We start from the raw sequence: 144,179 nt of genomic DNA on the forward strand, positions 1-144,179 counted from the left end.
GTGGAATGAGACAAAGTTGTAGAAAGTGTGTGTATTATTGACAAGTCTTCTTTCAATATCTAAAACATTAATGATTCATGCATGATTCACTTCGTATTCATCCCATCACGACCTAGTAGCCACATCTACAGTTTCAGGAGATCTTATATCACCACGTGCAAATCACGCTCTTCATAAATATTATACTAAATAGCCATCGCCATGATACATACATACATGCAAGTTAGGTCAATCATCGGTAAGATAGGAAAGTTATGCAGTCGTCTTGTAGTACTGTTTGGATGAAATTTCTTCAAAGACCGTGTGTCCTGTAGATTAGGGAGATCAATTCCACATTTTTACCATTGACCATGTCCTCCTATATTAAATAATTCCTCCTCTTTTGAGTCTAAACTCTGCACTAATCAAAATTTATAAGGTATGCATTGCTTGGTGCCACTATAAATACCACCACCCGCATGCAAATTAGCTACCAACAAACCCACCAAGCCTCTATCTTTCCTTAGCTACCAATAATTCTGTTGCATAAAGAAACTACAGCACTTGCTTTAAGCAAATTCTCTTAACATTAAACCTTACATAAGGTGATAATATTTTGTACACACCAAAACCTACAATTTGCCCTAATTTCAAATATTATATCGATGGAGAGAACTCAGTCATCCATTGAACAAATTCAGCCTCCAACTTATGGAAACTTAGTAACCATTCTTAGCATCGATGGGGGTGGTATTAGGGGCATCATCCCCGCTACCATTATTGCTTTCCTTGAATCTCAGCTTCAGGTATATATATAAATATATCAAATGCATGAACCTACATGTACTAATGTACTATATACCTTTTATTGTCCATTTTCTAATTAATCATCACTAAAAATTGAAAGAATAATTTGATTGATATATGTATTGATTGGTACCATGATGCAGGAGTTGGATGGTGAAGATGCAAGGCTTGCAGACTACTTTGATGTGATATCAGGAACAAGCACGGGTGGTCTTGTAACTGCTATGTTAACTGCTCCAGACAACAACAATCGACCACTTTTTTCTGCCAAAGAAATCAAACCTTTTTACATGGAACACTGTCCAAAAATTTTCCCACAGCATAGGTAATTAATATTGTTGTACCAATATGAATCATTGCATCTCAACTCAATTATAACTAGTTATAATTGAGAGATTATTAAATTAATGAGTGTATTTGGGGTCCAATTAATTAATTAATATGTGGCATGCATTATTGTTGCAGTGGGATCGGTGGGACGATGTTAGCAAAGTTAATGAGGTCTATGGGAGGACCCAAATACGACGGGAAATACCTGCATGGGGTCGTGAGAGACAAACTCGGAGACATTCGCTTGCATGAGACCCTCACTAACGTTGTCATTCCGACATTCGACATCAAGTGTTTGCAACCAATTATTTTCTCATCTTACCAGGTCTCTTCCTATTCTCTCTTCTTTACTTTCTTTTCTTTTCCTTTAACATGTTAAATGATTTCTCTTCCCCACTTTCGGGGTGGGAGGTTGGGGTATTTATTAGTTTATGAATCTACTTGGACTTTCATGGCTTGAAATTTTGACTCCAGAAGAATGCGGCATCAGCAATATGTGTCAAACAGTAATTGTTAACTAATAAGCACAAATAATTGCTTTTCTAGAATAAAAATATATTTATTTGGTTAAAGCCAAAGCCAGCCACATATTCATCCCTTTATCTATCTATATCTCTCTATATATATTATTTTTATGTAACAGCGATAAAAGGAAAAAAATTAATTCGTGTATTTTTTATTCTATTTAATTTTCGGTTAAAAAATAAAAATTAGATATCATTGTTTTTAAACTTGCAGCTATATATTGTGTGTCTTTTTTAAAATATATATATAGAACCAGCAATTATGTTAAGACGATTAAAGGAAAATATTGAGTATGTTTAACCGAATGTGTGAAAAATAATTCTGTAACTAATTTAATTTAACAAAATCAAATTAATGACAAGCCATATAGTCTAAATACTGATTTGAAATTGATGCAGGTTAAGATGTCCACTGGCTTGGATGCCAAACTCTCAGACATATGTATCAGCACGTCCGCTGCACCAACTTATCTCCCTGCTCACAATTTCAGCAACCAAGATTCAAATGGGAAAGTTCACGAATTCAACCTTATTGATGGTGGCGTTTGTGCAAATAACCCCGTATGTATAACTATTCACTAATTAATTCTTATTCAAAGTTTTATTAATTTAATTACTATATATAATGATTAACCATACATTGGAAGCATCATTAAATTGTTATTTAATTAATTTTTTTTTTTGTGGAATTTCGTGATCCAGACCTTGGTTGCGATGAACGAAGTAACAAAGCAAATCATTAAGGAAAATTCTGATTTCTTTCCAATCAAGCCTATGGAATATGGTCGGTTCCTAATAATTTCAATAGGCACTGGAACAGCAAAAAATGAGGAAAAATTCAATGCACCAATGGCAGCGAAATGGGGATTATTGGATTGGCTAACTCATAGTGGTACTACTCCCTTAATTGATGTTTTCACTCAATCCAGTGCAGATATGGTTGATTTCCATTTATCTGCTGTCACTCAAGCACTTCATTCAGAAGACAATTACCTTCGAATACAGGTAATTAATTCATTTCTAATATACCTCTTTCTTTCTACTATATATTATAGGAATGATGAAATTAATTTTGTTAAACAACATTTTATTGCAGGATGACACGTTGACTGGAACGGATTCTTCTGTTGACATTGCTACAAAGGAGAACTTGGAGAAACTTTGCCAAATTGGAGAAAATCTGTTAAAGAAACCAGTCTCTAGGGTCAATTTAGAGAATGGTCTCTCTGAGCCACTCAAAAATGGGGGAACCAATGAAGATGCTCTCAAAAGGTTAGCTAAATATATTAAAGGGCATTTTCATGTAGTATTTAATTACCAAGTATATATTGCAATGCAATTAACAATTATATGAATAACACTTACGTTTGATTATGATGTATTCAGGTTTGCAAAAATACTTTCACAAGAGAGGAGACTCCGTGAAATGAGATCCCCACACACTAAGAAGGCCTTCTAATAATTCCTTTTATTGTATACACACGCGTTCAGTTTCTTTAGATTTAGTGATTTAATTAATTTTCATATTTGTTTTAGATACAGTTCTAAAATTAAATTGCTTGTTGAAAAAATAAAAGTATCCTTTGGGGCTGGTTTGTTTGTTTTATTTTATTCTAACTTGGTTACCGGGCATTAGTTGTAATTCAAATACAATAATACAAATTCTTATTACTCCCAATACATTTATTATTCTCAAATTCTTAGATTCACTGCTAGAACATTTGTTAATATAATTTTGTGAAATCTGATTCATATTATTTTAAATATAATATTACATGTGTGTTGGAGTTTTAAAAACACATATATCATGGGGTAAATTTTTAAAAAATAATTTTCATTAAAAAATCTCATGAGCAGAATAAACCATTTTTCACGGACAAGAACCACACTAATGGTTTAAAAATTTTTACCTCGTGCTTTAAAAATTTTCGGTAGAAAAATCTTTGTTTAGATGAAAGAGTAACAATTCTTTGATCACCAACCACTAAAAGCATGGTACTCGAACTCAGTCCACACGAGAAACATTATTGGAGCAGGTTTGGTGCTAACTATATAGAGGACATGATTAGTTTTGTAACTACAAAACATTAATTGTCATGTTATTGAAACAATTAGGTTAACACGTCCTTTTATAGACTATTGTTTAATCTAATTTATATTCTTATTGGATTTGTATAATAGAAGCCCAAATTTTTGTCAAATTTAATTAAATCTTTTATCAATTAGTCAAATCTTATTTAATTAATTCACCAATAATTAAAGTTCATTTAATTTAATGATTTACTCCAAGTTTTTTACTCATTGCATGTGACCTCATATGTTGTCACTTAATTAGAAATAATATTTAAATATTATATTAAATGTAATATCAAATATTATAGATAAATATTGACATTAACAATGCATCATTTCTATCCAATTAAAAGGATTGATGATTCAATTTTAACCTTCTGCAACCATAATTATTCACTAGTGCAAAAATAACTTTTAAGATCGGAATTTTAAAATCGGTTAAGAGGAAGCCAATTTTAAAAATGAGGCGGTGACATTTTTGTAATTAAAATCACCACTTTTAAAATTAGTTAAATTTTAATCGATTTTAAATAATATTTTAAAATTGGTTATCATTTAACCAATTTTAAAAGGTACCTTTGTTACTACTTTTAAAATCGATTATTTTAGAGTTGATCTTATATATAGTATACAAAATCAGTTCTAACTAACTAATTTAAAAAAGTTTGTCATGTTTCTATTTTTAAGATCGGTCTTATAAGAACCAATTTTATATGTAATATACAAAATCGGTTCTTTTATTAACGATTGTGTTCTCCACTTTTTCAACTTTGTTATCCACTCTCTCGTGCTTCAGTTTTCACTTTTGGGTCTCTGCTATTTTCTTTCTTGTAACTTTGGTCTCAGCTTTCTCGTGCTTTCGTTCAGGCTCACCATTAACGTTTTCCTCCGTTCGTGTTATTGGAGACGTCGAAAGCAAGAAAAGCGAGCAAGGAGGCCCAATTGGTGAGGAGGTGTTAAATCTGGGATCAATGTGAGTTGCAGGGGAATCTCCCCCTGGAAGCGGTTGGAGAACAACGAGGTTGAAAACAGAGGAGAGGGGATTGGGCCTGTCAGGAAGTTGGAAGAGAGGTCCTAGCAAGAGGCTGTTGAGCGAGAGTTTATAGATGTGCCCTTTATTGTAGATGGAGCTTTGGAGAGGGGATTTGTTATTTGACTCGCTAATTAATTTATTTTTGCTATTTTTTGTAGTGTTAACGAAGGTTACCTAAGATACAGTTTCAACTTTCAAGCACTACAACACATTGCGAGTGCGGGGCCAATAGTGTTATCAACTCATCAGGTCTTATTCTAATAACTTGAGAACCTCAGTAAATCATGTAACCATTTTTCCGTAAACATGAACTCGGCTTTTTGACCTCGGTAAATTAAAAAAAAAAAAAAATACATGAAATAAATTTTAAAAAAAAACTAATTACCGAAATAGGTGATTTTGGACAGGTAAGCATACACGTGGCACTGAAAACGCCTGGGGGGTAGGCGTTTTTTAGAAAACGCCTCCACCCCAGGCGCCATCTATGCAGATGTGGCACGGTGAAGAGAAAACGCTGGGGGGGAGGCGTGTTGTACATGTGGCAGAAGATTGTTGATGGCGCCTCCCCCCCAGGCGCCATGTAAGCTGACTGTAAAAAGAAAACGCTGGGGGAGGAGGCGTGTTGTACACGTGGCAGAAGATTGTTGATGGCGCCTCCCCCCCAGGCGCCATGTGCAGTCGATGTGCCACACACTGAAAGCGCCTCCCCTCCAGGCGTTTTGCCATGTCTGCACCTCAGTACAAATTTACAAAAACGCCTGAGGGTCAGGCGCTATCAAATTAGTTAAATGTATTGGGTTGCACAAGATTCATTTGTTCGGTGTGTGGTCCAACGTATTTTTTATTTGGTGGTCCAGGTGCTTCAAGTAAGTAAGAGTTTTTAAATATTTGTAAATTTAAAATTTAAATTTTATATGTTCTATGTATGTATCATTGTTGGGTTTGTATAGTAGAGTGGTATAAAAATTAAAAGATAATTTTTTTTTTTTAGTTTGAAGTTGAAAACGAGAATGAAACACGTGGAACGGGCCGTTCTGAGAAAGCACGTATTCAGAACGGGCCATTCCTGTTTGTAACGAATGGTTGGTAAGATTTGGTTTGGAACGACCCGTTCTCTTTTTAGAACAGGGCGTTCTGAATGAAAATTTTACCTGTAATTAGTTCCCTCAGAACGGGCCGTTGTGAATTCAGAACGGGACGTTGTGAATTCAGAACGGTCTGTTCTGAAATCACAACGGGTCGTTCTGAAGTCAAAACGGGCCGTTCTGAAATTCAGAACGGCCCGTTCTGTTCCAGTGGCCCAATTAAAATTTTTTTAAATGAAAAAGCTATTTAATTTGATTTTTATAATTGAATATATGTATTTATTGCATTGTTAAAAGTTGTGATATTATATTGAATATTTGAAACCGGGACAACATAAGAGTAATATTTAATTTGATTTGTATTTGATTAGGAATGTCTCGTAGAGGTATTGATTACGTACCTGATAGTGATGAAGAAGTAGACATTGTTCCATCAAATGAATTATGGACAGATGAACAATTTTTGGCGTCAATGAGAAGTGCAATGGTAGCAAGACAGGCTGAAGAGGCTCGAGAACAGGAGCCATTGTCTCCGTTGTCACCCCCTACACCAAAACTTGGGGATGATGACGAAGAGACATCGAGTACACGTGACATTGGTCGTGTTATTCCTGGACCAGCTGGTTTGGTCCAAGCTACAATGAGGAACAGGGAAGCTGAAAATCCGTTGCCAACACAAGAGTTTTTGGCTGATCTTAATGGACCTGCGATGTTGGTGTTCAACTCTAACCCGTGGCGCTATGCTATGCATTATGTGAAATCTAGAGGTTTGTTTAGCATATTAAGTTTGATGTGTGTAAATTTAATGATGCAAGTAATGTTAACTATAATTTGTATTTTTTTAACAATAGGTCTACCTGAAGTGACTTCATTGATTAATATCGACCACAATTTACAAAGAGTCCCAACAGTTTTTACTTTTGTGGAGTCTATGACTCCAACTGGACAGGGAAATTATACTATTAATTTAAAGGTATGGTTAGTGAATTTGTTATACATTAAAAGAAAATATTTTGTAATTAATTGTAAATATTTATTTCAGGACCCAACTGCAACGATTGGTGCAAGCTTACATTACAAAGTTAAGCAACACCGACAATATGGGGAAGACATTGTTGTGGGGTGTGTGTTAATTCTGAAACAGGTAAAATTTGTTGTATAAAATGAAATTATATGTTATTTATGTGTTGAATTGAATTTTTTTGTTTTTTGTTTAGGTTGTCGTGTTTGCCCCCAGGCGTTTCCGTGATCCTTACTTCCTCAATATAACTAAAAATAATATAAAACGGGTGAGTAGTATTAGTTAAATAAAATTTATTTTGTAAGTAATATTGTTTAACAAATGTATGTTAAATTTTTTTCAGGTTATTCCGAAGGATATTTGATTTGATGACAAAAAGTATTTGTAATTTAGTTTTAGGTTTATTGTTAATTCGAATGGTTGTAATGTATTGTGAATTGCAATATTTAAATTTGGATAATATTGTTATTAAATATTCGTGAAAAAATAATTTTTTTATTAAATATTTATTGTGCATTTTAGTTATATGTATTTGTTGTTGTTGTTTTATAATTTTGTAATGAAAAAAAAATTGTTAAATTATGCACTTCATATTATTTTATTATTTTAGTTAGGGTCCATCTGCCTATAAATATAAGTGTGTGTGTGTGTGTTTTTTATGTTCAGACACTTTCTCTTCAACTTAAGATAGAAATATTGTAGTAGTGAGTTCGAAGAATGGGTTCAGCAACAGTGTTTGCTCCTGTGTTTCAAAATGTTCAGATATTTCAAACTCAGTACGGTCTTGATTATGCCATACAAATGCCATCTAGTGGGAGAGTTATCAAACTTAACGAAGACATGACACTTGTTGATTTGTTGAATGAGGTACATAGGAGGTTGATCAAAGGGGATAGCAAACGCATAAGTCAAGTTCATTATCGTTGTCCAATTAGATATGAAGATGGAGGAAAGCAATATACTCCATATCCTTTAACCTGTGATGAAGATGTGACATTCATGTTTCACAAATTTGCAGAAGACCCGAATGAATTATTACTTAATTTGTTTGTTACTTTTGAAGATCTGGAGCCTCAACAATTGCAGATGTGGAACATGGTCAATTCATTTGAAAGACAACTAAACTTCATGTAGGGTTTAGGGTTGAGGATTTTCTTGTTTGTATCGTTGTTTATTTTGTAAACAGTCAATGTTTACTTTGTTAACTTCATGTATTTGTTGTCGTTGTTGTTAAACAATAGTTAAGTGTTTGTTGAAGTTTAAAAGTATTGTCTTAATTTGAATGTAGTAGTAAAGTGTTGAAGTATTAATAATATTTACGTTTGTGATTAACAAATGTGATAATATATTGGTTACAATGAAAAATAAAATTTGAAAATGTAAAGTATAAAATAGGTTAAACGAATTTCGCTGATTGCAATGACAAAATCGACGATGTAGATCATCTTAAATTTAAATTCAGTGTTCATTGGTCAGATTTGTTGTCTCCTAGTAGTAGGGGAAAAGAACGGCTCTGATCGCACCGACAGATTAAACGGTGTAGATCATCTTGATTTTAAATTCGTCACTGTTGATGGGTCAGATGTGTTGTCTCCTGTAGCAGGGGAAACGGACGGCCCTGATCGCACCGACAGAATCAACGGTGTAGATCATATCGAATTTAAATCCGTCACTGTTCATGCGTCAGATGTGTTGTCTCCTAGTAGCAGGGGAAATGAACGGCTCTGATCGCACCGACAGAATCAACGGTGTAGATCATCTCGAATTTAAATCCGTCACTGTTCATGCGTCAGATGTGTTGTCTCCTAGTAGCAGGGGAAAAGAACGGTCATGATCGCACCGACAGAATCAACGGTCTAGATCATGTATTTTTCAAATCTGTCACTGTTCATGGGTCAGATGTGTTGTCTCCTAGTAGCAGGGGAAACAGACGGCCGTGATCGCACCGACAGAATCAACGGTGTAGATCATCTCGAATTTAAATTCGTCACTGTTCATGCGGCAGATGTGTTGTCTCCTAGTAGCAGGGGAAATTAACGGCTCTGATCGCACCGACAGATTAAACGGTGTAGATCATCTTGATTTTAAATTCGTCACTGTTGATGGGTCAGATGTGTTGTCTCCTAGTAGCAGGGGAAAAGAACGGTCATGATCGCACCGACAGAATCAACGGTCTAGATCATGTATTTTTTAAATCTGTCACTGTTCATGGGTCAGATGTGTTGTCTCCTAGTAGCAGGGGAAAAGAACGGCCATGATCGCACCGACAGAATCAACGGTGTAGATCATCTCGAATTTAAATCCGTCACTGTTCATGGGTCAGATGTGTTGTCTCCTAGTAGCAGGGGAAACGGACGGCCCTGATCGCACCGACAGAATCAACGATCTAGATCATCTTGAAAGTAAATATGTCACAGTTCATGGGTCAGATGTGTTGTCTCCTAGTAGCAGGGGAAACGGACGGCCCTGATCGCACCGACAGAATCAACAATCTAGATCATCTTGAAAGTAAATCTGTCACAGTTCATGGGTCAGATGTGTTGTCTCCTAGTAGCAGGGGAAACGAACGGTCCTGATCGCACCCACATAATCAACGGTGTAGATCATGTATTTTGTAGACAAATGCACTGTTCATGGGTCTATAAATATACGAATGCCATTGAAAATATTTCACCATCCAACTTTTCTGCCTTTAGTTTCTTTTGTTATCTGATTTGTTGCATAGCTGCTGTGTTTGTTATTTAGTATCTGTTAAATTTTGTTTAAATCATGTCTTTCATTTGTGTAGTGTATTACAATGGTACAATTAACCAAACTGCTGAGGGTTGTTCATTTGTGGGTAGTCATAAAACAATACGTATTAGTCGTGGTATTGATGTTGAATATTTAAAGAATAAAATTCATGGAAAGTTACATCTTAATGCTAATCAAATTATCTCCAACATACAATGTAGATATTTACGTTGTCTTGATCCTGTATCATATGAAAGTGTTGATGTATGTGATGATGAAGATCTTGAGTGTATGTTTGATAGCTTTGAGAGACAATATAAAATGAATATGATTGAATTGTATGTTCATGTAGATGTGGTTGTGTCATCTTCAATTCATGTTAATGAAACTCAGGCAACCACTAGTCATCATGAATTTGAACAAACAACATCTTATTCGGTAACTAACATCCCTAATTTACAACCCATAAATGTTCCAATCTCACCACCAATAAATCATCCTGACTCAAACATTGATTTTGAGACAAACTTGAGTGACGATGATATCAATCTGGGACAAGGTGATGAAGCCGACGATTTGAATTCATCTGATACAGAGGATGAAGAAGATGTCAATGCAAACAACAATGTCAGCGTGCAATCACCATATGAAGTTAAACCTCCCCAGCCAACTGAATCAGGTTTATTTCAAGTTCTATTAGTTTGATAAATAATATGGATATTGAGTTAACAATTTTTTCCCATGTAAGACCTTCAAATAATCCATTTTGGACAGAAACTCCACATTACAGTTATATTGACTGGAATCATCCAGATCAAGAGAGTTGGTATCGTGGTTTAGATGTCCCTAATTCTTGGAGAGTTGGCGACGAGCTATATATCGGCCTTCGTTTTCACACAAAAAATGATGTACAGATGGCTGTTAAACATTATTCTATGAATGCACATCAAACTTTTGTTGTTGTTGAGTCTGGCCAAAGGGTTTTCTCTGTCAAATGCCCTAATAGCAATGAAGTTTGTCCTTGGAAACTAAGGGCAATTATGTCTAGTAAATTGAACAACAAATGGGTCATCAAGAAATGGGGTGGGACACACACATGTATTAACCCCATGCTATCTCAAGATCACAACAAATTGGACTCTGAGTTCATATGTTGTTGTATATTAGGTTAGTGCATATTTAACTATGGAGTTAAAACTTATCATATGACTTTTTCTAACATGGTTATCATTTATTTGTAGGTATGGTTAGGGAATATGCTTCCATTTCGATTTCTCTAATTCAAGAAAGAATTAGTGGACAATTCCACTATAAGGTGTCGTATCGGAAGGCATGGAAAGCCAAACAAAAGGCAATTGAGAGGGTTTATGGTGACTGGAGTGACTCATATGATCTTTTACCAAGGTGGTTGGACAGGATGGTTGAATGTTGTCCTGGGTCTGTGTATAAACTTGAAACCACTGAGTACGTGTCAAACAATATAGTGGATCCAAATTTCCGTCAATTTCGTCGAGTCTTTTGGACATTTAAACCAGCATGTGATGCCTTCAACTACACTAAACCCATTATACAAATAGATGGGACATTTTTGTATGGAAAGTACCGAGGCACACTACTAATCGCTACGACACAAGATGGAAATGCTCGTGTGTTACCACTTGCATTTGCAATAGTAGAAGGAGAAACACTAAGCGATTGGTCATGGTTTTTGTCTAACATTCGTCGGTATGTTACCAGAAAACAAGGTATTTGTTTAATAAGTGATCGACACTAAAGCATAAAGTCAGCAGTGGCAAATGCCCAAGGGTGGCAACCACCTCAAGCATATCATGTATATTGCATTCGACACATCGCTAGCAACTTCAACCACCGATTCAAGAATACTAAACTTAAAGAAGAATTGATTAACATAGGTACTAAACGCTTTATTATTTTTTATATGGTGTCATGTTTACTTTAATTTTATAAATATTAATACATAAACTTCTTATATGGCAGGGTATACAACCAACAAGCATAGATTTGAAAGAAGGTTGGAAAGGTTCCGTGAGGTCAGCCCTGAAATTTGTCGTTGGATTGATGGCATTTCCCTTGAAAAATGGGCAATCGCACACGACAAAGAAGGACGTCGATATGGACACATGACAACAAATTTGTCCGAGGCAGTCAACAAAGTCCTTAAGGGTGCACGAAACTTGCCTATAACTGCGCTAGTTAAATGCACGTATGCTAGGTTGGTGGAGTATTTTATTCAAAGGTTAGGTCAGGCAAACGCTGACCTTGCTCTGGGTAAACGTTACTGTCAGAAGTTAATGGATGCTATGGAAACAAATCAACAAGAAGCAACCTCTCATTTCGTTCGCAGGTATGATTATGAGTCTACAAGATTTGAAGTTGAAGAAATCTTCAATGCAGTCACACAACGAGGTGGGAAGGTTTTCAATGTTTTTCTAAATGAAAGAAAATGTGAGTGTGGTGCTTTTCAGGCGTATAGATATCGATGTTCACATGCAATAGCAGCCTGTGCACACGTTCGTATAGATCCATTAACTTTTGTATACCGCATACACTAACGAATACATCAAAGCGGCATATTCAGGTCAATGGTTCCCACTTGGAAGTGAAGAAAATATTCAACCTACTAATGGACCTCGTATAGTTCCAGATGAGACAATGATATGTACAAAGGGACGCCCAAAATCCACGCGCATTAGAAATGAAATGGATTGGACTGAATCCCAAAGGAGGCAACGATGTGGACATTGTAGGCGTGAAGGGCATAATAGAACCAATTGCCCTGTGCTGGCTGAAGATGTATTCAATAACGCATAACAAGTTTGTATGTTGCAGTGTATTTAAAGAATAAAATTCCTCCATAGTTATATCATATGTCAATTCTAGTTTAATTAAATTGTTCAGTTATACAATAAAATAATTACAACAAAGTTTACAGTAACTATTAAAACAAATACAAATTACTTCTTCAACGTATTCTCGTCTTTCTGGAGCGTGTAACCAGCGTGGTCCGGTGGCATATCAACTGTCAAAAAAATTTAATATTAGTAAAGTTAACATTTAGGTAAATAATTAAATATCAAACAATGAATTAAGTTTAAGTACTAACAACTTATTATTCAAATTACCTATTCGTTTCTCCTCATGTGCTGCTCATGGGGACTTAGGATACATTGCCGTTGTCTATGGCGAGCACCACGATCTGGGTTCCTCCGAACTAACTCATCACCATCTCCTTCAGGGCTTCCAGCTTCCGCTGCTAATGCTGTATTCAAATCATGCCCTAAACCTGGATGATGGGAAGACGAACCCCCACCATAAAATCCTCCTCCCATAAATGACGGCTGTCCAAATCGATAATCTGGATAATTCATCATAGGTGCTGATGGAGAGATCATGTGTGGAACATATGGAGAAGGTGTAAACTGGAACATACTACTAGCCGACATACTCGGGACATCACCCATCGACTCCGATGCTGGAAAATTACCTGCACCAGACATTCCTGCTGTGTCAAACCCAAAAGATGTGTCCTGTGCAGTACCATACACATATTGTGTCACATCTGCATCCGGGGTCAATGTACTCGGATAATATGTCCCAGTTGGTGGCTTAGTCGGAGGAACTGGTATTTGTAAACCCTGGTGTTCAACTCGCCTTCGCCGATGACTTAGTCCCTTTCCTTCTCGTCGACCCGCCCCAATGTGCTCCACCTGAACTTCGTCTACTTGTGGTAATGCTGCAGCTGCAGCCGGTGTAAAAGGAAAACTGACCCTGCTCACCTCGTCTCGCAACTGCAAGTAGTGACCGATGCTCTCATGCATCATGGTAAAATCAAAGGCATCCCTATGTTCTTCACTAGTGCGATGATACATGTGTTCTAGAACATCGGTCTACAAATAACATAACAAATATCATCAGTACACTAAATTTAAAAATATGTCACAAGTAATTATTTAAAAACATGCGTACATTTGTACTCACCACATATCCTTCCTTTGCAGTAGAAGGAGAAATCCATCGCCTTGTATGTTTCCTATACCACACCATGTATTCTGAACTATAGCTCAAGTGTGGTGTATCACACGCAGGTTGTGTCCATACACGATGATGACGTGACTGCCACTCCTGCACAAATTGAACGTGCATGCGTGACCAGTCCGTGTTATCCTTGCCTCTCAACGAAAGATCATGCAATTTCTCCGGATGAATAGGAGGCGCAGGAATGTGTTGGACCATCCCAAATTGTCGCATTACACGATCTGCATAATGATATTCGACGATGTGGAAATTAATCAACGGGACTGTTGACCTCCATACATGTGAGTCCTCCAAACAGTAAGGAGGTAATGTAGGTAGTAACTCCAAGTATGGTTGCCATACAAACTGCAAAATAACCAATCAATTAAGTACTTACGAATTATCATTTATAATCACAATTTTTTTTATCAAAATCTTCAATATAATATTCTAATAAAATACTTACATCCTCTCTTTTTAAACGGTCAAAATAGTCTCTATACTTCACAATTTTTTCTTTTGTTTCCTCTCTAGGTTTATGCAAGGCATTATTCCACTTGTTATAAAAACAAAAAAACCATCAAATCTTCAACTTCCAAATTAATTCTAAATATATTTATTCTAAAATCGATCACAAGTAATATAGTTACTAACCTTGCCCCTAGAGGAACATGAAATGTAGATAAAGGTGGATGAGGTGGTGCAATAAATGGAAACCGATACCATGCCCATAATTGCAGTAAAATACCTGACCCAGCAATTTCCTTGTGATCATAATTCGTCGCCACACACAACTCCCTGTACAAATTTGCCAGGACGCATGACCCCCAACTCATTTGACCACAAACATCTAGGTCTTCGAGGAAACTCAAGTATCTGAGGGATACAAACGCGCTAGAGTGATCAGTTAATAAATATCCCCCGATCATGCGTAAAATGAACGCTCTAGTATAGCGTTCCAACTGTTCCTGACTATGTATATGCTCAGAAACATCCGAAAACTGCTGGTCAATCCACCTCATCCTCAATCTACCCCCAACAAGCATTGCCTCAGGTGGTGTCATCCCAAGAAGGCGCTGCACAAGAACTCCCCAATCCATACTTGTGTATCCAGTAATGGGTGCCCCAGAGATCTTCAACCCAAGTGAAATTGCAACATCCTCCAACGTGATAGTACACTCGCCGAAGGACATGTGAAACGTGTGGGTCTCTGGTCTCCATCGCTCAACTAACGCAGATATTAAATGATTATCCACAGGAAAGTAACTAATCTGCGCCATCCCCAGAAATCCAGCCCTCTGTAAAAGATCCTGAACAGCAGCTGGAATGACACCACCACGCAACTCTGATTGTTTTGCACTCCTAACCTTCAGAACCCTATCCTCAGCTCCATTCCATATATGCTCAGATATATGAAATGGTTGAAGCCTTAATAATGAATCATCCATAGGTCCTGCATGAATAATCTGTCTAGACATCCTGATATAATTCAACAAACAAACAAATTAAATTAACTCAAACAACAATTTATTTCTAAATTTTATAAAACCCTAAATACCTAATTTAAACCCTCATAATAATTCAACATTTTAATTTGAAATCATTAATTACTGCAATGAGAATGGGCCGTTCTGGTTTCAGAACGGGCCGTTCTCATTGCACAAAAAGTGTATAAATTTGGGTTTCGGAACGGGCCGTTCCGAAAACAGAACGGGCCGTTCTGAACCCATCCATACTTCACTAAATGAAACAACGAGAACGGCCCCACAACGGCCCTTTCTACTTTCACAACGGCCCGTTCTAAAAGTAGAACCGGCCGTTCTGAAAGTAGAACGGGTCGTTCTGATTTCACAACTGCCCGTTGCACATCCAAAATAACACCCATTTACTTTATCCAGAACGGCCCGTTCCAAAAACAGAACGGGCCGTTCCACACCCACAAACGAGTGACGAAGACCCCTCAACATTTTCTATTTATATTTTTTTCTTACTTTAAAATAATTAAAATTCAAAACATACCTGATAAACGTCTAAATAAACTTGTGTGAGCAAAAAATGTGAGCAACACAGGTATTCTAAAAGCGACGGAAGCGCCGGAACCTCAAGCGTTTTTGCACAAATATTATCAGCACCTCCGCAGCTCCCACCCACGAGCATCATTTAAACGAATGGGGGAAGGAGGAACAGTGCACAAATGGCGCCTGGTGGGGAGGCGCGTTCAGTGCATGCCACATAGGCACACATGGCGCCCGGGGGTGGGGCGTTTTCAACACAAACGTGCCACGTGTGCATGGCGCCTCACCCCTGGGCGTTTTTTTTTTGCACAACTCAGCATGGATGGCGCCTGGGGGGGAGGCATTTTCAACACAAACGTGCCACGTGTGCATGGCGCCTCCCCCCTGGGCGTTTTCTTTGCACAATGCCACCTCAGCATGGATGGCGCCTGGGGGGGAGGCGTTTTCTATAAAACGCCCAACCCCCAGGCGCCATCCATGCCCAATCAGCGCTGACATGTCCAAAACTACCTATTTTGATAAATTGTTTTTTTTTAAATTTATTTTGTGTATTTTTATTTTTTTTTAATTACTTGGGTCAAAAAGCCCATGAACTCACTTTATAGTGTAAAATTCTTCAAGAATCCAATTTTTTTGCAGTAACTCTTTTTTCACAAAATCCACAAGCTTAAACTAAATGTTGTACATTATATCTATTATCATGATTATCATATGGTTAATATTTATGATTATATATATATATATATAGAAATTATAAATAGAGCATGATTCATAATTAATAATGAAAATTGCAAAACATGTAATAATACCAAGAAGGCATAATTGCAATTCATAATTAATCATGAAAATTATGAAACATGTAGAAACACTAAGAAGGCATAACGTATGATATATAGCATCTGATTTGTTGATAAATTTGTTAATGGTATCCCTTTTGAGTTTTTGAATAGCATAGAAGGAAAGGGTTGGGGGAACCAATGGGTTCAAAGTTGAAGAAAAAAATGAGTTGGGTCTCTCCTAAAGTAAGATTTTAATTCTAGCAATGATATTTTTTTAAGTAATGTTTTTGAATTACTATTCTATTGAAGTTGATTTTATATTCTTTTTGTAGTCTCATAAACAAAAAGAAAATTAGGAGTGCGGATACTATGTAATGAAAATAATACATACTATTGTCGATTCACAAATAGTATCTGGGTGGACTGAAGTAAGTTTTACAATTTTGAAAGTTTTTTTTTAAGTTCTCATTCTATATATTTTATGAATTATTGCTAATTCTTATAATTTTTCTTAAAAGATATTTATAGATCGATCACCATTATCGTTAGAAGACATAAACACCATCAGGGAGCAATGAGCCACATTTTTTATTGACCATTACTTTAACTAGTTTGGGCTTATGTTTTATAGTATTGCTTTAACTGGTTAAAACTTATATTTCATTGAGCAATGTAGTCCATTTATGTATTAGATGTATTTAAAACTATTTAATTATATATATAGTTGACATTTATCATCTCTTCTCATTTGTATGTAATTTGGTTCATTCAGAAGTAACATAGAAAATACAAATATTTTGGTTAATTGAAAAAAAAAACATTTAAATTGTCTGGTATTTATTCATTTGCAGGTTTTGTTTAGAGGTGCTCCCAAAATAAGTCAAACATTAAAAAAAAATCACTACTTTTAAGATCGGTTATGCCATAACCGATTTTAAAAATCCAAGACTTTTAAGATCGGTTATTTCATAACCGATCTTAAAAGTCTTGACTTTTATGATCAGGTGCACTTTTAAGATCGATTATGCTATAACCAATTTTAAAAATCTAAGGCTTTTAAGATCAGTTGTTTCATAATCGATCTTAAAAGTTAACTTTTAAGATCAGTTATTTTATAACTGATCATAAAAGTCAAGAATTTTAAGATCAGTTATAAAACAACCGATCTTAAAAGTTAACTTTTAATATCGGTTAAAAACCGATTTTAAAAGTCTTACTTTTTAAAATCGACTCCTTTAAAATCGGTTAGGGAACCGATTTTAAAAGTTAAAAATAACCGATTTTAAAAGATTTTTTTTTCCACTAGTGATTGTAGAGTAATTTGTCCCTTTTCATCCACATGCCTTTAATTTGAACACAAGATATAAGAGTGTCATTCTTGTCAAGTTCAATCATACATTTCTTGATACCTAAGTAGATGTTCAAATACTAATAGACTCAATATCTCATATATTAGCTCATTTTTGTATGGTCATTTCACGTTTCACTCTATCGAGAGGCCCAAGACATAACTCACATTATGCAAGAGGGACGAATCCTTTTTACATCACTCACATCCCTCCACATGATTCATCGTAGACCTAATTAACTACCTTTATATTTACCTTTTACAAAATATTTGATAGCATCAAATCCTACAACTCCTACATGTAAGAATTGAGTGACTTCTAGTTGAAAGACTAGTCTACTATGATCGACATGAAAAAAAACTTATGACATTTACATAATTATTATGAATTCTTCTCATAATAGATCCATCTAGTGTAAATATTACTCTTAATATTTATATATGTGTCTGACTCAATATCTCATATTCATGACTTATGAGATGCGATCATCAATTAAAACATTAGTCTCAATGTATGATTGTCGTTCTAGTTAACAATAATACTTGACTATGATTAATTTAATAATGATCACTACAAAAAAAACATCACTTAGCAACCACCATTTTTAGTCGCTAAATTAAGAAAATCAGTCGCTAAAGGGTTTAGCGACTGAAATAGTGACTAGAAGATATCGTTCGCAAAAAGCCTAGTCGCTAAGCCATTTTAGCGACCGAAATTATCTCTGTAATTGATTTATGACTGATAACTTCGGTTGCTAATATAAAATTGGTCTGTCACTACAATTTTGGTTGCCTTTGATGATGGGGACCACAATGGCGACGGATACTTGTCGTCGCAAAATTGGTCACTAAAATATAAAATTTTTTATTAAATAAAATATTTGGAATGTGAAACATTTTAGTATATTTTAGAGACCAAATATTTTTGTTGCTAAATCAGTCGCTAAAATTTTTAATTTTCAAAAAATCAAATATTTTTTTGTTGCTTCTTCCAACACATTGTTACCATACAGTATTTTAAACTTAAAAAAAATGTATTATTTAAGAAAAAATACAGTCTTTGTCATAACTATAATAAGAATTACATTTTATAGCTAAAATACGGTAAATATTTTCTGGCCAAGCTAAAATAAAACAAATTCAATCTAATTAACATTAAAATCAAATGAATTATATAAATTAAAGTAACAAAAAAATGACATGGAAATACTAAAAAAATTAAAATAAAATATCTAAGGGTGTTATTATGCTATAGTGACACCATAATTGAAATAACTAAAAATATCTTAATATCAATGTCATGATACAAATAAAGGATTAACCACTAGGACTAACTCCAACAATCTCCCACTAGCACTATGACCAATCAAACACAATCTTATTGCTCATCAACCTAGTGAGAGCATCCACTAGTGTAAAAACCACTTTTAAAATCGATTAAAAAGGAATCGATTTTAAAAGTGACATGGTGACATTTTTGTATATAATGTTACCACTTTTAAGATCGGTTAAACTTTAACTAATCTTAAAATGTCTTTGAAAATAGGCTAAATTTTAACCGATCGTAAAAGGTTTCTTTGGTGCTACGATTTAAAAAGTAACACAATGTCATTTTTGTAAATAATGTCATCACTTTTAAGATTAGTTAAAATTTAATCAATCTTAAAAGGTCTCTTTGGTGCTACTTTTAAAATTAGTTATTTAAGAATCAATTTTGTATATTACATACAAAATTGATTCTTAAATAATTGATTTTGTATACAAACCTATCAATTTGAAACTCATTTATCTTTGCTCCCTCGTTCATTCTCTGCCCAAGGTTGTTGTTTGTCGCTTGCTTGGGGTCTCCACGTTGATTGCTTGGGGTTGCTACATCATGGTGTTTCTCTCAACTAGGCACTGAGATTTGGGGTCAAGGTCATCATTTCTCTCTAGTCGAGATCAGGGTTGTGTTGCGATGAAGGATTAGGGTTGCGTTTTTCTGTTGTCGGAGTCAAGCTTGTGGTTGAGGTCATGTCTATTCTCTCGTCAACATGTTCTTCTCTGGTCGTGTTCTTGATGATGATGGAGACCTTGGACTTGAAGATGATATAATTAGAGGATTAAACATGAAGATTTAAAGATATTAATCTTTTCTTAGTTTTTTATTTGTTGTCAATTTAAGAACTTGTATGTGTGAAATTATTCATGATTTGCTACTAAACTTTGCTATTTTAATATTATAATTTTCTATTTTACTTTAATATGGAGTTGAAATGTTGAGTTATTATGTTAACTATAATTATTTTAACATTTTTTATATTAAGTAAATTCTTGTGAGTTTATGATTCGAGTTTATGAGACTCATCAAATTTATATAAACTCTCGATATTGACAACCTTTCTATCAACTAGTAAGAATAGAAAAGTGCATATGGATACAAGTTTAGAAGTATTTTTTAGAACATTCTTTTTATAAATAAAAAAATTACTCTTTATTTTCAATAAAGAAATTCCTAAAATCACTTCTAACTTATATCAAAACAAAATCTATGTAACATATAGCCTCACTATATCCCCAATTTGAAATACCAAAGAAACAAACGTAATGAAACATGTGATAATATTATATGCTTACTTTTTGTATAATGAGCCCTTTAACTTAATATGAAAGAATACAGATAGAAGAAGCTACTAGAGTAGGGCCACGACGAGGCAAGAAGGAGACGAGCAGTCGAGGGATCTAGGGTTGGAGCGGTTTTTCACGAAATTGAAGTTGTGAATTTGGGAACTTTTTACACATGGGAAATTTAGGGGATTTGGGGTTATACCTTATAAGTTTCTTTTTCTTTTACAGTAAGCTTATAAATTTTTATTTTTAAAATAAAATATTAAATCTTGTTTAGTGTCAAAATTTACTATAACATAACAAATTTGAAAATAAAATCATAATATTTTATAATTAATCTGAAAATCGCTTTATTGTTTAAAGCTAAGGAATAATTATTACAGCAAATATTTAAAATTGGTCTCCAATATATTGTTGAGAAAAATCATTTAATAAATAAAATTTCATAATTTAATATATACTTTTTATGTAAATTAATAAAATATTGTGTGAAATTTGAAAAATATATGTCAACACGTTAAATTTTAATTATTTTAAACTATTTAGAAAATTATCTTGTACCACGTTACAAAATAGCTTAGGACATGTCATAGACGTTACATTCCTAATTAACAACCCACACATCATTTGTTTGATTTTAATTTTTCTAAAAAATATTTTTTTAAATAAAAAGGAGTAACTAATTAAAGAGTAATCAATTTTTATATATTAAACACAAATTTCTTTACTATGTCACAAGGTTTTTGAGAACTTTTTCTTTGACTAGATAAATTTTAGAGATTTTTTTAATTTTTTATTAATTCAATTTTTATTTATCATAATTATTTATGAATTAAATTTTATTATTTTTAAAATATATCATCAATAAATAAAAATAATCTTATGTCACAATATAAATTATTTATCATAAATCTAAAATATAACTTATATATATATATATATATATATATATATATATTAAAATATGTATTTATACAAAATTTGAAGATAATATATATATTTAAATATATTATTTATTTATATATATAATTTATTATAAATCCTAGTTATATATAATATACATTTACCCTATGCATTACAAAGGCTGAAATATTAGTTATATTTATAAACCAAAATCTTCATGCTTTTTTTATATTTTACATTTTAAGGAAATTAAAAATTAAGAATTAATTTTTTTTTCTATTATAAAAGATTAAAGTATATATTTGGTCATTTATTTTTAAAATGTTTATTTTGGTCATTTCTCTCCTAATTTAGGTCAATTTAATCATTTTGAATTCTTTTTTACTCATTTAAGACTTAAAATTTGTTCCATTATATTCACTTATATGAAATTTATTGAATACACATGTGAAATTTGTCCACAATTTTTTAAATTAAGAACCTTCATGCTTATTAAATCACATATACATTCAAATAAACATTATACTCTAACTTATATATACAATAATGATAGACATATATAAGGAAGGATCTATTTACTCCAAGAGTAAGTCTTTGTAGACTTATTTCACTCAACAACTAACCTCAAATTTTAATGATCCAATTGTTAAATTAAAAGTTTTTAATGTATAAATTAAGTATAATTTTTTTAAAACTATTTAATACTTCATTTCATTAATTCAAATTGATGGATAATTATAAAAATATTTTATACTTTGATTTGAATCTATATAACGAAGTATCATATGATTTTCAAATGTTTTAAAAATTTACACACTTGATCTATACATTAAGAACTTATAATTCAATGGTCGAGCCAATTAAATTTAATATAGAATATGAGTTATTGAGTATAATAAGTTTATCAAGACTTACTCTTAAAGTAAGTGAATACCTTCTCTCTCTCTCTCTCTCTATATATATATATATATATATATATTGTACATGCTAAATGTTTATCAATGTAAATAAAAATGATAATAAATTATACATTTACATCAATACTATATACTTTAATATATAAATAATATTAATTTACAATTTATATAAATAAATACTTTAAACATATAAATTATATTTTATATTTGTAAAAGTTTATTTATATCGTGACACAACATTAATTTTAATTATTTATTTTTTATTTTTTACTATTAAATTAAATTAAATAATATATATTATTATTTATCCTTATAAATCTATTTGGCCCTGGAATAGTTGTTAGTTTCTTGTGCTTTACCAAAAAGAAAATGGGATCTATTCCCGCTAAGAACGATTGTCATTTTCAAAATATTTATTCCTTTTTTCTAATAAGACACCAATTATTAATTTTTTGGTAATTTAGACTTAGCAACCGAATTAGTGTGGTCTCTAACTTTCACTACTATGTTGTTGTTACCGGATAAATATTAGTTACTATGCATTGATTAATCTCATATATATTAGCCATTGAATTATTCTTGGTCGTTATTTAGAAAATTGTTAAGTCAAAAGAAAGATTACTGAAATTCAGAATTTTAATACAAATAAACATATAGTCTACAAAAACATTTTTGCAACGTATCTTTAAAAGACATATCAAATGAAGTGTAAGATGCAGATCATCTGTAAGACGATTGTTAATCACACGAAGCATAAAGTCTGTCTCATATATATATATATATAATTAAATATTTATCATTTATTGAGACTAATGACAAAGTTTCTTTTGAATATTTCATTTCTTAATAGATTGAATCAAAAAATTATCTCGGAACTCATAAATCTATTAAAGAGAAGAACTATGCTTTCTATCATAATAAAATCCTTGCATTCATGAAAAAAAAAAGATAAAGTCACTACAATAACAACTCAATGCTTACATTGCTTTTGTAAGCTCCGTTTTGGTATAGAAATCTGATAAGTAGCCTCCTTGATTAGATAAGAGGTACTATTTGATGAAATGCATTTAATGCTCGCATTAAATGTGTCAAACGGTTACCTACCACCATAAGAAAAACAATGAAGACAGATAAAGCAAACTTGTGAGTTGACTTAAAGTGTTACGATGATCATCTTCTCCAAAGTTACTATATAAGAAGTTCTGAAGATCAAGATAACAAAAAGCTTTTTATCGAAAATACAAGAACATTTGCAAACACATCTCTTTTGTATAGCTTTTGTCTTGTAGAAATTTTTTTGTAACAAAATACTGTTGTATTCACCTCTTAGACAGATGATCGAAACAACCCTTGTAATTAATACCTTGATAAATGTTGTTATAGGGTAGAGCTTTGAGAGGCTTGATTATAAAAAAAAATACATGGTAGTGACTTGAAGAGGCTAATCAAAGATCACTTGTTATAGAGCTAGAAGTGGCTTGGAAAAGAATACTTTTAACTTTGAGAAAGTTAGTGAAATTCAATTTGGTTGGATTGAGAACTGGACATAGGGTGTGTTTTTTTTATCGTTTCAACACCATTCAACTAAGTTTTTCCACTTTCCAAGATAGAAATGTAGAAGCAAGAGGAGGGATGGATTGACGTTCAATTGGATGGAACGGAGAAACAAACACACATGCAGTCTTACTTTACTCCCTTGCGAAAAGTGCAAGTTTTTAATATTTACTATTCAACCCCACCCCTTTTAGTGACTATCCTTTCTCCACAAGAACCAATTATTCTTTAACAACCAAAATCAAATTGGTCACTACCAAATTTAAATTTAGTAGTAGATTTGTTGCTAGATTAGTTGCAATCAGTTTTCTAAAAAACATAATTCACTACAAGAAAATTCGCTATTACAGATGACCAAAATCCGTGGGAAATGCCAAAAATCCGTGGGTAATAGTGCATTTTCGACGGATTACCGACGGACACTAATCCGTCGGTAAATTGCTCGTCTGAAATATCTACCGACGGATTTTTATCCGTAGGTAACTTTCCGACGGATTTTCCCACTACTCACGGATATATCCGTGGGAAATTTCCCACGAATTTATCTGTGGGAAATTACCCTGAAGGAATTTTTCGTCGAAAATTATAATTTTTTTTAATTTTAATAAATTTATTAATGTAACAACCCTCAGATTTGGCCTCTCAAGGGTTCTATTTCACGATATTTCATTGTTTAGCGTGTTTTATCCTTACTTGTGCAATTTCTAGGAAACTTCCCAGAAGGTCACCCATCCCAGTACTGCTCCAGCTCAAGCACGCTTAACTGTGAAGTTCTGATGAGTAAGCTACCGAAATGTATATGTATGTTGTCAGTATAACTTGTACAAATTAATTCATTTAAATCATCCTCAAATATACAATATCATATTTGTACTATAATAATAATATATAATAATTTTATATTACAAATAATAATAATTAATAATAATAATAATATATTTAATTATTATTTATTTATATCTACTTACTTTTATAAGTAATATCTACTTATTTTTATTTAAAATTATAATTTAAATTATTTAATTTTATAATTTATAATGATAATATAATTTATAAAATTATAAAGATTTATTTATTACATACTTATAAATTAAATTTTAATATTTTAAATAAATTATTAATTAATTTAATATATTTATTTACCTTAAATCAAACATATAAAATTCAAAAAATGTATTTATCTTTGTTTTTTTTTCTAATTATCAACTATTAATAAAATACTAACTTAAAATCTTATCTAATTATTTATAATATTCTCATATCAAATTTAAAACCAGATATTAGTTATACAAAAATATTAAGATCATATTGTAAATTGTCAATAAGATTATAGTTAAATAATTTAAAATAATTAATGTTTCAATTATATTGTTAATTAGCAAATAATTTATTTCAAAACTAATTAATTTTTTATATTAATTATTAGTAAAATTTAATAACTTTTAATTTAACAATTAATTGGATCCATAAAATTCAACACACACCATGAGTTATTAAGCGGAATAACTTTACCAAGAGTTATTTTGTAAGTTATCTTAAATCAAACATATAAAATTCAAAAAATGTATTTATCCTTGTTTAATTTTTTAATTATCAACCATTAATAAAATACTAACTTAAAATCTTATCTAATAATATCATATTATTTTCATATCAAATTTAGAACTAGTTCTTACATTTTTCGACAAATATAAATTTATCTTAAATATTTCATCAATAATATAGCTTTTCCTACAAAAATTTTCTCATCGAAAATATAAATTTTCCAACAGATTTAATTTTGTTTTATAAGAAATCATCTTCGATTAAAATAACATTTTGTATATATGATTTAAGAGTAAAAGATTTTTAATTTAACGGTTAAATTTATAAAATTCACATTTAATATAAAGTCATATGTCATCTTTTAACTGATTTTGTCTAAAAAATAATATATAATCATACCCTTAACTGATTTTTCTTTTATATATTCTAATTTTATTTGTAATAATATGATTATATATTTAAATAGTTTAATTTTAATAATTTTTTAAGTATATTTTTGTCTTTTCACTTAAAATATTTGAATTTTTATATTTTAATTTGAATTATTTTTTAAGCATATTTTTGTCTTAAAATTTTGAATTTCTATATTGTAATTTTAATAATTTTTTATTTCTATTATTTATTAATTATTTTCTTTTTAATGTTTTATAACATTATTAAAATTTTATAATTTTAATCTCTCTAATTTTATCTTATTTTTTATTTTATAAATATAATTTGGATTATTCATTTTATAATTAAATTAATTTTTTTAAAATTTTTTATGAGTTTACATTATAAAGATGTATTGAAACCCCTTAATCTTTATAAATGAACTTGTTTTGATTTACATAATTATAATTGATTTAATATCTTTAAATAAGATAATTATTTAATACAATTTTGAATTAAAAAAAAATTTCACAGAAATTCCCACGAATTTATCCGTGGGTTATTTCCCATGGACTAATCCGTGGGTAATTTCCCACGGATTTGTCCGTGGGTAATTTCCCACGGACTAATCCTGGCTAATTTCCCACAGATTTGTTCGTGGGTAATTTCCCACGGATAAATCCGTGGGAAATGACCCACGGATTAGTCTATGGGAAATTACCCACGGATAAATTTGTGGGAAATCCGTGGAAAATTCTGTGAATTTTTTTTTAATTCAAAATTGTATTAAATATTTATCCTATTTAAAGATATTAAATCAATTATAATTATGTAAATAAAAACAAGTTCATTCATACAAAATAAAATGTCATACATAACAAATAAAGTTTAGGAGTTCAAATTTAAAAGTAACATATAGTACGATCACTAGAATTATAACATAATGTCTAATAATCAGAATATCCATGTTGTTGCTATCTAATAATCAAAGATTGAGGGGTTTTAATACATTCTTAGAATGTAAACTCATAAAAAATTTAAAAAAATTAATTTAATTATAAAATGAATAATCCAAATTATATTTATAAAATAAAAAGTAAGATAAAATTATAAATTAAATTATAAAATTTTAATAATGTTATAAAACATTAAAAAAGAAAAGAATTAATAAATAATAGAAATAAAAAATTGTTAAAATTAAAATATAGAAATTCAAAAATTTAAGACAAAAAGACAAAAATATACTTAAAAAATAATTCAAATTAAAATATAGAAATTCAAATATTTTAAGTGAAAAGACAAAAATATACTTAAAAAATTATTAAAATTAAACTATTTAAATATATAATCATATTATTACAAATAAAATTAGAATATATAAAATAAAAATCAGTTAAGGGTATGATTATCTATTATTTTTTAGACAAAATCAGTTAAAAGATGACGTATATTTCCCTTTATCTATTACTATAGATAATCAAACAACTATATATTTAACTATTTTTCTTCCATTCATTTTCTATGTCTTTATCTCTACTTTCTATATATAGATTCATTGAAATTTTAAATACTCATATTTATACTCGTTACTTTGTATTTTACTGATTTACTTAAATATAAAATTCAAAAATCAATAAAATGTAAATTTAAGAAATTACTACAACTTAAAGAGAGATTTTTAAATCAATCAGTTATTAGGAACAAAAATAATTATTTAGTGTAATTATTTTAACTTTAATGTTTTAAGTTTTAAATAAAGAAGATTTAATCTAGAAAAAATTCCATTAACCCCTACTTGAAGTTTTTCTCAATAACGTCATACGTATATCTCTTCTCAAATTTTTAAGTGAGTATTAATTTTCTTATTTATTTATTTAAGTGGCACATAAAGATAATACTATTTATATACTAATAAGAGAAAATAATTTATTAATACAAATATCATTAATTAAATGAGATTTGATCTTTTATTTCATTATTTCAACTTTTTTGAAATTTATTTTAAATATCATGCACACTGTGATTTAAAAAATATATTAAATTTAAGTAATAATTTTGAAAATGAATTGAAAAAAATCTTATTTTCAAAATTGAAGATCAATGAAAGTTTTCATGAAAATGACATGCATAGTATTGAATGTAATTTAGAAATAAATGATAGATACATATATATGATATTTGCATAACATAATTTAACTTTTTTCCCCTTATTTAATTAATAACGTTATTTTCAAAGAGATGAGTGATTTTTAATAATTAGAGAAAAGATATGGTATTCTTAAATTTGGACGTCATGTGTTGGTATTTTTCAAGATAAGTAAAAAAAACACATTTGTGCTAATTAGTTTATAATTTATAATAACCTAAACATATAATTATATATAGGTAATATAATATAAGTCATACCTCACACACTTTGATTTACATTTATCTTATTTATATTTTGAAAATACCCATATAATAATGAAAATATTATATAGTACATTGTTGTGTGTATCGATGCGATTAGGATTGGTTGCATTTGAAAAATAATTGGCTTAAATTTTATTTAATAATTTCAGACGAATTTAAATCCGTGGGAAATTCTGTTCAAAAATTTTAGACGGATTTAAATCCGTGGGAAATTCTATTGAGAAATTTCAGACAGATTTAAATCCATGCGAAACTCTGTTCAGAAATTTCAGACGGATTTAAATCCGTGGGAAACTCTGTTCAGAAATTTCAGGCGGATTTAAATCCGTGGGAAACTCTGTTCAGAAATTTCGGACGGATTTAAATCCGTGGGAAATTCTGTTCAGAAATTTCAGACGGATTTAAATCCGTGGGAAATTCTCTCAGAAATTTCATACGGATTTAAATCCATCAAAAATTACGTCAGAAATTCCATCATTTAAAAATCCGTCAAAAATTCTGTCAGAATTTTGTCCGTGGGAAATTTAACTTTTTCTTGTAGTGATTAAACAGTAACAAATATAGCAATCAGTGAGTTTTTATTTACCAATATTGGGTGGTTGCTAAATCAATCATTGTCTTAATCCAATGGTAAACAAGCAAATCCATTGCTAAATCAGTTGCTAATTTGAGATGGATATGTTACAATTGTTATTTTGCAGTTTTCTAGTAGTATATATGATTAGGAATCATCCCTATTGGTTTGGATGCCAACATTGGTGTAATCCCTGACAAAAAAAACCATTCCTCACCACCATATATTGAGAATGAATCTTTAGTCCTTTTCAAGTACATAAGGATATTCTTTATAACTATCCAATGACCTTCACCAATATCAGATTGGTACATGTTTCTCATGCTCTAAGCATATAGAGCATTTGGTCTAGCACGTCACAACCAACAATGAAACCAAGTACACCTACATAGTTAGGGGCAACCATGCTCTCTCCCCCAAGAAGTATTTCAACAACTTAAGGTTTTATAAATATAAAAAAATATTGTTACCCTCCTAATATTTGGTATTTCGCCTAAAGAGATTAAAATGCTAATCTTCATAATTATAAGGCCAATGATTACAAGTCAGTTTATATTTTTAATCACAACTTATACTATTTTAGTTTCATCACCAACATCTTTATCCTCATATTGATGATTTTCTGCATAATAACCAAAGGAGTGAGAAATATCTCACTTTAACTCATGATGCAGAAATGCAAACCTGATAGCCAAAAACAAACAAGGCATACAACAAAACATAACATACACGAATAAATATTATCATGACACTTGTTTCATTCTATTCATAGAATGATAAACAATAGCAGATCACTACTAGAAAATTGCAAAATAGCGACCAAAATTAGCGACCAAAATTTATCAGTTGCTATTTAGCGATTGATTTAGCGACCAATTATGAAAAATCAAAATAGCGACCGATTTAGCAACCAAAATAAGTCGTCGCTAGAAAATTGGTCGCTATTTCGGTCGTTAAATAAAAAATTTGATTTTTTTTGCGACGGAATTAAATTCGGTCGCTAAATTATAAATTTTGATTTTTTTTAGCGACGGAATTTAATTCGGTCGCTAAATATTAGTTAAAATTAGCGACGAAATTGAATTCGGTCGCTAAATAGTAGTTAAATTTAGCGACGAAATTAAATTTGATCGTTATTTCGGTCGCTAAATTATAAATTTTGATTTTTTTTTAGCGACAGAATTTAATTCGGTCGCTAAATTATAGTTAAAATTAGCGATAGAATTTAATTCGGTTGCTAAATAGTAGTTAAATTTAGCGACGGAATTGAATTCAGTCGCTATTTCGGTCGCTAAATTATAAATTTTGATTTTTTTAGCGACAGAATTTATTTCGGTCGCTAAATAATAGTTAAAATTAGCAACGAAATTAAATTCGGTCGCTAAATAGTAGTTAAATTTAGCGACAGAATTGAATTCGGTCTCTATTTCGTTCGCTAAAGTATAAATTTTGATTTTTTTTAGCGACGGAATTTATTTCGGTCGCTAAATAATAGTTAAAATTAGATAATAGTTAAATTTAGTGACGGAGTTGAATTCGGTCGCTAAATAGTAGTTAAATTTAGCGACAGAATTTGATTCTCGCTAAATCATAAATGATTTTTTTACCGACAAAATTAAATTTGGTCGCTAAATATTAGTTAAAATTAGTGACGAAATTGAATTCAGTCTCTAAATCAGAAATTTTGATTTTTTTAGCGATAGAATTAAATTCAATCGCTAAATATTAGTTACAATTAGCGATGTAATTCTATTCGGTTGCTAAATATTAGTTAAAATTAGCAACGAAATTCTATTCGGTAACTAAATATTAGTTAAAGTTAGCAACGAAATTCTATTCGGTCACTAAGTAAAACTTAAAAAAATTTATAAATTGCTTAAAAGTGATGATAATATTTTTGTTAAGTATCAATCCCAAATTTTTTTTTGTAAGAGCAAGACATTAATTTATATTAAAAAAATATTTATATGCACTCCTACATAATTAATACCAATAGTTATTTATGTGAAAAAATATTTAGACGATTGGATTTTTAGGCAATTTTTTAATTAGAGTATATGAATTTTAAAATTTCTTATTTATTTTGATCCATATTTATAATATATATTTCTAACTTATGATAACTTTATTTTTAAATGAATTTTTATATTTAGATTTTAAATTAGTATTTTATTAATAGTTGATAATTAGAAAATAAAACAAGGATAAATACATTTTTTGAATTTTATATCTTAGATTTAAGATGAATAAATATATTAAGTTAATTAATAATTTATTTAAAATGTTAAAATTTAATTTATAAAAATAATATTTTAAAAGAGAAGGGTTATAATAACATCGGTGTAACTTTTACTAAGTATTATATCGCTCAATAACTTTATATTAAATGTGAATTTTATAAATTTAACGTTAGATTTAAAGTTTTTTACTCTTAGATCATATATACAGAATCTTATATGTATTCAAGATGATTTGATACTTCATTCTTGTAAAACAAAATTGACGTAATATATTCATTTCAAATAAAATATGAGCACTTTGATTACTTTTAAGTTGTTGTTTAATTTTAACAAAAATTGATATAAACATATAAAGTGATATGAACTTTCATTCTATCGGTTGGATTTACAAAATTCACATTTAATATAAATTTATTGAGCGGTGTAATACTTAGTATAAAAGTTATACCAATGTTATTATAACCTTTCTCATTTTAAAATATATAAACTATTACTTAAACTTTTAAATTTATAATAAATAATTTAAATTGTATCATAAAATTAATTTTAAATAGAAATAAGTAGATTGTTAATTATAAAAGTAAGTATATATATAAATAAAGATTAATTAAATATAATATAATAATTATTATTAGTAATATAATTATTATTATTAGTAATATAATTATTATATATATTATTATATATTTATAACGGTCCAGATATACCAAAATGATAAGGATCCAAAAATAATATAAGTATGAGATTGGATAGTTGAGGATGACTTAAATGAATTAATTTGTACTACTTATACTAAGAACATGCATTTGCTTTTCGGTAGCTTATCTCATAAGAACTTCACAGTTAAGCGTGCTTGACTTGGAATAATGTAGGGATGAGTGACCTTCTGAGAAGTTTCCAAAAATTGTGTAAGTAAGGACAAAACATGCTAAAAACTTAAGTATTGTGAAATAAAATCCTTAAGAGGCTAAATATGAGTGGTTTATAGCGACCAAATTTGCAACGTCTATAAAATTTAATAAAATAAAAAATAAATATTTAGTGACCGATTTATTCGGTCACTAATTTGGTCCCATACACTTCAGTGACCAAAATCATTTCAACCATTTAGCGACCGAAAGTTTTTCAGTCGCTAAATAGCTTAGCGACCAGGATTTTAGCGACTGATTAAATTCGGTCGCTAAGGTAAATAGCGACTGATTTTTGCAATTTAGCGACCGATTTTGGTGGTCGCTAAATTGCATATTTTTTGTAGTGGGTGACATTATAATGCATTGTGTAATGGACACGAATATTATCATGCATGTGGCCCTAGTAAAAATATCACATATCAAACTTGTGCATTGCCGTTAGCAATACACTTACAGTAGTAGCTTAGAAGTACATGTCAAGACACGCCTTATTTGCTCTTTCACTAGAAGAACATACAACCAGTGTCTGGTTGGAATAATTGAGTTGCACAAGATACATCCCATGCACACAAAGGGCACTAGGAATTCCAAACCAAGTTATCCCTAAGGACTGATCCCTAAGCTTTTGCATAATGGGTCTTCTCTAGCAGTGTATTCCATATCGTACCCTTAAAAATACTTTTATACATATGATGCATGTCAAACAAACTTTTTGCATAACATTCCTTATCATCTCATGATCTCATAATCAAATGTTCTCAAATAGACTTTACAATTAAGCATGCTTAATTTGGAGTGATTTAAGAATGAGTGAACTTATGAGAAGTTTCGCAGAAAGTGTGTGAGTGAGGACAAAATATGTTGAAAAATCTCATGTTGGTTTATAGTATCAATCATTAATTCTATAAGTGAATAAACATCTCAAAATGGGATACCCATGGAGAGTTCTAATCGATGAAGAGTTTTGACCAATGAAAAGTTATGTGAAGTGTCATCGTGTGAAATATCGTAAAGTAGAATCGCTAAGACGTCAAATGTAATAGGTGTTATAAGTGGGTGGAGGTGGTGGTGGTGATGATGGTGGTTTGATTATGATAGTGACAACAATGATGGTGACGATACGTGGTAGTTTAGTTTATAATCTTTTAATTTTTATTTTAATTTAATGGTATTTTTTTATATATATTAAGAAGTTTCTTATTTGAAACATCTCCTATTTGAGAAAAAGAAGCACTTTGTGTCTTTCAATTTTAAAAAATAAAAATATATAAAATAAAAAAAGATAATGCAATAAATATTAACTCTTATATATTAAATTTAAACTTTTATGTTACGTCAAAATACTTTTAGAGACTTTTTTTAATGAAAGGGTTTTTAGAGATTTTTTTAACTTTTTATCTAATTAATTTTGTATTTATCATAATTATTTATAAATTAAAATTAATTATTATCAATAAATAAAAATAATATTGTGTTATTTAAATTATTTATCATAAATTTAAAATATAATTTATGTGTTTAAAAATTTCTATTTATACACATAAAAGGGAATATCTCCTTTATTATATTATAGTAAGTATAAAAGTATAGATATATTATATTTGAATATAAAAATATATCTATCTATATATTATTATAGGTAAAATAATTTCATAAAATTTTTTTTGCCCGGAATTACATAGTCCGAGACTAATTGTTTTCTAAAACTTTTTAGACTTTTAAAATTCAAATGCTTCCTATTAATTATAAAATAAATTTATAGGAAATTAATAAATTAATTTATGTCAATTTTGCACATACATAAGCTTTCATAAAATTAATCTATATCTATATCGATATGCTAATAAAAGTTTTGTAATTGTCCCACAATTTTGTTAAAAATAATTGTCACAGTACTTATTCAACAACCAAAAAACAAAAACAGTTTAATATCTTATCTTAATACGTAAACATCTAAGATACTCTCTATATAGGTATGGTTCATACGGATGACTTATTAGGTTCCTGTTGAGGACTATTTGGAAAGACCTACGTATCAAAGGCACGATAAGCTCATCTACAATAAAGGTTTAAGACATAATGTAACAACCCTCGTATTTGACCTCTAAAATATGCTATTTCACGACACTTCACTTTTCAACGTGTTTTGTCCTTATTGCACATTTTCTAGGAAACTTCCTAGAAAGTCACCCATCCATATATATATTACTCCAAGTCAAGCACGCTTAACTGTAGAGTTCTAATAAGATAAGCTACCAAAAAGTAGATGCATGTTGTCCGTATAAGTAGTATAAATTAATTCATTTAAGTCATCCTCAACTATACAATCTCATACTTATACTATTTTTAGATCCCTCTCATTTTGGTATGTCTAGACCGCTATAAAAATATAAAAATTATATAATAATTATATTACCAATAATAATAATTATATTTAATTAATCTTTATTTATATATATATATACTTACTTGTATAATTAACAATTTACTTATTTCTATTTAAAATTATAATATTATGATACAATTTAAATTATTTATTATAAATTTAAAAGTTTAAATAATAATTTATATATTTTAAAATGATAAGGGTTATAATAACATCAGTGTAACTTTTATTAAGTATTACACCGCTCAATAACTTTATATTAAATGTGAATTTTGTAAATCCAACCGTTAGATTGAAAGTTCATATCACTTTTTATATGTTTATCAAATTTTGTTAAAATTGAACAACAACTTGAAGGTAATCAAAGTGTTCATATTTTAGTATATTTTGAAATGTATATATTACGTAAATTTTGTTTTATAAGAATGAAGTATCAAATCATTTTGAATTAATATAAAATTTTGTATATATGAGCTAAGAGTAAAAAACTTTCAATCTAACGGTTGAATTTATAAAACTCACATTTAATATAAAGTTATTGAACGGTGTAATACTTAGTAAAAGTTACACCGGTGTTATTATAACCCTTCTCTTTTAAAATATTATTTTTATAAATTAAATTTTAACATTTTAAATAAATTATTAATTAACTTAATATATTTATTCTTCTTAAAATATGACTAAGGGAGGCGCATGCGAGGAAGAATGACTAAGGGAGAGCGTTGCATTTTTTAAGTAGTTACAGTACTTTTAAGATCGATTAAATTTTAACCGATCTTAAAAGTACTTTTAAGTTCGGTTCTTCTATGACCGATCTTAAAAGTTATGTCTGATATAACTTTTAAGATCGGGTATTAAAAGAATCGATCTTGTATATCACTTTTAAGATCGGTTCTTTTGTAATCGATCTTAAAAATTGTGTCAGACATACCTTTTAAGATCGGTCATAAAATAACCGATCTTAAAAATATTTTTAAGATCAGTTAAAAATTAACCGATCTTAAAAGTGTTCACATTATTTACAAAATTGTTACCGCTTTAGTATTAAGATCGGTCACCTTTTAACCGATCTTAAAACCCTGATTTTAAAACTAATTTTTGCACTAGTGTTTTGGATTACATTTATCACATAATTTATTACCTTACTCTTACTAATAAAGATGAATACTAACTTGAACGTTGGAACGATTTTTAGAGGTACATCCTTTTCCTTTTAGGCCAAAGACTAAGGAACTGAATACTAATGGAGTGTAGGGAGAAGATGAATTTACTATAGTACTCCATTACAAGTACATTTTGGCACCTACCCTAGGGCCTCAAATTGAAGTTCCATGTTTATGATTCTTTTGTTGGATGATTTTTGGAGAAAATAGCGACTATATGAAAGAATGTGAGTGCATCGCAACCTGATCAAATGTTTGGGCCAATTGAAGTGGAGGATCATACTGATCTTTTGGATGCTAATAGGATCTTACAAGATGAGATGAACGCTATAAAACATGCACGAGAGTGTGATGTGTTGGAACTTTCAATATCTATGGACAACTTTGATGCTTTTGTTTGATGCTTCACAACACTGTATGCCACTAGCAAACCTCGCCATATCATCTCAACCACTCTTTCAAATTTGTAGCAAGTAGAAAATGAATCACTAAGGAAGTTTATGGAACATTTTGCTAACGTCTCCATAAAAATTTGCAATCTTAATCCTAAAGTTGTCCTATATTCCATGCTTATGGCTTCTCAAATAAGGACCTTTTTATGGCAATTTATGTCGTAAACAACCAGACAAAATGGATGAACTTCATGCAAGAACTGTTAGATACATGCAAATGGAAGAGCATGTCAAGTTCAGAAACAAAGTCAAAGGGAACACATATCCAATAAAAGTGAAGTGAGTAATATAGAAAAGTTAAAGGTGGTTAATGAGACAAAGTTTAAGAGACTTCATCTAGTACGAGGTTCGAGGTGTTATTTTTATACTCTCTTGAATATACCTCGAGTTAATATTCTAGAAAAAACACTACTAGAGAATTATTGCTCCCACGACTACAATTCTATATCGATTTTAAGCAAAATGATGATGTAAAAAAATGTGGCGGCACTTTTGTAATTATATGTAAAAAGTTGCAATATTTACATCGACTTTAAGGAGGACTAATGTAACTATGTGGTGTTCTACATCAATTTTATGATTGATCAATGTAATATTTAAATAGTTCTACATCATTATGTGACTAATGTAGTATTGAATCCCCGGCCCAAACCTTCCCCGTTGGAAACACATTCTCCTCCTTCAAATGTAAAAAAAAAAAAAAAAAAGAGGTTAGCGACAGTTAAAAAGATAATAAAAATTATAAGTCCCCCGGAGGGGTAACACTTGAAAAATATTAATTTTTTTCAAATGTTTTTATCCCAAATAGCAACTTCTAAAAATAAACTGCTTATCGTGGAGACCAAAGCAACAAGAGAACAACAGTGCGTGTGGTGGCGGGACAAACAAGAAAAACTGAAAGAGGGAGGCCAAACGCAAATAGTGGGAAAGGGCGGGGGGAACCATTCACCAAGTAATTTTTTGTACTAACGCATGAGTGACATGTGTTGCCATTTGGAAACAACCTCTTTTAAGACATCTTCAATGGAAGCAACTTATTTGAGTTGTTTCATGTATTGAAAAATGAAAAAAGTGGTCCCTAGTGTGTCATGTCAGTATTAAACAATTAAAACACAAATTTACTCCAATAGTAAGAAACTTTAAGAAATTCAACTTTTATAATTTTTTTTCTAATTATTTATTAACCAATTTCAAATTTTTATTAAAAAGGACAATTGCACTACAATGAAAGAAAATAAATTACGAGAAATAATACATAATAAATAGATATTAAAAATAAAATAAAGCAATAATAAATACATAGACATTATACAAAATTAATTTTCATCATTATTATTTTCAAAACGTTTCCAAATATATTCAATAAGATTTGCTTGAAATCCGGTAAGGAACGGTTGCTTGAGAAAACAACTCTCTTTCTTTTTCAAGCAACTCATGTTGCCACGTCAGAATCCTCCAATGACAAAAAACTGGGACTTGAGTTGCTTCATAGGACAAGCAACTCCCATTGAAGTTGCTCTTAGGTAATAAATTTCTATAATGAACCCCTTTAAATAAAAGGTCAAAATTTGCTGTATAGGTTGAACCTCCTTATACAACTTGTGCGGATACATAAAATTTGTCTTCTTTAATAAATAAATCATGACAAATGACAAGTTAAAAAGAAGAGAGAGAAAATGAAGATTAAAAAAGAAATGAGAAAAAGTAAAATTATTTATAATGTGTAATTAAATGATGAAAATAAGTATTAAAAAATGTGTATACCAAAATGAATTTTTTACCTTTATTATTATTGTAATTGATGATAATGATAATAATATGTAGATATTTATATTATATATATTATATGAAAAACATCAATTTATACTTATCTTTATTTTGTTTTTTTTGTTTTATATTTTTTGCAATATATATTGTATTGTTTATTTAAGTAATATATATTGTATTGTTTATTTAAGTAATATGTGTTGTTTATTTTCTAAGATTGCAAAAAAAAAAAGAACAAACAACATATATTACTTAAATAAACAATACAATATATATTTAACTAACCTCCGTTCGCTTCACGTTTGTGTACAGTTTGTGTACTCTTCTTGACAAGTCTTCTTTCAATCTAAACATGATTCACTTCGTAAGTTCGTCTGATCCTATGACGCCCTAGGTGGCTATACATGTACAGTTTTTGGGGATCTTATATCCATACGTGCAATTCACGCTCTTCATAGACATTAATTATACTAAATAGCCATCCATGCATGCCTTGTTAGTCTTTGGTATGATAAGAAAGTTTTGCAGTCCACTTAAATGTTTGGACAACGTAGAACTTTTCAAAGACCGTGTGTTCGGTATATTAGGGTTTTACCATTCTGCACTCTCTGACCAAGTCTTCCTTCGATATTAATTTCTCTTTTTTCTGAATTTAAACTTTGCACTGATAAAAAGTTATATAGGGTATGCATGGTGCCACTATAAATACCAGTACAAGCATGCCGAGTAACCTACCAACAAACCCAAGCAATTAAGCCTGAATCTTTCCTTAGATACCCATAACTCTTTGTACGTTGCATAAAGAAACTACAGCCCTTGCTTAGTTTCAGCATATTCTCATAACATTAATCCTTACTCAAGAAGAGAATATTTTTTACACACACAAATTAAACCTCCATTTCGCCCTAGCTAATTTCAAATATTATATATATTCATGGAGAGAGCACAGTCATCCATTGAACAAATTCAGCCTCCAACTTATGGAGATTTAGTTACCATTCTTAGCATCGATGGTGGTGGTATTAGGGGTATCATCCCTGCTACCATTATTGCCTTCCTTGAATCTCAGCTTCAGGTATATATATAACCTACATTACGTTGTCCAATATTTGCTAATCATTGTTAAGATTAGAAAGATACTGTCAGGATACAAGATAGACAGTTGAAAAGAACTCTTTATTTTCAATAGAAAAATTTTCAAAATTATTTTTAAGTTTGTGTTTGAATAAGCTCATAGAATAATTTGATTGATATATTTATTTGATTGGTACCATGATGCAGGAGTTGGATGGTGAAGATGCAAGGCTAGCAGACTACTTTGACGTGATATCAGGAACAAGCACGGGTGGTCTCGTAACCGCTATGTTAACTGCTCCAGATAGCAACAATAGACCACTTTTCTCTGCCAAAGATATCAAACCCTTTTACATGGAACACTGTCCCAAAATCTTCCCACAACATAGGTACTATTTCTTTTCTAGTTTCTGTTTAAACGTACTGGTAAATTTGTAATTAATTAGTAATTAGTAATAAAAGAGAAAATAATGAATGTGTTTGGGGATCAAATTAATTAACTAATATATTTGGCATGCATTGCAGTGGTCTCGGTGGGACGATAATAGCAAAGGTAATAAGATCTCTGGGAGGACCCAAATACGATGGTAAATATCTTCATGCGGTCATCGCAGAAAAACTTGGAGACATTCGGTTGCATGAGACACTCACCAACGTTGTCATTCCCACCTTCGACATCAAGTGTTTGCAACCAATTATTTTCTCATCTTACCAGGTCAATTTCCTTCTCTCTTCTTTATTTTCTTTTCTTTTGACTTCTCAGATGATTTTTCTTTCCCACTTTCGGGGTGTGGAGGTTGGGGCTATATTTACTAGTGTATGGTTATACTTGGACTTTTGTGGCTTGAAATTTTGACTCCAAAGAAATACGCCATCAGCAATATCTCAAATAGTAATTGTTGACTAGTAAGACAGAAATAATTGTCTTCTTTAGAATAAGATGATATATTTGTTTTGTTAGAGCCAGCCATGTTCATGTATAATTCTATATAGTTAATTTGTATTTTTATATCACAGAAACTAAGGGGAAAAGTAAAAACAAAATTTACTTGTATATTATTTTTCCAGTTATTACTAAATTAAAATTATATATATCAATGTTTTCAAACTAATCATATATTATGTTTTATAGAAATAAAAAATTTATATAAACTCATAAGAGAATATTAAAAGAAATGATTACGATCGATTGACTGAAGGTGAGAAAAAGTTATAACTAAGAAGTTTTGTCACTAATTTAATTTAACAAAGTCAAGTCACTCATAAGCCATAGCCTAAATATTGATTTGAAATTGATGCAGGTTAAGAATTCCCCATGCATAGATGCTAAACTCTCAGACATATGCATCAGTACGTCCGCTGCACCTACTTATCTCCCTGCTCACAATTTCAGCAACCAAGATTCAAAAGGGAACGTTCACGAATTCAACCTCATTGATGGTGGCGTTTGTGCAAATAATCCTGTATGTGTGTAATTACTTGCTAATTATTCGCCATCCGAAGTTTTTTAATTTAATTACTATGTGTAATAATTAATTATATCGGAAGCTTCACTAACTTTTTTTATTATTTTATTTTTGGGGAATTTCGTGATCCAGACCTTAGTTGCCATGAACGAAGTAACAAAGCAAATCATTAAGGAAAATTCTGATTTCTTTCCAATCAAGCCTATGGAATATGGTCGGTTCCTAATAATTTCAATAGGCACTGGAACAGCGAAAAATGAGGAAAAATTCAATGCACCAATGGCAGCAAAATGGGGATTATTGGAGTGGCTAACTCACAGTGGTACTACTCCCTTAATTGATGTTTTCACTCAATCCAGTGCAGACATGGTTGATTTCCATTTATCTACTGTGACTCAAGCACTTCATTCAGAAGACAATTACCTCCGAATACAAGTAATTAATTCATTTCTAATATACATCTTTATAATTTGTACTATAAGACTATATAAATGATGAAATTAACTTTGTTGAACAAAATATTTTTGCAGGATGACACACTGATTGGAACGGATTCTTCAGTTGACATTGCTACAAAGGAGAACTTGGAGAAACTTTGCCAAATTGGAGAAAATCTGTTAAAGAAACCAGTTTCTAGGGTCAATTTAGAGGATGGTCTCTCTGAGCCACTAAAAAATGGGGGAACCAATGAAGATGCTCTCAAAAGGTTAGCTAAAAATTAAAGGGCATTTTCTTGCAGTATTTAGTTACGAATATATTGCAACGCAGTGAACAATTATATGAATAACACTTAAATTTGATTATGATGTATTCAGGTTTGCAAAAAGACTTTCTCAAGAGAGGAGACTCCGTGAAATGAGATCCCCACACACTAAAAAGGCGCGTTCGATTTCATCAGCTTGGTGATTTAATTACTGTTTGTATGTGTTGTAAGTGAAAAATATATTTGTAAAATATTTTAGTAGAACAAGTTTTAGATAAGGTCAAAAAATAAATTGCTTATTGAAAAAAAATGCAACCTCCAGGGGGCTAGTTGGTTTGTTTATTTTTTATTTTATTTTTACACAGCTTCTGTGCATTAGTTGTAATTCAACTACAATAATATAAATTCTTGTTCTCAATTAATTTGGTTGTTATTCTCTTATTCTAAGTGTAAAATATAACCCAAAAAAAACTTATGTGCGTAAAAGTCAGTTTTATTGTGTATCACAATTTTTAAGAATGAAACTTTCGTAAATTTTTCATACATATGGAAAGACTTTATAATTTAAGGAGTATACTTCAAAGACTTTATGATAAAATGTTGATATATATATATGTTCACTTAACTCAATTCAAAATGATTGGAATATCTAAAGCTCATAGCTAGGTGTCAAAATCTAATAGGATTTAATTTGTTTGCATAAAGTAGGGTCCTAAGTTTAAACACCATCAATATTATGTACAGTACACCCCGAAATAATAAAAATAAAAATTTTCAAACCGAGTCCACTAAACTAAAATTATTGGAAATTTGACTGAAAATAACTCAAAAAAAATAAAATAAAATAATATATATATATATATATATATATATATATATATATATATATATATATATATATATATATATATATATATATATATATACATGCACGGTGGTGTTCTGACAGTTTAATTTAGTAGTTTTTTTATTGTAGTCAAAATATTTATTAATTAGTTGCTAATAGCATCCATAATAACCAATGACGAAATTTGATCTCTAAAATCGATTTTTCTTGTATAACTTGTTCAATTTTAAATATATTGTACATAATGATTTTTGCAAATCCAAATCATTTTGAGTTTCAAAACTCCTCAGTTTAGCCTTATGTATAAGTCGCAAAATTCCTTCTTAAGTCTCTCCAACCATTATTGTATCATTTAAAAATATTGTGAATGAAATATATATATGACCATATCATTCTGGCCAAAGTTTAAACCTTTAAAATCTAATTGCATTAATTTCCAAACCTTAAACCAATAGAAGAAACCCAAAAAGGAGTTAACTAAGAGAACTCTGTTAGGCAACTGGCATTAAAAGAGAGAATAGAAGGATAGAAGAGAGAAATAAACAATACTAAGAGTATTTGTTTTTTGGTGTATCTTAAACCTTACAAGGTGCCTCTATATATATAGCATAAGGAAGAGGCAAGCATTACAAACTAAGTGATGTGGGACTTAATAAGTAAGTTAAACTAAACAATGTGGGACTACTTCAATTTTAGAACTTAGACTACACACTTAACAATTCTCCCACTTGGAGTCTGAGTTCTAGTTAGCTTCCTTGTAAGCATCGAGTTCATATGCTCCTTCGCCTAGTGCAGCTTTCTTTATCTTCAATTATCCCTGAAGACCAGCTGAGGTAATGCAGAGCCTCAGTTTGTCAGTTGTAACAGTCTTAGTTAGCATATCTGCTGGATTTTCTGATCCTGAAATCTTCAGCAGAGATAATTCTTCATCATTTATCAATTCTCTAATGAAATGATATCTTAATTGAATGTGCTTGCATCTAGAATGGAAGACAGGATTCTTCGCAAGACATATAGCACTCTGACTGTCACTGAACAATGGAGCGTTCTTTTGTTCTTTCCCTAATTCACTGAGAAAGTTCTTTAGCCAGATCATCTCCTTGGCTGCTTCTGAGATAGCTATGTACTCAGCTTCGGTAGTTGAGAGAGCAACTCTATTCTGAAGCTTAGACTTCCAACTCACTGCAGTTCTCCCCAAGGTGAAAATGTAACCAGTGGTGCTTTTTCTAGTGTCCAAATCTCCTCCCAAATCTGCATCAGAGAACCCTTGTAAAGTGAAATTACCTCTTTTGAAGAGCAAATTTATTCCTGAAGTACCCTTCAGATATCTTAATATCCACTTTACACCTTCCCAATGCTTCTTCCCGGGATTCGATAGGAATCGACTGACAACTCCAACAGCATGTGCTATGTCAGGTCTGGTGCACACCATGGCATACATTAAGCTCCCAACTGCTGATGCATATGGTACTCTTGACATGTGGTCCTTTTCTTCAACTGTCTCTGGAGATTGCTTCTTTGAGAGCTTCATGTGAGTTCCCAAAGGGGTGTTCCTGATTTTGGCATCTCCAACATTAAATCTGTCAAGAAGCTTTTCTATGTATTTCTCTTGAGACAACTTCAAGACTCCTTCTAGTCTGTTTCTAGAAATCCTCATGCCAAGAATTTGTTTAGCTGGACCAAGATCCTTCATCTCGAAGTGGTCTGTCAATTGCTGCTTTAGCCTGTTAATTTCTGTCATATTTGGCCCTGCAATTAGCATGTCATCAACATATAGAGCAAGGATAATATAACTGTTAACATATTTCTTAACATAACAGCAATGATCCATGTCACATCTGCTAAATCCTGAGTTTTGCATAAACTCATTAAATTTTTTGTACCACTGCCTTGGTGCTTGTTTCAAGCCATACAAGCTTTTATGAAGCTTGCATACAAGATTTTCCTTGCCTGAAACTTTAAAACCTTCTGGCTGAGTCATATAAATATCTTCATCTAAATCTCCATGCAAGAATGCAGTTTTAACATCTAACTGCTCCAAATGAAGATTCTCTGCAGCAACAATGCTCAGTATGACTCTGATGGTAGTCATTTTTACAACTGGAGAGAAAATTTCTGTGAAGTCAATTCCTGGTTTCTGCTGAAATCCTTTGACCACAAGTCTCGCCTTGTATCTTTTTCTGCCATCAGATTCTTCCTTCAGCCTGTAAACCCACTTGTTTTGTAGAGCCATCTTTCCTTCTGGCAATTCAGTTAACGACCAAGTACCATTCTTTTGAAGAGATGTCATCTCATCCTTCATTGCTAACTCCCACTTGACAGAATCATTCCCCTGTATAGCCTCATCGAAGTATTCTGGCTCACCAGCATCAGTCAACAATAAATAGTGCAATGAAGGAGAATACCTTTCTGGTGCAACTGAAACTCTGCAGGATCTTCTCAAAGGAGGAGATGCTGGTTCTGATTCAACCTCTATATTTGTACTCTGGCTTCTGTTGGTTATGTCGCTTTCTGAAATTTCTTCAAGTTCTACTTTCTCAGAAGGCTCTGGCAACTTGTCTGTATCAATAGATTCTGCAGAAAATCTATCCTTATAAAATAGATTCTCATTAAAAGTGACATTCCTGCTTCTGATGATTTTCTTGTTTTGGTCATCCCAAAATCTGTAGCCATACATGTCAGAACCATAACCAATAAAATAACACTTTTTGGCCTTGGGATCCAATTTGTCTCTACTATCAGAGTCTATCAAAACATATGACACGCAGCCAAATACTCTTAAATGTGAAAGATTTACCTCCTTCCCAGACCATACCTCTTCAGGCAATTGATAACCCAAAGGAACTGATGGTCCTCTATTTATGAGATATGCTGCTGTGTTGATTGCATCTGCCCAAAACACCTTAGGCAAGCCCGATTGGATCCGCATGCACCTAGCCCTCTCGTTCAATGTTCTATTCATTCTTTCTGCAACACCGTTTTGTTCTGGTGTTCCTGGTATTGTCTTGATCATTCTGATCCCATGTTCTGAACAGAAGTTCTTGAATTCGTGGCTATTATACTCTCCACCATTGTCAGATTTCAGACTTTTCAACTTTAAACCTGTCTGATTTTCAACTTCTGTTTTCCATCTTTTAAACACAGAAAACACGTCAGATTTATTTTTGAGAAAATAAACCCATACCTTTCTCGTAGCATCATCGATAAAGGTGACATAATAGCATGAGCCTCCAAGAGATTTCACTGGAGCTGGCCCCCAAACATCTGTATGCACCAATTCAAGCCTTTCTGTTTTCAGTGTCTTTCCTTGCCTTGAGAAACTAATTTTTCTCTGTTTTCCCAAGATACAGTGTTCACAAGTGCCGACATCTACGTGCTTTAGTTTTGATAACTTACCCTTTGTCGCCATTAGCTTCATTCCTTTCTCACTCATGTGCCCAAGTCTTTGGTGCCACAAGAATGAATTATTGGCAGCCTCAGTAACTGCTATCATGTTCTCATCTGCAACCATGTAAAGTGACCCTCGCTTCTTTCCACGAGCGACAATGAGATTGCCTTTCTTGACTTTCCATGCTCCATCTCCAAAAGTGGTTTCGTGCCCTTCATCATCCAGCTGCCCTACAGATATTAAATTTCTTTTTAAGGCAGGGATATGTCTGACATTTTTCAGTGTCCAATGGCTCCCACTTGAGGTCCTGATGGCAATATCTCCTTTTCCAACAATATTCAGAGGTTTGCCATCTGCAAGGTAAACCTTTCCAAACCTTCCAGAAACATAGTTAGTCAACAATTCATTAGAAGGAGTGGTGTGGAATGACGCACCTGAGTCCATAATCCATGACTCAATAGGACTATCTAGGCTGCAGATTAATGCATCGTCTATCTCGTCAGTTGCTGCATTTGCTGATTCATCATCGTCACGTTTCTTGTGATTCTTGTTTTTCTTCGGAGCTTTGCATTGATTGGTAAAGTGACCTCTCTTGTCACAATTCCAACAAACAATGTCATTCCGGAATTTTGGTTGACCTTTAGCTCTTGACTTTGATCTTCCTCGGCTGTTGTAACCTTTTTGAGTGGTTCTTCCTCTACTTTCAGTATTTAATGCTGAACTGGAAGTAGAACTGGAAGGTTCCTCGGAATCTCTCCTGCGAACATCTTCGCTCAAGATCAGGTCGCGAATGTCGTTGAGCTTCAACTTGTTATCCCTTGCAGAACTGCTGACTGCAGTAACAGTTGCAGCCCAACTTTCCGGTAATGATGACAATAGTATCAATGCCTTCACCTCATCTTCAAATTTGATTTGTACTGACTCTAACATAGCAAGAATAGTGTTAAAATCATTAATATGATTAATCACAAGGTTACCTTCTCCCATCTTAAGGTTGAACAACCGATGCATTATGTGTACTTTGTTGGCTGCAGATGGTTTCTCATACATGTCTGATAGTGTCTTCATCAGACTTGCAGTTGTCTTTTCATTGACGATGTTGAACGCGACATTCTTGGCCAATGTCAGCCTGATCACGCCAAGAGCCTGTCGATCTAGCAAGTTCCACTCTTCCTGTTTCATATCGTCTGGCTTCTCCCCTATTAAGGGTTGATATAACTTCTTTTGATACAGATAATCCTCTATCTGCATCTTCCAGAAGCCGAAGTCTTTACCATCAAACTTCTCTATCTTCACCTTCCCTTCTTCTAATGCCATTGCTCTGCTGCTGAGAAAAGCTCTTGCTCTCTAAACTGAGACTCTCTCCTCTTAAACTGAGGAATTCTGAGAAAAGCTCTCACTCTCTAAACTGAAGATTATTCTTTTCTGTTGTGGAAGATCAGATAAAACTGCAACCACAGAGCATACTAAGAATACTCTCCTCTCACTCTCTAAACTGAAGATTATTCTTTTCTGTTGTGGAAGATCAGATAAAACTGCAACCACAGAGCATACTAAGAATACTCTCCCGAACCTAGAGCTCTGATACCAGTTGTTAGGCAACTGGCATTAAAAGAGAGAATAGAAGGATAGAAGAGAGAAATAAACAATACTAAGAGTATTTATTTTTTGGTGTATCTTAAACCTTACAAGGTGCCTCTATATATATAGCATAAGGAAGAGGCAAGCATTACAAACTAAGTGATGTGAGACTTAATAAGTAAGTTAAACTAAACAATGTGGGACTACTTCAATTTTAGAACTTAGACTACACACTTAACAAACTCTCTATTTGAGATGCATTTTTTTTAATCTTACGTCGAAAATGTGATATTTTATTAATCCTGTAATTTATATTGTGACATTTGAGTTGTCACAATTTAATATACCTTTTTTTATCATTTGATTAATTTAATTAACTCATTCTTCAAAAAGAACAAAAGTAACTTTGAAGTACGTACAAAGCGTTTATTTATTTAGTTTTTTTAACAACATAAATACAAAGCTCTTATTAAGAACCCAAAAAAGATTAAATTACACAGCTTTTGTGACCCAAAAATAAATACTCCGGTTCTAAGCGTTTTGTAACTGTGTACATAAAACTGAATAAATACAACGTGTTTACATGACATAATTTATGTTTGTAAGGACACTCAATTTAATGTGATTCAGTACAATGTCCTAAGGATCACTACAGTAGATATTTTTCTTTTCACATGCATATAATCTAACACAATTTCCTAAAAATTGCAATTAAACTATAATTTGTGCTTAAGAATCGTTAGTGTCCAATTCTATTTTAACACAAATAAAAATTGAACATGACACTTGCACCCTACAGCAGACAATTTGACTTCAGCACTTGCGCCCTAAACTTTTAATCACATTAATTATATAAAGCACCTTTATCATACATGCATATTTAACACATCACCAATCATAATATCAAACACTAATCATACAATACAATAGATATCTCATATCCTTTCAACATTTAATGATTTCCATTGGCAGACATTTGAGATTTACGAAATCGCTTCTGTTTGGATAGTCGTTCCGCAAACCTAAAACAAAATAGTCAAACGTGAAGCTGTGACTTAAAATAAGGCACAATAAAAACAAAATCATAATAGTTAATACTGTTCCCGTGGTTATGAATTTTGTATAATCAAAATTAAATTGTTAATATGAATGTTATAAGTATATATACTGATGATTAATTATCACCATTTGTAATATGAGTATATATGATGAGTCAATATGGTTAAATTATTTTGTTAAATATATTTGATATTTGATTTTAATTTAATTAATACCTCGTCAAGGCTTCTTCATTTGTTTCATTGGATTTAGCAGGTTCATAGACACCAGTCTTCAAGTTAATCATTGAAACTGGTTTCTTTAACAATGCTTCTCCAACTTTGACGAGATCATTCAAATTCTTCTCCGTGGCCAAGTCTACTGAACTCAAGTCCCCAGTTAATGTATCGTCCTACAAAATTTGAATAGATTTTATATTAAAAATATTTTTTTAAATCATGGAATTATTTATATAAAATGACATATAAAGAATGAGAACCTGGATTCGGAGGTAGTTATGTTGAGAATTGAGTGCTCGAAGAAGGGAAGAAATGTGAAAGTCAACCATGTCAACACTGGCTTGACTAAAGGCATCAATTAAAGGAGTGCAACCATTGGTTGTGGTGACCCAACTCAATACACCCCATCCTGCTGCTTCATCTGCACTGTATTTCATCTCCTGTTTCTGAGAACCTGTTCCCAATGATATCACCAAAAATCTATCGTATTGCATCGCTTCCACATTTAAGTTTGCACATGAACCTTCGTGCCAAATCTGGTTCGTCACTTCTGCCATGGCTACCAGAGTCTGAAAGGCCATATTAACATATATATCACGTCCTTAATTATGTGGCCAATTAAATCACTTACTAGCATTTTCAAGTTGCTAAAATTATGTCCAATATAGGAGGTTATTTTAATTAATAGAAAAGTATATGCATCACCTACTAGCATTTTTTTTTATCCATAAATATGATCAACTCAGTATCTCAAAATTGATACAATCATTTAAGATTGTGTGTTTACCGGGTTATTTGCAGCGACACCACCGTCTATAAGATCGAATTTGCCTATGACATGACCATGTTGGGTTTTGGTTTCAAAGGAATGAGCTGGAAGATATGTTGGAGCTGCCGAGGTTGAAATGCATATATCTGATAACAACGCATTCAAATCTGGCCTCTCCTTCAGCTGTCAACATTTCATAATATTTATTATGTGAGAGGGACACATATATATATATATATAAGGGATCCGTTTATATAGACTTATTTTGTTCAATAATTTATGTTCTATATCAAATCTTAACGATGTAATTGTAGAATTTAAAGTTCTTAATCTACAGATAAAATCTATAAAAATTTTAAAAACTTGAAAACTATTTAATATTTCGTTTCATTCATTCAAATTAATGAATACGATGATATTTCGTTGAGATTTGATATTAAACATAAGTTATTTAACGAAGTAAGTTTAAGTAGACTTACTCCTAAAATAAAAAAAAATTTCTCTTCATATATATATAACATATCATAATTATAATTAAATTAAGAGTGTAAGAGGGATGAACCTGGAAGTTGGAAAAAATGGTTGGTTGAAGGCGCTTGATATCAAATGTTGGGATGATCACATTGGTCAATGTTTGGTTCAATTTTGTGTCTCCTAGTTTTTCCCTCAGAATTCTGTGTAAATACTTGCCGTTGTACTGTGGGCCAAAGAGAGTTCTGAACAACTTCACCATAAATGAGAATAAAGTTCTGCACCCATATTCGGGACCATTACAGTGTAAATTAGTACATATTGATTGAACATATATACATATACTTTGATTGCATGTTTTAATCAAGTTTATGGCAAGTATGGTATTTACTTATTTTGTGGGAAGATTTTTGGACTGTGTTCAAGGAAGAAATTCTTAATATCTTTGGCTGCATACAAGGGTCGATTATTTTGATTTGGAGCAGTAAGCATTGTTGTGACTAATCCACCTGTGCTTGTTCCCGCAATCACATCAAAATAGTCTGTCAATCTTACATCATCACCATCCAGCTTCTGCATGCACCATAATAATTGACTATACATTAATTAAAATGTGTGAAGGTAAAGGCCTAAACTGCACAGTAATTTAATTTATGTACGCAGTACTAAACAAGTAATTCTAGTATTTTATTCTCGATAGATAAGATGTCTAATCTATTTGATTTATTTTGTAACATTGTTAATGTTAAATAAGATTTAAATAATTTTAATTTTAAAAAATTTCTTTTAACAATAGCAATTATTACCGGTGATTTTTCTCTCACTTTTTTTCTGAATTTGAACTTGTTTTTATATCTCTCTTACTAGTAATAACAAATTTAGCAAGAGATTGAATTAACTCTTCTACTTTTCTCTTTTCCTTCAATTTTTCAAAGTCAAATTCATACTTTCTATTTAATATTTTATGCTACTACAACTCAATGAAATATAATATAATAAAATAAACAAGTAAAACAAAAAAATAAAAACAAAAGTATTACAAAATAAATAAAAAAATGATGAAATGATAGAACCTGAAAATTATAAGAATTATGCCTTGATATCATTCACAACAATAATTTGAAATCAATTATCCACCTTAGCAATTCACTTTAAATTTTTAAAAAATATAAAAATAATCAAAAGAGAAAAAAGAATGAGAAGATCAACATATATAATTTGAGATGAAAAAAAGTATTAGATTTGTAAGATATATAAAGAAAATAAATTAATACTCATTATTATTTTCTCACATTTTAAGACACAATTTTCAAAATACTAATGTTACATATAAACAAAACAAAAAAAAATATTAATTAAAAAATAATATTGAAATGAATAGTTAATTATAGATATAATTAATTATTAGTTTCAAAGCTACTGGAAGTTGAACTCTTAAATTTTTTTAACATTAATTTACTAGACAATAAACTTTTAAATTTTTTACATAATAGGGATATTAAGGATTCTAAAATTTGGGGACATAACACCCTTGGGACCGATGGAACAGATCAAACACGGCCCTCAATATATATATTAGGTTTTTATGAAAAAATATAATCTTATATTTTATTAATGCAAGTATATATATATAATATATCAAACTTGACTTAAATTTAACGGCTTAACTCCTTTTTCTTAAGAGAAGTTACGCTGACCCAAACTATATAATATGCAGCTCTTAACAAATTTTATCAACACTAATTAACATAAGTAAAAATATTTGTGCTCTTTAAATAAATTATCCAGTTTCTGACAATATAGATATATCATATTAATTCTATCGTTATCTTAAAATAAAAAAACTCCACAAAATTTTACATGACAATTATTTTAAGTTTTTAATTTACAATAAGAGATTAATAATATTTTATTTCATACTATGCAGATATTAATTATATGATCAATCAATGATCACCTAATTAATTATTTAATATTTATCCTCTCATAGATGATATTCTTTTAAAATCTATACCTATATAATTTGCATATTACCTGAAGTTCTGATTCGAGGAAACCAAGTATGATTCCTGGAATGATTCCTCGAATGCCACCCCCATCAATACTAAGCACTGTAACTAGGTGTCCTTCATCATCACATGGAGTTGGAGCTACAGAAACTTTTGTTGTTTGATCCATCGAGTTCAATTAATAAGTTGCTATACCAGAGAGAGAGATATGGAACAATGGAACCTCGTAGATACTCTTCAACAAGCTTAGTTATTTGCTTTTCAGAAGAAAGTGTAGTTTCGTGGCTAAAGTTGCTGGAGAGAAGTTGTATATATATAGATCAACAACCACACAGATTAATTAGAGTAATTGTATTGCCTTGTTTTTAGCGTGTTAAACTAATCTCCAGATTGCATGGATAATATCATTTTCAACAAGAGAAATTCAGCATTTCTACACTTGATATTAATGTATCGGCGACTCCACATGTTAATTGTGTTTTTTGGATAGCTCGGACAAATCAAGAGGATATAGGGAATAGCGAGACTAAATATTCAAATTTTTCAACTTAGATTCATATATGATATCCTTCTTCAATCCTATTACTTTATAAAGAAAGTATTTCGGTATGTAAATTTTTTTTTATGATACTTAAAAAAAAATTTATAAACATTATTTTCTCTTATTGATCCGTCAATTCTAAAATAAAATCACAACAATCTAATAAATATTAAAATATATAATATTTTAACTATAACGAGTTTAACAATGTCAATAGATTAAAAGTCAAAATATTAAAGTTTTTTAAATCATTTATATCTCTTTAATCTTGATCAAGAGGGTTTGTTTGGATGTTTTCTTCTTAGACTTAATAATTGTGGTTAAAATTTAAAATTACTTTTATTTATAAATATTTAATGTAGGTAATGTTTAAATACATGTATTTATAATTTTTTTATCGTAAATAAAACTTAAAAAATTGTTACAATCAATGACAGATCTAAAAAATTTTAATTAATGGAAGCAAAAAATAATATTTAATACTTTTACATAAGATAAATAATAAAAACTTCTATAAAATTCATAATTTCAAGATAAAAGAAATTCAAAATGTAGGTTCAACACTTTATTTTGTTTTATAAGCTTCTACACAAGGTTTTTTTCTTTTATTTTTTATAACTTTTGAAATTTATTAAAAAAAATTATTTTAGTTGGAGAATATTGTAAAATAAATAAATTACACTCTCTGCGTATAGGGTAGGTAAAACAGTATATTTATTTTTCTCCACCACACAACTACATTATTTTGAATACAAACGGCAACCATTTTTGTTGCCTTGTTTTTACAATACATACCAGGAATACATATAGAGTAATTCTTCACATGATAACCGTGTCTTTATTACAAAGGCCATTCTAGGAGGAGACGTGTCGAGACAAAACATTAACAGTCAAACCTTGTCGCAATAATTGTGTACTTAATGGATATTTTTGGTAAACTTCTCCGAAAATATATTTACAAGAAAAAAATAAGTTTTTTTCTATAAATTAAAATTAACCTTATCTTAATTTGTAAAAGTTTATTTTTATTAGCTTTTTTTTTTAATTTTAACTTATGCGTAAGTTTGCTTTAGTTTATTTTTCTTCTTTGTTTCTCTTAAAAGTATTTTTAGGTAAATTTATTTAAGCATATTATTTTTTAAAAATGTATTTTTTATTTTTAAAATAAGTTAAAAATGTAAGATATGAATAGGGAAAGAATTTCTTATTTCTTTCCTTTTCATTTTTCACTTAAACTCTTCGTCCTTCCTCACCATTTTCCCAGCTAATCACTAGAAGGGGTGAGGAAGTTCGAGCTCCGGGGTTAGGAACTTCGAGTTAGTGGTGTGCGGGATCATCTTCTCCTTCTCTTCTTCTACCTCGTGTTGTCAAAGATGAGATGATGATGTGATGTCCCTATGTTGTGTTTGTGTATATATATATTGTTTCCTTTTTTTCCTACCTTACCATTACTTGTTTCCACGTGGTTTGGACTGTGATGATCATATGTGGTATGTGAGCAAGGCAAGGATAGGGTTGAAGTGTTGCAATAGAGGTCATACAATGGCGTTGGAGTTGAATGTTTTGATGACTACCTATTGGGGATAGATTTGTGTAGATAGTTATAGTTACTTAACTGACAACTTAGTTGTATATTTACATATATGCAAGATTACTATATGTATATTGCACATATTGGACTAGACGTTTCATCCTTTTACGAATGCAATATTGTACCTATTCTAGCATTTGCAAGTATATGATCTTAAGTTAGTAGTTGTGTCTTTTAGTGTAAGGATCATAGCGAGTCATTACAAAAAAATAATTTATAGACATATCATATATAACATATTTCTCAAACACTTCCACAAGAAATATTTATATCCTAAGATAAATGTAAATTAATTGTAATTAAATAAGCTTTAACAATCAAGTTATGATATAAAATTTTTATTTCTTAGTCACAATAAACAAGAACATACATTATAAGGAAATTGACCTATAATCACTAAAAAAATGTTACATATAGTAACATACAAGAGCAAATTAAATATCATGTTTTCCCTTCATCTTAATCTTGTTCTATTCCCATAAAAAAAGTATGATCATCACAATCCAATAACATAGAAAAGAAAAAGGAAAGTTTGTATGTAAAGAAACAACATATTATAGAAGAAATTAAGGTATATATATGTGTCTGTGTGTAAACTCCATCCCAATATACAACCACAACAATTAGCTCAACTTAACAACAGAACTAATTAATCATGTAAATCAATCATTTTACATTTTACTATACAACTTAACAATGCCACATATTTATCAACACAACATATTATCAATGTAACATTTTCACGATATGATTCGACTTTATTAATCAACTTTACCATGAAGCCTCCAACTTAGCATTCAAGAATGCCTATAATCTTTGACAACTTTAATATTGGATAACACAATAACATTATATAACTTATCAACATATAACATAGCAACTTAACAACGCAACAACCTTATAACACAATAACATTATTGGAATAATATAATATAGCAACTTAACAAAACAACAATTTTATGGTTCATCATATATTTCAATTAAGAGATATCTTTCAACAAAAGTGAGTAGTTTAAGTGATTTGGCCCTACCAAACTAACAAAAACACAATTTTTTTAGCTTGTTAGATCAACAACAAAAATGAATTTCAATCCACAACATAACATAATTTCTCGAATTTCACCATTTACACTAAAAATGTCCAGTATTCATCATCAAGAATAATATAGCTTCGGTGTGGGTCCATCAGGACATTGACATTCATTAACCTAGTCATCTATGGAAGCAATACCATGCGTCTTTCCAATAATCAGTTGAAAATTTTACCCACTACAAGAAAAACGTAAATTTTCTAACGGATATGGATCCGTCAGAAAATTTATATTTTTCGACGAAGAATTTTTGTCGGAAATTTCCAACGGATTTATATTTCCATCAGAAATTTACGACAGAATTTTTCGTCAGAAATTTTCTGTCAGAAATTTTTCGTCGAAAATTTTCGATGAAAAAATAAATCCGTCGGAAATTGCCCTAAATCCTAAACCCTAAACCCTAAACATTTTACTAAGTATTACACCGCTCAATAACTTTATATTAAATGTGAATTTTGTAAATCCAACCGTTAAATTGAAAATTTTTTACTCTTAAATCATATATACAAAATGTTATATTAATCGAAGATGATTTCTCATTAAAAAAAATTAAATCTGTTGGAAAATTTATATTTTCAATGAAAATTTTTTTTATAGGAAAGGTTATATTGATGGAATATTTCCGACAAATTTATATTTGTCGAAAATGTAAGAATTGGTTTTAAATTTGATATGAAAATATTATGATATAATTAGATAAGATTTTAAGTTAGTATTTTGTTAATGGTTGATAATTAGAAAATAAAACAAGGATAAATACATTTTTTGAATTTTATATGTTTGATTTAAGATAACTTATAAAATAACTCTTGGTAAAGTTGTTCCACTCAATAACTTATGGTGTGTGTTGAATTTCATCAATCTAATTAATTGTTAAATTAAAAGTTATTAAATTTTACTAATAATTAATATAAAAAAATTTAAATAGCTTTGGAATAAATTATTTGCTAATTAACAATATAATTGAAATATTAATTATTTTAAATTATTTAACTAAAATCTTATTGACAATTTACTATATGATCTTAATATTTTTGTATAACTAATATCTGATTTTAAATTTGATATGAGAATATTATGATATAATTAGATAAGATTTTAAGTTAGTATTTTATTAATGATTGATAATTAGAAAATAAAACAAGGATAAATACATTTTTTGAATTTTATTATATGTTTGATTTAAGGTAAATAAATATATTAAATTAATTAATAATTTATTTAAAATGTTAAAATTTAATTTATAAGTATGTAATAAATAAATATTTATAATTTTATAAATTATATTATCATTATAAATTATAAAATTAAATAATTTAAATTATAATTTTAAATAGAAATAAGTAGATGTTAATTATAAAAGTAAGTACATATAAATAAAGAATAATTGAATATATTATTATTATTATTATTCGTAATATAAAATTATTATATATTATTATTATAGTACAAGTATGAGATTGTATATTTGAGGATGACTTAAATAAATTAATTTGTACAAGTTATATTCACAACATACATATACATTTCGGTAGCTTACTCATCAGAACTTCATAGTTAAACGTGCTTGACCTGAGGTAGTATTGGAATGGGTGACCTTTTGGGAAGTTTCCCAGAAATTGCTCAAGTAAGGATAAAACACGCTAAAAGTGAAATGTCATGAAGTAGAACCCTTGAGAGGCTAAATATGAGGACTATTACATTAATAAATTTATTAAAATTAAAAAAATATATATAATTTCTGAAAAATTTCCGACAGAAAATTACATCGAAAATTTCTGACAGAATTTTTCGATGGATATTTTCGATAGAATTTTCCGACGGAATTTCCGTCAGAAATTCTCGATGGAATAAATTATTTTTGACAGATTTTTTTTTCCGACGCCACTTTTTTCGACAGATTTAAATCCGTTAGAAATCCATCAAAAAAAACAAAATCCGTCAGAAATTTACCCTTTTCCGTCGAAAATTAGCATTTTTCTTGTAGTGACCCCACAACTTCATACCTTATTCAATATGTCCATTTCTAAACTAGTGTGGCTCGACTTGGCTTCCGTACATATTAACTAAGAACTTAGAGGAGACTTGCACTCCACTTCAAGAGGCAACAATCTTAAGAAGGGCTTTTAAAAAATCACGCTCTTAAAGCATCACAACACATATCCACACAATGAGATATTTTAACTTTTTAAAACATCTTTTTTCTAGTCCTAAGTTCACAATACAGCTCAACAACTCAACATAACGCAGCTCAACTACACATCTATACAACACAACTCAACAACATAGCTCAACAACATAGTTATACACACAACTTAGCAACAAAGCTCAACCACATTCATCATGTAGTTTCTCAACATAGTATCTTTACTCATTCAACACAATTTATACAACACTTTAAACATTATCCAATTTAACTTAAACAACTCAACATACTTCATTTCAATATCTTACAACATGATTCTTCTAAATTTAATCGACTTAATTAAATCATTATCATATATTAACACACACACACACACATATATAACTATATCATGAATTAGATTCAATTATCATCAACTTGCATCAACAAAAATAGGTAAAAGAATACATATTTTGTCCCTCAAATAGCCCAACCAAATTATTTTGGCCTAGCCAATTTGACTTCAAAATGGTCTTGAACCAATTTTTCCCCAACCATAAAAATTTGTCCCAACCAAATTCACTTGAAACACCTTTTAAGTGAATATATATATCCAAATTTTGCCTGGTCAAGAAAATTTGGCCCAACCAAATTACATTCATAATGGTCTCGGCCCCAATTTCACCTAGCCATCAAAATTTGGTTAAGCGAAATTGTGTTGACCTTACATGCAAAATTACCATTTTTGGAAACTTTTATCTCGTCAACTCATCTTCAAGTTCAAAAACTAAAATCCAAACCATAGAAATGATTTTAAACAACTTAGATAACATAAATTCAACCTTAGATTCAACATGAAACATAATTACATCAAGAAATCATCAATTTTGGGTTTTGATTCATTAGCCCCAAAACTCCAACTTCACCATCTTCAACAACTACTTCAAAAACAATAAATTAAGCCATCAATGGGCAACTTAACAACAAATGCAACATGTAAAAACTTTAAAGAATCAAATAATAAGCTTTTCTTACCCCGAATCCCCAAGAAACAAGAAGAGGAAGAAGAAAACACAAAAATTCTTGACTTCTCATATGACGACATCTCCTTCTGATTCTTATCTCCTCATCTTTGAATTTCTACTCAGCCATAACAATCTCTACTCTGGGATCAAAGTACTTCTATGAAGTTAGAAGAAAGAAAAATATTTTTCGGCTCTAATGTCTATCTCTCTAAAACTCTAAGAAATGAACTTATGAAGTTCAAATTTTCATAAAACCTTATATACTTCTCCAGACTTGGTGAACTTTGACCTCAACACAAAGCAATCTCAAACAACTAAACTCTTAAGAATTCTCTTCATTCTTAGAATTCTAAAACATCAAAACAATACATTATTATAAATCAATTAAATATCAAAATTTTAAATAAATAAACAACTCACAACACAATGTTACATAAATCATTTTCCTCTTAGTGATATGTCTACGATACAAATAATCTTAATTGCTTAACAAATTTTTTTTAAATTCTAAATATATTATCATTGATGACTATTACAAATTAGTTTTCATTCAATAAATTTTATTTCTTCTAATTCCTTAGTCATTATCTAAGGACATGTTTTATTATTTTAGTTCATGATACATAAAATTCAGTTTAGAAGAGATCGAGAAAATGATAATGGTTTTAAGTTAGCTTATGATTGTAAATTCAATATATTATTTTTCTTATATACATTGTAGATAATTAATTATTTTGAATCACTTAGGAAAACTAAATTCAGGATTGACTCAATACATTATTAAATCTAAAATAAATTTTAAAGTGATATTTTTTTAAAACAAATTAATAATAATATCTTTTAGTAAAAAAAATTTAAAAAAAAGTTTTTGCTATAGACCTTAAAAAAGATAGTTATATTTGTATATCTTTTAGAGTGAGTTTTTAAGAATAAAAAAATGACCTTTAAATTATAAGCATTGAAAAATTATATAAATTAAATATAAATGCAAGAAAAAAAAAATGGAAGGCGCCTAAAACAATAATTTTATCAAACTCATGCTTAAGTCGGCCTAACTTATAAACTCAAATTCTTTAAGTAAAACTTTGAATTCAAATTTTATAAATGAAAAAACATATATAATTAGAATGAAAAATTTTCTAAAAGTAATCGACAAAATTTTCAATAGAAATTAATCGCAAACAAAATTGATAGATATATTGTATAGAAATTATGTGTTTACTATGTTGTTAGTACTGTTGGAGGGAAGGAGGATCATATTAGGTGGATTTTCATGGTCAAGTGTGTCATGGAGTTAGGATCGAATGGTTTTCTTAATTAATTGGGCTTTCAGTGATGTTAGGATGCTGTAGGTCTTGGAGTGAAGCAGAGGGTTTTGAAATATTATTTATTGTTTACGTGGATTCTCATATCACAGTGAAATTGCTGGTCCATGAATGTATCCTTATCAATCTTTAATATGACTTGGTTGAAGTCATTTATGATATTCATCAGCAAACTGGGGTCAAATAAGGTGGGTTCGTGTATTGCGAGAAGCAAAATCAGATTATCATTGTTTTGGTCAAATATGACTTGGAGCTTCAATTTACGTGTCAAGAGTGTCTCATGATGTTCCAGCTTTTATTTCCAATGTTTTAGTGGCAGATTTTAATTGTACTGCTTTTGAAAAAGGTTTTTAGCTTTTCAATAAATTTTTTTCATAAAATATACATATATATATATATATATATGCATTTTAATTTTAAAATTTGCCACTAATTGAAATATGGGTTTCTATATCTTGATATTTTTTGAAAAAGATATTGTACGGACAATTATTATGGAATAAAGTTTTGTTTGGATTTGTCTCAAATTTTTCTATAACTTAGGTTTAGTTTGTCTCAAAATATTTATGGCTTCGAAATATCAAGGTTCACTAGAATACTAATATGGTTCTAACAATGCCCTTATCCAATGTTTATATCTCTTAAGTTTTAATTAATTCACAACTACATGCCAACTCTTATTCGATGAGATATTTAAAAAAATACTATTTTTAATTTATGATATTAATTAGTTTAATTAAGTATTAAAAAATAAGTTATGAATAATTTAATTTAATAAAATTGATTTATAAGAGGAAGAAGTCTTTACTTATATACTAATATGATCTTACCAATAGTTTATATCATATAATTTTTAATACACATATTATTCTTAAATCGAAGATTAGATACTTCGAGTATGAAATTTGTCGAACATTTATAAATGATATGATAATAACTTAATAGCAAATGATCTAATAAACTTAGTAATAATTAATAATCACTTTGATAGATTCTAAACTTCTAATATTATTTTAAGAAAATGAATCATAAATCTAACTCAATATTATACAATTAATTTACAAATTGACAAATTGAGAAATGTTTCTCACTTATACATATTTTATCACTAATAGGTATAAGATCCCAACATTAATTAATACTTTTAAGATATATACATTATCTTTAAAAAGTCTGATTTTGTTTTAAAATTTATAAATTGTAATATACCGTAAAATTTTTACAATATACAATATATTTATCTAGTCATAGATTGTTTATAATTAAAAATTATTAATTGTTATGATAATTACATTAAAAGTGACACATAAGATAATTTGTATTTGGTAATAATGCAAATATATTTGTATTTATAAAGTTTCAGAAATAAACTTTTTCTTAATAAAAAGTTGATAATTTAAGATCGGAAAAGAATATTGTATTATTTGTATATAACTATATACCTAACTATGTTTACTTTATGAATTACACAATGAAAATATGGAGTATAAACTACTATCAAAGATTTATAACACGAGTATTTGATGGGGCACGTGATACAGGTTAGGGGACTTTTTTTTTATTTTATATATACTTTTTAAAATAATAATGAATACATTTCCCAATACTTTGGGAGTCTCGTTAATGATTGATAAAGTGTTATAACAAAAAAAAGGCTAAAAACCTATTTTGATCCTTTATAATAATTGTTTATTTTAATTTAGTCTTACTTTTATTTTTTGTTTCAATTTGGTCCCTCATAAGTTAATTGGTTTCAATTTGGGACTTTCGTCCAAATTATTTAAACGGAGTTAACTATTGGCCACGTGGATGCCACGTAGATGCATACGTGGATTCCACGTGGACACCAAATTTTGTGAAAATACCTAAAACCAGAACGGCCCGTTCTGAAACCAGAACGGAGTGTGTTAATTTTGCATCTGAAACGGGCTGTTCTAGATGCAAAATTAACACACTACCAGTACATCAGAACGGTCCGTTCTGAAACCAGAACGAGCCGTTCTGGATTCAGAACGGTCCGTTCCAAGACTGAGAATAGAATATTCTTTATTAATTTTATTAAAAAAATATAATAATTTTGAAAAATATTTTTTATGGTAAAAATTTTAAAATTATTTATTTTCACAAAATACAATTGTCTTATAAATAGAGTAATAACTTTTTCTTTTTTTCTTTCTGTCTGAATAAATATTTAAGTGTCACTTTATAATTTTTTGCAGCTTATTTAAAATTAGAGGAATAAAATGGTAAAAATTAATAGGATAAACATAATAAAATTATTAATTTATTTTCTTTTAGTGTCCTCTAAATTTTTACATTCATTTAAAACAAAAATATTTTATATTTTATTTTGAATTAATTTAACGAAGTATCATATGATTTTAAAATTTTTAAAATCTTTTATAAATTTGATCTATACATGAAAAACTTTTTAATTTAACAATTAAATTCTTAAAAATTTGATATAGAACATTAATTATTAAATAGAATAAATCTATCAAGACTTACCACAAAATAAAAAACAATTAAACAATAAAATAAAATTAATTATTAATATATTTATTATATTATATATAACAACATAATTAAAATATAATTAATAATATATATTTTATAAAATTATTAATATTTTATATTAAAAAAAAAAGAATGAAAAAAATTTTAGTGGGGGCAAGTGCCCCCACTATGATTAACTTAGATTTGTCCCTACATATGGTTGTGGTGAAATGTTAGTCCTGTGTATCATCTTCCTTTACTTCATATTCTACCTCTTCAAGAACAGGTTGTTGTTGTTGGGGTACATCGTTAATGACTTCAAGGAAAAATACTATGTCATTTCATCATTTACTGTATAGTGTCAATTTGGTAGTAAGTGGTTCACTCCAGTTTGAAATGAAATAAAATCTGCTACCATTATCTTTGGTGATATATTGCATTGTCCTTAATAATACACTGTATAGCCTAACTGTTTAGCAATTGAAGTTATCAATTTCCATTGACAATATTACCAAATTTAGTGTTTGAAATGTTTTGTACCTTGGGTCTTTTTCCTCCCATGATTCACAATCGTGAACTATAATCATTGATCGTTTATGCTTAACAGTCTGGAACCAGAACGGCCCGTTCTGAAATCAGAACGGTCCGTTCTGGTTGCACTTTTAGTGTGTAAATTTTGCACCTGGAACGGGCCGTTCCGGATGCAAAATTAACACACCAAAAATGTAACCAGAACGACCCGTTCTGGTTTCAAAATAGACCATTCTGGTTCCAGGTGTTTTCAAAAAATTGGCATCCATGTGGCATCCACCTATGCATCTACGTGGCATCCACGTGGCTACACAGTTAACTCCGTTTAAATAATTTGGACTGAAGTCCCAAATTGAAAGTAATTAATTTATTAGGGACCAAATTGAGACTAATTAATTTATTTGGGACCAAATTGAGACCAAAAATAAAAATGTGACTAAATTGAAACAAACAATTATTATAAGGGACCAAAATAGATTTTTAGCTTTAAAAAAAATTAATGCATTTAGACTTTTAAGATGCATTATTTCCTTATTAAAATTGTTAATTTTGATTAAAAAGTAGTAAATAATATTAAAAAATTATATCTAAAGTTTCTTCTAATGTTTACCGTCAACAATTTTTACTCATCATTATTATTTACTCATTCATCATTAAATAACACAAATAATTACTTTGTTTTGAACATTAGTTGTGTTCTATTAATTTTCTTTTATTTAGTTAAATATTATGTCATAAGTTTAAATCAGTTTTGAAAAGTGTTCAAAATTGCATCAGAATGGTAATGTCAGCTCAAATTTAAAATTCCATTAAATGATCTAAGTAAATCTTTTTAAAAAATACTAAAAGATAAAAGAATTTTAATAGTAAGGTAGAAAAAAAAAACATTAAAAATAAATTATGTTGGTACTTAGAAGTTGCCTAAACCTCAAGCGTTGAAATTGCAAGTCACGAAGCGCTTTACCGGTAAACATTAAAATATCAATTAATAATATTAAAAGCTGTCGTATTAGATAAAGCACAACTAAGTTATAAATATGGACTTTGCTGACTCTTCCAATAAAAATGTGGCATTTATTGAATACTAGTAATATACTAATATCAAATACGAGATATGATGCTAAAGAATAAAATATAAAATTAATATTTATAAAATTTAATTTAGTATAATTATCTTTTTAGACTAATTCATACTATTTTACACATTAATTATTTTTAAATTAAAATATCTTTAATTAAAGTATGTATTTTTAATTTGATAAAATATATTAATTATAAATTATTTAAAAAACATATATTCTAATTACTTAGAAAAATATGAATAAAATAGAAGAGACAAAAATTAGAAAGAAAAAGATAGTATAAGGATAATTTTTAGAAATATATATATATATATATATATATATATATAAAATAAATTTATTGTTATCAACTAAATTAATTATTTCTTAATTTTGGTAAATTAGTTAATTGAATCTTATATATAAAATTAAAGATAGTAATACAAACACTTCCTAAGTTCCATATTAAGTTTCACATTAGAAAAAAGTGTTAAATATCTTTTAGCTCCTATAATTTCACTTAATTTATATTTTAGTCCTATATTTTTTTATTAATTTTTTTTAGTCCTTATAGCAAAATTTAGGATAACTCTAATAAAATAAGTTTGACATAAAAAACACAAAGTTGAATATGTATGTTTAGTCATTCATCAAGTCTAACTATTTACCTCTGAAACATTGATTGGAGTTTGAATGCAATGTTTTAATGGAAGAAAGGCGTGGTGATTGAATTTGTCATTATTGCAAACGATTTAGGTTTGACAAAGGAAATAAGCGGAGAAGGTGGTTGCACAAGTGAAGAGAAGTGGAATAAAAGGGATGCAAGGAGGAGGAGGTGGTAATGGAGGAAGAGAGGCAAAAAGAGGAAGTAGTGGAGGTGAATGCATCAAAGAGAAAAGGGTGAAACTGACTATCTCAAAGGTCATGAATCCCTAAGTTTTTACACAAAGGAGACCTTCCTTGACGATGTATTCCATATTGTATCCATAAAAACATTTATGCATATGTTATCGAAGTACATATTTATAATTGTACATTTATTCATAATTATCACACGTTCACATCATGGGTAAGACTTTCCATCGCATGACCCTCATAGGATCCATACACATAAATGTACCAATATCATTTTTAACATCATTCAATTCATTCATAGCTCATATTTATATCGGTATTAACTAATATAAGAGTTATACATATTAATCATACACATTAACTCGACGCCAACTACCCTACACTCAACACGATGCATCTTGGGGTGTCACTACAAGAATTTCGCAGATTAGCGAGGGAATTTAGCGAGGGATATAAATCCAAGCTATTTCCTTGCTAATTAGCGAGGGACTGGCGAGGAATACAGTCCCTCTCTAATCCCTCGCTAATTAGCGAGGAAATAGCTTGGATTTATATCCCTCGCTAAATTCCCTCGCTAAATAGGATCATTTTGCGACCAACCTTCATCTCCTCGCAAATTCGTCGCTAAAGCTAGTGCTTATTTAGCGAGGAACTTAGGCCCTCGCAAATTCCTCGCGAAATTATGACCCAAAATATAAAAACGAATTTTTCATTTAGCGAGGGCGTTTTCTTGTCGCAAATCCCTCGCTAATGAGTTATAAGTATAGCCCTCGCAAATGCCTCGCAAATCCGTCGCAAATTAGTGAGGGAAAAGGTTTTTCGCTAATCCCTCGCAAATAAGAGATTTCGTTGCTAGTAGAATTTGAAATTCAAGTATTTGTAAAATTTCTTGAAATAGTATAATTTCAAATTCTCTCATAAAAGTAAGAATTTGAAATTTCTCATATTTTTTTCTTTTTATTTTACTTATATATATTTTATCTTATTTGTTATCTCTTCATTTTTTTTAATTATTGAATATTTAAAAATATTTTTAAAATTATTAAATATTATCTAATATTAATTTTAAAAATTATTAAGTATTATCTAACATTATCTATTAAATAAAACTATTGATTAAAAGATAAAGTATATATACAAATTTTTAGACTTAATTTATTGAATAAGAAATTTAATATATGATGTAATTACATTCATTAAATAACTCTTTTAAGAGTTACTTTTGAAGTAACTGAATTTTCACTCATATATATTTTTTAAAACACACACACACACACACACATATATATATATATATATATCATCATAAATTTTAAATATAATTTATATGTTTACAATATGAATTTAGTCCGTATATGTTTTATTTTCTTAATTATGATAATTTAAAATATTTTTGTTTATTTTGATTTATATATGAATTTAATCTCTGTAAGTTCATGTGTTCTCAATTTTAGTTCTTTAAATTTTTATCCTTATAAATATGCATTTTTCAAATTTTAGTTATTTAAATATATATTATAATTTTCTTTCACTTTAGTTCTTCGTACTAACAACTAAAAATTAGAAAAAAAAATATAAATTTATATTGACTAAACTTTGAAAAAAAATATTATAAAGATTGAAATCGAGAAAGGATAATCCTATAAGGATTAAAAATAATTTTAAAAAATTGGAAGGATCAACATTAAAAAACTCTAAATTAATATTTAGCTTAAATTAATTTTCGTTTTTATAAGTTTTTTGTTCTAAATATTATTATATTTTTATACAATTGTAATTTTAGTACATTTATATCATATATAAATAATTCTTAAATAAAATTTTGTTAAAAGAAATACTACTTTTTAAAGTATTTATTTTACTACTAATGGATTTTCTATAACTAATAAATATTGCATGATTATGTGAAGAAAAAAATACACTTACCTTTTCTCCGAAAAAAAATATAAAACACGTATCATATTAAGTAATATTCGTTTCAGTAGTTTGAATTATAAAAATTTTAATCAACTTAATTTAATTTTTTTATTTAAAAGTATTCAAAATAAAAGTAATATTAATATTGTAAGAGGTAAAAGTAATAAATATATGAGATTTAAAACAAAACTAATTGCATAGAGTAAATATTTCACTTCATTTTTAATGTATTTTAAATTTTTTTCAAATACCAATACTTTATTATTTTTAAAACTAAAACAGCAACTTATTACTATGTATAATTTTTTTTATATTTATATTTTTTAATATTATTTTGGAATTTAAAATAATATGATATTAAAATTATAATAATATATCTTTTTGTATATTTTTATTCGTATTATTTCTATTTAGCTTATTATTAATTTTAATTATAGTTTAAATTAATTTCATTTATAAAGATAAAAATTATTTAAATTTATCAAATAAAAAATTTAAAATATTTATATTTAATAATATAATATGTTTAAAAAATTATATTAACTAATATTTTTTATACTTATATAAAATAAATGAAAAAAGAGTTGTTAGTACCATATTTTTTTAGTTTCCCTCCTAAACCCTATGAGTGAAATTACTTTTTCAAAGGTGGAAGGTGAAAGATGAACTCGGTGAAAGGTACCGTACAAATCGCCAAAACGCACGGCGCCTAAACTCATCAGCGTGGGCCTTCCACTGCACGAGTAAATCGCGCTCATCTCCACCGTCTCAGACTCCAACCCCACCACGCTCAAAACGGTAACTGCTTCCTCACACCTACGCATCGCGCGCTTTAGCATATGGAGCTTCGCGCCGCTCATGCTAAAATAACTCTTATAAATTTTGATGATTGATATATTTATTTTCTACCATTATCTAAACTGATAAATGCTTGTAAATTTGATGTGTGTTCATGTTTTGGGTTTCTGCTTAAATTTTATTTGAATTAGTTAAACTCCTAACCCTTTCCATATTTTGCATATCTATAATTCTGCATTTTGCACTCTAACTGTTCGTAGAAATGCTTGATCGAGATTCTTTTATTTTGTCTTTCATTATTCTTCAGCATGCATGCTTTGTTATTTAGTTCGGGCAAATTAGATAAACTTACAAAATTACATTAAATTAGTTATATATTTAATTTTAAATAAAATAAAATTAATTAAACCAATTATTTCCTTTTGCTCTTTGGTTTTCAATCTAACAAACTTCGCTTCCTTCATAGTATTCTTCAACTTGCAGGAATCTTACGAGGACCAGTTATATTCCTTATAAAGGTTTATAATCTATTTACTTTGATTCTTTCTCATGATTTTTTAATCACGTGTCTGCACCTAATAGCAAGTGATGAGTAAATATCATAAATTGCATTATAATATTAGAAATTGAAGAAAAATTATAATATTATAATATTAAAAATTGAAGAAAAATATTCCAAATATGCAACTGGGTCGCTTCATTATAATCTGAGATTAACATATAGTTGTGCTGATTAGTGTTATATTTTTTAAGTCATATGTTTGATTGAATTGATATAGTGCATGTGCATTTGGCTTCACAGATCGGATTTTACTATTTTAGGTAATTTGATTAATATTTAATAATAACATAATCTATGGTAATTTGAGTTTTGAATTGGTTTTACATGTTGGAATTTTCTACAGGTGAATATGAAGAACCACCACCAAAGACAGAAGCAACAAGGCTACCACAGGGAACCACAGTTACAGGTACTGTTCTAAGCAATTTCATTCAATTGATCACTCTCTGCCTCTGGTTAATTGTGGCTGCTGGAGAGACAGCAAGGTGCAATGTTTGCGTAGAAGTTTTGGTAGGTATCATATATTCCATGGGCAAGATCATCATATCAAAGGTCGAAACATGCGACAGGTGGGCCTGGGATGCAAGCTGTTTTCTTAGTCTCTGGGCAAGGATCATGTGGCACTGGAGTTTTCTTACCCCAAAAAGCAGGCACAAAATCAACTAGGAAGCCAGGTTTACACCTTGTATTAATTTCTTTCCTCGCAATGAGGTGCATCACTTCATATAGAACTAGTTTTTAAACTGAAAATTGTTGGTTGAAGTGCTGTAATTTTTTCTTTATGCAAATTGTTGAAAATCACAATGTAATAATTAAAAATTATATATAGTAGTGAAATATTTCCTGAACTCTTGTATTTTACTTGTACATGAGAAGCAGTTATCAGCTTAAGAACAAAGTAGTTCAGAAATTAACTAAAATTGGGTGATCTATGCAAAATAATTTATCATGCCATTTCCCCCCTTCTCATTTTATTTCACTTGTGATTTTAAGGGCTGGCTATGGATCAGAAAGTGAAGCTGATGAAGAAGCAGCAACAGTGACTTTATCTAGCAATATTGGTAGAGTTAATCGTGCTTCTACAAAAAGTGTTGTCAAACTGCAAGAGGTTGGACCTAGGATGACTCTTCAACTAGTTAAAATTGAGAAGGGTCTGTGTTCGGGTGAAGTTCTCTTCAGTGAATATGGTATATCATCCTACAATTTGACTTTGAGTAATTTACTTATTTTTATTGAAAAATCCATTAAAGCCACAAATATAGTTAACAGTCTAAATTCATTAAAGGCACGGATGTGAATAGAAGTTCATTTGAGCTATTATTGAATAAACAATTAGAGATGGACCAATGGCAATAAACTATTTTCATGTAGAACAGGATAAAAAAACTTTCTCCTGGAATTTTGTTTCCTTGTTACAGATGATTATTTTGAGCTATGCATCAATGTGTATCATATCATGAATCATAAGTACCAAATCCATAAGCACCTTTTCATTATACATACATATTTCATTGATGCTCATAGAGATCATATTCATTAAAGTTTTCGTTCTTGTTAGCATTCTGGTAGTAGAGATTGCTGATCTTCTGATCTCAATTGCATATATCCTGTAGAAGTCCTTACTTCCTTTACAACTCTCATAAGTTAATTCATTTTTCTTTCTTCTCCTCTTCTCCCTTGTTCGTTGCTTTGGCCCCTTGGCTTATTTTATTTTGATCTTGAATTCTCCAATTGCCTACATCTTTTGTTAACAAACTACGTGTTCTTTGTACAGACTTCCCTCAAAACTCTTCTGCCTGTGCTAACAGTTCTAATGCTCTTACACTTCCCTGTTAGGAAAAGTTGGTGGCAAAGAAAAAAGTGACGATGAGATGCAAGGTGAAGAAGATGAAGAAGGTAGTGACGATGAAGAAGATCAAGATGGAGAACATCAAGAGGATAGTGAAGACGAAGATCAATAACTTGATTAGTCTTATAGTCTTATCTTATGGTGGTGTAGTATTCAGGTTGTGGTAGATCCATACGGAACTGAAAGCTGCCATTGGAAATTTTTCATATGAAGCATTTAGTGGTTGGGCTATACAATTCACATTTGTTAAAATACATAAATTTAGAGTAATCAAATGCTGATGACTGTGACTACTTTTTCTAGTTTTTAATAATTATGTAGTTGATTTAGATTTATTTAAAATATCAAATTAAGTGGCATATCTACAGGGATTCATGAGAGAATAATGTATATATATAGATAAATTAGGAAGGTTTCGCAAGATGTTAGCGAGGGATTAGCGTGGTATTCGCGAGGGAACTCAATCCATATGCTTTGATGGATTTGCGTGGGATTAGCGAGAGATTTGTGAAGGACATATTTGCGAGGGTTTAGCGAGGGACATATTTGCGAGGGTTTAGCGAGGGATTTGCGAAGGACATATTTGCGAGGGATTAGCGAGGGATTAGCGAAGGACATATTTGCGAGGGAATTTAGGTTCTACATTTGCGAGGCGGGAGCGAAGAATTAGCGGCACAAATTTGCGACAGACTAGCGAAGCTGGTTGCGAGGGAAAAGCGAAGGAATTTAGCGAGGGAATTTGCGAGGGATATGTATCCGTCGCTAATTAGCGACTTGAATTTAGCGAGGGAATGATCCCTCGCAAATCCCTCGCTACTCCCTCGCTATTCTGTTTAGCGAGGGATTTGCGAGGGATTTGCGAGGGATCTTTCCCTCTCTAATTCGCAATTTTCTTGTAGTGTGTTACAATGTGAAGTTAAAAAGAATTTCTAAAAACCTTCTCATTAAAAAAAACTCTTTAAAAACATTCTTGTGCAAGATAGTCATTCATATTTTATATATATAGAGGTTCATTAGTATCAATTTGATATTATTTTTAATATTTTATTTCACTATTTTGATATTATGTAATATTATAAGTTGGTTAAATTGATTGTGGTTGATATCTACATTTTTTACAATTTTTTGGTCATATTATTAACATAGTTTTTAATTTTGAGATACAATACTATAAAAGGTAATTTTTTGTATTAAGTTTAATAATATTTATAATATTTTTATTGAAGTGAGCTAACCTATGGTGAGTTGAAGTGTGTTCATCTTTTATAAACTCATCAAAAGTTGAGTTGATTGAATAACTCGTGGTGGGCTAAGTGGACCGGTGACCCATTGCTCTACTTTGAAAGCATAACAAGCAAATTTTGAGTTGCTCAAAATTGAGCAGTATGCATATGACAAGCAAAATAAGTGCAATGGCAAAAACATGCTCTACTAGGATAATGTGTGCAAACCCAAAGCTGTTGGGGATTGGGGTTGAGTTTAACAAAAGATTTTAATAATGTATTTATGATGAAGTACGGTTGGCAACTGTGTACAAGGATGGATGCACTTTGGGTGTAAGTAATTAGAGCCAAATATCAATATGGAGATTCTATGATCCCCTTCATTGATAAAAATTGGTATGGCTTGAATTTTAGCGAGGCTTGTGTGGTATTTTAGACTAGTTATTGCATATGCTCTCATGGAATATTAGTAATAGCGAGTTGGTTAAGTTTTTGCAGGATGCTTGGGTATTAGGTTGTAGGAGTTTGTTTTAAGAAGTGTTAAGGGGGATCCTAAGGGACTTACTTCTTAAAACAATATATTAATTTATTATTGAGCCAAGGGACTGGAATTTTTAGATTATTGATTCCTTCCTTCTAGGCTTGGTTCTGCCTTGCATGGTTCATCCCCCCTAATGTGTTGCGTGGTGTGGACATTGTGTCATGGAAGGGGACTATTGATGATGTGCTTTCAATCTCTTTTATGTATGCAAACTTGACTTATGGATCAATGGGGGGAGGGGTGACCCTCCACATGTGGTGATTTGGGGATGGCAATGCCCTAAATAGGTTTGAATTCTTGTATGGAAAATTGCTGCTAAGGCATTGTTGACGAATGAAGTGTGGTGTTCTAGCTATCTAACCAATGTTTCTTCTTGTATGTGTTGTGGGGTAGAGCTTGAGAGTATTGATCACACATTTAGAAGCTATGCTCTGGCCTAAAAGTATGTGCATGGTGGTTCCTAAACACAAGTATCAAGTGTTTGATAAGTGACAATTTAACCTAAATGACTTAACTCTTTTGACACTTATCTAACTAGTTTTGAAAGAAATTTATGTTTTACCCTTAAACTAGTACAAAATTCAAAGGAGTTGTTTAAATTAGTTAGTTTATAAAGAGTTGATGAAAATTTTACTTAAACTCTTTGTTTTATATCTTGTAGGGTTCAATGAATATCCAAAGTCTCAAAAAACTCCAATCCGATTAGGTGTTTAGAAAAGGGTTGAGCCCTTTTGAAAAGACTAAGCCCTTCAAAGGTAGAGAGCGAGATTTGAAGTAGAGGTTAAACCATTAAGTCATTTTGAAAGGGCTGAACAGATTGGCTCTAGAAGGGTGCAGATTTTTGGATTCCCAAGGGTTTAGCGGATTCAAAAGGGCTCAGCTATTGAAGTTGCTTCACCATGAAAAATCCTACAAATCGCTCAATTGTTTAGACTAGGGCTAAGTGGCTTACTCTCTCTCCTCCATACTCTTTTTTATTTTGCTGCACATATATAAAGATTTAGGAGGAGAAAAAAAGGAGAGAACCACAAAGACTTGAGCGAAAATTACAAAGCAAGCAAGGAGTTTAAGAATCAGCTAGGAATGAGGGTTCTAGGATCTTTATTTCTTTCTTCTACTCCTTCTCCATGTATTTTGGATTAGCTCTCATCACCATGAGTGGCTAACTTTTCTTTTTGTTGGGGTTGAACAATCCATCAAACTGTTATGTACTCCTTTTGATTTATATATATGATAATATATTGATTCTATTCTTAATACTAAGGTGACTTGATCACTCATCTTTGATCTTTGATTTGGATTTTGGTTAGAAAACATTTTCTAAATCTAGTTTTGAACCAGGTCACCTAACAATTTTAAAGACTAAGAATAGATTTAGAGTTGTTAGTTGAACAAGTTCTTAAACTTAATGCAAGGTTTCAAATTTGATAAATAGAGGAATCGTTTATTGAGTTAGACTCTTTAAAATTTCTAAATGCAAGAAATTCATTTGGAATGACTTTAATGAACTCCATAACATTGGATGGTGGAAATCATATATAGATGATCTTAGGAGAATATAAGGGTGGGATTGGTCAAACTCAATTCCAATAGAATTACATACTATTATCTTTTAGTTTTACTATTTTTTTGTTGTTACCTTTTTATAATTCCAATATCAAAATATGAACAACATCATGTTTATAACATTTGTGAATCTTTATATTTCAAGCTTTTACTAGGATATCATAAATTGTAACTATCTTTGAAGTCTTTAAGGTTTGACAACCCATATTTAATTTCTATATTATAGTGAATTGAAGCGCTTGTCTCAAAATCCTATCAATGTTCTTTAGTCAAGATTTATACATTTGGTTGTTAAGAAATACGTGTGACAAGTCTTTAGTTGATGGTAATTGTTGCACTCTTATCTTTGTAGTTACGTTATGTCTTGTATTATAGTTATGCCTTGTATTATATATAGTAGAAACCAATTTGTTTCCCAAATTTTGGTTATGAGCCCTCTTACAGTTAGAACGCAATTTTGGGCTAGTTTGGGACCATAGTGAGTACCTACGGTCAATTTGTTGGGTTGATTAAGAGTGGTTGTGCCGCTAATATTTCTCCATCGATTTGGTGGAATCTCCCACCTCGTGGATGGTTTAAATTGAATTGTGATACTTCACTAAATTTAATTTCTAGGAAGTCTTCTGTTGATAATGTATTTCGTGATCACAAATGAGCAATTGTATTCCCTTTTGCTGTTAATATTGGGTTTTACTCAATGTTACTAGAAAAATTGTGGATAATTTTATTTAAGTTGCTCTTTCATGGAATAAAAGGTAAAAACATTTTATTATTAAGTCTGATTCTTTAAGTGCTATAAATATGCTTCAATGGGGTGTTGCCACTCATCATGCGTGTTTTAACCTAGTTGAGAGTGTTATCTCCTTTATTTTTGTTGGTGGGGATTTGTCTCATGTCATTTATAAAGCTAATTAAGTTGTATAGGAGTTATCTCTTAGCTAACCAACAAATTCCTTGTTATCTTAAATAGAATTGTTATTCTAACAGAATTGTTAATAGTCTAACAGAATTGTTATTAGTCAAACTCATTCAGTTAGAGATTAACTCTATTTATTGATGTATCGGTACTAATTTGAAATAGATTTGAAAACATCCAATTATACTGTTTCTACATGGTATAACAGAGCTCTTTTTTTTGCTTAACAGTAGAATCGATCCTTCTTTTTCCATGGCTTCCTCAACAAACTCTGATTCAAAACTTGTTGAATTTAACTTTGCTTCCAATCTTCCAATTAAACTTAATGCCTCCAAGTACCCCATCTGGTATAAAAAAATCATGCATCTTCTTCAAGCCAACAATTTAGAAGGTTATGCCAATGGAGACACGCCATGCTCTTCCAAAACAACTGGTTCCGGTGATGCATCTCAACCTAATCCGGCCTATAAATTCTGGTGTCGCCAAGACAACCATGTGTCTCTTGCTTTGTTAGGTTCCTATAGTCCAGACGCACAAATTGTTGTGTCTTCTACGACTTCCTCTACTGGTGCATGGCAGAAATTGCAGAAAGCCTATGCTAACAGATCCCATGCTAGAATCATGTCTCTCAAAGAAAGACTTTCCTCCATAACTAAAGGCACGTCTAGTGTCCATGATTACCTGCGTAATATACGTTCAATTGCTGATGAGCTTGCCCTCATTGGGCATCCAGTGGATGACATTGATCTTGTTATTGCTGCACTCAATGGTCTTGGTCCAACATTCCGTGAATTCAGTGCTTCTATCTGTACCCTTGATTCACCTCTACAGTTTGATGAATTGTTTGATAAACTTGTGGATTTTGAGATATTTCTTAATCGAGAGGAACTCATCCACTCATCCGTTCCAACTACTGCTAATCTTGCTAACAAAAGCTCCATGCCTTCTAATCAAGGAAGGTTTCCAAGAGGACCACCTACAATGCCCCGCAAAGCTACCTTTGACTCAGCAGAAAATATTATGGTGTGCCAATTCTGTGACAAGCGTGGTCACAATGCAAAGTAATGTTTCAAGTTACAAAAGAAACATATCATCTTATGGATATCATGATCAAAAATCTGCCAATGCCGATTCTACTTGGCCACTTGATTCAGGAGCCTCTCATCACGTTACTCATGACTTAGCCAATCATCACGTTACTCATGACTTAGCCAATCTCAATTTATCTCATGATGCTACTGAACGTGATCATCTTCTAGTAGCTGATGGTAAGTCTTTACCTATTAAATCCTATGGTTCTACTTGTCTTCCTACAAAATCCAAACAACTTCATTTATCTGGTGTTTTATATGTTCCACACATCACACAAAATCTTGTTTCTGTATCACAATTGTGTCAAACTAATGTTGTGACCATTGAATTCTTTCCTTCTCATTTCGAGGTCAAGGATTTGACAACCGTGTCCTTCATCATGCTCTTAAAACCAACAAATTACCTTTTATGTCTTCAAATAAACGTTGAACTGATTGTCTTCAAAATAAAAGTCATAAGCTTTATTTTCATAAATCATCTTTGTCTAGCAATAAACCACTTGAAATTGTTTATTCTGATGTGTGGGGACCACCCCCGATTCCATCAATAAGTGGTCATTCTTATTATGTTATTTTCATATATCATTTTTCAAAGTATGTGTGGTTGTATCCTTTGAAACACAAGTCAGATGTCTCTACTGTTTTTCCAGTATTTAAGTTTCTAGTTGAGAATCAACTTAACACTAAAATTAAAACAATATATTCTGACAATGGAAGAGAATATCTAAAACTAAGGCCTTTTCTCCAACAAAATGGCATCTCTCACTTAACCACACCACCATACACTTCTGAACATAATGGTCTCTTAGAAAGAAAACACTGTCATTTGGTTGAAACTGCTCGATGCCTCATTCACCATGCCTCTCTCCCATAAAAGTTCTGGTCCTATGCCCTACAAACTGCAGCCTATTTAATAAATAGACTTCCCACTCCAAGCTTAAAAATGGAATCTCCACTTCAAAATCTTTTTAATCAATCTCCAAACTACACAAAACTCAGAACCTTTGGTTGCCTTTGCTACCCTTGACTAGCATCATATAATTCAAATAAACTTGAACACAAATCACAGCCATGTGTCTTCCTTGGTTATAGTTTTTCACAAAGTGCATATCACTGCTATAGCTTAATTACTCACAAATTGTACACCTCTCATCATGTTCAATTTGTTGAAGACATATTTCCATTCCTTGTCCCACCACCCACTAATTCATCCCTTTCATCAATTTTAAACTCAAACCATTCAATTGCAACAAATTTTGAACTATTCAAATATAGACCTACCATAAACTCTCCGCCTCCAGCAAATCAACTACCAAACCTTTTGGCACCACCAACACCCTCCCCAAATATCTCTAAAAAAAACACTTCTACCTCATTTCAAGCCAATCACCAAATATCCTCACTTCCCCAAACAGAACTTAGCTCTGAAAATCATGTGTCCTCTCCTACTTCTTCAACAGCAGAAGCTCCCTCGGACAAAGTCACTTCCCACCATCCAATGGTGACTCGATCAAAGAATGGTATTTTCAAGCCCAAGCAAGTCAATGCCATCAGTCGGTTTCCTTTGCCACCCTTTATTGAACCAACCTGCCCCTCTAAAGCAATCAAAATTCCTGAATGGAAGGCGACAATGAGTGATGAATTCAATGTCCTCATGGCTAACAACACATGGACTCTCATTCCTCCCAAATCTAAATTTAATGTGATTGGTTGCAAGTGGATTTTCAGGATTAAAAGAAACCTAGATGGCTCTATTTCTCGCTACAAAGCAAGGCTAGTTGCTAAGGGTTTCAATCAAAAACTAGGTGTGGACTACTTTGACACATTTAGTCCTGTTATAAAACCTCAAACAGTTCGAATTGTGCTTTGCTTAGCATTATCTCGCGGCTGGTCTGTCACATATGGATATAAATAATGCATTTCTCCGTGGCTCACTCTCAGAAGACATCTATATGTCTCAACCATACGGATTTATCCACCCACAAAATCCTAACTATGTTTGCAAGCTCAAGAAATCTCTTTATGGGCTCAAACAAGCCCTACGAGTTTGGTACCAATCTCTTAAAGCTTTTCTCCTATCATATGGATTTACCAATGCTCGCTCTGATACATCATTGTTTGTATATCATCATGATAATGTCATTGCCTATTTTCTGGTTTATGTGGATGATTTGCTTCTCACAGGAAATAATTGCCAATTCCTCACATAGTTTCAAAAAGCCTTGGCACAAAAATTCTCCCTTAAAAATTTCGGTGCACCAACACATTTTCTTGGGATAGAATTCATACCCACAGACAGTGGCGTGTTTCTCACCCAACATAACTATATCTGAAACCTACTCCACTCCAACAACATAGAAAATGCCAAGCCTATCACCACTCTAATGTCCACCACATGTTCTCTTCACTGCCCAGCTGACACTCCTTCATGCAATACTTCAGAATTTAGATGAATCATTGGCTCACTTCAATATCTTTCAATGACTCGTCATGATATCTCCTTTGTTGTTAACAGATTGTTCCAATTTATGCATAGACCAACTGATCTTCATATGCAGGCAACTAAAAGAGTACTAAGATATTTAAAAAGGACACTTGATCATGGTATTCACCTTGTTGTTGATCAAAACCTCTCTCTTCAAGCATACTGTGATTTGGATTGGGCTGGAGACACTCAAGATTGTAATTCCACAGCAACATTTATCATCTATCTTGGCAAGAATCCAATTTCTTGGTCCAACAAAAAGCAAGCCACGATGGCAAAATCATCAACTGAGGTTGAGTATAGAATAATTGCCTCAACTACCACCGAGCTTCTTTGGCTACAAGAATTATTAAAAGAGCTCCATTCTTCAATTTCTCAACCTGCCACAACACACTCAAACAATCTTGGTGCTACATACTTGTGTGCCAATCCAATTTTTCATTCAAGGATGAAACACATAGCTATAGACTATCATTTTGTAAGAGATCTAGTCGTAGACAAAAAGCTTTCAATTCTACATGTTCCATCAACTCAACAACTTGCTGACCTCCTTACAAAACCACTTCCAGCAACTAGACATTCATTCCTCAAATCCAAGATTGGTGTAGTTGATCCCTCCACCATCTTGCAGGAGCGTATAGGAGTTATCTCTTAACTAACCAACAAATTCCTTGTTATCTTAAACCGAATTGTTATCCTAACAGAATTGTTTATTTTATATTTTTTTATAAAAAAATATATCATATTTATAAATTATTTTTTTATTATATTAATTATAATTAGGTTATTTTTCTATCTCACATTATAATAAATAATCACACATAAAAAATATTAAAATTTTTTAATATAATTATATTAAAAGTGAGTATTAAATTAAAAATGGGAACATGGACGGGTACGGGGCAGGTAAGTACATACCCGTACCCGATTTAATATATCGAGTTTTACCCGTACCCGATCAAACCGGGTATTTCTCATAAAAGTCGGGACGGGTTCAAGTATTATCTGCGGGTACGGGTATATTTGTCATCCCTAAATTCATGTTCACTCGTCTAAAATCTAATGGAGGATATATATTAATATTTTAGTATGCATTATTAAAATGAATAAATATTTGTTAAATAAAAATATAATTTATGATAAATTATATACATAATTAAATAGTATATATTTTGATCTATAAATTATGTTAATTTGAAATTTATATACCGTAAATAAATATCTTTAAATGTATAATTTTTTTATATTTATAAAAAATAATTTATATTGTGACACATTATTATTTTTAATTATTAAAAAATTATTTTAAGTTATTAAATTTAATTTAGAAATATATATAATAAATATAAATTAAAATAGATAATTTTTTTTAAAAATATCTCTAAAAGCTCTCTCATTTTAAATAAAAATTTCTAAAAATATTCTATATAAAAAAAGAAAAGTCTTGAAAGATGATCTCACATAAAATAACTATTCATATTTAATATATGAGAAAAATTATAAGTTTATTTATTCATAAATTGTTCATTAATAAATATGTACTTATATTCTTAATATTTAAAATTTGTTTGTAAACTTTATAAAAAATGCATTTGAATTTCTTAATTGAAAATAATTAAATCAAACATAATTTCAATGTTTTATTTTTAAAATAGAAAACAAAAATCAAACCAAACATGTTTTATAAATCTGAAAAATTAAAAATAAAATTTATTTTAAAAAATTAAAGATAAAAAATATTTTCTGAAAGCAAACAACTCCTAAGAATTTTAAATGTAGTTATACTTTTGTTTGCAAGCTTGTGCTTTTTGCCTCGTAATTTTAATTAATTTTTTGTTGGAGTTTCAAGCACATGACACTTAATAGGATCATTCCGGTTGAGTAAAAGGTAGTATGGGCTTTTTGGAGGTGGGCCTAAGCCCAGAACGTTTGTTGTGAAATCAGTCAACTACTGGATTTCGTCTTTACCGAAAGAAAATTGAAAATGTTGCAATTCCATTCCATGGCATATTCGTGTCGTGCGAGAAAATTCCCTTATATAGAGATTGAATATCGTCCATGACCATTATGAACAAAAGCGAGATATGCTCCCGCCATGCTCGCCTGCACCTTCATACCATAAGCAGACTCAAGTCAATAAAACGACCCACTTCTCTTCTCTTCTCTTATACTCACACCGCATTTCATTTCAATAATAAAAAAAATTAAAAATTAAAAATGCATCGAATCGGTTTCAGAACGCGACCCCTTCTTCGCTTCTCTCGCCCTCGCACCATTTTCTCTTCAACAAAACCTATCATCAATTCAGCAAATAAAAACCTACAAAATCCCCAAACTGCCCCTCCACCACTTCCCGATCACCGCCACGCGCTCTCTCCTATCGCTTCGCAATCCCATTCTCGCGCCTCCCTCCTCGCTCTCTCCGCCGCCGCAATCTCCGCCCTCCTCGCCTCCGCCGCGCTCCTCTCCGACTCCGACCACCGCGGAGCCGCCAATCCCCTCTACGAGGGCGCGGAGCGCGTCGCGCGCAAGGCCGCGGACTCCTTCGACCGGCTCTTCCACCACGCCAAGCGCACCGGCGTCGCCGCCGCTGTCCTATGGCAGTCGCTGCGCTCGGTGCTGTCTTCGGCGAACCACGAGGTCCGCTCCGGCTTCGAGATTCGCGTCGCGGCCTTGCTCGCCGACATCGCCGCCGCGAACTCAGGCCGCAGGGCCGCCATCGTCGGGGCAGGCGGCGGCGCTGTGGTGGACTGGCTGCTGGAGTCCGTGGCGGTGGCGAAGGACGGCGGCGGCACTCAGGCGGAGTCGGCGAGGGCGCTGGCGTATCTGATTGCGGACCCTAACGTGTCCGCGGCGGTGCTTGGTCGGCCTCACGCGGTGCCGAATCTTCTGAGGTTCATCTTCTCGTGCCAGCCTCGGCGTTCAAAGAATAAGAAGGTAACTGATTCTCTGTATTGCTTTTTTCTTTGGGAATTGTTGAGGTCGTTTTAGTGCTGTATTGGCATTTGCAAACGGAGCTATCAATTGAACTTTAACCCCAGTGTGTTACTTGATTCGAGAGCTTCTTGTATCGTAAATAGGGTTTCATCTTATAACTGCGATGATGGATTATAAAGGAATGCTAAGGAATCACTCAGGTAGTAGGAGATTGAGATAGTATATATAGGTTCTTAAATTTGAAATTTGTTGTCGTTATTGGAATTCCTACTAATAATAAAGTGAAACTATTTTAGGTTCTGAATACATTAAATGTTGTATTTCTCATTAAATACGGGTTGAGATAGTATTCACAAGTCCTAAGTTTTAAGTTTGAACTTTATTGGTGTTATTGCAATTCCTATTAGTAATAATAAAAAAGAATACAGTAATGCTAAACAAAATGGAAACTATCAAATGGAAAGTAAATCTAGTTCAGATTCCGAATACATCAAATGTTGTACTTCTCATTAAATGCATTTAATTTGTTTATTCCTTGAGGACATTTTGTTTGCTGACTCAGAAATTATGATCTTAGTAGTTGTGTTTTAATCTAGTTTTCATGCTATGGCTACCTAGAATAAAGGTGTATAACTGTCCTTTTGTATTTGTCATATCTCCCGGCTTAACATAATGTGGTGGTAGTTGTTGTGTGTGTTCTTTTTTCTAATGATGCATGCCAAAATCTGATCATTTTTTTATTTTTATTTTTAACATGTATTTTCTTGGGAGTAGTGATCAACATACAGCCCATTTTGGAGTTTATGGAGATGGAAGGAATAGAGAGATAGGAGGAAAAAGGAAATGAAGAGAAAGTGATGGATGTGATAATTTATAAGTGATATGATAGGATGTGATAATTGATAAGTGGTATGATAGGGAAGGAAGAGAGATGAGTAAAAAAAATTGAGTGAAGAATGGGAAGGAAGAGAAAGCGAGTGAGTATAATTATTGTTTTCCTAGTACTAAGGCTACTATAGATCTATTATACACATACAAGCTTCACTCAAGATGTTGATGATAGTGTCTTTTTCTGATTTTGACATTGGTGACATCATGCAAATTTTTGTGGCAGCAGCACTCAAGACGTAGTGCATTTGATATTTCTGATTCTTTGAAAGGCAGGAGCATGCTTGTGGCTTCCATCATGGATATCGTTACGTCCAGCTGTGACAATGCAGAAGAGGTATCTTTTAAGCCATCATTGCCTGGAAATGCTGAAACCAGAGACATTGCTGCAGCCCTACAAGTTATCGAGGAAGGGGGTTTGCATTTGGATGAGCCACCCGATGGTGGAGATGATGATGGTGGAACAAGAGGGAGAGGTATTGGAATCAAGATACTTGAAGGTACCCCAGTTTTAGGGCTTTCAAGGACCAACAGTGATGCTTGTCATGAAGAACTGAAGCATCAAACTCCTAAAACTCTCATATATCAAAATAAGTATGACAATTCGCTGGAACAAAAGAGTATGTCTTCTGCTGTTGTTCCTGGCCTATGGGACGATTTACACTGTGAACATGTTGCTGTTCCTTTTGCCACCTGGGCATTGGCAAATTGGGCAACGGCATCACAGTTGAATAGATCTCATATTCAAGAACTGGATCGAGATGGAAATGCTGTCATGTCTGCTTTAATGGCACCTGAGAGATCTGTAAAATGGCATGCAAGTTTGGTGGTGTGGTTGCTATTAGAAGATCGGAATACACCTTTGAATGAATCCGTTTCTGATTGGGCTTCCAGTCTTCTTTCTACTATATCTCAGGCATGCAAGCATGAAGATGTTTCTTTGGCTCAGGTAGCTTTCTCTGCCTTTCTCTTATCTGTTGAGAGGAGCCCTGGAGTGCAGAAGATAGTGATGGAGGAGGGTCTTAATCCAATGAGAGACATTGCCAAGCAGATGACAAAGCATAAGCAAGTGCAAGAAGCAATGGCAAAGGCATTAGAGCTACTTTGTACTGGTGAGCTGCATTTGTCTCTTGAAGAGAGTCAAAAATGGTCAGGAATTCTTCTTCCTTGGGTTTTTGGAACATTTTCCTCTGATACTATACGATCTTCAGCCATAAAGATTCTTTCTCAGATCTTGGAAGACTATGGACCAACATCTGTACCACTTTCTCAAGGATGGTTAGCCATGATGCTATCTGAAGTACATAGTTCCATCAAGAAATCAAATGATAAAAGAACCAGTCAACCTAAGAGTGATAATGTAAAGGTATGTAAATATATTTCTTTGTCTTTCTCTCTGAATGGCCTTCCATTTTATCTGTTTGTGCTACTTCAATCCAAGTCAACTTTTGATGCACATTTTAGCTGTGTCAACTTTTGCAGACGTTAATCAATAATGCAAATATTGCTAATGCTGCACAAGTTGCGAATCAACTATCTAGTGCTGTTGTTAATCTGGCAGCTAAACAATTGGGAATTACATCTAGTACTGGGGATACAAACCCACTGGCTGATTTTCTGTCTCTGGGACCTTTAGCAGGACCATTTAAAAATTTAAAAAAAGATAATCTGCCTAAATTAGATGCTGCAGATTCTGCCGTGGCAACCCTAAAAGGAATTAAAGCTCTGACTGAAGTTTGTGCCGAAGACTCTCTGTGTCAGGACATGATAGTTGATTTTGGGATTTTATGTTTGCTGAGGCGCTTCTTGTTGAGTGATGATTATGAGAAATTGGCTGCTATTGAGGCTTATGATGCATCATCTAGAGCACATGAGAGGAAGGAGCAGATATCAAATGAAGACAGGGAACCAGCTATATCAGATGTAAATGATCCAGCTAGTGTCCGTGTTCCACCTACCGCTCATATCCGCAAGCATGCAGCTCGGTTGTTGACCATCCTCTCACTGCTTCCCAAAGTCAAGAAGGTCATCACAGCTGATGAAACTTGGTGCAAATGGCTTGATGATTGTGCTAATGGGAGGATTCCAGGTTGCAGTGACCTTAAAATGCAAAGCTATGCCAGGGCAGCACTTTTAAATATGTCTTGCAATGACCAGCCTAATGGAAAGTCTGAAAGTGGAAGTGGAGGCCTTTCTGATGGTGGTGTAAAAAATTATAGGAACTTATGTCCTCGGTATGATGACATGATATTCTTGATAAATTCTCATCTTCCTCACTGGAAATATCCCAAAGAAACAGATAAACAAGAAGCTTTCTCAGAGGAGATATCTCTGGTTACTTATGCTGATACCGAGGATGGAACAGAATCCTGGAATGACAGCAACTGCTCTATTTCTTATGATTCAACTAAAAGCAACCCAGATGAAAATTGTCCTCTACTAGACATAGTTTTTGTCCACGGACTCCGTGGTGGGCCTTACAAAACTTGGCGGATAGCTGAGGAAAAATCCTCAACTTCATCACCTTTGGTGGAGAAGATTGATGAGGAAGCTGGAAAGCTTGGAACCTTTTGGCCTGGTGAATGGCTTTCCAGTGATTTTCCCGAGGCTCGGATGTTTACCCTAAAATACAAGGTTTGTCTTGGTAAAGTTAGGACATGTTTGCCTTAGTAAGATGAGATGTTTAGCTTATGAATTTTGCATTCATTCTTGCTGTTTATTCTAACATCTTTTCTAGGGCTTGCCTCATGGGTGATCCTCTTTGCCTCCATCTAACTCTAAGGTAAATGCTTTATGCAGACTAATCTCACACAGTGGTCTGGAGCTAGCTTGCCTCTTCAGGTTATAATATTTTCCACACTGCATTATTTATTGTCTAGAAACAGTGTCAGATTTTACTTCTTTACCATTAGCTTGACTTGTTAGTCATCTGGGAAGTTTCTGATACTTGGATTAGTAAAAGCCGATATTGTGGTCTTCTCCTCTATGAACCTTGTTAAGGGTTAAAGAAAATTATCTTCTTTTTTTTTTTAAATGCTGTAGTCATTGTGGATTTGCATTATCATACGCTGACTTGCAAGTTGTGATTTCTACATCTTCTGCTTTCTGCATGAGTCTGAAACAGTGCTACATGATTGTATGATCAATAATACTACCATTTTAAAAGAATAAATCTATTCATCATACTAAGGATTTTGCAGTTTTAAATTTTTTTTGTCTCCTCTGTTTAACCCGTGCTTAAATGAATTCTTACTAATGTAAGACTGAATTTTGTGGATGAAGATCTAAACAATTTTACTGTGATTTGAGTGGAGGGGTTGTGAGCAAGTTTCTTTTCTTCTACATCTTTTAGTTTCTTCATTATTCATTTGTTGTTTTTCATCTTTCTGGCTTGCGCATTACAGGCATGTATGACACAGCTCTAAACACTTTCTGATTTTCCACAACCTTAATCAAGTTTATCCATTTAGTCATTGCAGTGTTTTCTTCACTTTTTGCATCAAGAAAAATTAAATGTATTTATCCTTAACCTTTCTTTGCACTACTTCCGCTGCTAACTTCTCTAAAATTATATACTCACATCTCTACAATCAAATCCTTAAAATTCTTAATTTCTCCATTTCATCCCTGAACGTGATTGCAGTAGGCAGTTTCTCTCATCTCTTTACCTCTGCTTTCCTTCAACTTGCCTACTGCCGGCTTCTCTGTTTCCTAGTTACATCAGTTCAAATACTTGTTTATTTTAAAATTTGCAGGAAGTTAGTTCTATGCTATTGGATAAGCTTGTTGCAGCAGGAATTGGGAATCGACCTGTTGTTTTTGTTACTCACAGGTTAGTTAGCTTCCTAAGAGTGTCCACATTACATGCATGTGCTGGAAATTGGATTTCTGTTCACTCCCTGGTTTACTTATTCGTTGTTTATGTTTGACATGCATCTTTTGAAAGTGCAAGTGATGCATGTTTCAAAAGATATTTTATTGACTCTTAAATATATATATGCTTCTAAATAATGATGAATAGTTAGAATTGCATAAGGGAATTCATGCACAAGACCTGACTATTCTTGTTTGTTTTCCTGTACAACTTCTTTATGTGCTTTGGCTTAAATATGTTTTAAGGTCATGTAATATACTCACCTTTTGATTTTAGTTTTCTTAGAACTATTAATTTTTAAATGGTCCCTGTAATCTAATTTTTTGGCATTAATCCCTGCTGTTACTTAGCTTTCATTAACAACTGGTACAGCCTATCATGTGATGACACATTAATTTATACAATTTTTAGTTTAGTCCCTGTAAATATACCAGTTTTTATTTTTATTTTTATTTTAGTTCCTCTAAATACCTTTGTTTCTTTAACTAAGTCCCTGATTCTTTAGCCGAGGACAGATCCCAGGGGGGGGGGGGGGTTGTTGCAAGCAAGGCCTTGACCTCCCCTCTCGCTTGACTCTTGGAAAACTCTACTATGATAAAATATATTTATTATCTTAAATGTATAATTATTGAGAAAATATATGGCTTGTTTTTTAACAGAGTCTTCTTGTTTCAATTGTGATAATTGAGAAATCACTTTTACCTATGTAGATGGTAAAAGATAAACTTAAAAACAAGATAAAAGATGAATTTTTCATTAAATGTTTAATTTTATATTGAGAGATTGATTAAAGTTGATACACATTCTATATTGTTGATGAATTTTATGATTTTGAAAAGATGATATTAATAAGTTACAAAAACTGTGATACATTTAACAATTATAATTTTATATTTATTTGAATTTAATCATTAAAAAAATTCCCCCTCGCCCCCTTACATAATTTTGGATACAACCCTGTCTTTTGCCACAGCAGTTAACAGTAACCAAGTAATGACGAGGATTAATGCCAAAAAATTGAATATTACAAGGACTACTAAAATAATTTTAAAAGGAGTAAAATAAAAAAGTAGGTATACTATTCTGACTAAAAATATATTTAAGTCATGTTTTGATCATATTTGTTCTTTCGACCTCTCTTTTAGTAGCACCTTGGAATAAGCATGACGTAAATTTTGTTATAGATTATATACAGAAAATTTCAAATTTAAGAATTCAAGATCAAGATTGGTTCAAAAATCATAGAGTTGTAGTTTCCAACATTTTTGTTGACAAAAACAAACAAGTCACTTATAGAAAATAAAGTGTACCATACATCGAAATAAAAGTAATAAAAAAGGGTGCAGAACAAATTAGTAGCTGTTGATTATTACAAGAGTGTGTCGGTGTGGATTTATAATCTACATGTCACTTTGTCTGTCTAATGAACAAGTGGTTACAAGTATTTTTGTGGTTTGTGTGCCAGTTGTGACTGCTTTTATCTTTCTGATAGATAGCCTGTTTGAGTAAATTTTTCTAGAAATACTTGTGAGAAAAAAAGGAAATAAGTTTGTCTATAAGTTAAAATTAACTTTTGCGTAAATTAATTTGTAAAATTTATCTCATATTAGCTTCTCTAAAAACTCATTTTAACTTGTGCATAATCTAGTTTTAGTTTATAGGGCTTATTTTATTTTTCTTTCAAAAATATTTCTCCCAGAAGTATTTCTAGTAAAGTTTATCCGGACACACTCATAGACTTTTTCGTAGAAGTCCTTTTGGACAGAGACAATGATTTATTTATGTATTTTGTTTAAATTACATTTTCCAAATGTCTTGGGTATCAAGTTATTTGTTTAATCAAATTGTACCTCACTTTGTTTTGTCTGATGTGCCTTTCTATTGTACGCAGTATGGGAGGCCTGGTTGTGAAGCAGATTCTTCATAAAGCAAAGGATGAAAGATTTGATAATCTTGTGAAAAATACAATAGGAATTGTAAGTATTTACTCCTTAATTAAATATATGCTTAAAATTGGAGGTTTTTTTTTTATATGTTATTTTGGTTGTAGGTTTTTTATAGCTGCCCACATTTTGGTAGCAAACTTGCAGATATGCCTTGGCGAATGGGTTTTGTACTCCGTCCTGCTCCAACAGTTAGTATTTCACCCTCGTTCAATAGTAGATGTCGGTTAATGTATTTCCTACCTAATAATTGCTATATTTGAAAGATTTTTTATTGGTTCTTAATTTTTATAGATAGGAGAGCTAAGAAGTGGATCTTCAAGACTAATAGAGCTGAATGACTATATTCGTCACCTTCATAAGAAAGGGTTACTTGACGTCCTCAGCTTTTGTGAGGTAATCAGCAATTAAATTATTTGCTATTATCTATGCCGATGTCTTTTCATGAGTTTGAGTTGTCAGTGACTGCTTTTTTGCAGACCAAGGTAACTCCAATAGTTGAAGGTTATGGTGGATGGGCCTTCCGTACAGAAATAGTACCAATTGAGTCAGCTTATCCTGGATTTGGGGAATTAGTTGTAAGTATATTTTTGAAATTCTTTCTCATCTGATAAGAAAAAGAAAATGAAATGGAGAGTAAAATATTTTGTCCAAATAATTCTTATTTTACTCAAGCTGTAGATCCACCACAGTTGGAGGTCCGGGCTTTAATCCCCGACCCTTCCCAACTTCCCAGTTGCAAAGGAAGCTCTCCTAGACTCCTACTAACTATGCCTAACGCAAAAGCTTCTTTTTTTCCTTTTTAAGGAAAATATAATGCAGTAATCAATGTCATTGTAACTGTAGTTTAATGATTTAAGGTTATGACTTATTTTCGTGGTTATGATAATGAGTTGATTGGGGCATTGTGCTTTTTCTCATGTTGACCTGCCTGAAAGACCCTTCTGGATATGATTTAACAATGACAACAATGAAAATTGAACCTAAATACTCGTGTATTTACCCTGACCCTCCCGTTATTTGGCCGACCCAATGATCGATTGCACACTGTTTACCACACAGATTTCTACTTCCATTTTATTGTTTTTTATGTGACCCATTATACGTGTGTTATTTGTTCCTTCTTTTTGGCCATTATGTTCGGTGTTTTGTGTTATCTGTTATAAGCCTTCAACTGCATTGTGTAGCAATATTTATTAACAGTCATCAGAAGAAGAATAAATAACAGTATTCTGTGCCCTTATATAAATTTAGTCAATAGTATTATGAAAGAATTATTGGGCAACATTTATCTGCATGTCCTGTTAGATGCAAGCATTTGGCCTACACACGCTAGAGTTAGATCTGCCCAGTACCTTGAAAGTTGTATCAGTTTTATTCATTCTTTTGGGATGGGGCTCTACTGTTCATGGGAGGTTCTATACTCCCATTGGACAGTGTTTGTCTCGGCCCCCTGTTAAAGACCAGGGAACATAGAGGTTTTACTATGTTTCTGGCGTATTAAAATTGAAATGACGTAGGATTTGAAACAACTCGAATGGGGAGGTTAATACTGCCCTGTGACAATTCACGAGAGATACAAGTTGATGGATGCATTTTTGGCAGGATTGGATTTGCATTTTCTCTCCATAAGTATTTATGCAACTGTATTGCAGTTGAAGTGCTTGCTTCCCTATTTATCTTGAAATTTTGAAACAGGTATTGGAGTCAACAGATCATATAAATTCGTGCAAACCAGTGAGCCGTTTAGACCCTTCTTATACGGAGACATTAAAGTTCTTGCAGAAATTAAAAGCATGCAATGGCTGAGCTAGTGTGTTTCCGCGGAAGATACGTAAATACCTGTAGAAGAGCTATAGATAGATATCTGTCAAATGCATGGCAAGTCCATATATACTGTGAGTTCTACTTGATACAACAAAAACACCCTTATCTCACACAGTAAGATCGGCTACATGATTACTATTTTAACATGTATAATGAAGCAAGCTTCAAGGTGGACTAACGTGCAAGTCTTCTATTAGATATGGCTTGCCTAAGCTGTACATTTTTTCATTCATCAATCATTCATTTGATCTATTAGATTTCATGAATGCTGTAAGGTCACCTGACCCTTAAGGATTGTAATCAGGGTCCCTTGTACATAAAAAATAGGAAACACATATAAGCCATGTATATATATTCTTCATTTAATCATATCTTGTTCTCTCAGTCTGCTGTCCTCAGTAAAGAGATGTTTGATATTATGTCTTATTTCAGGATAACTTTAAAATTAAGTTTATAAAATATTAATTATGAAAACAGTAATAGTTAAAGTAAACAATAGCATTCCTCAAAATTAAAATTACTGTTTTTTTATTAAAACTAAATTTGAAAAAAATTAAGTGATGAAAAAAAGTGTGAAAGAGCAATTGAAAAAGGATTTAGTTTAAATATGGACAGTGGATTTTTTTTCTCTTTGCTATTTAACCATAAATTTCTCACTCAAAAGTAATTACTTATATATTTTTTATTTTTAAAAAGAAAGACACGAAGCATTTGAAAAGTATTTGAAGTTATAATAATTTATTAAATTATTCTAATTTTAAAATTAGCATTTTAAATTTTATGAAAAATAATAATATAATATTTTTTTTTGGGTGAATAATTGAATAGTTTTATACTATTATCTTAAAAAATCATATGAATGATCCATGGTTTCAAAATTTATATGCACCTGTTTTTTTAATCATTTATGGACTGAGTCGAGGATATTCTTAGTGCGCACAAAAAGAATATTTGTTAAATATTTGTATAATAATTATTTAAATACCTTTTAATTGGTTAAAAGGGCATCAAAATAAAAATTTATGATTAAATATTTTTATAAAAATTTAAAGTAAATTTGTTTTTAATTTCTCAAATTTAAAATTGATCATTTTAATTTTTGTAATTTAAAAAAATTTTATTTTAATTTTTATATTCAAATTTGATTAAAAATTTTATGAAATATTATTACATAAAATTTATCTTCTAAAATATTGATTATAAAAAATATCAAATTAAATTTAATTGATTGGAATAAAAATAATAATAATCTTTAAAATATGTTATTAATGATCAAATTAGAATAAAATTTTTAAAAATTATAATAATTAAAAATAATAATTTTAGATTTAAAAGATAAAAAAATATTTTTTAAAAATTTAAGAAATTAAAAACAAGCTTAAGCTAAAATCTTATTACACAGTGGATGAGGATTGGGTTAAGACATGAGAGTGGTAGCGTAAATACGAAACAGAAGAGAGCAGAGAAGAATGAGTGAATCGGGAAGGAAGAAGGAAGTGAGAGAGTAAGAATGTGGTTAACAGCGAAGCCCGTGCGACATCTATGTTTCCCAATCCCATTCTCAATCCCAAACAAGTGCAATTGCATTTGCAGCTTATCCATAACAGCAGCAACCAACCCCAACGCCAACACGGGAATTGATACTAGTCTCACTCAATCTCACACTCCCAAGCCCAAGCCCAAGCCCAAGCCCAAGCCCAAGCCCAATCCTACCGTGAAGAAGAGGAAGAGGTATCGAAAGCTGTACCCCGGAGAGACCACCGGCATCGCCGAAGAGATGAGGTTCGTCGCCATGAGACTCCGAAACGGCGACGTTTCACAAGACCAGCCACATTCCAACACCTGGCAGGCCTCCCTGGAAGGCTTCCTCTCTTACCTCGTTGACAGCCACCTCATTTTCGCTACTCTCCAACGCATCGTCGACGAATCCGAAAACGTTTCTTGTGAGTTCACTTCAATTCCATTCACACCTCAATTCGTCAATTCCTTCTTTTTTCCTTATTTTTTTCTAAGAAAAGTAATTTTGTTTAGTACTGTATCAAAATTGTAATTTCTATTTTCAACTCTCTGATGTATAACTTATACGTCTAGTTATCAAATAAATGCTCATTTGGTGCCTGGATTTACAACTCTTTCTCGTGCTAATCTCTAAAATTAAAGAAATATAAAATAAGTTTCTAAAGTTGCAAATTGACAATCAAATTTATCCAAAATTCAAAAATAATAAAATGTGCGAGTGAAGTGTTAATATGACATGGTTACCACTGTTATGCCTAAAATGACAATTTACCTGGTAGTTATCTCATCTTCATCATAAATGTATAAAGTACGACGTAGCTTAGAAATTGGAGTTTAACTTAGTAAGTAACTCGTCCTGACTTTTAATTTTAACAATTAATGTCTGAGTTTACCAAATACTTTAATTTTGATTACTTTTCTGATGGATAAATAATAATAATAATATAATACTGCAATCACCCATGGAAAAATATCATACTTTTGTCCACAAAATATTTAAGAATTAAGTAAAATAAAAGCAGAATTGAACAGATACAATTAAGTACAATATCTTAGGAGAATGCGAATTAAATGTGAAAAGCTTTCTTAGAGAAGTGTTATGAAATTAGCAATACAATCCCTTTTTTAATCAATGTCTTTGTGACACGTGTTAACTAGACTATTGATATTATTATCTGATCTAAATTGAAGTTTCATCATAGTAATCCATGCAACAAAGGTCGGTATAAAGTCCGTACTACTACTAGTTATCAAGGTGAAGCTTCGATCTTAATTTAAAGATTGTATAATGTTGTCTTAGACATTTTAAATGAACAGATAAAATAGGAACTAATGATTTCTTTTCAAGTAGACAAATAAAAATAACGAAAATAGCAGTAATTAAATTGAAACATTTGTGGTTTAACTCTTTGTTTAATGGGGAAAAAATGATTTTAATTTGTTATGATGAGAATCATTTTGAATTTGCAGATGCATACATGAGGAAAACTGGGTTGGAAAGATCAGAAGGGCTTTTGAAGGATGTCAAATGGTTGGAGCAAGAAGGATATGAGATTCCGAATCCCAGTTCTTCAGGGCTAACATATGCCAAATATTTGGAGGAACTTGCAGAGATAAGCGCACCCATGTTTCTCTCCCATTTTTACAATATCTACTTTTCTCATATAGTTGCTGGTCAGTTCATTGCAAAGAAGGTAGGTACTCACTTCCCTTTCCCTGTCTTTAAAGGTATTTTATGAAGAAATTCTATCACATGTTCCCTTTAACTGTCTATCCCATTGAGAAAATAATGCCTCAGCAAAATGCATCATCATTTAAAAGAGAGTATTTTTTCTCTCAACTATCACTTTTCAGTTATAAAGATGCCAATAAAAGATAAGGTCATGGGGCTTTGGGAGTGAGTGATGAATGTAATTGTAGATAGTTTGATCATTTGATCGTATTTTTATTTGAAGTGAAAGGAGAGTTTTTATTAAAAGTTGGTAGGGAAGAGCCCATAGCAATGATAGCATCGTAGAGATATACTCCACAGCAAAATAGATTGTTACCAAATTATATCTATCTCATCTTGCCTACACAAATTCCCAGCACCTAATCCCTTTTGGTGCCTGACAATGTACCTCACTCTATATTTCTCTCATACAGTTTGATGCTCACACTGATGTTAAAGATTCTATATCAACTTATAGTATTAATAGAGTATATAAATGGGGAATAATACTCATCTTATAAGTCAGTTTTATGAGGTTAAGTCTAAATTTACTTTCTTAAGGTGGTATCAGAGTTTATCCTAACAATTGTTGTTGGGTCTATTGTGCTACCCACTATTGGGACATTATCGGACCATCTATAGGTGTCCAGTCCTCAGTTTGAGAGCATGTGATGGGGATTCCACATTAACTAGTGGTATGAATTAGTGTATATAAGGAGAGAGCTATTCTCATCTTACAAATCGATTTTATAAGGTTGAATTAGGTCCATAATTCACTTTATTAAGATAGTATTAGAGCCTATTATAACAATTGTTATTGGGTTTATCCTATCACTTGCCATCAGACTGTTATCAAATCATCCATAAATGTCTAATTCTGTAAATTTCACATTCAAGATGTTTAATCCTCAACATGAGGGAGTGTATTATAGATCCCATATACATAGGACAAGTCTTTTGTAGGAAAAGATCTAACTATATAATAATATTAAAAAGTAAAATCTAAACTTAATAGTTAAGAATGTTATAGGTGATGACAGCAGCCAAAATTGGCCCATTTAGATTTCTTCTACTCTTATTGCAACTTGTGTGAATAGAGGTGCACTCATCATCTTGTAGGTTCAGAGCTTATCCAATTTTACAACTTGCTTTAGAATAGAACATTATGGACTTGTTTCTTAACTTGATTGCCCGTAATATGGGATATTCTACAGCTGCAAATCTCAAATAATAATTGATAATTTAATGTTAGATTTCCTCAAAGACTCGGAAATTCCATTTGCACGAGTTTGGGAAAAGAGAATCTGATATCAAATATTATGTAGGTATCTAAGTATGTTGAAATGGATGTTGAAACAAATAAGTCATTGTTTCAAGCGATGGTGAAGAATATGGTGTGATGTGGAGGGTGGACCTTGTCCCTTTGATTTTAGCAGATATATTGAATAGCTTGGTATTAAATTTGACCGATAAAGATATGCTTATAGACCTCTACAAACTCATGCATCGTTGTAGAAATGAATGTTTATTGACTTTTCTAGTATTAGTAAGGAATTCCTTATTTAAAAATTCAATTATGCATGACTTTTCTGGTATTTAAAGACTTCAAGGTTTTCTTGTTATTGTATTATTTCTACTTTTAGGTTTCTGAAAATCTCTTGGAGGGTAAGGAGCTGGAGTTTTACAGATGGGAAGGAGATGTACCTGAATTGTTGAAAGGTGTTCGTGATAAGCTGAACATGCTTTCAGAGGTTGATTACTAAGAATTCTATAATTGTTGCTTTAGTATTATATTTATGTCATTATTAATATTGATGTACGATTGTGGTTCATGCAGCATTGGTCTCGAGATGAAAAGAATAGATGTTTAAAAGAAACTACAAAGGCATTCCGGTTTATGGGACAGATTGTTCGTCTAATTGTTTCGTAAACAGACATTTGGTTCGCTTTTTCTTTTCTTGACAGCAATGCCTTGGTGGTAAGCTTTCCAATATTTCCTTTTCTTCCTTTAACTCCTTGAATTGCTTTCAATTGATGGAGGAGTCACCCGAAATTTGTAATGTTTGATATATTCTTGGACAATTTATTCCATTCTTAAGAGAGAAATATTTGTTAACTGTAGCTTGGGAACCATCAATTTTTTTTCTCAGCAGCAAATTTTCTAAATAATACACTAATACACTAAATTAGTCCTTAATTATAAGCCCCAATCAATTTAGTCCCTAATATTATAAAAAAGAAAATTTAGCTCGACTTCCACAACTATTTATGCAGTTTACTCCTTGAAATTAACACCAGCAGTCATTTTGGTCGTTGACATAACAAAATCAATCAAGTCCTTCATTTGGTCCTTGAATTTGACAATGATAAGTTGATTTGGTCTCGAGTGTTTGGGACCAAATTGACTGATACACAACAAAGTTAAGAACTAAATTGACTGGTGTGCACCAATGTAAGGAACCAAAGACTAACTATCAAAATCAGGGTTTAAATTGGTAGATCCTTAATATTAGGGGCTAGCATGATTGATAGTCCTTGCTGTCAAGGACTAATATTTCTTTTTCATAATTTTAGAGACTAAAATTACTGGTGATTTTAATTTCAGGGACTGATTTGATATTTTTCTCCAAATATTACTATTATCATGTCTCATATTTACACCTAGTTTCAATGTTTTGTAGCTGCCTGGCCCAGGTGCCATAAATCTGTGATGGATTTGCACATTCTTATTGATAAGGATTTAAGAGCATAGCACGTGGAGAAAGACTCTAATTTATAGAGGTCGGCGTAGCATAGAGGGAACTACTTCAGGCTCGTGAATTCCGAAATAATCATCACCAATATGATTCAGTACTCCTCTATAATGAAGTTTTCCTTCGTAATGTGGCCACTATTTCCTACTTGCACTTTATTATGTGCCAAATATTAGTTAATACTTTTGATATCAATGCTTGAAGCCTCTGTAATTAAAATACTCAAGTTATGAAAGTTCCATTTTAGACTTTCATTATGCTTCCACGGTGGATTATAGTGGAAAGCTTCGAAGCTTGGCATTTCTCCGCGCTGCAATATCTGCTGCTTTTTTAAACTTTATTCGAGTTCCATTATCAGAAAATTTTATTCGGTTCCTCACACGTTCTTTCCAGAAAAGAAATAATGGACTTGTAGTCATTTTTTTTTACGCTTTGCGTGACTTTAAAATTAAAAACAATCGATATACTTAAAATGTCTATTCTTTCAAGATTTTTTTTACTGGAGTCGGTTTGCATAGCATAAAAAGTATTTTGAATTTAAGTTTCGTTTTTTTAATTAAAAAAGTATATGTATATATGTATTAATTATGGTACTAGAAGTACCAAGTGAGTTACATCAGGGAGAATATTATCCCACCCTACCTCCCATAAACTAAGTAAGGGTTATACAACATTTGTGTCCGTTTTGTTTAAAAAATGCCAGATAACCAAATGTCAAAATGGTGCAGATTAGCAGCATCACATGATGTTATACTATGTGATGCATTCCCTCTGTTATGTTATGGAGCCCCATCATGCAAGTGGTGCAAATTAACTTTCCAAACTTAGTGTAGCCAATAGTCGATCACCGCGCAACCAAATACATTCTATGGGAGTTGTTCTATTGTAGTAATGTGTATTGAAAGTTTTTCTGCAAAGGATGTAACCAATTCCATACAATTAATTTGATTTGGTTCACCAAAGAGGACTTACAGAATGCTTCTTCCCTGAACAAACATTTGTTCCGCTCATTTCATAAGTACCAAACCACTATGACCAATATTGTTTAAGGTCGTAACCGGGTCAATGAAGTTGGATTTAAATGAATCTATTATTCGATTCGATCAAAATTTAATGTGTTGAGTTGGTTAAGTTTGTATATTTTTTTTAAATCCAATCCAATTCTACACAATAACAAACATGTTAGATTGAATTGGGTCAATCAATTAACATAATTAAATTTATTTATTTTTTTTATAAAAATTTAAATATTTCATAATAAATTTAAATGAACATGTGTCATCCTATATTGTAACAAATTGATTTCTACATTCTACTCTTTACCATAAATCTCTTGAATAACTTTGATTATGTCATCATTCCACTTAATCCCTCAGCCACTATAATGAACAAAAATGGTATTAATAGGTCACCTTCTCTAAGTCCTCTACGTGGCACAAATTCTTATGAGGGACTTCCATTCACCAAGTGATATACATAGTCATTGCCTAATCAATCCTATCCATTTTTCACCAAAGTCATCCTTCTTCTCATCATATACAAGAGAAAGTTCCAATTGACCAAGTCTAATGCCTTCTCATAATCCACTTTGAAGATAATGCATTTTTGTTTTTCTCTTTTTGCCCTTCCACCACCTCATTTGCCACCAACACACTTTGTAGTATGTTCCTTCCACCCAAAAAATGCACTTTGCCTATTGTCGATCAACCTTGACAACACCTTTTTTTTTTTTTAATCCTTTTTGCTAGTATTTTAGGCAGAATTTTATACAAGCACTCCACCAAAGAGATTGGCCTAAAACCTTTTAATTTTTTAGGTTTGTCCACCTTTGGAATTAAGGTGATAAATGGTACATTGCACCCCTTGTTAAGAATTCTTTTTGAATGGAACTCCACAAGAAATCCCATCACATTATCTTCTATCATTTACCAAAATTCCTTTATAAATTTAAAATTAATCCCATTCGACCCTAGACTCTAAGTTTTCATATTCTCACACTGCTTCCTTAACCACTTCTATCTCAAGGTTTGCTATTAATTCGCCACATTCTTTTTTGTGATACCTCCAAGAAGCTAATTCCATCAAAAGTAGGTCTATTCCAATCTTCATCCTAAAACCTACTTTGAATTTTTTTTACTTCCTCCTTAACAAGTTTTGGCTCCTCCACCACTCACCTTTCCTAAAAATCCCCCTTTAACATGTCCTTCCTCCTCCTTCAATTTATAAGAATGCGATAGTACTTTGTATTGTGATCACCCTCCTCTGACCACTTAACCCTTGACTTTTATCTAAGTAAGGTTTCATTTCTCCTTGAAGTTCTCCATAATTGCTATTGTAAAATGATTTTTCCTTGTATTTCATCTTCCATTAGTGGCATGATCTCCTCTTTTTTGTCAAGATCATTGATATCTTTCACAATTTTCAAATGGCTCTTGTGAATATTCCCAAAATGTGCCTCACTCCAATTTTTGAGCCACTTTTTTATAATCTTTATTTTCTCCTTCATCACACAAGCATCCCCTCCTTCAATTTGAGTCTCTCTCCAAATCCTCTCCACTTCCTCCTTGTAGTTGGAGTCTTGGAATCAACAATCCAAGACTCTAAATGGACCAAGTCCTCAATCCATTTTAGGATGTCTAAGAGTTACTGGATAGTTGAGATGCATCTATCCTAAATATGTTGAGTAGACATGGGCCAAATATTGAACCACCTTCTTGAGACTAAAATCCTATTAATCCCACTTCTTTCCCATCCATGAGGACGATACAATGAAAACCCCTTCCTACTAAAGGCATATCTTCCAACTCTATATCAACTATGAATTGATTGAAAGCCCTTATCTCACCACTTTCCCATCTTCCTCATCTTTCCTCTCCTACTCTCTCACTCCCCCTCCTAACACAATTAAAATACCTCAACATGCACCACAATTCTATGTTACTACTCCTTCTTTGAACCAAATCCCCTTAGCGCCTTCTCTCCTAGATAAATTCACAATGTGAATATATATTGATTATCATCATTGGCCAACCACCATTTTTACATATCACTTCCAATCTAATGTCTCCATTCTTCATGAAGAAATTTTGCAAAGCAAATGAGTCTCTATTGCATTTAGTAAGTAATCCCCCTGCCATGTTAATAAATGGACTATATTTCCATCCTCCCCCATTATACCCACACATGGCTAGACATAACATATTATCAATTTTCTCCTTCTTAGTTTCTTGAATACACGATATTTTCAACTCCGCCTTTATCACTAACACTTTAACACTCTTCCACTTGACCTTATCCCTTAATCCCCCTAATATTATAAGTGAGGAACTTCATTACACCCTTTTGTTTGTTCTCTCTTGATTCTTTGTTCTTACTTGATCAATTCCATACCAATCCCTTTTTTTCCTACACTATTAATTTCTTCTCCATCTCTTCATCATTGCCACCATATGTTACTCCTATTTTTCTCCCCATTTCCCACAACAATTTTGCCTCGTTGACACATTTCTTCAACCAAAATATTCTTTTACAGTTGTGAATGATATCATTATTCAATGACTCACTGGCTTCATAGCACTCTACCCTCATTGCTTTCCAATTCCCAGATGGTTGGTGACCTTTATGTGAATATCCTAATGATTGACACCTATGAGATTGTGAACTTTGAATCACCTTTGTTCTTCCCTTTAACTCTCTTTTGATGACTCCCTTGTGTTAATCTATATTAATTTGTGGATCATTGTTTGACGAGGTATTACATTTTTGTTTTGAGTCTGACCCGTCAAAATGAGTCTTTTCAACCACCTGTTCATCATTTGTTTGATTGAGACCTTCAAATATCAAGACCGTTTTCTTCATTTAATTGTATTCCTTATTTCCATGTCTAGCCCAATTGATAATAAAATGAGTTGTGTCACATTTGAGCTCCTACGATCAACTTTAATCGTTTAGGCTTTCATTGTTTGTCTTAATTTTGTTACCTATATATGATTTTGAATTTGAATTTTGCTGATATTGACATCCTCCCTGTTACACATCACAATCTTGAGCCCCATGCTACCATCATTAATTGTATGTTTTCCCCCATGTACCTCCTCACGTGCCACATCAATACTATTTTCAATTGGGTTTTATCATCCGCACTTCCATTTACTGCAATTGTATGCTAGTTTGTGCTTTCATTTTCTACAATTATATGTTAGTTAATATACGAGTCTCCACCAGACACCTTCTATGTGTCTTCATTTTTGTCATTGACATTGATGTTGTTGCAATTACTCTAAAAAGTAAATCTATGTTGTTGTTGCACTTCTGCCATGCGTACAACTTCCCCATCCTACTCCATGTTTGAAGTCTTGAACTGTGATGACACTAAGTTCATTCTAACACCACTTTCCTCATCAAATTCCTCACACCATTCATTTTGTTTTCTCCATCTTCAGCATAGACACTGGGTAGTGTTAATTGGCATTTCCTCCACCACCCAAACTTGGTACACCACCCCATTTATACAAATGTTATTATAATATTGGATTGGTTATGGGGAATCTATTTTAATCATTAATCTGACCATGTCAAGTCTATTGAAGTCATGCATCTCTGTATCTTATTTTATATAGTCTCCAAACACACTTACAACCTGAGAAAAACAAATTTTACCCTAAGTTTGGATCAAGATTCCAGTGTAGTGAACCATGTTACTCTCCCTCTACACCTAAGCTCCGGTGACCATTTCTCAGTCATATCAAATATAGATAAGAATCCTTCACTTCCTTGTTCTTATCATTGTTTGCTTGCCTGTTCCTCAATGCCAAATACGAGGAACATGTAATTGGCGTTCATCCTTGATTAAAGTGGTGCTCAATGTCACTTTTCACATTAAAAGGTATCCTTCCAGGGGGTCTAGCGCTTAGCCTCAAGTCTTGAGGGACTACACTTAATCTCAATTGATGTAAAACTTTCTTTGCTCTCTAACTTCTTGGAACTCAACCTCAATTCTTGATGCTCAGCCTCAATTGACGGATTCAACTTCACACCATTTACTTTATTTTTCCTCCTTATAAAAACCTACAAAACACACAAATTATATAAGTAATAATATAAAAGCAATATTAACACCATTATGACACAACAACATATTCACACAACTAACTAAATTTAAAATGCAATTATATCCTAAAAAAATACTATATAAATCACACATATCAATTTTTGTTTCAAGAATATTATATCTTTTCCTATCTTAATCCAAGTGAAATGAATAACCATGTACAAAATATGGGCTAAAATAGATATTAAAGAATATAAGGAGGGTGTATTGGATTAGAATTTCAATAGATTTTAAAAGATGTCTTTATTGCAAAAAAGTATTGTAGTATTCAATTAAGACAATTTTTTTAATATAAAAAATTCATATGGTATTTAATCAAGACATTCAAGGTTTTTTTAGGAGTTCATAAAAATCTAGTGATATTCAATTAATATTATTTTTACTTAAAAAAAAGTCAGTATTAAAAAAAATATAGAGATTTCAATGGATTATTTTGAATACTAGATTTTTTGAGACTTTTTAGTATGATTTACATGTAATTCACTAATCAAATAATTTTCGTAAGACTTATAAGATTTCGTATGACTTTTTCTCCTTATATTTCTATTCTTTATTTCTTTTTTCTCTCTCTTAAATATTTTCTCTCGCGCTTTTTGCTTCTCTCTCATTTTTTCTCTCATTCTCATTCTTGCTTCTCTCTCTTCTTTTCTTCTCTATCTTATTTTCTTTTTATTCATTTATTATTTATCTCTTTTTCTTTTTTGTCTCATATTCTTTTTTCTCTCTCCTTCTCTCTTGCCTTTCTTGTTTCTTTTTCTCTTTCTTGTCTATCTCTTTTCTCTTTCTCTTTTTATTCATCTCTCTCATTTATCTCTTCTTCTTCTCCTATTTTCTTTTACTATCAATTGATGCATAATTTATCAATATTTGTTTTTTAATTATTAAATATTTAAAATGATTTTTGTATTATTAAATATTATCTATTATTAAAAAAATTTAATTATTAAAATTTAAGTATTTATTTTAATAAAATTTAATATTGAAATATAAAATTTTGAAACATATATTAAAAAAAAACTTTGCAGATCATGGTAATGACCTTCAAAATTAAAATAAAATTTTTAATTTATGTCATGCATCCTTAAGAAATGTGATTGAGATAATATTTAGTATGTTTAAATCACGCTTCACAACTTTTAAGTCAGGATATTTATCTCTATTTAAGACACAAACTAAACTTGTATAACATGTAGCATTACAACTTTTTTTCACAAAAAATGTCGTTTTAATGAATTTTCAATTAAATTAGTGAATGAATCTTTATCTTCAATTCTATTGATTAACGAGAACCATAATTTTAAACATATTATTCAGCATCAAGTCTATGAAAGAGAATATGTTAATGCATTCAGAGCTAGTATAGCTTTAGATATGTGAAAATATATTAGTTAGGAGGACATTAAAATTAATTATTTGTCAAAAAATAGAGATAATTATTTGTCAAAAGATAGAAAAATTATGTTGATTTTACTTTTATTTCTTATTTATGTTATATTTTTTTATTAAGTTTTGTAGTATTGCAACTCTATGTTTTCCTATGAAATCTAAAAAATCTTTTAAAATCATATAATATAAATCTATCCAAATCCATTAGAATATGAATTATAAAGTCTTGATTGAAATTCAAGTTTTAAAAGTCTTTTAAAAAAATCCTAAAAATCATCATGACCTTCCTACAAAGTATTTTTTAAAGTTCATTAAAATCTAGAAGACTTTTTCATGCTAAAATTATCTTTTGAAATCTCAATCCAATACATCCCCTAAATTTATTATTTTAAATAATATGAATAATATTGGACAAAAATGAATTTTATTTTTGTATTGTTAAAAAGTTGATTTATTAATAATTTTTATAATTTAAAATTAAAATTAAGAATAAAAAATATGAAAATAAGAAGAATGGAAGAGAAAATGAGAATCTTACTCTTAAGTTATATACTTTTATTTTTTATTTTGTTGGAGATTAGAACTTATAACACCTTTTACATACTACAAAAATCACCTATACCGTTAGGCCAAACTTTGTGGGTATGAAAAATTGCTCAAGTTGTACATATAATATACTCTAGTTTATATATAGAGAATAAATTAGTTTCCACACGGCTTTGTGAGTGCTTGCCCATTATCTTGTGGTACTCAATCAAAGAGATATATATGTTCCAAAGAAAGAACTGTGGACCCAATGTTTTGCTGTTTCTTTCTCATGTCGTGCATGGAATTCATCACCTTGCATACTTTTCACATGTCGTCTTCACACAAAAATATATATATAGACATTTTAAGATAAGATACACTGACACGTACTTTAACATTAGCATAAACATATAATATACTATTCTGTTCGCCGTGCAATTTAAGTTGAAGTTGAAAAAATAAAACCATAGCTAGACCAAATTGCTTGAACAACGCTCAATTTCACGTGGAAACCTTGAAAAGCTGAATTTAACACCAAAACCATAGAGAAGATGAATACATGAGTGGACATATAAATAGTGAAGGAAGAAGAGGGTCTTTGTCGTTGTCTTTCATTCCCATCAAACATGATTGAACAAATATTTATCCTCAAGAAGGTGAGAAAAGTACTATCATTCTTTATTTATTTATTTTTTCTGATTTATCTTAAATCTTAATTATATTATTAGTGTGCAATATTAGCTAGAGTGTGACATGTGTAAACTCTTTCATTACAGGGCTCCATGGACATCAAATATATTAAGAAATTTCCATCAACACTGAGGTTGGTAGTTTTACTCATGGTTGCAATTTGTGGAATATACATTTGCTCAGTAAATTTCGACAAACCAACAAGGGTTCGCACAAACACCAACTTGATGGAACTAAAATTCACCAACCAGTCATGTTATCCTTCTGGTGTAGAAGAATGGGAAGTCCCCTATTTGCATTATCCACAACCCAAGACTTACAATAGGTATATATTTAATTTAATTTAATTATATATATATATATATAGCTTTCGTCTTTAATCGAGTCGAATGGGGTCGTGTCTTCTATGTAACTAAACTTATATAGTGGAATAAGATTATTGTTGTTAATATATATTGTGGTTTATACTTTGAGAAAATTAATTTTTCAATTTGCCACCAATTTTAGTTATGTGGGGTTTGATTATTTAGCTATATTGAATGATTGGTGAATGAGCAGAGAGGAGTGTGCATGCAATCCTGTTCGGTTTTTCTGCATCTTGACAACGCAAAGATCTGGGAGTGGATGGTTTGAGACGTTATTGAACAGTCATATGAATGTAAGTTCCCATGGAGAGATATTTGGTATGGCTAAAAGAAGGGAGAATGTTTCTTCAATTTTGAAGACAATGGATGAAGTTTTCAATCTTGATTGGCTCAGTGGTGCTTCCAAGAATGAGTGTTCCACAGCTGTGGGTTACAAGTGGATGCTTAATCAGGTAATTGAAGGCTGTCTCAATTTCATGAATCATCATGGGTTGGTTATTTGGATTAATTTTTTCAAAAATATTTCTAAGAGGAAATATACAAAATAAAATCGAAAAAAGTTTCTATATAAGAAGCATCTTATGTATAAATTAAAAAAAAATTAATATAGAATTTTTTTTATAAATTAATTTATGTATAAGTTAATTTTAACTAATAATTTTTTTTCTCTTATTTATCTCTCTAATAAGTATTTCTGCATAAGTTTACTCGAACAAATCATCCTATCTGGTTCATATAAGATGGTGCTGTTGCTGAGAAAATAGATACATGTATAATGTATTTGCAGGGTTTGATGGCGCATCATAAGGAGATAGCGGAATACTTTGAACGAAGGAGAGTTTCTACAATATTCCTTTTCAGAAGGAATTTGCTCCGAAGAATGGTTTCTGTGCTGGCAAATTCCTATGATAAAAATGCAAAGGCACTTAATGGAACTCATAAGTCTCATGTACACTCCACTGAAGAGGTTAATCACTTTGCCTTTCTCCCTTACTGCTAATATGTCTCTTTTAGTTTGGATTACATGCTTGGATTAAGGCTATTGTATGTTGACAAAAGTTTATAATTAACGGGATTTCACTGCTTTGAAGTGGGTAAAAATTAAAGTAATAATCTCTGTTATTAATGAGAAAAATTAATAATTAAGACGTGTTTTTTAGTTGCAAGTTATCAAAATATTAAAAACTAGCTACTGATTTTTACTTTTACTTTTATTTCTATCTTTTTAGTTTGAAAATAAATTCATTTTGAAAAAAATTTACACCATTAAAATTATACTAACATTAAAGTGTAGATAAGATGTTCATAATAGTAATAATAACAACAACCATAATAATAATATTAGCATTGCTAATACTAATAATAGTAATGATAATGATAAAAATAAATGTAACAATGTCAATAATAATACAGGTGTTAATATTAGACTACTAATAATAGTAGAGGTTGTGTTGGAAGTAGTGATGGTAATAGCTATTAATTATCAATGTAGTAATAATAAGAATGATCAATGTTAAATATAGTGAGAGTTATTTTTTTAATTAAAAATTAAAATTATAAAAAGAATTTTTCTTGATTTTGAAAATGAATGTAAAATATTTTAAAATTGAGTTTAAAACTATTTCAATTTCATTTCTATCAAACATCTTTTTTTTTTGTTGAAAATTACATTTAAAAATTAAAATTTGTTATGTGTGTATTTAATACAACCTATTGATTTTTTTGTTATAAGTGGAGATTACTAAGTTACCAAAAATTATAATCAAAATGCAAACGTAAAGTTTTTGGTTGAAAAGCAAATTTTAATTAATCTTTTATATTAGAAATAAGTAAACCTAAATGCATCAATTACTTTCAAAAGGTGGAATATATAGTTGGTATAATATTGTTAAACTTGGGCAGGCTGGAATTCTCGCCAAATACAGGCCATTGATCAATACCATGTGGTTGACGACAAAGCTAAAGCAAACTGAGGAGACATCTGCAAAAGCCATTCAATACTTTAACAACACTCGCCACATTGTTCTATACTACGAGGATCTCGTTAATAATGTCACTGTAAGTAACCTAAAACCATGTGCTGTGCATGTACCATCACAATTCTACAACTTAACTATATATTATTTAATATATTTATTGTTCAATAGTTTGGTTTCGATGCACCGTCACCATAAATTATTATATTGATAATATGACCATGTAATAATGATAATATATTAAATATAAATTTTGGATTTTGAGTTTGTCGTTTTCATAACTGAATGTGTAAGTAAGTACATAATTAAATCATGAAAAGTATAGTTCTACTTTGTTCAATTACAAATTATATATCATAGTGAATATATTTATTTTTATAATAGATATTTTAATACTAACAATTAATGATCATCAAATCATTAAATTGAAATATGGCCATGGATCAAAAGTCAGCCTGCAGATTTGGATAAAGTTCAGTGTTGATTTTCTTTTTCCATTTCCAGAAGCTGAAAGATGTTCAAGAATTTCTAAGATTGCCGTATAGAGATTTGCACAGCGGGCAGGTAAAGATTCACACTGCACCATTATGTGAGCAAATTGAAAACTGGGATGAAGTACAGAAAACGCTGATAGGCACACCATACTTCAATTTTCTCCTCTCAGACTAATCAAATATTTAGCACGAGAGACAATATCTGATTTTGACACCAATAGACAAAGATTTCTCCTTCTATATATGTTACTATACTCATGAAAGATTCTTTGACTAGCACTATAACATTATTCTATGTACTTGAGTGCAACTTCTTGGAAACTTTAGCTTAAAGTAATAAAGCATTTAATGTCGTTCCCAGAGAAATGGTGTGGTCAACATGATCAAAATATTTGAAGTTGATATTTTATGTAAGAAAAATGCAGACAGAAGTTACAAAGACCGACACCTTTGGACATGAATTTTTTTTTTTTAATGAATGATTTAGTGTCTTAATTTATGTTAGATTTTTGATAAGAATATTTTATTTATATTTCAAATATTTAAATTTAATCTGTTTTAATTATTTTATTTTAAAATAAAATAATATCAATATTTGATTTTGCATAAAAAATTTTCTCTATAAATAAAGATTTATGAATAAAATTATATTATGCTCCTCTAATAAAAATAATTCTTATAAAATATTCTCTCAAACAAATATTATAAAATAACCTCATCAATTTATATGACAATTAAGGACTAATTTTTGCTGGTCAAGTAATATAGTTTCTATAACCATGGATAAATTTTCTTACGTTGAAACAAACTGGATTAACATTATTTATCCACCAGGATTCATTACGTACTGTCAATGTACTTTGCATGTGAATCTATGTTAAATAATTAGAAGTTTCAACTCTCTTCCTCCACAGGTACAACGCCTGTGCATTGGAGCGGGTGTTTCTCTGGCTGATCATATTAATTACAATTTCAATACTAGTGAACAAATCATTTCTGCGTTTAATAAGACTCTCCGGAAGTCCCATCCAACTTCCATTCAACGTAGTCTTTTTTATTTTCTTTTGTTAAAAATGGTTAGTTATTATAGAGTAGAAGTCTTATTAAATACTAGCATAGTCTTAATTTCTCGATATTTTACACACATTATTTTATTAAAATCTCTTTAAGCAAATCTTTGAAAAAATAAGAGATTATTTGGTTGAGAGTTTTCAAGGGAGAGAGCTCTTATGAGTAATTCTTACATCACTGCCTTTTCGTAATCCATACCAAGTTGGGCCTTCATTACCTATCCCGCAAACACTCCCGAGACTTTTTGCTTCCTGCAACCTGTTGTTGTTTTTTTTTTTTGTTTTTAATTCGGACTAAGACATATCAAACTGACTTCGATAATTATTTTTATAATTACTGATTCTGATTTTATTTTTAAATTTAGCGGAACCCTCGTCAGGGACTGGCATTAAAGACCAATCACAACTGAACTATCGAATTCGCACTCCCAGCTTCGGCCCATCTCACTTTGCAGAAACTCAAAAGTGAAACAAAAAGATGCGAAACTACTGTTTTCTTCTCTTCTTTTTTTTTTTTTTTCTTTTTTGCATTTGTTTAAATTGCTTCCTAAATAATGTTACAAATTGGATAACCAAATCAATAAATCATTGAACTGGCGCAGTATCAGAGTCATTGTTATCTGTCCGTCCAATAACGAAATGATCAACAATTTTGACCGTATGTACCGGATCCTGGTGGGGAGTGGCTGCCCTCCATTTACTGGGAAATTCTCTCAAATGACCCAACTCTTGTGGATGTTTCGCCTCTCCGTCCCAATCAGGATCAAGCTTCCACTCCTTTGGAACCTACACATTCAAAATGTGGAGAAAAACTAATCAAATTCCACCACCAAAGCCAAAACATGATGATACGTATTCTAACGAGTGATGGCTTCCTACCTTATCAACAGCCAGAGTAAAAACTTCAAGATCACCGTCAGAATTGATGTGAAATCGTGTGAATGATTTGTAATTAGCTATTCGAAGAGATGAAAAAGCTTCATCGAAGTGTAAGTGAAGCCAGTTGATGCAAATGTATAAGTAGCTCCCAAACACTAAGGAAACAACAGGAGTAGAGAAGACCCAAAAATAAAGGAAGACAGAAGCATAATATATTATAGCACCCCCTCGGGAAACTGACTCTAATCCATTCTTGCAAATATTGCTCCGAGAGACTGCCATGACCTGAAAAAATCATCACTGTGACAGGGTCCTCCATTACAAGAAATGTCAAAAATAAAATAATCCAGAGAATTTTCTCACCTCTGGCACATCAAAAGCAGACATTAAATACTTGATACATGCTGGATAAAGTCCAAATGTCCATTGTTCAATACGAGCTCTGAGTCCAGTTGGATCGGGAAAGTGCTCACTTTCAACTGATCTATACCACTGATATAAAGTGTGATACCCTGAATTACACCCAAAAGAAAAATCAACATTATAACCAAATATCATCATCACAAAGACAATCCCTTTTTACAAAGTATTGAAATCTTTTTCCATAATTTATTTGTGATGAGTATCAGGATTCATATAAATATCACTAGAGCTAAGTTCCAACTGTTCATTGTGAACCTATTGAATCTAGCTTCCAACTTGAAATAAAGATACAACAATTGAAATATAATTTCCAACAAATAAATAAATATAAAGATGGAAGTCTACATTTTATAAGCATCGTAACTATGAACATGCCCTTGGGGATACGTTAGGGTGTGACTTATAAAATCTGGATGCAGGATTACATACAACAAAAATCTAATTATAATTCTCATCAGCCTGGTTTAACTGAAGCTCTATTTGGTTCCATTCACTGCAATTGCCACAAAACATCGACTATGCAAATGACCATTCTTAATTATGAAAAATGAAGGCAGTAGGGATCAAACCCCTAACCACTTGATCATTTAAACTCTTAATACCATGTCAATGATCAATTCACCCAAAAGCTTACAATGTCTGGTGTAAGCCCAACAATAATTTTATATTTCAAACCATTTTCAAAATTCAAATACTTGCAGTCTAGTGTTGACGTGACAGTCAGCTGACGTGCCAATATGACTTGTAATAAAATGGATGATAAGATTATGTTTCCTAGACTTTTGGAAATGACATGGCATAACACAAAACCCGCAAAAGAGTGCCAAGTCAATGTCAAATTGACAAGGGGACTTAATTGTGTTCATTTCAAAAACTTCAAGCTGCATCTAAAAGCAGGGACCAAAGTTGGAATTTCATGAAACCAAAAAGATCAAGATTGCAATTAAGCTCAAATATTATTATTTATCAACTTGAGCAGAACAAGTTACAAAAAAGTTATAATGATACAAATCATTCAACATAGAAAAACCAAACCTGAAGTTGCCAGCAAATTGTGTTGGATGCATATTTCAATGCCTACTTCAAGAAGCAACATAAGAATCAGTGCTGCAGCAAGGTGAGCAGAAACATGAAGAACTCCAATTATTGCTCGTTTCTTCCGTGACAATTTGGGCGGAACAAAAGAATATGCAGCAATTAGTAATAGTATAGATCCCACTAGTGACACACAAGAGTGCTGCAGAATATATATAAATCCATTCCACACAGTACCAAGGAAACTCCTTATGTGACCAGAAAATGTATCATCTTGGAGGATGTGATTCAGCTCACACTAGAAAAAAAAAAGTTCAGAAAACAAATGCATCTTAGCCAATAGCAACAGATGATAGTATCTTAACAAAAAGGCAAAATGCTAATCTCTGCTTAATCTATGGCCAAAAGAAAAAAACAAGAATCCAACAGTTCAAAAACCATAATTGACGTTGAAAGCATACAAAATAAAACTAAAAATCACAAAGATTCTAGAGGAACTCACTTGTGGAAACATTGAAAAGACTAATAGAAAATATATAATCCCACCAATAAAATCAAATTGCCAGTTCTTCTTTCGAAATTTTAGGATATTTCCCAATGCAATCTGCATGATGTTTAAAAGAAATGTCATCGTAATGTGCAAAAAAAATTAAAAAAAATAAGGATTTAGAAGTTACAAGACAAGGAGGACTATAATAAGCAACTATTAACATGCTACATACCCTGCTTGAATCTTCAAAGGAAGGATATGCGGCTTTGCATTCATAGGAAACTCCAAGAAGTTTGTTAAATTTACTGAAAACATGGGTAGGATGTAGAAATGCACCACCACAACCATTAACAAGAAGATGGTGAACATGTACAGGTCCATCTGACTTTACATGAGAATGACGCATGTAATGATGCAAGTCCCCAGCCATTCGAAGCTTACATCTTCCTTTTAAATAATCACAAATCAGGTGTGAAATATTCTTTCCAGTAACATCATTCCAATACCAGTCCGTGAGCCAATTAGGTTCATGAGTTATAATGATCACAGAGTCATCCTCTTGAACCTTGATAAAAAAATGGTCATGGAAGAAGTTGTGGTCAATCAGTCAATAGATCAAATAATGATGTGTAAGGATTCAAAGGGGTCCACAATTAGACCCAGTAATAAATCAGAAAAGTAAAACAAAACATATATATTAAATATCCACTAAACAAAGATTGTTTTGTAGAACATGACAGATTAATAAGCAACAAGTTCATAATTGAAACAGACCATCTAGATAGGATACTCAAACTACTAAAAAAAAAATTATGACAAAACCAAACTTCATGAACAAGATATTCCAAGACAATTATAATAGCAGGCATAATGCAATCATTATTATCACCTTTCTCTAAAAGAATTTGTACGGTACAACCCCAGAAAATATTTTTCAAGTTACTATTATCACCTCTCCCACCTCTCATTAAATATTTTATTATTAAACATTATATGCATCAATCATTATTTTATATTAAATCAATGGCAATAAAAGAATGACTGGTAATAAAAGATAAGTGAACAAGCAGTGCTGTACAAACAAGAGTGATTTATAAAATTAAATTAGACTCTAGAGACTTCAAGAATAAACATCAAATTTCGAGAGCAAGATCTATATATAATAAATTATTCATTTCAATTTTCAAGACTATCGTATTTTACATTCTACAAATTTCAGGAAAGGTGAGGCATAGTAGACCCCTTATTCCGCAGGTCTACATCAGGAAAGATACAAAGGAATGCAGGGATTAATTGTATACAAAGGACTATTAATAAAGAAAGAGGAAGAACAGGAGAGTTAGTAGGTCAGTTGAGGAAGTTGTTGAGGGGAAAGTCTTGGAACCTACTCCACGAAAGACCCAAGTTGCACTTAGAGAAAGTTTTGTATTTTCCTTTTGGTACCTCTTATAATCATTGAGATATTATTTACCCCTGTAGTTGCCAATATTGTAGTGATTTCAAGAAGCTATGAATGCGTTCATGCATGTTAATTGTGATCCCAGGTATAAACTAAAATCTTAAGTATGATATAAAGGTCAACTCAAAAGTCATTATAACTGCCATTTAGAAAATTAATTATGAAACATGATTTGATAGCTGACATTTACTTTAATAGTCCAAAAACAGTCAGAAAGTTAAAAAACAAAAACAGTGACCATATTCAACACTGAACTTCACTAAAATATACACAAATATAACAAAGTAACAAACAAGATTGTAAAATATACAGTAGTAGAAAGAATGAATGGAACAGTCAGCATGTTAAAATTTAGTGGGTTAGGACCTATTTTGGAAGGTAAAAACAATTATTTATACAAAATTTCTTGAGAGAGCTATCGAAAATAAGAGATTATTTCTTCAGATTAAAAAGTTAGTATACATGCATTTAGTCAAGCATTACACTTTATCAGTAATTTCCACACCATTTTATGATTAAATAATCACGTCCTAATGATTCCATCTATAAATAGTTACTGAAGCAGACCCTTCCAGTCTTTCTACCATAACTGACAAATATAACTGAAACAACAAATTTTACCATAGAACTTTTCACCATTTCATTGAAATAAAGAGACAAAAGGTAAAACAGACAGAATATTTACTTTCTCCATTATCAGTTCTGTAAAGAACTTGAATTGGTACACATCAATATCACCATGAAGAGCCAGATCAAACCCAAACACCCACCACCGTTTAGGGAGTTGCAAAGCAAAATAACTCTTCTTCTGGGGCATGAGCCATCCACCTAACCAACTTCTATGACATATATACCTCATAAAGGTCTGGAGCCCATCAAACCAGTCTGTAAAGAAAACAATTATATTAATTAGTAACTGTATTGGCATTATGCCTAAATATACACAATTTTAAAATATTTTAAAAGCTGAGATGAGACAGAAAGACCAAAACAAAAATGAAAATTTAATGAATGAAAGAAAAAAAAAAAACAGTAGCAAGATGATAGACAAAAAAGAAGGGAAACTATGGTTATTTAATGAACTCCTTGAAAAATAACACATGTAATTTGGTATCTAGATGCTAGAACTAACCATGGTTTCCAGGAATAACAAAACACTGAGGTCCATTATACTGTTTTAATTGAGCCCCAAAAGGCACCTCCGGCTTCTTCACAGCTATCTGCTCTGCTTTATACCAAGGAGGGGGTTGAAGAGCATATTCAAAAGGAACAAAAAGACGCCTTTCATATGTGAATGCTGATGGATTCGGATACCTACAACAGAACAAAAATAAGTAATTGAAGAAAAAAAATATACCTACAAAACATTGATAGAGTTGAAACTTTAAGTGACATTGCAGAGTCCCTATAATTCAGTTGAAAAAGCAGTTTTGGTGTCCCATAACATGCTAAAATTTCAAACATGTCCAGCAAATCTAATTTTCATATAAGCCCCACTAGGTAAATGAGTTAAATTATGCATGAATTATTTGAGCTCACCTTTTTAATAGTTCAATCAAACTCATTCGATTAGCTAAACAAACAAGCTGAAGCTTAAAGTTTTGTTCAATTATTTAAATGAGTCAGCCTAAACTTTGCATGATTGAAATATAGCTCGTTGATTTATGTGTATTTAAATAATTGTGCTTTTATTTACTGTAATTTTATTTGTTTTACATACCATTTACTCCCTCAGGTCCTTTAATTATATAAGAAACAAATGAATATTCTTTTGTGGTCCTATTTTAAGAAACGGAGACTCATTTTAAGAAGTATTAATTGCTAATTCCCTTTTATGTCCTTCATTTATGGAGAAATATATTAATGGACACATACTCATCCCTCATGCAAGGGAATGCATTATTAACAATGTGAGTCACACTCATTGGTGAAAAAAAAAAAATCATGAATGAAATGCAATCACTACTTAAATCATTCAAGTCAAAGAGTAACTTAAGAATAAAATTTAAATTCATGACATTATTAATTAAAATTAATAAACTTAACTACTTTTATTGGTCTTGATGACTTGATTGTTTATTTTTTATATAAAAGACTGGAGGGAGTGCCTTGAATTATCAAGAGTCGTATTTTTAAATGGATAACAATAAAATTAAAATAAAAACTATCATTTTCATCATTACAAATTTCTTTTCCAATTGCAATCCATCTTTATGAATATAGAATTGTATTAAATTCTTTTTTTTTATTTTACCTAGTGAAGAGGTGTCTACTAAATACTAAATTAATGAACAGAGACTATCTCATAGAAGAAGTAACCAAGCCATGAATGAGTCAAATAAGACAACCTCAATCTTAAAATTTGGTTCATTTGGATAAAAGGGTCAAACTTAAACAATCTCACTTTCTTTTTACACGTCAAGCTAAAACTCAAGTATTCAGTTGAACACAACTCATATACACCCTTACACTAGTCAACTATATGGGCCATGCAGATTATGTGGATTTATATATGCATATGCACATGTCTCCAGAACAAGAAAAAGAGAACACAAAACTTGTTAAAAACGGTAAATTTCTTAATATTCAAGTTGAAAATTTGATCCACACAGATAACTCTACAAAATGCAAAACCCAGTAATAAGGATATGTATTGCCTTTAATATGTACACTACCGCTGAAGCAAAAATAAATTGATGGGTAAATATAAACGGTCTATGATGTAGCATCTGGTTAGTAGCCCTCAACAAAAATGAATAAAATTAAGCACAAAATACTTGGAATTTCATTTTTCATTATTTGATTTCAAATGATGTCAATGTAAAGCTTACAAATAATAAATATAATTCACCAAATAACAATAGCCAACTTAATTAAGTGCAGCCAACTTACGCAAGATCACCCCCAATAAGTAGCAAGTCTCCACGTGGTAAGGTAAGCTCAGAATCATCTTTCAGTGTCCGAATGAAAGGCTTAGCAAGTAGCCGTGCAACAGCATAAGATGAGTTCCCACCATCACCAGTATCCGCCATAAAGTCAAACCAAAAATCATCCTTCTCACTAAAATGATCATATAGAAGGTCAACATGTTGATTTCCATCACTAACCCTATTCATTGCTGCCTGTCAATGAAAAATAATTGTTAAAGCTGGCATACAAGCAAAATGATATTCCTGCAACAGCACTAAGGATGAACAATAAGCAAACTTCTTCACGTCATAGAATAATGCATGTCTTAAGAGTCCCACTTAGCTTGCTGTGTAATTACTGTAAATTATTCGATATTATAGTTGATTAGTTTGGGTCTAATGCTAGGAAAGTTGGTATTTACTATTTACTTTGTTTGCCCATATAGTGTACTTCAACATACATACAGCCTTCTAATTTTCTCTTGTTCAGAAATAATAATTTCTGATATTCTTTTCAACAATACATCCTCCACATAAGATAAGAATTAAAAATGCCAGATATGAAGACTCGCTTATTATTTTACAAATAATAAAGACAGAAAAGAAATATTTCAATTTTGGCATGCTTAATTCAAAGTCGGAAACTGCACAAAACAATGTAAATCTAAATCTATAGATATTACATAGCACTCAATTTTACAAGCATGAATGATTTGTACGAGTGCATGACAACATTTCAGGCTTTGATTTTGTTTTATTGTTTTGGAAGAAAAGAAAAAGGACAACATTCAATATCATTTCATTGGCGACAATACAGAAAAGTGAGAAAACTATGACCCTTTTAATCTTGCCAACACCAGATTTGGAGCAATGAAAATCCCTTTAAAAGTAACAGTGATTGTAAATTTAATAAAACATAGCATTTTGTTTTAGTACGATGGCTGCACTAATATTCAAACCTAAGACCTTATGCATATTATCTCAACTCCTACCACTAGGCCGACCCAAGTGCTTCAATACAACATAGTATAATATAGTCAACGAAGTACTTCACATTATAAATTTAAAAGACATATTGACAGAATATTAAACAGTGGGCACAGAAAAAAAAATGTTACCTGCATCATACGCATGTCAAAACGCCCAACAAAGACCGTCACTGATACAATGAGGTCAAAAACTGTTTTGAATAAATCAGCAGATGTTCTGCATCATTTCGCAAGTTTAACCATACATTCATACCTTCAACAAGCCCTTGAAGTAAACTTTAAAAAATAACTGGGATTAGGGAAACAAGTATTTTATATACATACATACCCAGAGTACCAAGGAACCATGTCTAAAAAATCAGGCCTCATTTGCTTCTTCTTCAACTTCTCATATTCTTTAACAGATAATGGATGAGTGAGAGCCCACCTATTGATTTTTCAGACATGAAAACAGACATATTAATTACAAGGAAAAAAAAAATGGTCATTAGTCGTACAGTGTAATTCAAAAATGTGATACCAGCCATGATAATTTATTACTCATTGAGCACTATTGCACCAAGGGTTCATGGAACCATTGCTCATTGCTTTATGCATGGAAATATAGTCCAGAATAACAGCATTACAAAAATAAAACATTTAACATGCATTATGAAAACAGACTAATACATAACAAAACTTAACTTGTGTTTTACTTCTGGAAAATCCATTGGGTCGGTTGGAAAAGGAAAGGATAAAACTTAAATGAAATAAGATTAGTATTGTTGGTGTTGTTCCTCAATTAGAATTTGAGTTTCACCTCGGTAATGTGCTTAATAAAGGTTTCTATTAAATGTCAACACATATTATCAAGATGGAACTCCGATTCTAATCAAGGAACAGCACTAACTGTGTGTATCTAAGTATTGAAAAGAACGTTGGCCCAAGTGAAAATTTTAACAAGAAACATGCAATGTTTTAAAACTGTTCAAACAGCAGTCATCTATCAAGAATAAAAACTAACATTGATTTGGTTGATCAAAAGAAATTTTGCTTTCCATGTTAGTAATTTTCCATCGAAATTTAATATCATAAAAAAAATTACTTTTTGAACAATTAAAAACAATTAATCATACAAGAAGCAGGAAGATAACAAAGTTCAGCCATAATAAAATCAACAATATAGTACTACTCACCCTGTGGACCTTTCCACCACATAATTTGCTATGTAAAGCCCAATAAATGTAGCCCAAAGTGAGTAGATGGGAGAAATTTCATCTGATGAACCAGGACATGATCCATTGCAAGCAATCTAATACATAAAAATAAAATTAATTTTGGCATCATACCAAGTAAAGAACCACAATGGACATAGACATATGAATTAGACAGCAGACTGTACAAATCATATAATTATATCATTATATTAAGTACCTCGCCATAAATAACCCACTTCGACAAGAGAGGATAATCACTTGCAGATCCAACTGGAGCAAACCAAGATGAGCAAACCTGGTCTTTCAATTCATTCATCCGAAGAAACTTTGCCAGCCATGTGTTCCTCTCCTCTTTCTTCCAGAAAGAAAACCAGTTAGAATTTCTTCGGTCAAGTGGTCTCTCTCTTAACATGGCACGATTACCACAATGACTATAAAATACACAGCACGCCACGCTAAGTACCTATTATTTATTAAAAAAAAAAAAAGCATCAGAACAAAATTCTGTCTTTAAGGAAACAAACAATCATCTTCTTTACTTACTGCACAATTTTGAAGAATGGTCAAGATCTCTGGTCTCTTTCCAGCCACACGAGAAACAAGGCCGATGTACCAGAGGCCAAGAAATATAACGTGAAAGACAAGAAGAAACAAGATTGAAGAGACATATATTGTCAAAAACAAAGATAGATTCATCCTCATATCTACTCCCATTGACTGAAAGCTAGGAAGATGATACACAGCTGCCACTAAAATCCAAGCTATGTACCTGCAGAATGGGAGCCTAATTATTCCTAATCCCATAAATAGTAGCACAAACACATACATGGTGATACATTTGTCAAAGAAACTCACCATCTACTGAAATTTGAATAGCTGGGTTTGAAAGTCTTGCCTATAAATGGTGACGAGAAGAAATAAAAGAACCCAAACAAACAGGCATACATAGACCACCATTTAACATTGTTGTCTAATTTTTCTACAAGAGTGTGTATATTGTCAGATGAGATGAAAAAGAGGCAACCCACAACAACAGCAATTACAGCATGGCGGGAATGTTCATGAGGGTAAGGATAAGTGTGGGTTAGAATAGTTCTAACCCTCTCCATTTTCAGCGTATCAAGAATACCAGCAGACTGCTTACTAGAACCCATTCCAATAAAAAAAGGAAAATCTAATATAACGTATCAAATTTCTTGCAATGAAGTTCACTTTAATAGTTCCAGAAAACCATAGAGAGCAGCACCAGCAGAATCCTACACAAGATTATAAAAATAAATACAACAATATCAGTATTAATAGAATTGCAACAAAGTAACCAACCACATCATTGACAACAAGAGGAACAATAAAACCGTAAGACAAGCAATTTAATGTTCATTTAAGTAATGGCATAAAGGTGAAGCACGGGACACAGAACAAAAAAAACAACATTAATTTAATTTAACGAAAAGAACAAAAAAAAATTTGCAGAAATGTAACTACTGTCCAGCGCTGACTAAAAGTTCCTTTGTCCAATCAACTAAAACTCCACCACAGATTGTCGTTTTCCTATTTTCACAAATAAATTCTCCTCCAACACCATGGCGAATTCCGCCTCACTTCTTGGCCGCTCATCCCCGTTCTTCAACCTTCCTTTCATTTCCCTAACAATTGAATCCAAACATTCCCGCACACACGTGAACGAACTTTAATATTCTCATCTCACACGCGCAGAGGAGAAAATAACCCTAACCTAACGGAAGTCATTATTATGAAAACCGGCGAAACGCAAAGTGCGAGTGATTCATGATATCATGAAAAGAACAAAGCTGAGAAAAACACAAAATCACAAAATCACGCGCCACGAAGCAGTTAACTGAACTCGAAGGATTAGTTACAGAGTTTAATCAATCAAATTCGGGAAGAAAACAAAGCCCTAACCCCAATCTATCTGTCTGTTTTTCTTTCTTGGTTTCCGTTTTCCGTATCGTACAAGATTGCTGCAGAAAGAAAGCGATAGAAAAGGAAACAAAATCTTGAAGCGAGAAAGATACGAACGACGTGAAAAAAAGAGCCAGGATAGATAACAACAATCACAACGAGAACGAGAACGAGAAGGAGAACGAGACGAAAGAGAAGTTGCAGAGAGACGCCAAATACGAAAAGACCAATCGTAAACGACGTTTCCAATGTTTAAACGATGGAAAATCAGAGAGAGAGAGAGAGAGAGAGAGAAGATGCACCTGGTATGGCGAAATGGAAAAGATCGCATGTGAAGTGCGTGCAATGGAAGGAAGAGGAAGAGAAGAAAACTTAACAGGGGCATCTATCTATCTCACTCACACCCACTTGGCATCTGAGAATGTCTGCGAGGAACATAACAACGGCATATTCTTTTTAAAAATCCTTTATTGCATAACGACCCCAACCCACGCACGCTGCCAATTCCCAAACCAACTTACTTTTCAATTTTACACATTAAACCGCGACCAACCGTCTTAATTAATTAATTAATGCTATTTTAATTTTCCAATATTATAGCGGATAAGATATAGACACATAATAATAATAAATAGTAACACTCTGTTTGTTTCCGTTTCCCAAATGAATCACACTTTTTCAACATACTACACACATGCGTATTGCGTTTGTTTTCCTTTTCTTACATCACCGTCTTTTTGACTCACCGTAAAGTTTCTCTCTGCAATTTCCACACCTGGACGGTGGGTTAGCAATTGCATTGGACTCGTGCTCATTAATTGCTTGGGCCTTTGGGCCCCCTCTTGTACCAGAAGGCCCGAAGATCAGGTAATTCTATTTATTTTGAAAATTAGTTTATAACTCATGTTATTCTTACAACTTTTTTTTTTCTTTCTATTTTTACACTAAATTTTTTTTATTATTTGTGAAATCTCTATTATGTCCTCCCTTCATGCTCCCTCCTCTTTCTTCCTTCTCCCCTTCAATATTAGTCGAAAATATTTTTAATGATAATCATTTAAAATTATTTTGTAATATTAAAATATACTATTTCAATTTTTTTATAATAGGCTTTTAAGGTTATTTTATAATATCAAGAAATATAATAAATTTTTAAATTTTTTATAGAATAATTTTAATGTTTTTTATTTTATTTTTTATTTTTTAATTTTTAATTTTCATAATTAATATATATTAATTATTATGTATAAATTAATTAAAAATTATGTGAAATGTAAAAACATAATTGATAACATAATAAATAATAATTAATGTTCTTTTAAAATTTAAAAAAGGACCAATAAACAGAAACAAATTTTACTAAAAAGAAACCGATAACAACGAACAAAGAGAGTATTTTTCTTACATTATTGATACACTCATCATATTTTTTTTGTACGGCTTTCATACTTTTATCTTTTACTAAATAAAAAGTAGAATTCGTTTGTAAATTACTTTTTTGAAATTTACAAGTTACATTAAGTTATTTTTTATAAAGCAAAAAAAAAATGAATTAAAATCCGTAGAAAATATTAAAAGCTTCAATAGTTTTTTCAATAAGCTTAAGGAAATAATTATATTTTTCCAAACTCATAGCACAATTTGAAGAAATATTTTTAAGAAAAATCACAAAATTCATAAAAGAAATTAATTTGCATGTAAAATCCACAAGAAAAATATGCAATAAATAATATTGCAAGCTTAAGTTATATTGTATAACTATAAACTTCCTGTACATAATGAGAATATAAAAGTCACAAATAAATGAAATTTAAAGAATGTAGAAAAAAATTATAAAATGTCCATTAATGAATGAAATAATTTATGAATAAAAAGTATTATTGATATAAATGAATGAATTTAAAGAACGTAGGAAAAAAATATTATTAGACGTCAATTAATGAATGAAATAATTCATGTATAAAAAAGTATTTTTAATGCTTAAAATTTGTTATAAGTAATAATGTTATAAAAAAAATCAATTATTTACTATAAAAAAATTCAAACTTTATAATAATAATAATAATAAAGAAAAAGACTAAAAATTAATTTTAATTAAACTATTATTCTATATTTATTTAATGATTTGAAATTATTAATAATTGATAAATAAACTTTAAAATATAGTTTAAAAATATTGTAAAAAAATTAATTATATAAAAATAAATAAAAAACTAAAAGGGGGGAGGCATGCCCCCTCCTTAAATGCTTTGCCATTGTCTTCACTTATGTTGTTATGGTATATTTGGTAAAGGTGAATTTTGATAGAAATTGAGATGAGAGGATGAAGATAATGATAGTACTAAAAATTAGAGTTGTTTCACTTTTTAGTTGGAATGAATTAATGAGAAGAGAAATAAAAGTTGATTGATCTCATGTTAAAATAATTTTGAGCTCAAGTGCAGTGAAATGGTGTAGAAATTGTTGAGCTAATTAACAATAGATTATTTCATATAATTTTAAAATTATTTAATATTTTATTATGTCAATTTTATTTATTTTAATGTATAATATAATATTCAAAATATATGTAAATATTTATTGTTAGATAACATATCTAAACAAGTTTGAATTATGTGAAATTTGAAATACATAACCATAAATATAATATCACATAATTCAACAATTGAATTGATTAAATTTGCATTCTACAAAGAGTTATTGAATTTGTAATTTCACCAGTTTTGACACCTATGCCAACGAATGTTGACCCTATATGTGTGCACCTTGAGTTATTCATGAGTGTTCTAGAAAAATAGTCGTTCATGGACGGTAACATGTGCCTTCACAATTGTGTAGGTAAATTGCGTCTCTATAACTTGCATTAAGTTGATACTCAACAATCGTCATAAAGTGCATGAAAAGTTATAAGAACTTGGAATTGTTCTACGGTAAATAAATCCATATGATCTTGGAAAAGTTGTCTATGAGATGAATGTGATATCAACTATCATTAGTAGATGGGATATGAGAAGGACTTCAAATGTCATAGTAAATGAATTACAAAGGCTTATCATAAATCGATAAAATGGTAATTTGTGAGATTTTCTCATACGACAAGCTCTACAAAAATGTTATATTTAATACATAGTAAAAAAAAATGTTACATTTTTTAATTACAAGAATAACAATTTTTGATGAGACATGACAAACTCTTGTATATTAAATATTAAAAACATAATCGTTAGAATATGTACTTTTATGAGACAATTCATTACAATCTTTATTTTGAGGATGACGTTAACTAAAATTCAATTTATAAGAATGAAAAAGGGGAAATGTAGATAGATGAATGTCATCAAGAACATGTATGTCATTTCTAAGTAAGTATGTCAAATTGGCTTAATCAACCCTCAAAAAACTCCAAAGCCCTATGGGCTAAGTCAGTCCATAGGCCAAATATTTTTTATAAAAATAATAAATTCAACTATTAAAAAATTGTCTTAGTCTATTCCATAAGACAACTTATTTTATGCACTAATAAATCTATTTATGAGTTAACTTTCACTCATATTTTTTTATATAAACAAATCATTAAATTGAGATGAATTTATTTTAAAATAGAATTAAAAAAGAAAATCAAGTAACAAATAACTTATAATATTATTGATTAAGGAAGATTTAGTCACAACATTCATCATTAATTAACAAAAATTAATGAAATCAAATTAAAGGTTCAGCAAAACAAAAACCAAAAAAAAAATCATTTACTTCTCGTCCTTTCTTCACCATCTTTATGTAATAATCAACAACAACAAAAAGATCAATAATTAAGAAAGGAAATAAGAAACCAATTAAATAACCCACAATACAAAATATGAAAATATAATTAAAAAGATAGAAATTTCACTCATTAGTCTTTAATGTAACATCCTTTTTTAAATATTAATTAATTAATTATAATAATTAAAGATAAAAAAGAAAACTATTTTATTAATAAAATAAAAAGTGAGAGAGTTCACCAAAAGTTTTTGGGCTAAACTGGACCCAACCCAAAGGTTAATTCAAATAGGAAAGTTTGAAATAGTTAGGTCATTAAATTTTGTGCGTATTCTAAAATCCTAAGAGCTCACAAGTGGAGGAATAGAGGAGCTCATAGGGGAAACTGTAGATTGATGCCAAAAGCTATTGGAGGAACATTACTTTTCAAAAATTGTCATTCCAAGTAGAGGGAGGGGAATTATCAAGTCCTATGCATATATGAGGAATAAGGATAGAGGGACGATCCTTGAGCTTTTTAATTGTATGTTTGTGTTATGGTATATGTATGAATGCTTGAATGCCTTTATAGCCTTGTTGATATTATGATCATGAATGTGATATAGTGTTCTATTCTATCTAATTGAAAGATGAATTTGTATGGTTTAAAGTTAGGATTTTTATGAATGATTTGAGAATCTGGAGTTGAATGGAATAATCCTTGAGGAATTAATAGTATGATGATGTTTGTGAGATATGAATTAACTGTTTGATCAAATTGATATTGAGTTTATGTATTCTGAGGTTTAGGATTAATATGTATGAATTTTGAGGGTTTTGGACTGAAATCTGTTAATTTGAGGATGTAGTAGTAATGAATTGAAATATTTGATATGTTTGTATGAAAGTTTAAGGAAAGGATAATCATTTAAATAATTGTTTTGTATATTTTAAAAGATAAAGAAAAGTCGAGAGGAGATATTAAGACTAAGAAATAAGAGAAGTAATTGATGAATAATGTCGTGAAAATCCCACATCAGGCGTGAGGTTGGCAAAGAGACTTTGGTCTCTCCACGTTGGACACCATGCCTATTCTTTTAATTCTTTTAAATAATAAATGGAATTAATGAATAAGAGTATATGAATTGATGTGATCAATTGTGATGTTGCTTGTTTGAGATAAGGTGAAAAATCTAGAAATTCTTATCGAAATATGACCATTTAGAATAAAATATTTTATTTTGTGAACATTTAGTCCAACAGAAACAAATAATGGATAATTTAAAAAGAATGTATAAGGTTTAATAATTGTGTAAATTGTAACTGAAAAATAATCATAAATTAGATAAGCCTTATTTTAAATAAAATAAATAAAAGTAATTTAATGTAAACCAAACTAAAAATGTTTTCAGATCCCATAATCGACAACAAGGGGAGGGCAAATTAGAGGATTTGCACTACAACAACCATGAGGTCCATTCTCATAATACATTAGGTGAGAACAAAATGTGGGTTATCGATGGAGATGAATGGAATGTATTTGAACGGGTTGAGATTCTTGAAGTTGCTACTCTTTCTCTTGATGAATCAAAGTTAAAAGTTCTTTTCACATGTGATGGACAAGGAAACGATTAGATAGAAATGGTTAAAGTATATATATCATAGTTAAGTTGATATAATAATAATGTTTTAAGTGTTATGATTTTTATGTTTGATATTAAAGTTTAAGTGACAAATATCCTATTTATTTTTGACTTTTTTTTATATATTTATACCATTTTTTTAGGTTTATATAATTATATATATATATATATATATGTGTGTATTTTAAAATTACATTAACATATTTGTACTCTAGATTTTTTTAAAATCATGTATCCATACTTGTACTTGTATTTGTTACTGTACATGTATCCATGCTGTTGGGAAAAATAGCAGATGTAATTAGTAGTACCACATGAAAGACTAAAACGTTATAAAATTCCTAAAATATTGATCAAAACACTAGAAAAATTCTTTGAGGTGTGTGATCACACTAATCTTAACGAGTTATTTATGTGATACACACAAGCCCCCAAGATACAATAGATATCTCAACTAAGAACTGAAGAACAAATTTTGCAAGGAACTAATATTGGCAAAGAATCCAAAGAGAGAAGAGAAAGCTCGAAAATGAGAGTTGTGTGAAACCAATGAGGCAAGAGAGCTCAAGAGTCGCCAAAAAATTGTGCAAAAAATAAGGAGAAAAATTCCTGTTTAGAATAAAATATCTTTTGTTTTTTTGAAGATTTGATCAACTAGAAATAAATAATGAATAAATTTAAAGAGAACGAATAATGTTAAATGATTGTGAAAAACGTAACCCAAAAATAATCATAAATTGGATAAGTCTTATTGTGAATACAATAAATAAAAGTAATTTAATATGATCAAAACTAAAAATGATTTTAGATCCCATTTTCAGGGGAGAAAATTGAAGGATTTGCACTACAACATGCATTGGGTGAGAGCAAAATATGGGATATTGGTGGGGATGAATGAGATCCATTTAAAAGGCTAACATTCTTGGAGTTGCTACTTTTTTTTCTTGATGAATTAGAGTTAAAAGTAGTCCTTTTCACAAATGATGGATAAGGTAATAATGAGATTGGAACTATTAAAGTATAATATATCACAATGAAATTGATATTTTTATAGTTGATATTATAGTTCAAGTGATAAATGTGCTATTTATTTGTGATTTTTTTTATCATTTATACAATTTACTTATATTTATATAATTAAAAATATATATTTTTTAAATTACATTATTGTATTTGTACTCTAGATTTTTTAAAATTCATGTACCTTTTACCCGTACTAGTATTCAATATTGTACCTATATTCATGCCAATGGAAAAAATTTCTAAAAAACTAAATAAAACAATAGAAAAATTCCTTAAGGTAGGTGATGAAACTAATCTTGAGGACTTATTTGTAATATATGCACAAGCCCCTCTTAATATAACAAGGATGGCATAGTTAAGAATTGAGGAGCAAAACTAACAAGGAACTAATATTAACAAAAAACCTAAAGAAAGAAGAAATCTAGAACAATAATATTTACTCCTTCAAATTCAACCATCAAAGCCACCAATGGGCAAATCAACAAAAGAATCAACACATGCAACACCATAAAGTGTATTTTACAAGCTTCTTTTACTTTTAACCTCTCAAAATCAAGGAAAAGGAAGAGGAGTGAAATTCCCTAAGTTCTCGTTGTACAACAACTTTGAATCTTAGATTCTCAACTCCCAAGCATCGAATCCCAATTCCGCTACCACAATCTATATATGCTCCAAGGAGGGATTAGAGTGCTTTTATGATATCAAAAAGAAAAATTGTCCTCTTTTACTCTAAAGTTTATTACTCTAAAACAACTCTTTAGATTTATGAAGAAATTAACTTATAGAACTTAAGTCTTATAAAAACTTTATATTTTTTTTTTCCTAAACTTAGTCAAATAACACAAAACAACTCCCAAAAAAACTAAACTCATAAGAATTCTTTAAGCTTTAGAGTTTTAAAACACTAAAATAACACATTAACATATATCATTTAATTAATAAAATTAATTAAACAAGCTACAATTCACAACACAATTTTACATGATAAGGCTTATTTTAATTAAAATAAATAAAATCAATTTAATGTAATTAAAACTAAAATGTTTTGAAATCCTATAATTCAAAAATCAAAGGATTTACACAGCAATAGGTTCACAAGGTCCATTTTCATGACACGAGCATGCAACCTATTGCTTGCTTTTTTAAAATTGTAAGACATACTTTAAGATATAACTACTTATATTAATGTGGAACTTCATTCTTTTAAAATACTATATATATAAGAAGGAATCCGTTTACTAGAGAAGTAAGTCTACTTAAGCTTATTTTATTCAATAATTTATGTTCTATATCAAATTTTAACGATATAACCGTTGAATTTAAAGTTTTTAATGCATCGATCAAACCCGTAAATTTTTAAAATATTTAAAAATTATTTGATATTTTATTTAATTAATTCAAATTAATGTATAAAATAAATGCAAATAAACCTTTCGTGAAACGATTTGTAGTAGGGTGGATGACCCTGCCATTCTGCCAAGGTCATATTAGGGGCTGCGGTGAAAAGGGATTTCTGGTTTCGGGTTGGTCAAAGTTGGAAACAACAAGGGAGCCATTCCTAACAAGGTCTCGTTGACCACACTGTTGCTTATCCACGTGGAATATCTTTCTTAACAAAAAAATGTACACGAACAATCATCATTAATTTGATGCATGTTTCAAGTGATTTCATCGTTGTTTTTCATCGTGCAAAGCATACCATCTCATTTTATTAGGGATGTTTAAGTATGTTGAATTTAATAAAAATCAAATTTAACTTGCCAAAATGGATTGAGTTCGGTGATTCAACCATTTAACCAATCTACCAACTCAATGAATCAAGAGGCAGGTTGGGTTGGGTTGACCACCATTTTTTTTTATGCTTTGATAAATTGGTAAGTTGAATATTATTTTATTCAACGCACTATTTTATGAAGTATATATTAAGAATTTCATGTTATTTTGTTACTTTACACTAATTTATTTTACTAACGATGGTTACTAAAAAGATTTTTTTTATGAAGACAATTGAGTAATTAATGTTAATGATTTAGCAAGTGTATCAAAACTGTCTAAATATAAATGGATAAAGTCTAAGTATCATATCTCAAGACACTTGTATACAAACTCAAATTGAATTCTATTCTAAGTTTAAAATAATTAATAGTTTGGTTGTTGAGAAAATTTAAGCAAACAATAAATTTATGCTTTAAGGGTTTTTTTAATTGAAGAAAATTTGATAAAAGCATTAGAATTTAATTTCACTAGATCATCTTCGCATGTACTAAACAATCAATTATTAGGTTTAATTCAACTTATTCCAATAACCAATAAATTTACTAAAACTATAATTTCTTACATGTGAAAGCCTAAGTCCTTTAATCAATCTCTAAATCTCTTAGCAAGATTAATTAAACAACTTGCATTAAGATAAGAGACTTGAAAAATGACTAATAAATCTTATACTATCACTAGCAATAAGATTTATTAGATTCCTCTTCCAATTTGTTATTTTAAAAGTATTTCTCAACAATATTCAACCCTAAAGAGTTGCTTTTTTAGGTAATTAGATCAAAATAAACATTAATTAATAGAGAAAAGGAAGAGAAAATAATTTAAATAAAACTTGAATAACCAATTTAAAAGAGATACATGACAAGGAGTGACAAAATGGGTTAGCTCGACCCATTTTGGTCTGCCCTACTATCAATGTGCAAAAAACGGGCCAAAGTGGGTTAGTTCGCCTAATGAAAGTGAACTAGAAATCTTGGTTCGTCCCACTTAAGGGTAGATTGAAGAGCCAACGAGCTAACTCACTAATATATATATATATATATATATATATATATATATATATATATATATATATATATATATATATATATATATATATATATTTCAAAATTTTATTATCAATTCAAATTAATAAATTTATTTTTTTAATAACAATCGACAAATTTAATCAAACAATTTATGACATAAATTTGTTCTTCAACCTCAAGACTACAAAACAAAATTATTTAATTATAATTACTAAAAGTCTTTCTTTTTAATCAAGATTACTACTATTAGTTTTTTAATAACAAAAAAAATATAATAGTCCTTAAAAATTACATACAGAATAACTAATAGCCCTTTAATAGTAAGATTATACCATAACATAAAGTGACATACAACATAAGTTATAAAATAAATAACAAATAATATTCAATTAAAAAGGTTGGTGGCCCAACTTACTCCGACATGTCATTTGGTACCTAGGTTGGCAACCAAGATGAGGTGGTTAAACGAGCTAGCGAATTAAAATGTCTAACTTAACCCACCACATTTTTGGCAGGCTAGTAGATTGTAACCTACTTTGTCACCCTTACATCTAAATACATTAATCTCCAACACTAGTTAGTTTAACTACTAATGAACATGTGGAACAATAAAATTGTTGAAGAGACAAACGGTGGGTATATAGAGCATGAATATATTATATATATATATATATATATATATATAGTTGGCTCTTTTTGCAAAGAGATCCTACCATAATGTATTAAGGATCACAACTTCTTTATTAGGCTTTTATATATAATCAATAATGGATTTTGTTAGTCTCACACTTAAACATACCAAAATGATTCACTCAAGCGAGACTTCTTCGAATGAAATTTTCTAAAAATATTCTCGCTAAAGCACAATAAGTTGGTGCTTAATTGAGGTTTGGTTAAAATTTTCTTACTCATCCGGCTTAAGCATCTTAAAATAAATTTACTTAAATGAATTCTACTTTTTAAACTTGGCTCATTCCAAACTTCCTTTTCTTGTAAAATATAAATAAAAAAAAACTAAAAAAAAGTTAAATAAAACTATAAAATTTATTTATTTTAAATTTTTTTTTGAATTTTAACTTTACACAAAATTCAAAAGTATAAAACATTAGAATAATTGTCAATATATTTTTAAAAAAAAGTAAATTATATATAAAAAATTATCAAATAATATAATATTTTTGTAATCGTAACATCATGTTTAAATGAACAAATTATACATATTATTTGACGAGTTAACTTATGAGTCATTTCATATTTTTTAATTTTTTTTAAAAAAAAAATTGGTGTAGGACTCCTAACAGTTTAGATTAAATTAAGTTTTTCAGCACAAACTTGAAACACATCTAACATAACCCTATTTATTTATTTTTGACATAGTTGAACTGAATTGGATTCACTCATTTCACGTCTCTGCTCCCAACATTATATAATGAAGCACATTTTATTTTGTTGAAATGATTTGACACCATAAACATCAAATAGTGCTCTTTGCTGGCACCCACCTTCCATTCTCTATTCGGTGGTTAAGGAACTTCCTCAGCTTGAGGAACCAACCCCAAGTTTCCATGATCGACTCATGTACAGAGAAATGACCTTGAAAGCAAATTGAAGTCATTATATTCATTTGACTATAGTTTTGGTTCAGGAAATTATTTTATTTTATAGTATCTCATAAGGATCCACAGGGATCCTAGTGGGGTTCAGAAGTGTATATACCTTCCTTTTGCGAGCGATGTGCGCACACTTGGTCAAGATCGCTTACACTTTTGATAACATATCTTCACATTGTGGGGGACCGGGGAAAGAATATATATATGTTATGGACATTCGACTCCAATACTATGCCCATTTATTTAATGAATTTAATTAAATAAACAATTAATCGTGTGATTTTATATATTTTCATTTAATGATGAATTAATATGTATAGTATTTATCAAACATGTGAATCAATTAATATAAAATTATTTAGTTGAATTAAAAATCTTAAATTCAAGTTTTAATAACCTAATTTCTAGTCATGTAAGACTTGGGTCTTTTTCATCTCACGTGGACTTGGTACATGAATAAATGGAGGACAATACCTTTTAATGATCTAAGATAGACAATGAATTTGAACTTAATTCAAATTTACAAAATTAATTTGTAAAGTGAAAATTATTCTCTATTTATATATTATTTAATTCTCTAATTTATAATCGATATGAGATTTGAATTTTTCTCAATAAATTGAGATAAATAAAAAACTTTGTTACCAATAGAAGTCTTATATATTATTTAAAACAAAATTACTTTCGGTGAGTACTTGTGATAAAAAATAAAAAATATATAATATGATTTTGTAATAATTATTTTCAAAATCAAGATTAAAATGACTTTTTATTAGTTTATGATACCGCAAAATTTTACGATGACAATATCAATATGTCAAAAAATTAAACTCATATTTAAGTCACTGAGTTGGAAGATATTGTACATGTTTAAATGAACTGGGGATAATCTATGTATATTCTGCTGGTTTTCCTTCATTTTCAGCTAATATAAGAAATGTCAACCTATATTATACATTCAGGATACTATAAGTTTCTGTTTTAAATTGTCAGCTGCTAATAACGAAATTCTATTAATAATAAATTTTCATTACTATATAAAATCAAAATATTAAAAACTTTCAGAAAATATAATATATATATATATAGTTAAAATAATTATTTACATCATCAAAATATGTAAATCAACTGCTATAAAGTTATTTCAGTTTAACTGATTTATTTTCTAAAGTCTCTTCTTTTCTTTTTATGAAATAAAATAATATAAATGCATTGTCTATACTCGAGTGGTATATATCTAATTTTAATATATAGCAACAAATAATGTCCGTAGCAACAACTAAAAAGTTTGTGGGAAAAAAGGAGCCGATTGAGAGAGAAAACTTTAACTAAAAATTAAAATCTATTTTTTAAGCAGAGATTAATCATTGATATTTTGATCTCATAACATAGTGAAATAAAAATCAACTGCATCAAACTCTTTAAATTGTACTGCTACTGAGGAAAAGGAAAAAGATCCTGACTTGTGTTAGTGCATTAATTTTAATTTTTCGAGGAAGTCAAGGTGACGAGTTTTACTGATTAATAACTTCCTCTATAAAGCTTTAGAGCGTCATAGAAGAAATATGCTTTGGTCAAAATGGTTCCCCACAAATCTTTTGCTTGATCCTCGTCATAATACCCTAATGACGTAGTTAAACAAAGCCAAATAGAGCAAAATACTTGTTTCATCAGAATTAATGACCATATAATGTTGACAATTATCGAAATAATTAAATTGTGACCACCAATCACGAGCACCAACAAATATTAGAATAACCTAATAGAGTAGCAGTCAAATTGAGTAATTGCGCACATTCATTTTCCTCAAATTCTAAAGGAATATAGGATATGCATATACTAGTAAGAGAAAGGGGAAGGCTAATACTATATATATGAGGAGGGATTTGTTTATTTTAGGAGTAAGTTTATTTAGACTTACTCTGTTCAATAACTTATGTATCAAATTTTAACGATTCAACTGTTAAATTTAAAATTCTTAATGAATAGATCAAATCTGCAAATTTTTTTAAAAAAATTAAAAATTATTTGATACTTCATTTCATTAATTCAAATCAATGTAAAATAATTTTATGATTATCCATCAATTTAAATTAATGAAATGAAGTATCAAATAATTTTCAATTTTTTTTAAAAATTTACAGATTTGATCTATGCATTAAGAACGTTAAATTCAACGATTGAATCATTAAAATTTGATGTAGAACATGAGTTATTGAATGAAGTAAGTTTATGTAGACTACTTTTACAATAAATAGATCCCTCCTCATATATATATATATATATATATATATATATATATATATATATATATATATATTCAATGCACTTTTTATAATTAAAATGTATGCAAAGTTTGTTAAATAAACTGAGATTTACTTATTGCATATTACAATAAAGTGAGATTCACTTATTTAAAGAGAAAATTTTGATAAATTTATTTTATTTAATAACTCATTTTTTACATTAAATTTGAACGATTCAATTATAAAAATAAAAAAATTTAATGTATAGATCAACTCTATAAATTTTTTTAAAATTTGAAAAATCATATGATATTGCATTATATAAATTAAAATCAATGTATAAAATAATTTTACAATTATTTGTCAATTTGAATTAATGAAATAAAGTATCAAATAATATTTAAATTAAAAAATAGACTTTATCTATGTATTAAGAACTTTAAGTTTACAATTGATCATTTAAATTTGATGTCGAATAGAAATTATTGAATAAAGTAAATATACCAAAACTTTCTCTTAGATTAACTGAATCACTACTTTATTAGAATATATATATATATATATATATATATATATATATAAGAAATATATCCATTTTAATAATTATTTTCTGTCAAGTGGTTCACCAATTTATTTGGGTTCACATTGATTTAAAAATAAAAATAAAAATAAAAAATAAAAAAGTCCAATATGTTAATTGTATTAGCATCAGGTGTAGTGACTCTTGGTATATGAAATCAACCTTTCAGAAGAAGGAGAAATTAGAGACTTGTGCGTCTGTGTGCGTTATGCCTTTTTGTGAAATAGAGAGAAGAAGAAAAATTATGTGAAAAGGAGTGGAGCAAACAACTTTGGAGAATAAGTGTTTAGTATTGATTTCTGTGTATTTTGATTCTCTCTATTGTTTGGTTAGATACCTATTTGAGAGTTTTCTTGTATTGTTATTCACTATAGTGGTGAGAGTAATCCCTGGTGATTCCAGGAAGATTTGTGGTGTATCCATTGATTATTATTAGTGGAGTTTTTATTAGATTAGGTATCATGGGTTTTTACCTCACATTGAGGGTTTTCCCACGTTAAAAATTTGGTGCCTGTTGATTTCTATTTTTTTGTTTTGTGCATCTGTTGAAATTATCTTGTTGCTTCTAGAGCCTATTATTATTTATACAAGGAAAAAGGAGATTCAGTTTTGCTTGCGCTTAATTGTTATTATTCTGGTTATCTTTCCCAACAATTGGTATCAGACCTCCAATTGGGGGCTCTGATTTCTTTTCTAAAGATGGGTGAAGGCGATGTTGGTATAATGATTAAATTGGATTCCACCAATTACTCTATTTGGAAGTCTCAAATGGAAGATTTGTTATTTTTTAGAGACCTGTATGATCCCATTGAGGCTAATGGCACCAAACCACCGATAAATCTAAAGAAGATTGGAAGAAGGCCAATAGGAAACTATTGGCATGATCAGACAATGGATAGATCAAAGCATTTATCATCATGTGTCAAGTGAGACTAATGCTTTCAACTTATGGAAGAAATTGAGTGAGCTGTTTGAGTATAAAAATGCACAAAATAAAGTGTTCCTCATCCGAAAGTTAGTAAACTTAAAATACAAGGATAGTTCTTCAGTGGCAGAGCACTTAAGCAATTTTCAGAATTTGGTGAATCAGTTGAATACTATGGAGATTGTATTAGATGATGAGCTATTGGCATTGTTGTTGCTTAGTTCATTACCAGACAGTTGGGAGACATTGGTGGTATCTCTAAGTAACTCTGCTCTTAATGGGAAACTGACTTTTAATATGGTAAAAGATAGTCTCTTGAATGAAGAAACTTGGAGAAAGGGACAAGGAATGGCTAGTTCTTTAACTCATAATGAAGCTTTGGTTATGGAATCAAGGGGAGAAGCCACCAAAGAAACTCTTATAAATATGATGATCATAACAAGTCAAGAGGAAAATCAAGGACAAGGAAAGACATTAAGTGTTTCCATTGTAATAAAACGGGACATGTAATGAAAGAGTGAAGGTTCCTTAAGCGAGATAAATCAAGGGGTAGAGGCAATGATAAAAGAGAAGATAAAGATAAAGACACTACTGCATTTGTATCTGATGGTGAAGTTGTCATTGTTTATGATGATAATTCTATTAATCTTGCATTACAGGAGTATGAATGGGTTATTGATTCTGCTGCCTCATTTCATGTTCACCACATCATGAGTACTTTACATCAAGTGAGAAAGATAAAGAAGAAATGCAGAAGATTCCATATGCATCTACAATTGGTATCTTGATGTATGCGATGGTATGTACAAGACTAGATATTGCTCATGCTACTGGTGTAGTTAGTCATTTTCTCTTTAATCCAGGTAAAGAGCATTGACAAGCTGTGAAGTGGATACTTAGGTATCTCAGAGGTACTTCTAGAGTCTTTTTGTGTTTTGAAAGTGGTGAGTCTCTGTTGAATGGTTATGTAGACATGGTTGGTGATGTAGATTCCAGGAAATCTACTTCTAGTTATATAATGATTTTTGCAGGGGGAGCAGTGTCATGGCAATCTAGATTGCAAAAATGTGCTGCTTTATCTTCTACAGAGGCAGAATATATTGCTATAACAGAAGCTGCTAAAGAGCTCTTATGGATGAAAAAATTCCTATAAGAGTTTGGACTTTCACAAGAAAAACATGTTTTCTACTATGATAGTCAAAGTGCAATCCATCTTAGTAAGAACTCGACTTTTCATTCAAGGTCAAAGCATATTGAGGTTTGGTATCATTGGATACGTGATGCGTTGGAGATGAAGCAATTAACATTGGAGAAAATTCATACTGAAGAAAATAGCTCAGATATAATGACAAATACCTTATCTACAGGAAAGTTTGTTGTTTGCAAAAAGAATGCGGGTTTGATTAACTATGACACCAATTAATTGGTGAGGGGGAGATTTGTCAAGTGGGTCACCAATTTATTTGGGCTCACATTGATTTAAAAAAAATAAAAATAAATCCTAATATGCTAATTGTATTAGCATTAGGTGTAGTGACTCTTGGTATATGAGATCAACTTTTTAGAAGAAGGAGAAATCAGAGACTCGTGCGTCTATGTGCGTTGTGCCTCTTTATGAAATAAGGAGAAGAAGAAAAATTTTGTGAAAAGGAGTGGAGCAACCAACTTTGGAGAAGAAGTGTTTGGCACTGATTTTTGTGTATTTTGATTCTCTCTATTGGTTGGTTAGATACCTATTTGAGAGTTTTCTTGTATTGTTATCCACTATATTGGTGAGAGTGATCCCTGGTGATTCCAGGAGGACTTGTGGTGTATCCATCGATTATTATTAGTGGATTTTTTTACTAGATTAGGTCTCGTGGGTTTTTACCTCACATTGAGAGTTTTTTCACGTTAAAAATTTGGTACGTGTTGATTTATATTTTTCTGTTTTGTGCATCTACTGAAATTATCTTATTGCTTCCAGAGCCTATTATTATTTATACAGGGAAAAAGAATATTCACTTTTACTTTTGCTTAATTGTTATTATTATGGTTATCTTTCCCATCATTTTCGTCTCCTTTTTTATTGTGTTTTTACCTACATTGAATTATATGATAATTCCCTTCCAACAATATATTAAGTAGAAAGTAAAATGGGGAGGAAAAAAAAGTAGCTCCTTATATAACTATTACATAGAGGCATTTATATAGCTATTACATAGAGGCATGAAGAGTCTTAACCTACCAATATATATAATTAATTAGGATTGTTTACACATCAGTAAAAATTATTCTTTTAATAATTTTTTATAAAATGCAAGTTTTACAAACCTGACCATTATATTTTTTAGGTTAAAATATTTTTTTTAACTCTTATAGTTTCACTTATTTTAATTTTTATATATAGTTTAAAATAGGCTTTTTTAGTATATAAACTTATCTTTTTCAATTCCTTTTAGTCTTAATAGTTTAAAATAAACTTTTTTAAGTCTTTATACTTGTAGTTTTTTTAAATTCTTTTAATCCCTATTGTTATTTTGTTTTAATGTTATCTACTTTTTGTTAATTTAATATAGGTTTTTTTTAATCTTGTGAGGATAAAAAAGGGGTATCTCAATAATAAACATCACACGTGAGCATACAAAAGAGGCATAAAGTATCAGAAGACCTAATTTAGAATAATTTCAGCAAAATAAATTTAACATTCGAATACATAAAGTTGAATTAATATATCTGTCACGTTAATATGAAAAAGATAACCTTAAAAAAGATAGAGATTAAAATGATTAAAAAACTATAAGTATAAAAACAAAATATATATTTGAAACTATAGAGATTAAAAAGAAATGAAAAAATCAGTATAGGAACTAAATGATCTATTTTAAACTATAAAGACTAAAAAATAAAATATGTGAAACTATAACCTATTTTATATTCTAACTAATTAGATCAAATATAAATTTTCATATCATTCCAAAATCATCTTGTAGTTCATTAATTAATTACATCATATTATTGGATAATATATATGAATTTTTTTTATACTATAGCATAGATAGAAGTATTTATCAGCTTGATCGAAGATTAGTCTCCTTTAAAATCTTAACTATAAGAAGGTTATTCTTCCCAATGTCATTTTTTTAAATCAAAATTTAAAGAAATTTAAAGACTTCACTGTAATACTAATAAGATCGATGAATGTTGGTGTAAAATTATATGATTTAATGGTCATATTAGTGAAATTTACATTTTAAAAATAAAAGATTATTAAAAATATAATTTTACTAACTTTAAAACCTAATAACTTCGGACTCAAAGAAGTTCTTTTCTTATTACTCATTATTATTCATCGGAGGAATGCTAAAAAAATTCTATTTTACACTGCACCATGCAATTTGTTGAAAATAGGAGCACAGGAATTCCATATATGTTGTTCTATAGCACTGTGCGGGCAAGTTCCTTTAAAAATTGCTTGATTGCAAGTTGTTCAGTTACTGTTGTCGGATGCATTCCTTTTTCTCACAAATATCTTCCATATAAGACAATGTTAACACATACAACATTATCAAATTGAACGTGAACGCCTATTACAATTAAGACTTGAAATAATGATTTTACTAGAAATCAGTCCCTAGTCTCATATTGCATGGTTGCTTGTTATTATTGTTTTATACTTTATATAGTGGAGTGAGTGGAAGAGAAATGAGATGGGAAATCAAGCAAGCCACCACAATAGAGAGACCATGAGATTAGCATTTCCAATAAACCTCCATTGAAATTGGAAGTGGGGGTTGAACTAATTAGGATATGTTTAGTTTGCCGTTGAGGCACGCAAACTAATGTTTAATTCTCATCAAATGTTGTACCCATTTGTTTGGTAATTTTTTTGTATGTTATATTAAATTTTGTTATTTTTAAAATGTAAGTTGCATTCAAAATAATATTTATGTTGCTTTTTCATTGAACGAAAAATTTTTGTTGAACAAAAAATTTCGCTAAACTTAACTTTTTCAACTTAAATCCAAACACACACTTAACTTGTTTCAAAGTTGTTAAAGTGTGTAGGACACAAACAGTTGTTTAATTTCTACTTAACCTGGGTGGCAAAGGCAATAACACTTGAAGTATGATGAATGGTATAGTAACATCCAATAACAATAATTGTGTGTGTGTTAGGAATAAGGAGTATTCATATTTTTCAAAAATTAAAACCCAATAAAATTGTCTGTTTTATAAAAGGAGATCGACTAACTTATTTTATTTTATTTTTATAAAATAAACCAGTTTAATTTTTTTAAAATATAGATTAATCTTTTTGAATTAGATCTGTTTGATATAATATAATTATTCATTTTTTTACTTATATATAGATAAATTCTTTTTAGAAAACCAAATCAATCTAGTCTGTTTTGTAAAAATTAATTGATTAATTGAATCGATTTTATAAAATATATCGGTTAAAAAAAAATAGAATAGATCAAAATTTTCGATACATATCAAATTAATTAAGAATTCATTCGAATCAATTTAAATTTTTTTAATGCCCTTAAATCTAGCTAGCTACGCCGCCAACAATTTGAAGTTTGTCTTAATTTAAGTTGCATTCTCACCAGAAACGTCTCATCAAACTAGCCATAGTGGGGGTGTGTGGTTGTGTCACAGTACTATTCATGGTGCCAAGTGCACATTTGTAATAGAGCACGGCATGCAGAAGAAAAATTCAAAGATACTCTCACACTTGCACAGAGAACGTACAAATTGGATATAATAAATTAAATAATTATTGTATATTAAATTTATTAAAAAATATTAATATTTTAAAATTTGGACACTGTTTCGGTTTACTTTTTCGGAGTCTGTAGCATTTCTCAAAGTATATTCTTCTTACATTCCTAATTATTGTGCAGGCTTAATTATATTTTTGCTTTTTTATTTTGTATTAACAGTTAAGAGAAATTTGGTACATTTAAATATAGTGAATGCTTCATGCGATCGACTTTATGAGCAATAACAATCTTCGATGATAGGTAGGGAACTCAATTTACGAACGATCCAGCTAATTCATAAATAACATCAAGTTAGAACTTTAAAAAATAATTTAAATAAAATCTGGTTATTTTATCTTAATTTGTTAAGTTCAACACATCAAATGAGTTTAAGTTAAGGTTTACTAGTAGACTTACACGGACTGATTTGTTAAATTAATAAATAGAATAATTTAAATTATCATAAATATGTAAATTTGTAATATATTATGAAATAATAAAATAAAATATAATAATATTATGATAGTAATAGTTTTTCACTCTTTTTCATTTTCATACAAAGTTATGGTTATAAATTTAGATTTAAAGTTAATCATTATGAGAGTTTTGACTCTTATTGTGTCTTTAATGGTTTGACCTCCATGACTCGTGTTTTATATTTTGTTTGTTGAAAAAGACGAAGATGCAAATATACACACTTGTGCTCATAGAGTGATGATAATAACTCATCGTAAACTCTCAAATCATGAAATTATAGAGTATCACTTTACTTTGTGAACCAATGATATTTTAGGTTAAATAGTTTTAGCCTCTCAAGTAAGAATCATTTTTTTTTGTCTCTTTTCTTGTTGTTTTCTTATCTTATTTCAATTATCATCCGTACAAAAATAACTAGGTGTTTCATGAGAGTATATAATACCATTTAATCATGTTATATAAATTTTGTTTTTTTAATGTAAAAAATATATTTAATTTTTTAAATTTTATTTTTTAATTAGGTCGATTTGACTTGATAACTCATCATGGGTCAAGTTGAACGAAAAAATAACAGCCTAAAAAAATATAGGTTATACTAACCTAATCTAAAATTGCATTTGGCATATGTAGATCACGTTTGGTCGAACTAGTTCAATCTGTTTGACACATGTATTGAGAAGCATTAATAGTTTGATTTGTTTTTACAAATCAAATAAACAAACTTCTAAATATAGTGAATAACTCTCCAAATTTGTTTTTACAAATTAGTAAATTTAATCTTTTTCTCAATATTCTCTTTTTATGTAAAATCCTTAAATTCTTTATTTGGTTCTTGCTAAAATTCTCTAACTCTGGTTATTTATAATTTGCTAAAATCCTTAAATTCTTTAAAATATATTATATTGTCATTTTTTTATCAAAGAAATACATCACATGGTATATCCTTGTAAGTTGTAATATAAATGTTAAAAAAAAGGTATATGTGCAATCTCAAGAAACTACATAAGTGTTCTAAAATTAATTAAAAAAGATGTCATAGGATGTTAGACTAGGGTTTGAAGAGGAGAAATTTTGAGTTTTGTTTCTTGAAATTTGATATTTGATGAGCTTTGAATAGATTTAAGATAATTTAGTTGGTTCAATTTGCAAAATAAATGCATAGGAGATAACAATTTAAGGGTTATATTTTTTTTATAAATAGTAAAAATTAATTCAAAAATATTAAATTCGTTTGATAATTATATTATTAGTGTGAAATATTCATCAATTTTATCAATGACTAATATCTGCTAAAAAAAATCTAGCTAAACTTTTATTTGACTATTTTTTATCAATTACATTAATTCTATTTTATGTAAGAAAACTCAATTCAATTATATTTAAATCAATAATTTATTAGTTAGATATCATATTTTTTTTAACATTTAAAATAAAACTTAATTGAAAATCAAAATTATACATTATTAAAAAAGGCTAAAAGTGGAATTAGACTTATTATCTAATAATTTTAAATTATTAAAAAAATCTCGTTGTAAAAAGATAAAATGCAAATTTTTTTATTACAAATTTTTCATGTAATTATTACAGTTTTTTTTTCCTCTCTTTTTAGTAACAAAGCTTTACTTAATGAATTTGTCATTGCTGCATTCTCGAAACTTGAAGTCAATACAATGGCTAAGTTAGAACTTAGAATAGCTCATCTAATTGCTAGTCTCCGCACCTAATAGCCGTGACATGTATTTTTTGAACTATTGTATCACTATATTGAAAATTTCTTTTTAATTAGTTATTCAATTGAAAAAAGAAAACAATTTTCTTAATTCTTTAGTTAATATTAAATTTAAAGTATTATTAAATATAATAGGAATATTTACAAATATTTATTAATTATGGATGTTTTATGGTTTAGCCAATTTTAAAGATATTGGACCAGTTTGTTTAAATTTATAAAAAAAAAAATGAAATGTTTAAAAAAGTAATTTTTGTATGAAATAGAAAAGTACATAGCTCAATTGGTTGAAAATGGTACGTGAATTTCTTTTGGTACCAACTACTGAGTCTGATTCCCATGATGAAAAAAGCTATAATTACACGAACTGTATAAATTATTTTACTCATAAATATATAAATGGTAGAATTTGTGAACAAAAGTATCACATGACATAATATAAGAGATTCAATTGAATACATAATTTAAATAGATTCACTTACAATATGTTGCAGAAATTGGGGTATGTGTGGTCCTATAAAAGATCGAGAAAGAGAATCTAGGGGGAACATAATCATTTACATGTTTAAAATTTACATTAAAACATTTTTAGTCTATACTTCCACATGTTCCCATTAAAAATTAAAAATTAAAAATTAATTACATAACCAACTAATAATATTAATATTGCGTAATTACAACTTCCCCAATCCTTCAAGGCCTATATATACCCCTTTGCAGACACAATATTTTGCAACCACATTCGAATCTAATTAAGATTCTCCTCTAGAACCTCTCATCACTCTAAACACACAATGGCGAATTTGAAGCTTGTGTTCACCATCAGTTCCATTCTTCTAGCATTGGTGTTTTCCAATGGAGTTGTGGGAAGGCCAATGAAAAAGGGGCACGTGACAACCTACGAGAACATGGTCAAAGAATTGGGTGCAGCCGCAGGAGATAGTGTTCCCCTGTGGCGCCGCAGCATCATGGAGAATGCACCGGACTCCCACAGTCCACATGATGGTGGTGACGGCAGAGTTGAAAAATGGATCGATGATTTCCGACCGACGGATCCAGGTCACAGTCCCGGTGCTGGCCATTCCTCCCCAACCCCCAAGGGTCCAAGGCCATAGGGTCTACATATCATATCATGCTCCTGCATTGGTTACCTTCATGCATTAATTAATAGTAGTATTTCATTGTTCATTATGCAAACAATATGGCTAATTATATATCTATGTCATAAAACAGGGGGTTAGGTTCGATCTTTAAAAGAAGAAAAAATTAATTTCAATATCATGTGTATTATTAGTGTTGTATTCTCTAAATAAAATTAGACTTTCCATACATTAGTAATCAATATTTATAAATATTATTGTGATAAAATTCTAATTTTTATTAGAGAACAACATCAATAATATTTATAATATTGTATTTAAGTATTTTCTTTTTAGAATTTGTGTGTATTAAAAGATATTTGTTAGAAAAGTTTAGTGATACCTTTTAGGCTGAAAAAAAAAATCATAGATGATGCTTTGTGGGTACTTTTTAGGTCTTTTAATTTGTGTAATTGTAAATTATGTCACTATTGCTAGCATCTTGGAAAGGCAGCAATTGTTTTTTAGTTCTCAGTTTGTTTTTATGTCTTCTGTTGAATATCGATGTATACATTTTGTCATTATTAAATAATAATTAATGTTGGTTAAATAATGTTTAAGCTATTTCCTACATAATTTTTTTATGAATATATATATATATATATAGGAGGGTTATAATTATACTAGTGTAACTTTTACTAAATATTACACTGCTTAATAACTTTATATTAATTATGAATTTTGTAAATCTAACTGTTAAAAGTAGGGATGACAAATATACTCGTACTCGCAAGTAATACCCGTACCTGTCCCGACTTTGACGGGAAATACCCGGTTTGACCGGGTACGGGTACGGGTAAAACCCAATATATTAAATCGAGTACAGGTACGGGTACGGGTATGTACTTACCCGCCCCGTACCCGTACCCGTACCTGTCCTCGTTCTCATTTTTAATTTAATACTCACTTTCAATTTAATTATATTAAAAAAATTTAATATTTTTTTTATGTGTGATTATTTATTATAATATGAGATAAAGAAATAATCTAATTATAATTATAATATAATAAAAAAATTAATTTAAAAATATCATTTTTTTATAACCAAAAAAAAAAAATTGACGGGTATGGTACGGGTAAGGGTATATCCGATACCCGACGGAGACGGGGATGAGGATAAAAATCTATACCCGACGAGTATGGAGACGGGGACGGGGATGGGTTGAACTCGCGGGGACGGGGACGGGTATCATGAAACCCGTACCAAACCCGCCTTGTTGCCATCCCTAATTAAAAGTTTATAACACTTTATACGTGTATATCAAATTTTGTTAAAATTGAACAACAACTTGAAGATAATCAAAATGTTCATATTTTAGTGTATTTTGAAATGAATATATTACGTTAATTTTATTTTATAAAAATGAAATATCAAATCATATTGGATTAATATAAAATTTTGTATATAATCTAAGTATAATATAAACTTTCAATCTAATGGTTAAATTTTCAAAATTTATATTTAATATAAAGTTATTGAACAGTGTAATATTTATTAAAAATTACACTCATGTTATTATAACACTCCTTTTATTTATATATATATATATATATATATATATATATATATATATATATATATATGAATTTTGTTGTCTACGTGTATAGGTAATGATTATTCATTTGTTTGCACCCCATTGTCCTTTTGGCGCACTATGCTGCAAATGGAAAATATAGTCCTTCAACTTATTTATTTATTTTTTATCAACAATGATAATGTTGCACCTTTTTTATTTTATAATAAAAAATTAGTTATTCTCTTACCAAGTAAGGATGTTATAATGATAAAATTAGGGAGGATTAGTCTTGTATCTAAGTTATAAAAGGAAAAGTATTACTAATATTGGTAAGAGAAGTAACAAGATATAGGGACAAAGACCAGACTTGTGAGATGTATACATCTCACTCATTCAATTCAGTAATCAACTATAACTTGTTTGATTAAATTAATTGGAGGAGAAGGGAAAAACAAAATATATTTTCCCATTTTTATTTCTCTTCTACGTTGGAGGAGAATAAATAAATCGATGACTTAATCTTTAATTTAAATAATTGAAATTAATGACTTTCTTTGTGTAGAGTAAAGGTATAATAATAATTTTTTCTTTTTAATTAAATTAAATGAAGTAAGGATTAATAGGATTTAGCTAAGTTAGTTGAACAAAGGTGTGAGTTATTGAATTTTTTTGGTACTGAATTTGACCCTCTATCCTTCTCATTTATTAATATCAGCGTAATAACTCGTGTCCTGCACATGAAATTGTGTTGATATATTTATTATATTATTATGATTTTTAATTAATTTTAAATTTTATATAAGTACATTTTAGTGGATATATATAATAATTTTATATTTTTAATGTTTTATATAATTACGATATTTGTCTTATATAAAACTATTCTTTGGAGTGTTTTATATAATTAAAAAAACTTGTCTAATGTTTTTTAAAATATTTTAGTATTTGATATCATGTATTATATAATGAACTCATTAAGAAAGGAATTAGGTGAATATCAATAGGCTTCAAGATGGATATCAGTTTAAAATATAGCCTGTACGAATGATTGGTTGACTTGTATTTAGGGACGAAGCCAAAATTTGGTTTGAGGGAGGTCAATTTTTTTTTTCCAACACTTATGTAAATATTTTAATATTATAAATAATCTGTTAGTGTTTAGGGCAATTCTCACCATCTAACATATACTTCATATCTAAAGTGAGACTACTCACTCTTTTCTTATCTTAATAAATAAAACATAAATCTTTGGATAATCTTTCGCGATCTCTAATTCTTTCAATATTTTAGAATACAAAGCGTACGAGAAAAGATAAAAATGAGAAATATAAATGTAAAAAATGTAACCTTCTTAAAACTCTCCAACTCACTTTTAACCATCTAGTAAAACAAATAAACCATAGTTACATTTCTATTCCCTCAAATATTAAAATAAAATATAATTAATTAAAAATCATAATATATATAATCAAAATACACTAAAACAAATAAAATATATATTTATCTCTATTAATTAATATAACAAATGATTTCACAAACCTTTCTTTAATTAATAAAAACACTCATAATTATTAAAAACTTCTAAAATATTTTATAAAACTCGTTTTATTAATTAAAACATCTTTTTTAATAATTTTACAAATTTTGAAGTATTACAATTCCCCCCTTTAAAATTTTCATCCTCAAAATTTTGCTTGTAAAGAAAAGATAGATAAAAGAAGATAGATGAATATATTTTTTGAGTAGGATAACATGGAGCAACAACAAGGGTGTTGGTAGAGAAAGAAACAAGACTACTTAATAGGCAACTTTGCTGACCTTTTATTATTATTATTTTTAAGTATAGGTATGAATCAATGAAACATGGAGTAACTTTGCGCAATCATATGTCAACCAATTTTAGTTCAAGAGTTTTCTTTTCCTCAAGAATGCATGGCCTCTAATACTATAGTCAAATCCTTCCTCTTCATATGGCATTCCTTATATCTTCTAAGAATAGTCTCTTATCGTCCTTTCTTAGTTTGGTCTAACCTTTATAGCAATTTGGTATAGGTCCTAATACAAAGTTCTCTAGGTTCTAACTAACTCAAAGTATTCCACGTTTCTGTTGCACACTCTAATTATCTAAGAATCTTAAAACGTCACTTATATACTACCTCAATTAGGGATGATAATGGGGCAGAGTGGGTATAGGTTTATCAATACTCGTTCTTATCCTGATTCTCAGATCTTATATAACCATCCCTATACCCATACCCAGATTAATGAATTGGGTATTACCCTTACCCATATCTGTATCTGATCAAACCAGGTATTTCCCATTAAAGTTGGGGCGAATTTAGACATTAAACACGAGTACATGTTTACTTACAATCCCTAACCTCAATACCATTCTCCTACCTTGATCCAACACTAAATTGGAGCTAACAACAAGGATTCAACTTTTTACTTATACTAATCTCACCTATCAAACTTTTGATTCTCTTTAATATATTCAACTTAAGATGCTCTAAGGTTACTTAGATGTCTACTAAGGTTTCAAAACTTGCCCTTTAGGTTCAACTCCCTAGTCATCAAGGTAGACATGTTAAGAATTTTCCTACTCAAAGTTTAAATTCACAATTCTTAAAAAATCCTATTTACCTCACTTGTATCATACTCAACTTTTTTTTTATAATTTTTTTATAAAAAGGTATCTAAGATCTTTGCACCCACTAAAACTCCCAACTTATACTTCTAAAAATATTTCTTCCAACCTATCGGTTCATCCTACCTTAACAAGGGTATTTACTTATCATGTTTTGCCTACCTAGCGGTAATTCATACTTACCTTCATACTTCTCTACCTTCCTTCATTACCAATATAAGCATTTCCAAAGGTGACACACAAG

At 30.5% G+C, this 144,179-nt stretch overlaps 10 protein-coding genes and 1 long non-coding RNA gene across 21 annotated transcripts; 8 read left to right on the forward strand and 3 right to left on the reverse strand.

Annotated features, from left to right (window-relative positions):
• The first annotated feature begins 459 nt into the window (after window positions 1–459).
• Window positions 460–3,327, forward strand: LOC109812329 (patatin-like protein 2). The gene is made up of 7 exons (XM_020376270.3): window positions 460–785; window positions 930–1,111; window positions 1,252–1,441; window positions 2,040–2,201; window positions 2,343–2,645; window positions 2,737–2,912; window positions 3,027–3,327. The coding sequence occupies exons 1-7, from the start codon at window positions 645–647 to the stop codon at window positions 3,097–3,099; spliced, it is 1,227 nt and encodes a 408-aa protein (XP_020231859.1). The 5' UTR covers window positions 460–644; the 3' UTR covers window positions 3,100–3,327.
• A 949-nt stretch (window positions 3,328–4,276) lies between these two features.
• Window positions 4,277–8,778, forward strand: LOC145951888 (uncharacterized). Of its 2 annotated transcripts, XM_083064064.1 has the most exons (6): window positions 4,277–5,612; window positions 6,203–6,598; window positions 6,683–6,804; window positions 6,874–6,975; window positions 7,049–7,120; window positions 7,196–8,778. In XM_083064064.1, exons 2-6 carry the CDS (start codon window positions 6,205–6,207, stop codon window positions 7,214–7,216), a joined length of 711 nt encoding a protein of 236 aa, XP_082920190.1. In that variant the 5' UTR covers window positions 4,277–5,612; window positions 6,203–6,204; the 3' UTR covers window positions 7,217–8,778. The 2 variants fall into 2 exon arrangements, with proteins under 2 accessions (XP_082920190.1, XP_082920189.1); XM_083064063.1 differs by having other exon boundaries at window positions 6,683–6,975.
• Window positions 8,779–11,240: 2,462 nt separating this feature from the next.
• LOC114916640 (uncharacterized) lies at window positions 11,241–16,410 on the reverse strand. The gene is made up of 2 exons (XM_083063654.1): window positions 14,087–16,410; window positions 11,241–13,986 (listed from the first exon to the last, which is right to left on the reverse strand). The coding sequence occupies exon 2, from the start codon at window positions 13,473–13,475 to the stop codon at window positions 12,729–12,731; it is 747 nt and encodes a 248-aa protein (XP_082919780.1). The 5' UTR covers window positions 13,476–13,986; window positions 14,087–16,410; the 3' UTR covers window positions 11,241–12,728.
• Window positions 16,411–38,233: 21,823 nt separating this feature from the next.
• On the forward strand, window positions 38,234–41,230 carry LOC109812326 (patatin-like protein 2). The gene is made up of 7 exons (XM_020376268.3): window positions 38,234–38,640; window positions 38,847–39,028; window positions 39,165–39,354; window positions 39,941–40,102; window positions 40,238–40,540; window positions 40,636–40,811; window positions 40,921–41,230. The coding sequence occupies exons 1-7, from the start codon at window positions 38,500–38,502 to the stop codon at window positions 41,009–41,011; spliced, it is 1,245 nt and encodes a 414-aa protein (XP_020231857.1). The 5' UTR covers window positions 38,234–38,499; the 3' UTR covers window positions 41,012–41,230.
• A 5,879-nt stretch (window positions 41,231–47,109) lies between these two features.
• On the reverse strand, window positions 47,110–51,555 carry LOC109812330 (patatin-like protein 2). Its single transcript, XM_020376271.3, has 7 exons — window positions 51,176–51,555; window positions 49,533–49,714; window positions 49,233–49,419; window positions 48,689–48,853; window positions 48,162–48,470; window positions 47,899–48,074; window positions 47,110–47,646 (listed from the first exon to the last, which is right to left on the reverse strand). Exons 1-7 carry the CDS (start codon window positions 51,317–51,319, stop codon window positions 47,577–47,579), a joined length of 1,233 nt encoding a protein of 410 aa, XP_020231860.1. The 5' UTR covers window positions 51,320–51,555; the 3' UTR covers window positions 47,110–47,576.
• Window positions 51,556–66,320: 14,765 nt separating this feature from the next.
• LOC145951769 (uncharacterized) lies at window positions 66,321–69,210 on the forward strand. Of its 4 annotated transcripts, none has more exons than XR_014429688.1 (5): window positions 66,321–66,506; window positions 66,973–67,024; window positions 67,412–67,742; window positions 68,062–68,255; window positions 68,905–69,210. It is a non-coding gene; the product is annotated as an uncharacterized LOC145951769 (long non-coding RNA). The 4 variants fall into 4 exon arrangements; XR_014429689.1 differs by having other exon boundaries at window positions 66,322–66,506; window positions 66,990–67,024; XR_014429690.1 differs by lacking the exon at window positions 66,973–67,024 and having other exon boundaries at window positions 66,322–66,506; window positions 67,412–67,477; window positions 67,550–67,742.
• Window positions 69,211–73,415: 4,205 nt separating this feature from the next.
• LOC109812297 (uncharacterized) lies at window positions 73,416–76,169 on the forward strand. The gene is made up of 3 exons (XM_020376227.2): window positions 73,416–74,211; window positions 74,318–74,431; window positions 75,427–76,169. The coding sequence occupies exons 1-3, from the start codon at window positions 73,416–73,418 to the stop codon at window positions 76,167–76,169; spliced, it is 1,653 nt and encodes a 550-aa protein (XP_020231816.2).
• A 2,586-nt stretch (window positions 76,170–78,755) lies between these two features.
• On the forward strand, window positions 78,756–88,592 carry LOC109812293 (alpha/beta-Hydrolases superfamily protein). 6 transcript variants are annotated; one of them, XM_083063816.1, is made up of 10 exons: window positions 78,764–79,676; window positions 80,791–81,930; window positions 82,047–83,198; window positions 83,364–83,405; window positions 84,320–84,396; window positions 86,330–86,414; window positions 86,489–86,572; window positions 86,676–86,777; window positions 86,861–86,959; window positions 88,080–88,592. In XM_083063816.1, exons 1-10 carry the CDS (start codon window positions 78,957–78,959, stop codon window positions 88,188–88,190), a joined length of 3,612 nt encoding a protein of 1,203 aa, XP_082919942.1. In that variant the 5' UTR covers window positions 78,764–78,956; the 3' UTR covers window positions 88,191–88,592. The 6 variants fall into 6 exon arrangements, 5 of the variants coding, with proteins under 5 accessions (XP_082919944.1, XP_082919942.1, XP_082919943.1 ...); XM_083063817.1 differs by having other exon boundaries at window positions 80,794–81,930; XM_083063820.1 differs by having other exon boundaries at window positions 79,537–79,676; window positions 80,841–81,930.
• A 1,018-nt stretch (window positions 88,593–89,610) lies between these two features.
• Window positions 89,611–94,444, forward strand: LOC109812290 (putative inactive heme oxygenase 2, chloroplastic). The gene is made up of 5 exons (XM_020376217.3): window positions 89,611–90,151; window positions 91,197–91,420; window positions 93,081–93,188; window positions 93,275–93,415; window positions 94,119–94,444. The coding sequence occupies exons 1-4, from the start codon at window positions 89,719–89,721 to the stop codon at window positions 93,365–93,367; spliced, it is 858 nt and encodes a 285-aa protein (XP_020231806.2). The 5' UTR covers window positions 89,611–89,718; the 3' UTR covers window positions 93,368–93,415; window positions 94,119–94,444.
• Window positions 94,445–101,547: 7,103 nt separating this feature from the next.
• Window positions 101,548–105,198, forward strand: LOC109812322 (uncharacterized). The gene is made up of 6 exons (XM_020376264.3): window positions 101,548–101,870; window positions 101,991–102,229; window positions 102,463–102,721; window positions 103,057–103,236; window positions 104,172–104,327; window positions 104,750–105,198. Exons 1-6 carry the CDS (start codon window positions 101,841–101,843, stop codon window positions 104,912–104,914), a joined length of 1,029 nt encoding a protein of 342 aa, XP_020231853.2. The 5' UTR covers window positions 101,548–101,840; the 3' UTR covers window positions 104,915–105,198.
• Window positions 105,199–106,288: 1,090 nt separating this feature from the next.
• On the reverse strand, window positions 106,289–117,564 carry LOC109812303 (uncharacterized). Of its 2 annotated transcripts, none has more exons than XM_029274178.2 (16): window positions 117,415–117,564; window positions 116,045–116,445; window positions 115,733–115,958; window positions 115,407–115,652; window positions 115,169–115,284; window positions 114,322–114,420; window positions 114,123–114,210; window positions 112,988–113,217; window positions 111,228–111,409; window positions 110,781–110,980; window positions 108,869–109,201; window positions 108,649–108,750; window positions 108,147–108,267; window positions 107,052–107,200; window positions 106,689–106,973; window positions 106,289–106,595 (listed from the first exon to the last, which is right to left on the reverse strand). In XM_029274178.2, the coding sequence occupies exons 2-16, from the start codon at window positions 116,341–116,343 to the stop codon at window positions 106,395–106,397; spliced, it is 2,877 nt and encodes a 958-aa protein (XP_029130011.1). In that variant the 5' UTR covers window positions 116,344–116,445; window positions 117,415–117,564; the 3' UTR covers window positions 106,289–106,394. The 2 variants fall into 2 exon arrangements, with proteins under 2 accessions (XP_029130011.1, XP_020231821.1); XM_020376232.3 differs by having other exon boundaries at window positions 108,147–108,444; window positions 117,415–117,563.
• Between the last annotated feature and the right edge of the window lie 26,615 nt (window positions 117,565–144,179).

The sequence above is a fragment of the Cajanus cajan genome, chromosome 9 (assembly GCF_000230855.2).
Source record: "Cajanus cajan strain Asha chromosome 9, NIPB_CcT2T_4, whole genome shotgun sequence".
Lineage (NCBI taxonomy): Eukaryota > Viridiplantae > Streptophyta > Magnoliopsida > Fabales > Fabaceae > Cajanus > Cajanus cajan.

Bases quoted from the DNA above. Each gene is read 5' to 3' on its own strand.
- LOC109812293 (XM_083063816.1), top strand. From the start codon at position 78,957: ATGCATCGAATCGGTTTCAGAACGCGACCCCTTCTTCGCTTCTCTCGC. The intron at 83,199-83,363 runs GTTTGTCTTGGT...TGCTTTATGCAG, and splicing joins TGTTTACCCTAAAATACAAG to ACTAATCTCACACAGTGGTC. The intron at 84,397-86,329 runs GTTAGTTAGCTT...TATTGTACGCAG, and splicing joins GTTGTTTTTGTTACTCACAG to TATGGGAGGCCTGGTTGTGA.
- LOC109812326 (XM_020376268.3), top strand. From the start codon at position 38,500: ATGGAGAGAGCACAGTCATCCATTGAACAAATTCAGCCTCCAACTTAT. The intron at 38,641-38,846 runs GTATATATATAA...ACCATGATGCAG, and splicing joins TCCTTGAATCTCAGCTTCAG to GAGTTGGATGGTGAAGATGC. The intron at 39,355-39,940 runs GTCAATTTCCTT...AAATTGATGCAG, and splicing joins TTATTTTCTCATCTTACCAG to GTTAAGAATTCCCCATGCAT.
- LOC109812303 (XM_020376232.3), bottom strand. From the start codon at position 116,343: ATGGGTTCTAGTAAGCAGTCTGCTGGTATTCTTGATACGCTGAAAATG. The intron at 110,981-111,227 runs GTTAGTTCTAGC...TTTTCTTTACAG, and splicing joins TGTTATTCCTGGAAACCATG to ACTGGTTTGATGGGCTCCAG. The intron at 107,201-108,146 runs GTTTGGTTTTTC...GGTGTAATTCAG, and splicing joins CAATTTGCTGGCAACTTCAG to GGTATCACACTTTATATCAG.
- LOC109812290 (XM_020376217.3), top strand. From the start codon at position 89,719: ATGTGGTTAACAGCGAAGCCCGTGCGACATCTATGTTTCCCAATCCCA. The intron at 90,152-91,196 runs GTGAGTTCACTT...TTGAATTTGCAG, and splicing joins CGAATCCGAAAACGTTTCTT to ATGCATACATGAGGAAAACT. The intron at 91,421-93,080 runs GTAGGTACTCAC...TTCTACTTTTAG, and splicing joins GTCAGTTCATTGCAAAGAAG to GTTTCTGAAAATCTCTTGGA.
- LOC109812322 (XM_020376264.3), top strand. From the start codon at position 101,841: ATGATTGAACAAATATTTATCCTCAAGAAG. The intron at 101,871-101,990 runs GTGAGAAAAGTA...CTTTCATTACAG, and splicing joins AAATATTTATCCTCAAGAAG to GGCTCCATGGACATCAAATA. The intron at 103,237-104,171 runs GTTAATCACTTT...AAACTTGGGCAG, and splicing joins ATGTACACTCCACTGAAGAG to GCTGGAATTCTCGCCAAATA.
- LOC145951888 (XM_083064063.1), top strand. From the start codon at position 6,205: ATGTCTCGTAGAGGTATTGATTACGTACCTGATAGTGATGAAGAAGTA. The intron at 6,599-6,682 runs GTTTGTTTAGCA...TTTTAACAATAG, and splicing joins GCATTATGTGAAATCTAGAG to GTCTACCTGAAGTGACTTCA. The intron at 7,121-7,195 runs GTGAGTAGTATT...AATTTTTTTCAG, and splicing joins CTAAAAATAATATAAAACGG to GTTATTCCGAAGGATATTTG.
- LOC109812329 (XM_020376270.3), top strand. From the start codon at position 645: ATGGAGAGAACTCAGTCATCCATTGAACAAATTCAGCCTCCAACTTAT. The intron at 1,442-2,039 runs GTCTCTTCCTAT...AAATTGATGCAG, and splicing joins TTATTTTCTCATCTTACCAG to GTTAAGATGTCCACTGGCTT. The intron at 2,913-3,026 runs GTTAGCTAAATA...TGATGTATTCAG, and splicing joins AATGAAGATGCTCTCAAAAG to GTTTGCAAAAATACTTTCAC.
- LOC109812297 (XM_020376227.2), top strand. From the start codon at position 73,416: ATGGCTTCCTCAACAAACTCTGATTCAAAACTTGTTGAATTTAACTTT. The intron at 74,212-74,317 runs GTCACAATGCAA...CACTTGATTCAG, and splicing joins CCAATTCTGTGACAAGCGTG to GAGCCTCTCATCACGTTACT. The intron at 74,432-75,426 runs GTAAGTCTTTAC...AATTTGTTGAAG, and splicing joins TCATCTTCTAGTAGCTGATG to ACATATTTCCATTCCTTGTC.
- LOC109812330 (XM_020376271.3), bottom strand. From the start codon at position 51,319: ATGGATCAAACAACAAAAGTTTCTGTAGCTCCAACTCCATGTGATGAT. The intron at 48,854-49,232 runs GTTCATCCCTCT...AAATGTTGACAG, and splicing joins CCATTTTTTCCAACTTCCAG to CTGAAGGAGAGGCCAGATTT. The intron at 48,471-48,688 runs GTAAACACACAA...ATGGCCTTTCAG, and splicing joins GTGTCGCTGCAAATAACCCG to ACTCTGGTAGCCATGGCAGA.
- LOC114916640 (XM_083063654.1), bottom strand. From the start codon at position 13,475: ATGTATCATCGCACTAGTGAAGAACATAGGGATGCCTTTGATTTTACC.